At 36.0% G+C, this 144,179-nt stretch overlaps 9 protein-coding genes, 1 long non-coding RNA gene, 1 other non-coding gene and 1 pseudogene across 12 annotated transcripts; 5 read left to right on the top strand and 7 right to left on the bottom strand.

Moving 5' to 3' along the window:
• Window positions 1-18,061: 18,061 nt before the first annotated feature.
• On the bottom strand, window positions 18,062-18,859 carry LOC125496490 (uncharacterized mitochondrial protein AtMg00810-like). The gene is made up of 2 exons (XM_048641961.1): window positions 18,767-18,859; window positions 18,062-18,631 (listed from the first exon to the last, which is right to left on the bottom strand). The coding sequence occupies exons 1-2, from the start codon at window positions 18,857-18,859 to the stop codon at window positions 18,062-18,064; spliced, it is 663 nt and encodes a 220-aa protein (XP_048497918.1).
• A 12,235-nt stretch (window positions 18,860-31,094) lies between these two features.
• On the top strand, window positions 31,095-31,201 carry LOC125497162 (small nucleolar RNA R71). The gene has a single exon (XR_007273801.1). It is a non-coding gene; the product is annotated as a small nucleolar RNA R71 (small nucleolar RNA).
• Window positions 31,202-40,703: 9,502 nt separating this feature from the next.
• Window positions 40,704-42,379, bottom strand: LOC104891466 (UDP-glycosyltransferase 79B6). The gene has a single exon (XM_010677162.3). It carries the CDS (start codon window positions 42,226-42,228, stop codon window positions 40,852-40,854), a length of 1,377 nt encoding a protein of 458 aa, XP_010675464.2. The 5' UTR covers window positions 42,229-42,379; the 3' UTR covers window positions 40,704-40,851.
• A 7,735-nt stretch (window positions 42,380-50,114) lies between these two features.
• LOC125496343 (UDP-glycosyltransferase 79B6-like) lies at window positions 50,115-52,404 on the bottom strand (annotated as a pseudogene).
• A 1,392-nt stretch (window positions 52,405-53,796) lies between these two features.
• On the top strand, window positions 53,797-54,246 carry LOC125496342 ((+)-larreatricin hydroxylase, chloroplastic-like). The gene has a single exon (XM_048641828.2). It carries the CDS (start codon window positions 53,797-53,799, stop codon window positions 54,244-54,246), a length of 450 nt encoding a protein of 149 aa, XP_048497785.1.
• Window positions 54,247-68,297: 14,051 nt separating this feature from the next.
• LOC104891467 (hypothetical protein) lies at window positions 68,298-81,386 on the bottom strand. Its single transcript, XM_010677163.4, has 7 exons — window positions 81,054-81,386; window positions 79,624-80,949; window positions 75,695-75,835; window positions 73,717-75,469; window positions 72,859-73,094; window positions 69,753-70,594; window positions 68,298-69,676 (listed from the first exon to the last, which is right to left on the bottom strand). The coding sequence occupies exons 2-7, from the start codon at window positions 80,896-80,898 to the stop codon at window positions 68,437-68,439; spliced, it is 5,487 nt and encodes a 1,828-aa protein (XP_010675465.2). The 5' UTR covers window positions 80,899-80,949; window positions 81,054-81,386; the 3' UTR covers window positions 68,298-68,436.
• A 3,244-nt stretch (window positions 81,387-84,630) lies between these two features.
• Window positions 84,631-93,355, bottom strand: LOC104891468 (hypothetical protein). Of its 2 annotated transcripts, XM_010677164.3 has the most exons (7): window positions 92,921-93,352; window positions 91,991-92,193; window positions 91,420-91,500; window positions 91,071-91,196; window positions 85,907-86,030; window positions 85,402-85,598; window positions 84,631-85,281 (listed from the first exon to the last, which is right to left on the bottom strand). In XM_010677164.3, the coding sequence occupies exons 1-7, from the start codon at window positions 93,158-93,160 to the stop codon at window positions 85,278-85,280; spliced, it is 975 nt and encodes a 324-aa protein (XP_010675466.2). In that variant the 5' UTR covers window positions 93,161-93,352; the 3' UTR covers window positions 84,631-85,277. The 2 variants fall into 2 exon arrangements, with proteins under 2 accessions (XP_010675466.2, XP_010675467.2); XM_010677165.4 differs by lacking the exon at window positions 84,631-85,281 and having other exon boundaries at window positions 85,451-85,624; window positions 92,921-93,355.
• Window positions 93,356-98,061: 4,706 nt separating this feature from the next.
• Window positions 98,062-98,737, top strand: LOC104891469 (hypothetical protein). Its single transcript, XM_010677166.3, has one exon. It carries the CDS (start codon window positions 98,102-98,104, stop codon window positions 98,735-98,737), a length of 636 nt encoding a protein of 211 aa, XP_010675468.2. The 5' UTR covers window positions 98,062-98,101.
• Window positions 98,738-99,215: 478 nt separating this feature from the next.
• On the bottom strand, window positions 99,216-103,900 carry LOC104891470 (E3 SUMO-protein ligase MMS21). Its single transcript, XM_010677167.2, has 7 exons — window positions 103,692-103,900; window positions 103,513-103,584; window positions 103,123-103,233; window positions 102,903-103,013; window positions 102,486-102,625; window positions 99,714-99,796; window positions 99,216-99,625 (listed from the first exon to the last, which is right to left on the bottom strand). The coding sequence occupies exons 1-7, from the start codon at window positions 103,788-103,790 to the stop codon at window positions 99,486-99,488; spliced, it is 756 nt and encodes a 251-aa protein (XP_010675469.1). The 5' UTR covers window positions 103,791-103,900; the 3' UTR covers window positions 99,216-99,485.
• A 1,499-nt stretch (window positions 103,901-105,399) lies between these two features.
• On the top strand, window positions 105,400-108,650 carry LOC104891472 (hypothetical protein). The gene is made up of 2 exons (XM_010677168.4): window positions 105,400-105,868; window positions 108,119-108,650. Exons 1-2 carry the CDS (start codon window positions 105,586-105,588, stop codon window positions 108,313-108,315), a joined length of 480 nt encoding a protein of 159 aa, XP_010675470.1. The 5' UTR covers window positions 105,400-105,585; the 3' UTR covers window positions 108,316-108,650.
• A 9,612-nt stretch (window positions 108,651-118,262) lies between these two features.
• On the top strand, window positions 118,263-119,095 carry LOC130590947 (signaling peptide TAXIMIN 2-like). Its single transcript, XM_057393742.1, has 2 exons — window positions 118,263-118,636; window positions 118,840-119,095. Exons 1-2 carry the CDS (start codon window positions 118,422-118,424, stop codon window positions 118,961-118,963), a joined length of 339 nt encoding a protein of 112 aa, XP_057249725.1. The 5' UTR covers window positions 118,263-118,421; the 3' UTR covers window positions 118,964-119,095.
• Window positions 119,096-139,643: 20,548 nt separating this feature from the next.
• Window positions 139,644-141,787, bottom strand: LOC104891473 (uncharacterized). Its single transcript, XR_789805.4, has 2 exons — window positions 141,312-141,787; window positions 139,644-140,775 (listed from the first exon to the last, which is right to left on the bottom strand). It is a non-coding gene; the product is annotated as an uncharacterized LOC104891473 (long non-coding RNA).
• Between the last annotated feature and the right edge of the window lie 2,392 nt (window positions 141,788-144,179).

Raw genomic sequence — 144,179 nt, 5'->3', positions numbered from 1 at the left:
ACTTTGCAACCACTTTTGATTAACAAATTGTTCATACCCTAACCAATCAAGCATTCATGAAAACATGGAGATTCACATGCGGGAAGGATAAAGAGAAATTGGAAAAAATCATATTCCAAAAGAGAGACGAACTAGGATAATCTATAAACAAATGCATATTATTCTCAGCTTCAGTTTGGCATCTGACAAAGTAAGGTTGAAAGAATGAATTTTTGAGGCAAGAGTGGTTCCAACTCGTAACATGAAAAGAAAAATATTCTACCCCGACATTCTGTATTTGAAGGAAACATGACGTTTCCAGAATTTTCATTCACGAGGTTTTGAAGTTTATAGTGAATGGGAGGAGAGGACAGATTATAAGCACTTTCGATCCTAATAAACCATTAGAGGTGAAATCCCAACATATTTTATCCATAGAATTGTGAAAATGAGGTGAGGAATGGTAATGATGAGATTAAGAACATCAGGAGGAAGTAGAAGAGAAATCATACCAAGAGATCATCTTCTTGAGCCAATGTTGTCAGCCATATGCAGATGTGATAAATATGCATCAAGGCGACTCAAAATATTCAATTTAGGTTGCAAGCGGTATTTAGTGTTGTTTTTATGCCCGTACTTGTTACTTACATGGGGGAGTATGATTAAAGCTCACTTGTTACTCCATCAAAATAGATGTATGAAACATGTAGAAGATGGCATGCGTGCTTGTTATGCCCAAGTTCTATATGGGCCTCTCTTTAGTGTGTGTTTATTTAAGCTTGTAATAAGCTTAGAGTTGACTCCAAAAGGAGCTATAATCTGGCTAGCAATAGTGTATGTGAAAGGAGTGAAATTAGCCTCCAATTAAGCTCTTTAACGGTGCATTTAATGAACCGTTACAAGAGGAGTGAAAGCAAGAGCTTTTAATTCTTTTTGTAACCGATTTAGGGAGGTTTTTCTTGGATGATTAGCAGCCAACTTTTTCTATTTCTCATGTAAGCGGCTATATATACGTGGTGTAATACAAGAGAAAAGACATTGTGAAGTTGAATAATAAAAATGCTTCTTTCTGAAACTCTTTTAATTGTGTATCAAAACCCCTATTACAACTTAAGTATGTCTTTTGTTTAGGATTGATAGACTAAATTAAGGGGGCATTTGGTTGTCACAAGATAAAGGGAATGGAATCAAGAAAGGGGTAGAGGGGGGAAAGGAAAGCAAAACCCTTAGATTTTAATTGTTGTTTGGTTGGTAACATCATCTTTCCTCTTTCTTCCTCCTTTTACTATTCCTTCCACCATAGCACCACCACATCCCCTCTATTGCTATGCCACTGCCGCCCCTCCCCACCCTAAACCACCGTCGTCGTCACACCACCACCCTCCCTCTCTCATTTCCGTGCGTCATCGTCCTTCCCGCTTTCCTTCCCGTGCATCGTCGCTGTCATTCCCCCTTAAAACGGAAACCCTCAAAAGCTCAACATCCCTTTCCCCGCCGCTTGTGACGCCTACTTTCCCCTTAAATCCTTCCGTCTCTTGTAGATCTGGTGTTATTGGGTGCAAGGGATGGTGTTTTCGAGTGATAAGTGGTATTTTTAGTTGGCTTAGAAGTGTTTTTGAGGTTATGTGGCGGTTTTGGGTGGGTCATGCGCTGGATTGAGGTGGTTGGGCTAGGGGTTCGGGTGGAAATGTAGTGATTTTGACTAAAGAGGCGATGGTGTCGGGTGGTTGGCCGAGATTTTGGTGGGTGGCCTGAGATTTTGGGTTGAAGGTGGTGATTTCTATATATGGAGAGGTAGTGGTTGTGGTTGTGGTGACAATGTGGTGGTCGTCAAAGGGACCATGGACTAGAGGAGAGAAAGAGTAAGTGATACCTTGGGTAGGGGTGGGGAATCAATGTAGAGGAGTTAAGGGTAACCAAGGGGTAAAGAGAATGCTTGAATACGCCTAACAAACAACAAGTAAGGGAATCAACTTACTTGATTCTCTTACCTTTTCCTAAACACCCTAAACCAAACGCCACCTGAGTGTGTCTTGTTTAGTTGTATCAAGATCTTATAATTCTTTGAGCGTGTCTTGAGAAAAATAGTTAAAAAATTTCAGTTTTTCTCTATCCGTTCTAATTCAGAAACAAAGAGCATAATTCTTAAAACCAATTCAACCTAAATTAAGTGAGGAGGTGAGGGTTACATTTACATCAACATGATTAAGATGAACAAAAATAGGAGTGGGGAAAACAATATCAAGAGGAGTAGGCCAAACTATCTATGATACCATAAAGAAGTAGAAGTACCATTTCCTATAGTCATAATGAGATTTTACTTAACGATCCATCTACCTTTGATGATTAAGATGAACAAAAATAGGAGTGGGGAAAACAATAAAATCAATTTGCCGATACTTTGGCTCGTTTAGCCTCTATGATTAGGATTCCTTGCACCATGCCATAAATGCCCCTTTTTATTGAGAGACAACAAAAGCCTGATTTACATTCACACTTTAGACACCAAGCCAGGTCAGACTCCTTATGAACCCTGATTTACTAACATCCTCAACTATCTAACTAAAAAGGAATATCCACCAGGAGCTTCAATAAGAGCCCAACATGCCTTAAGACTCTTGGCCTCCCAATATGTCGAATATAATGGTATACTGTAAAAAGGATACCATAAGGCGTGCATCTGCTCTATTTCGATAAACCAGACACCATGACTGTTATGGATCAAATCCATAATGGAATCTCTGACATGCACATGAACGGACGCATGTTAGCCTAAAAGATCATTCGCTTAGGCTAGTAATGGACTACTATCGAGAAATAATGTTACCTCTATTCAAAAACCTATCCAAAATACTAATTATGCACTAACTTGCAACATGTCCCACACTCATTGTTATACACCTTTACCTCACCTTGGCCATTCTCAACCTAGGGAATTAGCATTATTGGTAAAATAACACCACCTAGTACTGGGGCATGAATTCATCCTTGTAGCCATAGACTACTTCACCAAGTAGATAGAAGCTGCAACTTGCCAAATTGACAGCCAAACATGTCGCCGCCTTCCTAGAAAAGACAATCATTTCTCACTATGGGGTTCCCCATGAAATCCTAAGTGACCAAGCCAAGCCGAATGTGAGCAGATCCTTAAAAAATATAGTATCAAACACCATAGATTCTCCCCATATAGACCCCAAGCCAATGGTAAGTCATTATCCATAAAATGACTGAAAATTATAAGGATTGGCCAGACAAACTACACTTTCCCATGTGGGGATACTGTACTTCTATTCTAACGTCTACTGGGGGACACCTTATTCCCTTGTATCAGTAGAGGTTGTCCAACCTAGTGAGTAAATGGGTGACTTAGTGCTCAAGGCAACAAGGAAAAATATGTTAGATCCTCGAGGTAAATTCAGACCTACTTGGGCCGGTCTATATATTGTCAAGATGATCCTATGTGGAGGAGCAGCTCAATATTCATTAACATGGATGGCACTGAATTTCATAATCTAACCAATCTTGATCAACTCAAGAAATTTTATGTGTAAAACAAGTCAGTTTATTGATTGGTAAAAGTAATCCAATTCTTTAGCATGAACTACGTGCGGCCTAATTCCTATTTGGATACGGACAACCTTGTACAAGGTCCGTCGCCTCCTATAAGCAAAACCTCATTCGGTCCATACGAGTCTAAAAAAAAACAATAATAAAATGCTTAAAATCATAAATTGCGCCAGAAGCATTCTGGTGCGCCAGACGCAACCCTTTGCATCTTGCACACTACTCTACCACTGGTTCTATCGTTTTCCGGCATTCTTTACGATGCTATTAAAAATACGACAACGTATTTTTGCGACATATTTAGGCTTACTTATGTATAAATAAAAATATTTATTTTTATTAATATCGCTGAATAAAAAATAAAATATGAACCATAAGTTATGACTATTCTATAAAATAACTATGTGGCCTACAAGTCTTAACGAAAGCAATAAATAAACATGAAATCAATAATTCAAAAAAGAAAATAATGATACGAGGCATTGTTGCAATCAGTCCTTCGTTTCATTACCTTCTTAGCCTCTTCAGCCTCATTTCCTTTGGTTGAAGTTTCTCCCTTTTTCATCTGTAGATTTAGTCTAGGAATTTTTTCTTTTTTTCCCAATACACCATCTTTTCTTTCTCTTTGCATGTAGGAGTGTTTGTATGTCGATTTGTCCTTCTTGTATCGGTCCTTTCCCTGATGACTACACCCCTAAGCGAAGTCTTCTTTTCGTTGGTGCCATCCATGGTCCAAGTCTTTCCCGTACTGGTACTACATTAGGCCCTAAACATTCCTTCACAAAGGAATTTTTAGTAACAGATTCCTGACCACTCTTCCATCTAGATGGTTTACAGCTGGTTTCCTACCCCTATCATTCGAATTCTCTAAAGTTCCGCCATATTGCATGGAGTAAACTTCCACTTTTTAGCCACTTCATATGATTCATTCTCCCTCATCTCTTTCATAATAGTAGTGTCCTTAGTCAACATCCACACTGCATAACTCTTAGAAACCTTCTCGGATTCTAATATTGCTTAGGTATACCATATTGGGCCCTCCGCCCAATACCTTTCCCACTTCCTAATTCCACTCCCGGTCAATCCATATATTTTGGGTGCAATAGTGTCAATTGCAAGAATTAATTGGCGGTTCCCTTATTGTCTCAATAGCCTCGAAGGAAAGTAAAAGGTCATGGTATACAAACTACACAACCTCACATAGGGAGAATCTTTGTGAATTTCTACCATGAAGCCAATTTTCCACCATAACACCACCCACCTAACACTCAGATCGTCATCCCTGAAGAAAAGGGTCCAGTCTTCAAAAGATTTTTTTAGTAAAAATCTTATTCTTGCCAATGAAGCCTCTTTTTCTATACTTCTTCGTATTCTTTGGAGGATCAATCAGCCTCAAGTGCTCCATCAGCCAGATCTGCATCAAAAAATAATGAAAAATTTATTATTCCTTCCCATAGAATAATAATAAATACAATAATATATTATTATTGCTTCTTATAGAGTAATAATAACACAAATAAATATATTATTGCTTATAACACCCCTAGGTGTGCAGGAGCCCACTAGTAGATATTGTCCCCTTTGAGCCTTCATCCCCAAGGATTTGCTTTGGTGCAGAACGAAAGTTCTACCCAAAAGTCCTCTACTAGGTTGAGGTGTGCACCTCTATATAAAGAAGGTTTCGATCTCCTTAACTTACAATGTGGGATATCCAAGATCTTAATCATCTTCTCTGGCTCTGGCTCTAATACCATCTGTAACACCCTAGGTGTGCAAGAGCCCACTAGTAGATATTGTCCAAGATCTTATATCTCATATCGTAAGTCGAGGAGAACGAAACCTTCTTTATATAAAGGTTGACACCTCAACCTAGTAGAGAGCTTTTGGGTAGGACGTCGGTTCTGCACCAAAGCAAATCCTTGCGGGCAAGGGCCTAAAGAGGATAATATCTACTAGTGAGCTCCTACACAACTAGGGGTGTTACAATTATTATTGCTTCTCATAGAGTAACAATTAATACAACAAAAAATATATATTATTGCTTCTCATAGAGTAATAATAAGACAAATAAATATATTATTATCGCTTCTCATAGAGTAATAATAAGATAAAATATGAATATTTTATTAGAATACACAAGGAAGAAATAAATTCTTTAGTTCATGACTAAAAATATTTTTACCTAATAGTACAGGGCTTCTTAAAAATTTCCCTTTCGGGTCCTTCTTCACAACAACCAAACTAGTGATCATCTCTCCTACACATAGCGACATCGGCATTTGTCCTACCTCTAGTTGCTCTGTGATAGTAATCAGGGAAGAAAATCGAGCATTGTTGTCTTCGTTCACAAACAAAAAGAAATTAAGCTGGAAAAACCATGCCTGCATATGATATGTTTGCCTAGATCTATCAATATCAGGACTATAAACTGCTTCCAATTTGGTTACATTTACTCGTCTCCCATACACAATTTCAGACATCAATTCATCTTTCAAATCCATATACCGTTCAAAGTCCTTAAAAAATAGTCCTCTAGACTGAGTAGGGACACAGGGTAATTGAATATGAGGCCAATCATATAACATTGGGGGCTTCATAGCCAAAGTGGGGCCCACGCGTGTCTTAAAAATCATTTAATGACTACTGCCACACGCTTAAACCGTGCGACACGTGCAGCGTCCTGAGTCCAACGCTTCAAGCTGCGCCAAGTGCAGGCATGTGCGTCCTGCGCACAAGCCTATACAACTGTCAGGTATGCAGACAAGGTCTCTCGACCTCTACAACCTGAAAGGTGGAGGACAACCGTCAAGTCTGCGGATAAGGTCTCCGGACCACTACAACCTGAAAGGTGGAGGACAACCGTTAGGTCTTCGGACCATGTCTCTGGACTACTACCAAGCAAAAGGCGGAGGACAATCGTCCGTACCACTGCCAACTAAAAGGCGGAGGACATTCGTCAGGTCTGTGGCCCAGGTTTTCGAACCACTACCAACTTAAAGGCGTAGGACAACCGTCAGTTCTGTGGACCATGTCCCGGGACCACTACCAAGTGAAAGGTGGAACACAACCGTTAGGTATGCAAACCAGGTCCCCGAGCCACTACCAATTGAAAGACGGAGGACAACTGTTAGGTATGATGACAACCATTAGGTCTCTAGATCGTTACCACCTAAACAATGGAAGAAAACCGTCAGGTCTCCAGACCATTACCAACTAAAAGGCGGAAGACAATCGTTAGGTCTCTAGACTATCCCCATAATCAACCAGAAAGGTAGAGGACAACCATCATGTCTCCGGACCATTATCAACTAGAAAGGCGGAAGACAAGCGTCAGGTCTGCGGACCATTATCAACCAGAAAGGCGGGGGAGTTGTTAGGTCTCCGGACCATTACGAGCCAGAACAACGGAAGATGACGGTTAGGTCTCTAGACCATTGAAATGGAAGGCGACCATAGGTATTCAGACTATTACCAGCCATAAAAGTGGATGATGACCGTTAGGTCTCCAGACCATTAAAAGGGAAGACGATTGTTAGTTCTCCGGACCATTACCAATCAACACAACATAACTTCGACATGAGCCGATCCTAAAATAGCTCATGACCCCTTGTTTCACACACCATCTCATTTTTACATACACATGTTTGCTCTTGAAGCTTTTGCTTATTTTGCAGGTACCGGCACAAAAGGGTGAAATTTGGATTGAATAACATCTAGAAAACATTCTATGTCCCGAGATGTATACTTTGACTTCCAGTTTTACAAATCTCAGTCAAAGTGGGGGCTTCTGTATAAACCTAATCATGTCTCCTCATTTAAGGGTCCAATGATGAAACATGTTTATTATTAGTTAGCACAACCAACCGGAAGAGCGATCCGAATCGCCAACCCAAAATCAATTTAAATTGTATTTTGATATCTTATTCTAAAGCCGAATTAATTCTTCATGAGAATTAATTGTATTTTAAACCAATAAAATATTTTGAGTTCGTTGAAAATATTTTAAAAGCCCAATTGTTTAATTATTATTTTTAATAAGTATTCTAATAAATGCAAATCATATTTTTATACCGCAAAACTCAATTTCCGGATTTTAATGGATAAAAAATATCTTTCAAAACGCGTTTAAGGAAAAAAGGCTGGCAAATGAGATGGACGCAGGCGGTGCACTTAGCGCACCACGTGCGCCTAGCGCATTGACCAAATTGTGTCAGGCTCGTCAATCTGCGCCCGACACGTGAATTTATGACACACGGAGTCCTGTGCCTAGCGCACTTCTCTCTATGACACGCATCTCCTTATTTTATATCTTTTTAATTTCCGCGTATCACGTGTACATTTTCTACTAGGCATACCGCGTCAGGCGCACCGATGTGGGCCTGACACGTGGATTTGCGCCTCACACGTCAGCCTGCGCCTAGCACAGAGGGCGCATGAAGCGCAATTGTTTTTCTATAAGTACCTGTGATTTCCCGAATCTAGGAACGACTTTTCAATTATTGTTTCTCGGGCACTTAAATTTTGAACCTCCAAATACCCAAATAAATCAAACACATCAATCCTTTTCGAGTTCTTAACCATATCATGCTTTTGGTTCCACGATTGCTATTCTTGAAGGTCATTATGCTCTTCGACCTAAGCCGCATAAGTATAAACCTAATGACTCTTGAATAATTCTATTGTTTTTATTGCCTAGAAGTTATTAACGATTTCTTGTCATAGTAGATATATAATTAATAATCGTGTGACAGGCTAAAGTCCTATCACCTAATCAAAACTAACCTAAGGTCCACTAACTAGTAGTCAGGGAAGTCAGGATCGAATCCACTTGGAGAAAGTTACATTATTGTATCTGAACAATAATATTATACTAACTAAATCTGATGTAAATGGTTGTTTTACTAAACTAAGCAAATAACAAAATTAAACGTGAAGGTATGAATCAATTAATAAAGAACTAGGATTATGGATCATTATGCATACAGTTTGAGAAATCAGGGACGAATGACAACTAACTAATAAGTCAATTTATCTATGGCACATGAAATTTCTCTCGAACATTACCTCCCTCAAATATCACCTAGCCGCTCTCACATGGTCAAAGATCACTCTGCCTAATGATTGAAAGCACATACGGTATCTCTACTCTCGAAGCAGAATCATATTGCGATATTAAAAATATGAATCATGCCTAACTTATAAATCCAGAATGAAAGGTTCAACCACAGGAAAAAATTCCAATACAAGGCAATTAGACTAATCTATGAATCCCTTATCGCATGTATAGATCCCCCACAACCCTAGAAATAGAACTACTCACTCATATTTATGAAAACAATAACAAAATCAATATAGAAACTCATACTTCGAAACATTGTAAATAACTAAGAAAGTAATCTAATCAACAATAGAGAAAGAAATAAAGAAAGATTAACTAACTGAAGAATTGTATTGAACTTGTGAATAATCCAAAGTTTTTATCTTGAATTCAAAGCGAAAAGCAATAAACTAGGGTTCTTAAATTACTCTCTAGAAAATACTATGAAAACAATGGCTAAAAACAAAGATGAATAAAAGATATTCTAATTTGGTTATTTACACTAGCCCTAAAACAATTAGGAAAAGTCTTATAAAAATATCCCGAAGATCATTACACGCGTGTGTCATGCTAACCGCCCGACCGGGCCAAGCATCCCCGATGAAATCGGGTTCAGTAAACGAGAAACAACCCAAAAATGACCGGTCTCCGATGCAATCGGGCCGACCCGCCCGACGTCAACGGGTCGCCTACCATCCTCAGCAGTGCACACTGTAGCATATCATGGGCGCCCAATGTAATCGGGCGGTACCGCCCATATCGGGCTTCAACAACGACTTACGGCAGGGCGTAAGCTCCCTGGGCCCGCAACCAAAGTGGTTGTTATCTCTTGTGGGAGCCCGATCGGGCTAGGCTGCCCGATGGGACCAAGCCTGGCCACTTTTCTTATTTCCTTGGCTCCAAGTGCCAAGTCTTCAACTCTTCTTTTGCTCAACGGTCCTGGAAAGTGTCCTCGGCACCTTGGGCCTTAGCATCAAACCTCTCTAATCTCGTGTAGCGGTCATATAACAGTAGAAAATAGGGAATAATTCCCTAAAACTTGCAATTCCACACAAAATAACAAACCACAACTAGATGGAGAAACTTACTACAACTTGGATCCTAAGGGCACCATTGACAACCTTTTTCGCATATAAGTAGGGGGGAAATCTATATCTAACCATAACATCAAACTCCCCCAAGCTAAACCTTCGCTTGTCCCCAAGCAATGCACAACATGAATATGAATAAAATTGCTTCACCTCTTAGATAAGAAATTCGAACTCAAACATTTTCAAATCAAAATCCTTCAAGCAAGCAAAATCCAAGTTCAATTGCTCAGATAATCCTGACAACCAATCACTTAAGCAAACGATCAGGTGCAGCTGCCCTACATAACATGTAAATCTTGAAAAGGTGCTCACCGAGGTGTCACTCCTCGCAATTTTTTGGCGAGCATAAACTGTGCCTGATCGCTCATCAACCCAACCATAATATCCCTTCCCACTCACACTCTCATGTGTTTAGAAAGGTATAATATCGCTCATCCTAATCAGGTCGACTCAAATAACAAACTTAATCTCCAACTTTGGCATATTGACTCTGTATTATGCCAATAAATAATCAAACACGTGCCCAAAAGGTCTTTTTCAGGATTGTAATGGGGCTCGGGTAAAGATACAAAAATTATTTAAGACGTGTGGTGGAAAAGCCAAGAATTGGGGAGCAAAAAACACTAGTAGGACTAGATGTGGTCGAAACAACTCTCATGGCCTCAACAACATGACTAAGATAACAACCAATTTTGATATTTCACGAACCAACCAATAATTATCTCCTTCAGCATAATTTTCAATAATTTTTCATAAATAAATATTTCTTGAAACTTTGAATGAAAACCATGGAGACTTTTCATGTATTATTTTTTTTCTTTTTCACTTTACTTTGTATCAACAAAACATTATTTTCCAACCAACCCATGGAATCAACCACAAAATATAGTATCAACCTAACAAATGCTCCCCCAAAGCTAGGCTTGGGACAATAATGATTGTAAAGGCTCAAGGCATGTAATGTGGCTTAATATAGATCCAAAAAGTCATTAGGCTTACCCAGGGCTAGGAAGGAAATGTGGTTCATTTAGCTATTCTAAGACTTAAAAATATCACAAATGTACGCGTCTATCACAGTACATGTCCAAAGTTATTAGAAATCAACGAGTACAATTCCAAAATCAAGATAATAATGGTACGAGGAACTAACACACAAGAATAGATTGGACATAGATATAAATTCGAAGGCTAGAATGAATCCTCACAATCTAACCAATTCAAGTATGCAGTTAAAGTAGGCACTTTATCATCAAAATCTACTCAAGATCAAGGCAATTAGAGATCACATCAAAATCTACAAATGTGCAACTATCCAGCATACACTAGGGGAAAAAAAGGATGGGCTGTGCAAGAAGGGTTGCGCTTATTCCAGAAGCGTAGCCCTACTAGTGAAGGGCTGCGCTTTTTCATAAAAGCGCAGCCCTTCTGACTAGTAGGGTTGCGCTAGTAAAAAAAGCGCAGCCCTTTATGGGCTTTTATATATTAAAAAGAAGTTCACTCCTTTAATTCGCGCGCTCAATAATACTCCAAACCCGGCCCATTCTCTTCCTTCCTCAAAACATCAAAACCCTAAGTTCTCTCTCCTCCCTCTCCCTCAGCCGTCCTCCCTCTCCCTCAATCGTCCTCCCTCTCCCTCTCTCTCATTCTCTTCTTTCTCTCCTCTCTTTTTTTCGAGAATAATCTGCACTTCTCTTTTCACTTCTCTTTACACTTCGAGAATAATCCACCTTCTCCCTTTCACTCGTTCAAACTATCTCATTCGTTTTCGTCGTACCGGCATTCAAAAGATGTTGCGAAATTTTTTAGTGGAAACTGATTGGTCTGCTTGTGCTCCCAAGTGAGCCAGTTGGCAACCCCAAGTCCATCTGTGCGAGGCTCGCGAGTTCGTTGTTTACACCCGCACCAACGTCGATTTAACAGTCACAAGTGATGATTTTTGTTTTTTCAGATCTATAATTTGTTGATGTTTGTTTTGATTAATGAATGTAATTACAGATATATAATTTTTCTCATTTGTATTTTTGTTCTTTTTTTATTTTTGTTCATTTTCGTTCTTGCTTTTCTTATTTTCGTTCCTTTCTGTTCATTTTCATTCTTTTTTTTTTCATTTTCGTTCATTTTTTTTTTGTTCATTTTCGTCCCTTGTTTTTCAATTTTCGTTCGTTTTTTTATTTTCTCTCTCTATTTTCTTCGCTCGATCTCGATTAGGTTTACCTTCATTAGCGAAAATGGGTTCGTCATTATTCTAATTAGGGTTTCGGTTTTTAGTTCCAGATCTGATTTCATTATACTTTTTTGTTTTTTAGATTATTTAATTTCATTTCGTTTTTTAGTTTAGATGCAAGAATATCATATTTCTTCTGTATTTTAGTTTTAGTTTTTGTTCCTCTTTTTTTTTTTCATTTTCGTTCTGCAATTATGTTCTGTTTAATGCAAATGTTCTGTTTTAGTTTTAAGTTCGGTTGGTTCATCTTTTTGGTGATCTACAGAAGATAATCTCTCTCTTGTAGATCTTGACTCACTTATCGTTGTTTGCTTATAATTTAAACCATCTTTCAACTTTAAGAGTCTGATCATGAAACTCACATATTTTAATGCACCTTGATAATATGTTAAAATTCAGAAAATGTCAAAAAAAAAAAAATTATTTTTTTTTGGTAGGAAGGGCTGTGCTTTTTGGTAAAAGCGCAGCCCTCGCAGCCCTTCCTTGTGAAGGGTTGCGCTTGTGTAGCGCTGCCCTACTTAAAAAGTAAAGGGCTGCTATTGAAAGGGCTGCTTTCAAAAAGCGCAGCCTTATAGGCCTTTTTCAGCGCAGCCCTTTTTCATTTTTCCACTAGTGATAATGAGTTAAATCATTTTTCAAAGAAAAGTTCGGGGCATAGGGAAGCAATCAATTTATTCATATTCAGCTCGTATTTTTGGTGTTTTTTCAGCAATATTTCATTTTTTGCATTTTTTTCAAAGCAATTAAAGTAACCTAACTAACCTAAAAAGCAGTAAAAGGGAGAGAAATACTTACAGAAATCCTCCCCCAAGCTGAACTTGGCAATGGCCGCATTGCAACAAGGGGCAGGAGCGACATGGATATCAGTCATACATGTAAGTGTCATCACCATCATCATCCTCACCTCCTCCACTCCTGCTACTAGATACTGGCTGACTGTAACTCAGGTTCCAAGTGTACCAAGATGGCTATGCATCTTGTTCCGTAACACTAGGGGAAAAAAAAGGAAGGGCTGCGCTGGAAGGGTTGCGTTTTCTTTAAAACGCAGCCCTTCCTATATGAAGGGCTGCGTTTTTAAAGAAAACCGCAGCCCTTTTAGTGAAGCGCTGCGTGTTTTTTTTAAAACACAGCCCTATAAGTCATAAAGGGCTGCGTTTTTTTAGAAAACGCAACCCTATAAGCCATTATTGCTCTGGAAGCTAGGAAGAGCTTGTTGTTGAGGTTGATATTGTTGAACCTGATTTTGAGGCACATATGGTTGTTGAGGTTGAGGTTTTAACACATTATTGCTCCTATATGAGAGGTTGGGATGATTTCTCAACCCTGGTTAGTAAGTGTTAGAACATGGGTTGAACTTACCCCTGGGTTGTGACTGAAAAGCATTAACTGCCTCACACTTGCCCCCTACATTAGAAGATAGGAGCGTAGGACACTCTTGAGAGTTATGCCTAGGTATCCCACAAGCTTCACAAGTGAGAGCATTATAATTAGCAGCACTAGCCATCGCGTTAACACTCATGTGGGAGGAGTCATTACCTAGCTTCAAAGAATCGATGTTATGGGTTAGAACAGCTAGTTGCCCGGATGGTGAAGAAATGGCCTCAACATCATGTTTACCTCCCTTTTTCATAGAACAAATAGTAGATGCTTGATTAGAAGATAATTTCTCCAGAAGTTCATACCCTTCATCCATAGCCTTATCCATGAAAAACCCACCGGAGGCTCCATCAATTACCTGCCTTGAATCTGCATCAACTCTACTGTAGAAAATTTGACACAAATACCACTGGTTTGCACCATGATGAGGACAAAGACGATGCAGATCCTTGAACCTCTCACAAGCTTCATACAAGGACTTGCCAGTATCTTAGGTGAAAGTTACTATGGCATGACGCATATCTGCAGTCTTTTGGTAAGGGTACCAATTGATGAGAAAAATCTTTGATAGTTATGCCTAGGTGGTAATGGTGGAAGGCAACTTATTATACCAAAATAGAGCTTTGTCGCGTAGAGAGAAGCAAAATAAGATAAGTTTCATCTCATTAGCAGTAACACCAGCTTTTTCTGAGTAGCACAACATTGTAAAAACCGCTGCAAGTGCTAATTTGGGTCTTCAAATGGTAACCCAGCAAACTTATTACGCTAAACCATATTCAGAACATGAGACTTGATCTCAAAGTTCATAGTAGCGATAGTGGGCATCCGTACCCCAGTGGGCACATTATTAGGAGATGGTTGTGCATAGTCCCTGAAGGTTCGTGTAACATTCTCACTCATTTTGTGAGTAATAGGTGAGACGAGGAATTCTCGTCGTGGTGAATATGGTGGAGAAGGTGTCCTTGTAGACAACTTTGCTTGCTTATTTTTCTTTCCGAGTCTACTACGGTCTTTTCAATCTCTGGATCAAATAAATTAAATTTGGGGATTTCAATTACATGCTCATACACCAAAAACACCAAAATAAACGTGAGATGCTCCAAAGAACAGGTGTTCTTCAGAGTAGAGGTTCGTGTAATACTATAATTCTGACAAAATAAATATAAACCTTCTCCTCGGCAACGGTTCCAAAATTTAACAGGCAAAATCCTATCACCTAATCAAAAATAACCTAAGGTCCACTAACTAGTAGTCGGGGAAGTCAGGATCGAATCCACAAGGAGAAAGTTATATTATTGTATTTGAACTCTAATATTATACTAACTAAATCAGATGAAAATGGTTGTATTACTAAACTAAGCAAATAACAGAACTAAACAGAAGGTATGAATTAATTAATAAAGAACTAGGATTATGGATCACTATGCATACAATTCGGGAAATCAAGGACGAATAACTACCTAATAAGTCAACTTATCTAGGGCACATAAAATTTCTCTTGAACATTACCTCCACTAAGATCACCTAGGCGCTCTCACATGGTCAAGGATCACTCCGCCTAATAATTGAAAGCCTATACGATATCTCTCCTCTCGAAGCAGATTCAATACTGCGATATTAGAAATATAAATCATGCCTAACTTATCAATCTAGCATGAAAGATTCAACCACAGGAAAAAATTGAAATACAAGGCAATTAGACTAATCTATCAATCCCTCATTGCATACATAGATCCCCACAATCCTAGAAATAGAACTACTCACTCATTTTTATGAAAATAATAACAAAAATCAATATAAAAACTCATACTTCGAAACATTGTAAATAACTGAGAAAGTAATCTAATCAGCAATAGATAAAGAAATAAAGAAAGATTAACAAACTGAAAAATTGTATTGAACTTGTGAATAATCCAAAGTTTTCATCTTAAATTCAAAGCGAAAAGCAATAAATTATGGTTCTTAAATTACTCTCTAGAGAAAACTATGAAAACAATGGCTAAAACCAAAGATGAATAAAAGATATTATAATTTGGCTATTTATACTAGCCCTAAAACAATTAGAAAAATTCTTATAAAAATAGCCCGAAAATCATTAAACGCGCGTGTTGGGCTAACCGTCAGATCGGGCCAAGCACTCCCGATGAAATCGGGCTAAGTAAACGAGAAATAGCCCAAAATTGACTAGCGCCCGATGTCATTGGGCCGCCTACCGTCCTCAGCAGTGCACACAGCAGCAGATCATGGGCGCCCGATGCAATTGGGCCGTACCGCCCGATTGGGTTTCAACAGTGACTTACGACATGGCGTAAGCGCTCGATCGGGCTCGCAACCAAAGTGGTTGTTGTTTTTCGTGGGTGGTCGATTGGGCTAGGCCTCCTGATGGAACTGGGGCTGACCACTTTTCTTCGTTCCTTGAGTCCAAGTGTCAAGTCTTCAACATCAAACCTCTCCAATTCAGTGCAGCAGTCATATAACAGTAGAAAATAGGGAATAATTTCCTAAAACTTGCAATTCGACACAAAACAGCAAACCATAACTAGATGGAGGAAATTAGTACAAAATATCTCCTAAGAGCACCATTGACATCATTTTTAGCATATAAGTAGGGGGGAAACTCTATATAAAACCGTAACATCATTGTGTTTATGGTACATTCTAGTCTCTTTTACTCTTCTTTTTGTATATAATATTCATGTTATTATTATTATTGTCCTAGGCATGATTTTCATCACTCACATGTTATTTTGCCAAATAAGACCTAAATATTTGTTCTAACTAATTCAGATAATTTGGACAACCTACTATGTACCTTGTAGTATTATTGCTTGAAAACTGGTCGCTAAAAAAATAGTCTTTTATGTGTTTCATGAACCAATTTAGACTAATATTTTTAAGGTGTACAAAAATGTGATATGATTATTATTTTGCATAAAAAGTGTGATATGAATCGATATTTACTACAGGCTAGCAATGGACAACATGGTTCCTGACTCTGTTGTACCCTCACCACGAACTCAACTTTTGGTTCATTGTCCATCTATGGAGTCCGGATGGGGAAATCTACATTGGATATGTCCCTAGGATGTCCCTACAGTTTTTAGTAACCAATTAGGTTTATAAGTTTTCCTTTAAAAGACTTGTTGCTTGGCGACTTCAAAACGAATTTTAATAAAACCTTAACAATGGGGTAATCAAATATGCGCTCACACCGCAGCAGGTGAAAATAAAATCACGCCTACACAAGGGACATAGGCAGATGAGTTAACTCATATCTTGTGGGCAGATAGAACAACACCAAAAATTGCAACTGGTCAAACGCCTTTCTCTTTGCTTTATGTGTAAAGCAGTGTTACCTGCAGAAGTTGAACTCCCTTTTTCGCGATATCGACTAATGAAAGTAGATAAGAACACAACCGAACTATCTCATGACTTGGACGAAATAGAAGTGCTTCGTGATACAGTAAGAATTCGGATGGAGGTATACCAACGGAACACAGCAATAAGTTACAATAAGAATATGAAGGCAAAGGTCTTCAAGGTTGGTGATTGGGTGATGCGATGAATTCATTGGTGATCGTTATTCAAGGCGCTTATAGGTTGGAAGGAGTTGATGGTCGACATATGCTTAGAGCTTGGAACATCATCAATCTCAAGCAATGTTATTTTTAAGGTAACGTCAACTCGTCAAGTGACGCCCTATGTGGGAATTATAAAATTAATGGATGGCAATTTTATTAATAGAAGCAAGATGTTCTTTTCATCAACTATGCAATCTTATTGGGTTTATGTAAATATTAGGCGCTAGTGTATATTTGTTTGGGCTTTTGTGTTAGTTTAATGAGCCCACTTGTATGTGTTTTAGGTTGTATATAAACCTTTGTTTACTGTTAATAAACCTAAGGGGAAATATTCATTCTCTACAATCTATGCTGTGTGTTTGAGAGCTTTCCCTGATGAGGGTGAACTGTTGTTTTAATCTGTTGTATGTACGCTGTTTGTTCTTGGCCAAGCTTTTGTAAAATTTGCATATGTATGAAAACATTTTGCAATATGTTTATAGCAAAGTTTCCACCATACTTCTAGTGTCGCGACACATGACGTTTTATGTCGCCCTTTATGTGTTAACAAGCTAAGGTATTGTTACGTGAAAAGAAGATTTGTAGAGAATGAATATTTCCCCTTGGGCTTATTAACAGTAAACAAAGGTTTATATACAACCTAAAACACATACAAGTGGGCTCATTAAACTAACACAAAAGCACAAACAAATATACACTAGCGACTAATATTTACATAAACTCAATACCCCCCTCAAGTTGGAGCATGCAAGTCACAAATGCCCAACTTGCGAAGGAGAAAATGAAATTGTTGGTGACCTAAAGTTTTGGTAAAAATGTCCGCTGGTTGACTGTTGGTGGGAACATAAGAGGGATGAATTGTACCATCCTTAATAGCATCCCGCAAGAAATGACAACCAACTTCAATATGTTTCGTGCGCTCATGAAATACAGGATTTTGAGCTAGATGTAAAGCTGACTGACTATCACAAAACAAGGGCATAGCTTGTGGATGGCGAATCCCAAGACTATCCAGAAGAGCTTTCAACCACTTTAGCTCACAAGTCAAAGCCGCCATGGATCTATATTCTGCCTCCGCGGATGAACGCGAAACTGTCACCTGCTTTTTCGTCTTCCAAGAAATGGGGGATTTCCCCAGATACACCAACTAACCAGAAACAGAACGACGAGTAAGAGGACAACTAGCCCAATCTGAATCACACCAACCTGATATGTTCAAATCGCTAACGGCGCGCAAAATAATGCCCTGCACTGAGTTGTTTTTCAAATATCGAACCACTCTCAAAGCTGCATCCCAATGATCTTGACGTGGTTCATGTAAAAATTGGGATAAAATGTGCACAGCATATGCCAAATTAGGGCGAGTAAAAGCAAGATAAATAAGACGACCAACCAATCTACGATATTGCTCCACTTTAGTAAAAAAAGGACTCGTAGAACTACTCAATTTGTGATTTTGCTCCATAGGAACATTGGCGGGCTTAGCTCCAAGCAACCCAATCTCCGAGATAATATCAAGTGTGTATTTACGTTGACAAAGAAAAATACTCTCCGAGTTCCGGGCAACCTCAATACCCAAAAAATACTTCGAAACACCAAGATCTTTCATATGAAAGCATGAACTTAGATAGTTCTTAAATGCAGTAAGAGCAGCAGAATCGTTACCAGAAATAATCAAGTCATCAACATAAATGAGCACATTAATCTGAACCTTACCCTGGTGAAGAGTAAATAATGAATAGTCTGAGTATGATTGTTAGAAGCCATACTTCTTCAGAGAGTTCGCCAATTTAGCAAACCAACAGCGAGGTGCTTGTTTCAAGCCATAAAGAGACTTCTGCAATCGACAAACTTGGCCTGGTTTATCACTATGAAAACCAGGTGGCAGCTTCATATAGACTTCTTCTGATAGGTCCCCATGCAGAAAAGCATTATGTACATCCATCTAATGCAATTCCCAATTCTTCGCTGCAGCAATAGCAAGAAACGCCCGAACAATTGTCATCTTAGCCACAGGAGCAAAAGTGTCAGTATAATCTATCCCTGCAACTTGATGATTACCAAACACCACTAGACGAGCTTTTAAACGTTCAACGCTTCCATCTGAATTATACTTGATCTTGTACACCCATCTACTACCAAGAGCTCGCTTCCCATGAGGAAGTGTTTCCATACTCCAATTGCCATTGCTCTCAAGTGCTTGAATTTCTTTTTGCATTGCCTCTCTCCATCCCGGCTCCTTCATAGCTTGCTTAAAGGTTTGTGATTCTATACCTGATGTCACAGCTGCAAGAAAATTTCTGTGTCCCATAGAAAATCGGTCACAATTCACAAAATGTGCTATAGGATAAAACGTACCTGAGGAATGACGAGGCGCAGATGAACTAGAAGAGGGGATGGACTTAACTTTCGAACAGTATTGGTAACATAACCTTTCAACTTCACAGAAGGAATTTTATGACGTTTTCCACGACCTAGTTCCTTCCCATTGGAAGATGACCCCACCACCTCTGGTTCCGCTATCTCATCTGGCACCTCTACCACCACATCACCACTTCCTCCTGCATCGTGCGCCAGCTCAAGCGCATATTCACCTTCAGTACCCCTCCTGATATCACTAACCACTGCACTACTATGATCATTTTTAGCATTGTCAACTTCCATACCATGATCTCCGTCAAGGGGTCCTAAAGCCTCCTAAGCAAAATCGTCATCACCTCCCACTAATGGCATAGAAAACAAGAGTAGAGGATGGAGGTTCCTTTAATCGTCATAAAATTTCACATCGCAAGATACAAAAAAATCACCTGTTTCAACGTCAAATAATTTCCACCCCTTTTTACCCTGAGGATAACCCACAAAAACACATTTACGACTCCGACTCATATATTTATCCCCTTTTGACTTTTGGTTATGAGCATAACATAAACAACCAAAGACACGCAAATCAGCATAAGAGGGGGGGGGGTACCATACAACAATTCATATGGAGTTTTATAAGCAAGAACTCGGGAAGGGGTACGATTTATCAAATAACTGGCTCCCAAAGCACATTCTCCCCAAAATTCAATAGGAAGATCACCCTGAAATCTCAAAGCACGTGCCACATACAAAATGTGACGATATTTTCTCTCGACCCTGCCATTTTGTTGCGGTGTCCCTACACAAGAGGTCTGAAATAATATGCCATGTTCCACAAAATAGCCCTTCATTACATTAAATTCAGTGCCATTATCACTTCTAACAACTTTAAGTTTGGCATTAAATTGTCTTTCAATCATGGCAAAAAAAGAGTGAAACATTTTATTGACCTCAGTTTTATCAATCAACAATAGTACCCAAACAGCTCTTGAAAAATCATCAACAAGAGTCAAAAAATATCTCGCACCACAAGAATGAGTAGAGTATGGCCCCCAAAGATCACAATGTATCATCTCAAAACATCTAGTAGCTCTACTGTCACTATCATAGAATTTATCTCTAGTTTGTTTAGCTTGATGGCAAACATCACAAGCTTTATTCAAAATAATACTCGAACTACTCAAAAAGGAAGAGACTGAACTACTTTATCAGAAGGATGTCCCAATCGTTGATGCCACAAATCCGGAGAGACCGCTGACAGGCTAAGTCGTATCACCTTATCAAAAGTAATCCTAAGTCCTCTAACAAATAGTAGTCAGGGAAGTAGGGTCGAATCCACAGAGAAACAATGTTCTTTTCCTAATTGTCAGTCAAATCTAGAGTATAGGAACGAGTGTTTGTGAGTAATTATACTAAACTAAACTATAACTAATTCAAGAATTATCAATAATAAAAAGTCTAGGGCATAGGTTCACCAATGATCAATATTTCGGGATGAAATACTAAAATCAACAATTAATAATGCAGTTAAACAGATTGACTCGCTCTCTCAAGTCTAAATCAAGCATAGAACGATATTAACAGGCTCTCGCAATTTATTAACATCAATTCTACCTATTGAAACTAGCCTTAATATCAAGTTTATACCTCTCGGCGCATAACCTAATATTGCAACACTATAACAATCAAATCTGGCCAAATTGGATTGAATAGATACAAAAACATTCATAGGAATCAACATGCATCAATAAAAATCAATACTTTAATTAAACATCCCTTCCGAATTGATCATGGATCCCCCTAAACCCTAGAAATGACTACTCAATCATAATTGGGGAAAACATATTCATAATTAAATAAGCAAACATGAATTAATACTAGAGGATTGAATAGAAATAAGAAAAGAAGAGAAATAATACCAATTGTAGAATCAATCTTGCCAAAAATCAAAGCTTCTATTGAAAATTCAATGTAAATGGAGAAAAAGCAAAACTAGGGTTCTTCAATAATTGAGAGGAAAAGAAAAATAATCTTTAATGAATTAATGACGGAAAAACAAAAATAGAAAATAAGATGGGAAATAATAATATTCCCTTAAGTCTTTATACCTTTCTATTTCCTAAAACAACTAGAAAAATAGAGTCTAATTCGTCAAAAGATAAAGCCTTATTCGACTAGGAAACCCGGAATAATCCGCGGCCGCGGATTTTCGGGCTGCAAAACAGCGTCAACTTGCAAAGACCATATCTCCCAAACTAGAAGTCGTATCGGGGCGTGTAATATACCGTTGGAAAGCTCTTCAAGTCTAGTTTCCAACCCCACTGGAATCACTGAATTCCGATCTCTGGATAATAAGTTATGATCAAAAGAGTGCACATGACTCAATTTCCATACTTCTTTTAATACGTTTCCGCTATGTTTGAGTTGCAATCCGACTTGAAGATGCCCTTTGGACTTCTCATTTGACTTAGCTCCTTCCTAGATGCTCCTCATGCTTAAGCTTATCCAATAATACTCCAATTGTGTTCTCAATACCTGAAAACTATCAAAAACACCGAAAACACACACTAGAGTAATATCTTCTCAACTTAAGTAACTATATGCAATTATGGACTAAGAATGCAACTAAATGATCCTAAAATGCAACCTAAATGCATCATGAAATGCCTATATTAATATGACTCATCAAACTCCCCCAAGCTAAACTGTTGCTTGTCCTCAAGCAACACAAACAATAGACACGGGAAGAAAATGATAACCTACAATATGGGACTAAAACAGGGTCAAGCACACAATCCAAAACACGGGAGATATCAATCCTACATGAACCAAGCATCGAGTATCAATGAAACAAAGCCGCATAGCACGTCATGTGATCAATCAACTCAACAATCTTACCACAAACCCTTTCCCCCAAACTGGACTTAACAACACTTGACAGACCTCACTATAGGTATGTGAACTAATACTCTCTTGTGTTTAGGGCAAAAATCAATGAAACTCAACGATCTTAACCTATATATATCAACTCAGAAGAAGCATTGCTCTTTAACTTTGACCTTTTGACTCACTTTCAACACGAAAAATGTAACACACAAAGATCAAGAGGACTTTCAAGGGTTGTAATGAGGCTAGGGTTAAGGGTATGGATCATATTTTGGGAAATGTGGTGGAAAAGCCAAGAAGGGGAGCAAATATCAATGTAACACGGCCTAACAAGGCATTCATCACAATTTCATATAACACCATCATTACCACAATATTACCGCAATATCTTTCATGCATAGTAGCCCATATATAACCTTTTCACTTTTCTTTCAAAATATGTTCACTTTCTTTGTTCTTTCATTTCTTTTTCTTCACTCTTTTTCATATTGCCAAAATCTCTTTGCACCACATTCAAATTCGATGATAAAGCTCATTAATAACACTTTCCTTCAACATAACCATGCATTAACTACATCCATGTAATACAGTATGACCAAAACTAACACTTGCTCCCCCAAGCTAGGCTTGGGACAATAATCAAATGAGGTTAAGGGTTGTAATATGGGTGAAAGTAGCAAACAATGGTCAAGAAAGCTCAGCGGGGCTAGAGACGGGAAATATGTGAACAAAAAGAACTCTGGAGCTAAAATCGTGAAATGAACGCCTCAATCATATCAAATAGTGTACACAATCAAGTATCAAGGACGTACCAGGTCAAAATCAAGATCAATACATCAACTGAGGAACTAATCACTCATGAAAGAACACAACTGACACAGATTCGTCAGTTTATTAGGCACAGAAGCTCACATGAGTCAATTTTGTCTGCACAGTAAAGTTAAAGCCAGCCAGAGAGATCAAACAGTCTTACCACAGCCAATCAATCGTATCACAATTATGCTATGAAGAATCATGAAACCACTGTACAACAAGCTGTAGAGCTGTAGTAGAGATATCCACAAAATTCTCGAAGGTGTGCCAACAATAGTCCCATAGATGAAAACTATAATGAAATGAGTTATCTAAAATGCAACTAAGAAAGCAGTACATTTTTTTTGGTTACACGTAAAATCCTATTCCTAATGAACAGGCAAAAGCGTGTAACAACTACAAAGCAATAAAAACTACACTAGAAAGCAATAAAGGATAGAATATCCCGCCCCCAAGCTAAATACAGCACAGTGTCTCACTGTGAAAAAAGTAAGGAAAGGGAAAAAGGAAAGCTCACGCAACGGGAGCTTCGTCCATCGAGGATGGCTCAGGAGGAGTGTCGACGCCAGAAGCGATGGGGCCAGAAGCATCTAGCGGCCGACGTAGATCACGGACCTCGGCACGAAGGTCCTCCATATGACGCTCCACAGTCTCGAGACGAGATAATATCGTCGTCTGAAATGATGCAAAAGAACTCATGAAGCGACTGAAACGGGCTTCCATGCTCTCAGGAGACATAGTAGTGCTGGACGAGGGGTCCTCAGAGACGGGAGGTGGAGGGGCTTCAAGTGTGGGAGAGATGACAGATGCTGGGGCTGATAATGCAACACACTGCAGGCACGGGAATGTCCCCTGAACCTTGCCGCCTACCTCTATAGTTTCAGAGATAGCACGGGGATTCCACAGCCAAACACTAGAATCCTGAGGATGATCATTTGGTAGAATATCGTAGATGATGCGCTTTTCTGTGGAATGACAAGGCTTAACAAACCATAGATACCTGTTCTTAGCTTGGTGGCCGAGCCATCCATATCGATCCATAGCAGTGGTGTTAAGGAGGTTGGTGGAGGAACAAGTCACTTTAGAGGCTAAATTGATGCCTCTATCCAGAGCAAATACAGAAACAAATCCACCCATAGAGATATCACCTTTCTTTACATCCCGCTCCCAAAGAAATCCACCCATAAGAAACTTGGCAAAGTTCAGTTTTCCGTGCACAGTCGTGGGAGACATAGAAAGAAACCACAGAAGTTTCAAATCTTGGAGAGTGACTTGCCCTGATTCCGCTTTGGGACGGAAAAGTTGAAGTATAAAGCGGTGAAGCAGGCGGAGAGCAGGACAACCAATAGATGAGGACTTGCTAGAACCCGATGCCCAATCAGAACGCCCTGTAATCTGCTTCCAAAAGGAGATGGGATCAAATTTGTCACAACTGGAGCCATCTTGTAATTGCATGAAGGTAGATGGACCAACATCCCCCTGTAGGCCAACCAAACATAGTGTTTATCTCATCCCAAGACATGATATGCTCTGTACCCTCAAGGGTGAATACTACATCACCTTTCGATGTTCCCACTGCAAGGGAATCCAGAAATTCAACTACGAGCTCAGGATAAATTCGCTCGTTCAATCGGAATACTCGACCCCAATGATGTGTCCGCTCAATGTACTCAAAAGCCCAATCAAAGCCGATCTTAGTCACGGCATTCAGAGAGAGATAGAGGGTTGGGGCGATGGTGCGCTTTTGGAGTGTAGCAAGGCGCGTTTGGGAAGTGGAGGGTGAGGGTGGGGGTGAAAGTGGAGGGTGTGGAATGGAGGTGGTGGATTTAGAAGTGGTGGATTTAGAAGTTGTGGCTTTAGATGCTTTGGATTTTGAAGTTGTGGAAGTCTTTGAAGGTGGTTTGGAGGGGGTTTTCTTTTGTATTTTGCGAGAGTGCTCATTGGGATTGTAGATGGGTTTAGGCTTAGACAAGGCTCGCGCGGAGGATCTCATGACGCGTGTGAGCACACAACCAAGAACAATCACCACAAAACAATCACAACAACTTCACAAGAATCACCACACAACCAATGTAATGCCTATCAAGCCAATCTCAACTAAACTTCGCCACCAAGAGACCCAAAATATTGTCAATTGCAATTGGGAATTCAACACAATCGAAACCAAAATCAAGATTGATGAACAATAAACAACTTGAATAGCAACCAAGTATCAAAGATGAGTAGTAAGCACAAACAATAAGTGTTCAAAATTCGGAATGAAAGTGAACAAATCGAAAACTTACTACCACGTGAAGTACACGATTGATTGAGAAGATCCAAATATGTGTCCAAGATTCCCAATTGAAATTTCAAAGCACCTTCAAGAAGAAACCCTAATTCAATGTGAAAGGTTAGGGTTTGAAGTGTATGTGAATGGGGGCAAAGAAAAAGGGAAGATAGTGGTTTTGTGTCGAGTGGCCGAGGGTGGGGAGTCGCGTCGCCGGCGGGTCGGACGGTGTCGCGGCGCCGGAGCGGTCGAGAGAGGAGGGTGGGTGAAGACGAGGGTGAGTGTGGTGGTTTGGGTTGTAGGAGTGCAAAAGGGTTAGAGAGGTGAGGGAGGGGCGACGCTGCGTTGCGGGTGGTCGGGTGTGGGCGCTTGGCTGCGTCGCTGGCGGGTCGGACGGTGTCGCGGTGCCGGCGGACGAGGCTGGGCGGTGGGGTCGAGGGGGGAGAGAGTGTTTGAGGGTGGGGTGGTTTGTTTAATAATATTTTTTTTTTTTTTGGTTCTTGTTTTTTTTGTTTTTGTCGGGTGCTGTAGGGAGGTGTGAAATCCCGCGGGCGCAAGGTATAACCCGCGGGCGGACAGATGCTGTGGGAAGGGGGGGATGGTTGCTGCGGGCGCGGGGTTTCGGGGGGGGGGGGGCGCGGGGTTTCGGGGGGGGGGGCGGGTTATGGGGTAGGTCGAAGGGGATTTGGAGTGGCGAAATCTCGCGGGCGCGGGATGATACCCCGCGGGCGGACAGTTAAGTGGGGGATGGGGGGCTTTTTGTGGTCTGCGGGCGCGGGTTTCAGCTCGCGGGTGGACAGCAATGTTAGTAATGGGAGGGGTTTTGGGCTGTGGGCGCGGAGTTTCGGCCGCGGGTGGACAGACGTGCTTGAGATGTGGGGGAGTGAGTGCCGCGGGTGCATGTTGAACCACGTGCTTGCACCTAGGGTCAAAATGAGCATACCAAAACCACTAAATAACACTTGTTAGCATGGTTAGTCTAATAAAATAAAAAAAAAAAAATGAAGAGGGAATTCAAGTGAATTCAAAAACACACAAAGAATGAAAAATAAATTGAATTCAAGTGAATTCAATATGCAAATATTTTTGTTCTTTTCTTTTGTTTAGAGAAATGAAGAGTAAAAGGAAAAAGAAGAGTTAGATATTCGGGTTGCCTCCCGAATAGCGCTGGTTTATGCAGGTCCCGCACGACCGTTTACCTCTTTTCAATGACTAGTACAGGTAGGTGTTTGGAGGTAGAGTACCTCAACTAAACCCACAGGAGCGCCTTCATAGTACAACTTCAGACGTTGACCATTCACCTTGAAACTTTCGCCTTTTTCGTTTATAATCTCGACAGAATCGAACATGTTCACTTTGGTAACTGTGAAAGGGCCTGACCATCTAGACTTTAACTTTCCAGGAAAGATTTTTAGCCTAGAGTTATAGAGTAAAACCTTATCTCCAATCGTGAACTCCCGAGGGAGGATCTTTTTGTCATGCCACTTCTTGGTTTTCTCCTTGTATACTCGTGCACTATCATACGCTAGCAACCAAAACTCATCAAGCTCATTGAGTTGTAAAAGACGTTTCTCCCCCGCAAGCTTTTGATCCATATTAAACTCCTTGATCGCCCAAAAAGCTTTATATTCTAATTCAACGGGGAGGTGGCACGCTTTCCCATACACGAGCCTATACGGTGAAGTACCAATAGGCGTCTTGAATGCAGTTCTGTAAGCCCAGAGTGTGTCATCTAATTTCGTGCTCCAATCCTTCCGAGACCTTGCAACTACCTTCTCAAGAATAGACTTAATTTCGCGGTTTGAAACCTCTACTTGCCCACTTGTTTGAGGATAGTATGCTAATCCAGTACGATGGTAGACTCCATATTTCTTCAAAAGGGTGTCTAAATGTCGTTCATGAAAATGGGAGCCTCCATCACTAATCACAGCTCGTGGGACCCCAAACCTTGGAAATATGATCTTCTTGAACAAAGCTATGACGACCTTAGAATCATTAGTAGGAGATGCCACGGCTTCAACCCACTTAGAGACATAATCCACAGCAACCAATATGTAGCAATTTCCATTGGAGGAGGGGAACGGTCCCATAAAGTCAATACCCCAAACATCGAAGATTTCAACTTCTAGAATACCGGTTTGGGGCATCTCATGCCTTCGCGAAATATTGCCGGTCCTCTGGCAAGCGTCACATGACATGATGAAAGACTGTGCATCCTTGAACATTGTCGGCCAAAAGAAACCCGACTCATGGAGCTTTGCAACAGTCCTGGAAGGGCCGGCAGCGATTCAGGACTCCATTGACCTCCCATTCAGGTACACATTTTCGAAAAAGACCATCGAAACATTCACGAAACAAGTGAGGATCATCCCAAAAGTAGAATTTAACATCATGGAGGAACTTTTCTTCTGTTGGTAGGACATATCAGGAGGTATCACACCGCCTACCAAGTAATTGGCGTAGTCGGCAAACCAAGGAATTTGTGCTGTGACTGCATATAAATGATCGTCAGGAAAAGAATCATCTATAGGAGTTGAGTTCATACCATCTTCATGCCTGATTCTTGACAGGTGGTCTGCTACGACGTTCTCTGCGCCCTTCTTATCACGAATTTCTATGTCGAACTCTTGGAGCAAGAGAATCCATCGAATGAGCCTAGGCTTAGCTTCCTTCTTAGAGAGAAGGTACTTCAAAGCAGCATGATCAGTATAGATAATAACTTTAGAGCCAATCAGATAAGATCTGAACTTCTCTAAAGCATAGACAATAGCCAAAAGCTCCTTTTCTGTAGTAGCATAGTTGACTTGAGCCTCGTCCAATGTCTTGCTAGCGTAGTAGATTGCATGCAAGACCTTATCCTTACGTTGACCAAGTACTGCTCCAACCGCATAATCACTGGCGTCACACATTATCTCGAAGGGGAGTTCCCAATCGGGAGAGCGGATAATAGGTGCAGTTATTAAAGCTTGCTTGATCCTGTCAAAAGACTCAAGACACTCATCAGTAAAAATAAATGGAGCATCCTTAAGAAGGAGTTGGGTCAGTGGTTTAGCAATTTTCGAAAAATCCTTGATTAAACGGCGATAAAATCCCGCATGACCAAGAAAGCTTCGTACCCCTTTAACATTAGCTGGTGGGGGTAATTGCTCAATCACTTGGACCTTAGCTCGATCAACTTGGATGCCCCTGTCAGAAACAATATGGCCTAAGACAACTCCTTCAGTCACCATGAAATGACACTTTTCCCAGTTTAAACCAAATGACAACTCTTCACATCTTTTCAGGACTTTAGTGAGGTTAACTAAGCATGTATCGAACGTGGAACCATACACACTAAAATCATCCATAAAGACTTCCATGATAGACTCGATGAACTCAGAAAAGATACTCATCATGCAGCGTTGAAAGGTGGCAGGGGCATTACACAAACCAAAGGGCATTCTACGATATGCAAAAGTGCCATAAGGGCATGTGAATGTGGTCTTTTCTTGATCATCAGGATGAATGGGAATTTGGAAGAAACCTGAATACCCATCCAAATAGCAAAAGTATTTATGACAAGCCAACCGTTCAAGCATTTGGTCAATAAAAGGTAGGGGAAAGTGGTCCTTCTTAGTGGCCATGTTGAGTCTCCTATAGTCTATGCACATACGCCATCCAGTCACAGTTCTAGTAGGGATTAGTTCATTCTTTTCATTTTTCACAACAGTCATGCCGCCTTTTTTCGGTACTACTTGGACAGGACTTACCCACTTAGAGTCAGCAATAGGGTAGATAATACCTGCATTGAGTAGTTTCATCACCTCTTTCTTGACCACTTCCTGCATGTTTGGGTTCAATCTCCTTTGTGGTTGAATGCATGGCTTATGGTCATCCTCAAGGTGTATCCTGTGCATACAAAAATCGGGGCTAATACCCTTCAAATCATCAATACTGTACCCTATAGCCTTCTTGTGATTTTTCAGAACAACTAGAAGTTTGGAAAGTTGGCTATCGTCGAGTGCAGCACTGACAATTACAGGATCTAACTCTTGCTTATCTAAAAAGACATACTTCAAATGAGAGGGGAGGTTTAAGTTCGGGTTTCTTTACCTCAACATTGCACACAGATCGATCAAACCTCTTTACCTGTTGGCATCCATGAAGGTCAGATTCTTCACTTGCTAGCATCCTCTCAATAGCATCTACTTCATCGCTCCATATACTTCATCACTTTTCCTCTAGCATAGGACTTTTCAAAGCAGTACTCAGATTAAAAGTGACCTCATCATCTCCAACAGATAGTGTAAGCTTACCATTTTTCACATCAATGACAGCACCAGCAGTATGAAGGAATGGCCTACCCAAAATGATTGGAATTTGCCTATCTTCCTCCATATCAAGTACAACAAAGTCCACGGGAATAAAAAATTTACCTACTCTAACAGGTACATCCTCTAAAATACCTAGGGGGTATTTAACAGAACGGTCGGCCATTTGTAGAGTAATATTGGTAACTTTCAAACTTCCCATATTCAATTTTGAGGAAACAGACAATGGCATAACACTCACACTAGCCCCCAAATCACATAAAGCTTTATCAATGAACAAACTACCAATGTGACAAGGTATAGAGAAACTACCAGGGTCTTTTAATTTTGGTGGAGATTTATTTTGTAAAATGGCACTACATTCTTCAGTAAAAGCAACTGTCTCCACCTCGTTAAAAGCCCTTTTCCTAGTCAAGATATCTTTCATAAATTTAGCATAAGCAGGCACTTGAGTAATTAATTCCGTGAAAGGAACTGTTACCTGAAGATTCTTGACGACTTCCAAAAACTTACCAAATTGCTTGTCCAGCTTACTCTTGAGGTGACGATTGGGGAAAGGAAGTTTGATAGGAGGAACTCAATAGCAGGCTTTTTGGCTTCATTGGTCTCTTCATGTTCAGTGGCTGCTTAGAGTTCTCCTTGTCTTTTTAGCTTCAGCTGGACCTGTTCCTTATCATTTTCACACTCAAAGTATCATCAATAGGCATGGGTGGTCCATTGTAGTGAGAACCACTTCGGAGAGTGATGGCATTTGCCGAATCTGTAGGCTGAACAGGTTGTGCTGGAAGAGCACCTTGTTGTCGATGAGATTCGAAGTAGCCAATTGTGCCAACTGATTCTCCAACATCTTATTGTGAGCAAGAATGGACTCAATTTGTGCCTTGTCAGCTTGTCGATCCTTTTGCATTTGTAGCATCATGTTTCTCATCTCAACCATCATTGGATCGGCAGGAGGTGCTTGTTGAGATGGATTGAAAGGTGGTCTAGAGAAACCAGGAGGGTGTTGGGAAGGTTGTTGGTAGTACCCTGGTTCAATTGTTGTGCTTGTGGTTGTGGTGCAGGAGGATTCAGGACATTAGTGCTCTTGTAAGACAAGTTAGGATGATTTCTCAACCCTGGATTGTATGTGTTGGAGTATGGGTTGTTCGGCCGATATGCTTGAAAAGCATTAACTTGTTCGAGAGAACTCCGACACTCTTGTGCCCAATGTCCAACTATGCCACAATTATCACACATAATCTCGGAGGTAGTACCCAAAGCAGCAACACTTGCAGGAGAGGAGAGCTGCATATTGTCAAGTTTATTGCTGATGCATTCATCTGTGCAGCTAATAGGATATAGAATCTATCTCATGCTTTCCACCCTTGTTAGCTAGTCCTCGAGGATTACCATATTGAGAGTTGTGGATAGCCATCTCCTCGATCAAATCATGGCAGCATCAATTTCAGTTTCATGAATCTCCCATTTGCTGCAGAGTCAAGGATAAGTCTCGAGTTGTTCCCCAAACCATTGTAGAATCCTGAACTAGGAACCATTTTTGTAGACCATGATGGGGACATTCTCTCTGAAGATCTTTAAATCTTTCCCATGCCTCATGTAAAGACTCATCAGTCCCTTGGGTGAAGTTTGTAATCTGACTACGCAACCTAGCAGTCTTCTCTGGAGGGTAGTACTTTCTGTAGAAAGCTAGAGCCAAGGTATTCCAATCAGTGATCCCAAGAGTGGCTCGATTAATCCCATTGTACCACATCTTTGCCTTGTCTCGAAGTGAAAATGGGAAAAGAATCTCCCGAATCTGATCTTGTGTCACTCCCTGCTGCTTAATGGTAGAGCAATATTGGCAGAAATCTTGATAATGAAGATTGGGTCTTCATTAGGTCCACCACCAAATTGTTTTCTTTCGATCATGTTTAGCAATGCAGGTTTGATCTCGAAATTTACAGCTTCGATTTCAGGCATTTGATTGCTTCTGGGAAGTTCAGCCAAAGAGGGTTGGGAAAATCAGTAAGCCTCCGAGCCATCTCTGATTCTGGTGGAGCAACAGAGACAATGCTGGTAGAATCAGAGTCAGAATCCAAAGGATTATCTTCCCTTGGATTATCTCGCAACTGTCTGGAAAAGTTCTTCTGTCTATGAAAGGATCTTTCGATTTCAGGATCAAATTGTAGGCAATCTGAACTCAAACTCCTGCGCATAGAAGAACTAAAGAACAAACAATTAAGAGATTTTGTCCAAAGAACAAGTGTTCTCTGAGACGAGAGTATATAATCTAGACTCTAAAACAATTAAAGAAAATGGAACAAAACCGTTTCCCCGGCAACGGCGCCAAATTTTGACAGGCTAAAGTCGTATCACCTTATCAAAAGTAATCCAAGTCCTCTAACAAATAGTAGTCAGGGAAGTAGGGTCGAATCCACAGAGAAACAGTGTTCTTTTCCTAATTGTCAGTCAAATCTAGAGTATAGGAACGAGTGTTTGTGAGTAATTATACTAAACTAAACTATAACTAATTCAAGAATTATCAATAATAAAAAGTCTAGGGCATAGGTTCACCAATGATCAATATTTCGGGATGAAACACTAAAATCAACAATTAATAATGCAGTTAAACAGATTGATTCGCTCTCTCAAGTCTAAATCAAGCATAGAACGATATTAACAGGCTCTCGCAATTTATTAACATCCAATTCTACCTATTGAAACTAGCCTTAATATCAAGTTTATACCTCTCGGCGCATAACCTAATATTGCAACACTATAACAATCAAATCTGGCCAAATTGGATTGAATAGATACAAAAACATTCAATAGGAATCAACATGCATCAATAAAAATCAATACTTTAATTAAACATCCCTTCCTAATTGATCATGGATCCCCCTAAACCCTAGAAATAGACTACTCAATCATAATTGGGAAAACATATTCATAATTAAATAAGCAAACATGAATTAATATAAGGATTGAATAGGAATAAGAAAGAAGAGAAATAATACCAATTGTAGAACCAATCTTGCAAAAATCAAAGCTTCTATTGAAAATTCAATGTAAATTGGAGAAAAAGCAAAACTAGGGTTCTTCAATAATTGAGAGAAAAGAAAATAATCTTTAATGAATTAATGACGGAAAAACAAAAATAGAAAATAAGATAGGAAATAATAATATTCCCTTGAGTCTTTATACCTTTCTATTTCCTAAAACAACTAGAAAAATAGAGTCTAATTCGTCAAAAGATAAAGCCTTATTCGACTAGGAAACCCGGAATAATCCGCGGCCGCGGTTTTCGGGCTGCAAAACAGCGTCAACTTGCAAAGACCATATCTCCCAAACTAGAAGTCGTATCGGGGCGTGTAATATACCGTTGGAAAGATCTTCAAGTCTAGTTTCCAACCCCACTGGAATCACTGAATTCCGATCTCTGGATAATAAGTTATGATCAAAAGAGTGCACATGACTCAATTTCCATACTTCTTTTAATACGTTTCCGCTATGTTTGAGTTGCAATCCGACTTGAAGATGCCCTTTGGACTTCTCATTTGACTTAGCTCCTTCCTAGATGCTCCTCATACTTAAGCTTATCCAATAATACTCCAATTGTGTTCTCAATACCTGAAAACTATCAAAAATACCGAAAACACACACTAGAGTAATATCTTCTCAACTTAAGTATCTATATGCAATTATGGACTAAGAATGCAACTAAATGATCCTAAAATGCAACCTAAATGCATCATGAAATGCCTATATTAATATGACTCATCAATCGCCCCGTCAACACTCAAAGCTTGATAATTGGGAACATCGCGAAAGTAATATAGTCCATCCCGCCGTTCACCTACGCCAATCAGGGTCCTCAAAGTTCGGTCCTGTATAACGCACAAATTATTAGTGAATTGTACAACAAAATTTAAATCGTCGGAAAGATGAGAGACAGAAATTAAATTGCAATTTAATTGTGGCACATATAAAACATTTTTTAAAACCAAACCATGAGACAAACGAGCTTTCCCACACTTTGAAGCAAAACTTTTATTTCCATCAGGAAGACCCACTGGACATTCCGGTATATTAACCAAGTTGCTCAACAATTTAATATTGCCAGTAACATGCATCGAAGCCCCGGTATCAATAATCCAAGGATTAATAAAATACTCACCCATCAACCTATCATCAGTAGGTTTAGGAGTGGAATTACCAAGCAAATTGAGGAATTGTTGCCACGGTGACGACGTCATACCAGGGAGGGCAACATTATCATGACCATTGGAAGAGGAAGCACCATCACCACTGCTGCCCACAGCAGCTACGGTGTTCCTTACTTCAACACCACCCCGACCTTTGCTTGTACCCACCACAGGCACTTGTGAGGCTTTGTTTGTGGTGCTGCCAGCAACCAACGCACCATCAAAACTGCTGCCACCTGTTGTCCCGCGTCCACGTCCAGCACCACGACGATTTCGGGTCTCCCACCAATCCGGAAATTTACCACTTTTGGTGAAACAATTATCAACCTCATGCCCGGTACGATGACAAAAGGAGCAAAATAAAGCTGATTTATCTCTATGGTCCATACGCGAGTTACCTCGATATTGTGATTTCACAGCAAGTGCCATCACTTCTTCACGTTCGGCCTTGGTACGAGACAATAAGCGATACCTTTCCTCCTGTAGCATGGTCTGATATGCACGATCAAGAGAAGGGGTCGGGTCGTGCGCCAACAATGAAGAGTGGGTATTACCATAGAGCTCACCATTAATTCCGTAAAAAAAATCATGAAAGCGATCTTCATCTACCCTTGCTTGAAACTGCTCGTCAATATTGCATTCACACTTACGGCACTTGCACATCGGAAGTGGATGGTATGTTGCCAAGGCATCCCATAAAGGTTGCAACAGCCCAAAATATTCTGAGACAGACATGGTGGTCGACTGCCGACACTCTGCAAGTGCAGCCTTAATTTGTTGCTTGCGGGGACCATTCCCAATATCAAAGCGCCGCTTCAACACGTCCCACAAAGGTTTGGCTTCTTCAAAAAACGGGATCGTCTTTTTTATGGAGGGATCAATAGTCATCAAAATCCATTGAACAAGCATGGATTGAACACAAGTCCAATCTTCTATCTTGGCCGTGTTTGTGGGTTTAGTGATCGTTCCGTCAATAAACCCAAATTTTTGTTTACCTTGTAGAGAAAGCCGCATCGAGCGAGACCAATCTTCATAATTATCTCCACGAAAAATAACGTTAGTGATGGAAGTACCAGGATTATCACTGGAAGCAAGAAAATATGGGGAAGTGGGATCAAGTCTTGGTGTTTTCGTGGATTCACTACTGCCAGTCATGGTGATGCAAAGTGATAATACCCAGCAGCCGTCCCTAGCCTGATACCATGTAGAGAATGAATATTTCCCCTTGGGTTTATTAACAGTAAACAAAGGTTTATATACAACCTAAAACACATACAAGTGTATGGGTGTAAGTTCGGTTATTGGTTTGGTTTCAGGGCATAACCAAACCAAACCGAAATAAATTCGGTTTTAAAATTTCCAATCCAAATCCAAACCGTAATTTAGCTCAATCCAAACCAAACCAAACCAAACCAAAATTTGAAGCCGAAAACCAAACCAAACCAAACCAAACCAAAATTTTTTTCTATTCCAAAATTCATACCAAACCAAACTGAAATTAAACCAAACCGAAATTAAACCAAACTAAGATTAAACCAATCCAGAATTACACAAAAACATAATATTTAGGAGAGAGAAAAGGAAACGGTTGAGTCCTAGGGTTTTAGTGATGAGTTAGTCTTTTGGGAGTCCGTGAGTTAGTCTTAGGTTGTGGGCTTTGGGGATTATGTTTAAACGAACCCATGTTGATATAATCCTGTATTTATATATTTCGTTTTTTTGGTTTTTTCGGTTTTCCAAAATCAAAACCGAACCAAACCGTAAAACCGAAAAATAATTATTTTATAGTCCAAATCAAACCGATTTCTAAAAAAAACTAAACCAAATTACTAATTCGGTTTGGTTTGGTTTGGTTTTCGATTTTTAACCAAATAACTTACACCCCCTATACAAGTGGGCTCATTAAACTAACACAAAAGCCCAAACAAATATACACTAGCGCCTAATATTTACATAAACCCAATATAGATAATTCAGAAGTCACACGTAATTACTGTTTAAACACGAAGCAAACTATAACTTTTCCTTACATTCAAACTTCCCTTTGGAACGCTACCTAGAAATTGTTTTAAAATATCAAGTTTTCATAGATGAAATGTTATAGCATCAAACTTCAGTAGTCTCTTCTGACAAGTTTATGAGAAGAGAGAAACAATATAATTTTATTAAGTTGTGTTCAATAATGAACAATGACTACAATATATATAGGAGTACATAGAAACTCCTATCCGGAAACCATCTTCAGAAGATATATTATTCTTAATATTTATCTGAAATAAACCATAAGATAATATTTTCCTGATATAATTAATATCCTAACTACTAATATATATCCTAAAGATATTTATCATATCTTTAGTATCCTAATATATCTCTAACACCCTCCCGCAATCGCAACGGCAGTAATACGAACGTTGCGATTGAGAAACAAAAAAATTAAGTCAAATCAAATTAAATAGATATATTGTTGGGAACGCCATTCTTTTCGAACCCGCCAAATTTTTTCTTCTTTTTGATGAGAACGCCAATTCTTTTCGAACTCACCAAATATTTCAATAAATCGGGAACGCCATTCTTCTCGAACCCGTAATTTTCTTTTTCTTGAAGATGAAAACGTCAATCTTTTCGAATCCATCAATCGTCAGTCAAACAGGGACGCCATTCTTTTCAAACCTCTTATCACATATATATCAATCCACGGAAAACATCGTTCTCTTTCTATCACTTTTCTTCTGTTTCCCTCCCGCGATTCAAGACCTCTCTTTGAATCGTCTGTTTTTCAATTTTATGTTTGATCGCAACGGTGGTGGGCTAAAATAAAACCTCATGAAACCCTATCCATCAGTAGAAAAAAATCAACTTTATGAGAATATATCCGGCCGGTGGGCTTAAAATTCTAACCACCGGCAGGAGAGAACAATATTTAGAGTTTTGACCCAAGATCTCAATTGGCTCTTGATACCATGACAAGTTTATGAGAAGAGAGAAACAATATGATTTTATTAAGTTGTGTTTAATAATGAACATGACTACTATATATAGGGGTACATAGAAACTCCTATCCGGAAACCATTTCCAAAAGATATATTATTCTTAATATTTATCTGAAATAAACCATAAGATAATATTTCCTAATATAATTAATATCCTAACTACTAATATATCCTAAAGTTATTTATCATATCTTTAGTATCCTAATATATCTCTAACATCTTCACATTACCCTTGTCTTCAGGCTTGTCCATGACGTCCAGTTCCTAAAAGGTAAAGCCATCTTCGGCGTCAGGGGGAGACATAGTGATGAAGTCCTCTTTCCAGATTTTAATGTCTTCTTCAAGGTTCTAATTGGAAGTATTTCCAGCCTGGAATTCCCTCATGATATCACTCCTAGTCTTAAAAGTGTAGTAGCCAGCAGCATTCAACACTTCTGTTTTCTTCTTCTTCTTCCCATGGAGGGCCAACTTCAAGTTCCTTTCCTAAAGCATGGAAATTTCTGTGAATATTGACGTTGTAGTGTATCAGTTGTAGTTTGTAAGTGGATTTTTTAGTTTTGTAAAGTTTTCTTATTTGAGTGATTTGTATAATGTAAATTATGTAATTCTATAATTTTAGTTGACTTGTGAATAATTGTTATAATTTTATTTCTAGTATTTTTGTTTGAAATCCTCTTTCGTTTGTAAGTAAATTTGTAATTTAAAAAGGGAGGGGGGTAAAACAGTCTCTTCATTCGGGGATACCATAGCTCCCCCTTCCCTTATATAATTAAGATTTTTTATTTAATCAAATTTAATGATAATATATGAATGGTAAACTTTTAAAATTTATAGGGATATTCCATTTGGTACCATTGAATTTTTGGCTTTTCCATTTGGTACCACTGTTATTTTAAAATTCCACATGATACCACTCTAATTTAATATTAATCTTTATCATACCATTTTTTTAAGTAAAATGTTAGTTAATGGTTAAACAAGAATACAATTTTGTTTGTGTTTGCATGTTTCTATTTGCAATTGCAAAAATTTAATAAATTAAGATTTTAGGGTGTCGTTTTAACCCTTAAAGCTCTATTTTTCAGTCAAAATTTTCATAAAAATAATCATAATATTCTATGTCTTTTAATTGTCAAATATGACCTCAACTTTGACCTTAACGACTAAAATGATTACTAAAACCTTAACGCAAATTAAAACATGTACATCGAACTAAAATTCTAGCCTATTCTAACTTAAATTAACACTTTACTTAGTTGAATGTTATAATAGAGAATAAAATCAAATTATAGTGGTACCATGTGGAATATCTGAAAAATAGTGGTACCAAATGGAAAAGCCAGAAGTATAATGGTACCAAATGGAATATCCCAAATTTATATAATAAATTAGATGACTTCTGTTAAATGAGATAACTTTTGTTAAATGAATATGAGATAACTTATTTAACTACTACTAAATTGTAGTACAAATAGATCTTGTGACATTGCCCGAACCTGTATACTAATTACAATTGATTATGGGCTGGGAACCAAATACCTCATCTGAGATATTGATGTGTTGTGTATGTTCCAGTTGCAACACCACAACACTCTTAATGGGTCCTCAAAACAGATTAATTAGAAATATTTGTTGGACGTCCCGATCAATAATTATTATGTGTATATACATGGCTGATGTGGAGTGGTTTGTTTTCTTTATATAAAGAACAACGAATGACACATTTGGGAATCGTAAAGTCATAATTGTTGATAATATTGTAAAGCAGATTCAAATTGTAGTTGAAGTTAGAATTCAAGTTGTTTTCATAGGAAAACTATATTGGTAAAGAGAATAGAGGTATTCTTTTGCAAATTTGTAATTGATGATACATAGGTGTAAAGACATTTTGTTATAGGAGTGAAAATTTGGTTTAAGGTTTGGATTTAGGCCTATATCAATCTAATTTGAACAAAATTTAGATTTCAATATTCCAATACAAAGTCAAACCTATGAGAGCTTGAGTAAGCAATCTAATCCGAATTTCAAACACTAGATTGGATCCAATCTGAAATATAAAAAATTTGAACTCTATTTTTCTGGTGAAAAAGATTAGGCACCACCATCAAACTTAAGTGTTCGATAATAAAAGTAATTCATATAATCTTATACAAAAACATTTATAACAACCAATAATTCATATATACAAACCCATAAATTTTATCAAAATTACTTCAGCCCAATGCTAAATATTCAAATATACAACATTAACTGCTATTCGGTTATTTTGGATTTTTAGATTTAATCACGCACTCTCAATCCAAGCCAATTCTAACATCCAAACTTTCATGAAAAACTCAATGCGAATCCACTCGGAACATAGTTCGAGTCCAATTCGAATTACTACTCCGTATTAGATTAGATTAGATTGGATTTTGGTCCTTCTCTTAATAACGTTCACCCATATTTGCTTAGTAGATTGGTCTGGTTGCTAAAGAAGATCACAATTCATCCTATATAATAGTAATTTTTTCTTGATTAGCAATTGACTTAGGTTGAAAAATTCCAAATTTCAATACAATTTACTCTCAACTTACCCGTAAAAGAAATTGTGGAGACTTTCTTTTAATTGTAATCAACTCATCAACCTAATAAATTTGCGCAACCATTACCCTGTTTACATAGATATCAACTAGTTAAGTTGGTTAAAGTTTTGGAAGGTGGTGTTCAAAACCTTGGATCAAATTGTGTCAACATCATTCACCTTCGTGGCTCTCTCTAAATATATATATATATATATATATATATATATATATATATATATATATATAACTTCTGAGGACCGAGGATCAAAGTATTTTCATAAACTTAAATAATACCACTATAGTTCAATAAGCAATGCAATGTAAACTCAAGTAATCACATTTGAAAAAATTGAGAATTCATTTCTTGCAAATCACATACAGGCAACATGTTAGATATATGTAGTTCTACACTTCTACTCCCTCTATTATGTTCTTCTGTCCATTTACTGCAACAGCAGTAACTAAAAAAAAAAAGAAAGAGAGGGAAGAATATACCACTTAGTGAAGAATTTATATTGTTGAAGGGGCGAAAAACTAATTAATCCAAGTAGATTTGTAAATGCCTTTATAGTGGACCAGTACGAACACAACTGGATAAGATCATAGATGAATAGATGATATAATATGTGAAAATTGCATGAACTAAAAATAACAGAAGAATGTGAAAATTTAGTACTAGAACAAAATACCGGATATAATAACTTTCAAATTTCTATCATTGGTGCAAACTGCAAAGCCTAGAAATCCAAAAGGAAAATATTTTTTTAATATTGTGGAACTTTCAATTACATCGCACGAAAATCACTACACACAATGTCCTAAATAGATAATTACTCTCTAGCCGTCTAGGGTATCATATATACAAGACTAATGATACGCCAAACATAAGCAGAAGTAAAAGGAGAAATTTTGACCAACTTATAGACCTTTTTAACAACCCTTTTAACATATTTACGCATCACAAATTACTAGTTCACTACCCATACATGTAATTAATATAAATTCTATAATTTCGAGAAATTATTCTTTTATATCTATTCCACAACTATTAATTATGGTATCTAATTTACTATTTTGATCATTAATGTTTTCATTTATATACAATCCAAAATTATGAGAAATAGATAATCTATATAAATATATTAAAAGTCGTGCATAAAGAAGAAGTTGTGTCAAGTGGCGCTCTCCCTAAAGAGTTTTAGATGTACAATAAAAAAATTTAGAAATTGTGTGGTATAAGGTTTGATCTCGAGACTTCAAGTATATATATTAAAGTCTTAACCACTCAACTAAGTTGTATTAAGTGTTATTATAATAAAGTATAATATTAATAAATGAAAATTTTTTTTGCCCGGGCCTAATAACTAGTTAAAAGCTATATATTGATATAAATTTAATAATATTTTACGAAACTTTTTTTTAATATATAATAGAGATAATTTGTGATTAAATTTTATAATATTTGACCTTAAAATACAAGCACTATTGTAGAAATTATAAGACATAAAGAAGTAAACATTTATTTTCTAATCAACAACACATACATGAGTTTGTGAATTATCCCATGAGCAACTCCAAATCCTTAACAAAATTATCAATATAACCCCTCATAAATCCTTGGCTAACTATAATTTGTCTCCACTTAGCATGGTTATTTCTAACCAAACACCCAACTTCACTATCTTCACCCATCACTGATTTAATAGCCTTACACAAGCTTTCCTTAGACACCCACCCATTCTCCGCCCTCTCCACCTCCACACCCACCACGAGCTCGCCGCTCATCAACCTCGTGTTTAAAATCTGATCACCCAACTGCGGCACCATCACTATCTGACTCTCGGCCATCAAACTTTCCCACATTGAACCGAACCCACAATGGTTCACAAAGCACCCAACTGAGGGGTGCGCCAGTATTAGTGGTTGTTGTACCCAACCGCCATGAACCACCCCTCTTTCTCCTACTCTCTCCTTGAACCCCTCGGGTAGCGCCTCCTCGACGAAGCCGCATCCCTGGGGTGGTTTTAATGCCACTAGGAAAGGTAACATTGTCATTTCAAACCCAAGTAGTAGCTCCTGAAACTGATCTTTCTCAAGAATGAACTGGCTCCCGAAGGCACAAAACACAACAGAGTTCGGCTCGAATCGGCTCAACCACTCGACCCATTGGGCTTCCAAGGGGTGGTTGTTGTTGGTCTCTGGGAGGACCGGGCCTGTGAGGAGCACGGGCTTGTTGTATTGGGCAGAAATGTAATCACAAAAGTTATCTTCAATCTCACGGCAGGTCCTAATTGCAATGGCATCACAGGACTTCATTGCTGTTACTATTCGATCGTAGAAGGTGAGCCCGCTGCCAAATTCTAACCCTATGAAGAGCAAGCTACGAGCCTCCGGACCATGGAAGACGACGTTCGACGACGGGTAGCCTGGCGGAGGCTTAGCTACGTCCTCCTCGGTAACGGGTTGGTCCCGGCCCACGTTAAGGGATGGGACCAAGGCGATCGCTAAGGAAGCAGCACACACCACATTGTAACAAATGGACTTAATTTGTAGCTTAGAAGCGATCTCAGGAACCCAAAACGCTATGTCATAAAAGAGGAGATGGGGCTTAGGCTGTAGGGTTATGATAAAATACTCGACCTCAAGACGGGTGAGATCAAGGGCGGTGGCGAGGTGGTTGTTAAGGTGCAAGGGGATTTCTGAGGCGGTTTCGGTGCCGGGTGGAAGAGGGTGGACGTGAGGGATTGTGATGGGGTGGAGAGTAATGAGGGAAGGGTAAAGTAGTAAGTGTTGAAGTTGGTGTTTGGCTTTTTTTGGGAGCAAGAAGGTGATCTTATGGCCATATTCAGCTAGTTTGTTAGAGAGGTGGAGAAATGGGGTCATATGTCCTATGGCAAACCATGGAAACATTACTATATGCAGTTGTTTACCCATTTTTTTGGCAAATATTGCATATCAGATCTACGATGAGGTATGTGTTGTGCTTCCCCTGAGGCCCTAACAATATCTATAGAGATGAGATTGTGAGAGCTTTAGGGAGGTAGCTTTCCCTCCTCCACTCAATCACTTGTTTTATAGAAGGATATTGTCACGGTTTTTATACAACATATATGGTAAAAAATATTCATGTACTCCCCAACTTAATAAACTTCTTATTTGCTATTCTCAATTTCAAATCTTATTAATTTTTATCATACATTTTCATCATTACTCCCACTCTATCTTTTTATCTTTCTGTTCTTATAGTGCACGTTTGTCAATACACGTCTTTGACGTTAAAATTTTTTCATTACGTATTAGTAAAAATTACAACAATTGAATATTAATAAATTATTCATTGAGACGAATCAAATAAGAACTCACATGATTATATTTTTTATATATATATTGAGAAAATTTTGATAGTGTTAAGATTTCAAATGAAAAAGTTATATAATTACCAAAGAGTGATTATATAATATGATAAAAGATACACAGTTATGCGTAACAATATGTCTATCTAAAGTAACACTCTTTTCTAATTATTAGGATACGTATTTAATTATTACCTTCGTGACCCTTTTTACAGCTATAATTAATATAGACACATAGTATTAAGGAAAGACGAGAGAAATGACGTGCGGTAAAATAAGGAAAAATAGTATGTCTTTCTTTAAGAAAAGAAAAGTGAGATAAAGTGAGGTAGACTAGGATAAAATGGTAATAAAGCATGCCATAACAGAAAAAGTAGATATGTGAATGTTACCATAAATATTTGGAACTGCAAAGTGTACCTCCTTTTTTATTCTATCACTTCTTCTTTTTATGTAAGAAATATTTGAAAGAAATCATTCACTTAATGAAAAAACAAAGAAAGTGTAGTAGAAATCAAAAATATACTTAACCTATATAAAAAAAAGAGAAAGGTCAAACACTAGTCAATATTGTGAGGTAATTTTCATTTTGCCCTTAATTTCTATAATGTCCATTTTTTCTCTTTAACCTACAAGAACTTATTAGTCTTATGTACATTATCAAGCTCGCATGAACGTGTAGACTTTTTAATGTTTGTATCAATTAGTCTTTTCATAGAATAAAATATAAAATTATAATTAAATAAATTATATATTGATTTTGCAAGCAAGAGTTGACTTCACAAATTAATATGTGATTCTTAGTTGATCCCAAACTTTCACAAAGTTTATAACATTTTTCAAAATAATTATTTTTTTCTAACATATATCACCTCTATTTGTTTTTAATCTACACACTTTTCTTTTTGTTTTTTTTTAATCTACATATTATTTCCTTTTTTATTTTTTGTAACATGACTCATCTATTTTCTCCTCTTTTTTCACCTATATGGTCAAGTTTTCTATTATAATAACTCAACTAATAATTTCTCTCTGAGTTTCTCTCACTTTTAGACTTTCTCCTTGATTTTTCCCCATAATAAAGTAAGTAAATTAAAAAAAAAAAAAGAGGAGTATAAAAAAGGAGAAAGGTCAAATGATAGTCAATATTTTGTGGTAATTTTCATTATTCACATTTTACCTTTAATTTCCAAATTTTTCCTTAAACTAGAATAATTTCTTACTCCTATATACCATTATAATCTAGCAAAAATATGTTCATGACCTTTTTTTTATTCGGTAATTTATTGGCACAAGGAAGCTCAACCCTCATGAGATAGGGGGTAAGAACGAGATCGCATCCCATAAGAAAACTTCTAGAGAGCGGAAACTGGAGATTTATACCTAGAACAAGTATCCACACACAAACACTCCAAATGTGGGGTTGATGAGAGTCGATCTCCCGACCATGAGGTTGGGAGGGGGGAGCTCCAACTATTGGGCTCCCACATGATTTTCTTCATGACCTTTTGATGTTTGTACTAACCAACCTTTGCATAGATTAAAAGTGAAATTATAATTAAAAAATTATCCATTTACTCCCTCCGTCCTATATATAGTGGTTACTTCTTTTTTTACGAGAATTAAGAAAAATAAAGGGAGTAATAGGATTTTCCATAAAAAAAATAGTTAATGAATTGGTATTTTTGTCTTGGAACTATTTTTTTTTCCCTTTTCTTTCAAAAAAATTCAAAAAAGTAATAATGTCTATTGAAATGGTGTAAAGAAATAAACAAGGGCATACATTTTGGAAGAAAGGTATAGATATTTTGGATAATTTGTGTAAAAATTAAGGATAATTTAATCCAAATAAATTAACAAGAATAAAATAGGCATAACATTTCGGGACACCCAAAAAGAAACATAAGCACTATATTATGGGATGGAGGGAGTATATTGAAAGCAATAATATTTGACTTCACACACTGATATGTGCTTCTTAATTCACTCCCACACTCCCACAAAATTTGTAACCTTTCTTAAAATAATATGTTGGAAACTGATATTCTGCTTAGAAATATTCACAAATTTCAACAGGCAAAATCTTTTTTGCAATTTATATGTAAGTTATTATTTGATTCGTCTTAATTAGTACTTTGATAATATTAACTTTATATAATTTTTACAAATACGTAATTACATACATCTATAATTAAATATGTAATATGTTCTCTGAAGATTTAATTTTTGGCTATAGATTAGAAGCTACTTGAGTGGACTCATGTGTATGTAGCTCCTGCTACAGAATAGACATAGAACATTTTTTCAATCTTGTCCTTTTAATCCCCCCTTGTTTTCTAAATAGTATGTTTCTTGATGATAAACATTACAAGTTGGAATGTTCGTGGTATTGTTAGACCATCTCTACGAGAGGAGATGAAGTCTTTTAGTTTTTTGCATCGTATTTCCTTGATGATGCTTTTTGAATCTAAGTCGCATACTCCCTCCTCTGATGCTTGGGTAAGGCTGGCTGGCTTCAGTCACTTTGATTTTATCTCTACTATGGGATTTAGGGAGGGAGGGGGGGGGGGTATGCGTTTTATTGAAGACTAATTCTATGGCCCCTTTTGTGTTAGAGGTTCACCAAAAGTCTAGTAGGTTTATTATACTTCCGGCCTCCATTTCTTTTTACTCGCTACACTTTCCATTATGGGAAGTTTCACATTACTTGCTACACTTCTTTTTTGGGTAATAAACTCTCTCTATCTCTCTCCTCCCACATGGGTCCATTTTCTTTTTACTCTCTACCTCTCTCTTCTCCAAAAATTGCCTAGGAGTCCGTGAAATGAGAAGTGTAGCGAGTAAAAAGAAACGGAGGAAATATGTGACATTCATTTGCTTGATTTAAACTCTAGATTTCACTTGATGTTCATTTATTATCCTGTTAGTAATTCGTTTAAAGATGGGTTTTGGCATGAACTAAAAGAAGCTACCAGTTTTTTGTCGTGCCCCTTTGTTATAATGGGGGTTTTAATGAAATTAGTTTTAAAGAAGATAAGTTGGGAGGGGCTCCCTTTAATATCTCTCGGATTCGTAGGATGAAATTGGTTTTAAACAACTTTGATTGTGTTGAAATACACTTTGTTGGTGGAAGATACACCTAGAGAAAGAAACCTCCGGGTCATGAAAATATATACTTACGAATTCTTGGCTTCATCTGTTTTCCCAAGCACAACGTGCTCATCATATTTTTACTACTTCAGATCACTGCCCCATCTCGCTCTCTTTATCCCAAAATGGAAACCCTAAAGCATGCCCTTTTAGATTTGAAAAAGTTTGGTGTACAAGAAAAGATTTTGACTGTTTGATTAAGAAGACATGGTGCACAAAATTTCAATGATCTTACATGTATTGTCTTGCGACAAGTTTATGAGAGGAGAGAAACAATATGATTTTATTAAGGTGTGTTCAATAATCAACGATGACTACAATATATATAGGAGTACATAGAAACTCCTACTCGGAAACCACCCCAAAAGATATATTACTCTTAATACTTATCTGAAATAAATCATAAGATAATATTTCCCTAATATAATTAATATCCTAACTACTAATATATCTAAAGATATTTATCATATCTTTAGTATCCTAATATATCTCTAACACCCTCCCGCAATCGCAACGGCAGTAATACGAACGTTGCGATTGGAGAAACAAAAAAAAACTAAGTCAAATCAAATTAAATAGATATATTGTTGGGAACGCCATTCTTTTCGAACCCACCAAATTTTTTCTTCTTCTTAATGAGAACGCCAATTCTTTTCGAACTCACCAAATATTTCAATAAATCGGGAACGCCATTCTTCTCGAACCCGTAATTTTCTTTGTCTTGATGATGAAAACGTCAATCTTTTCGAATCCATCACTCGCCAGTCAAACAGGGACGTCATTCTTTTCGAACCTGCAATTTTTTTTCTTGATGAGAATGCCATTCTTTTCGATCTCACCAAATATTTCAGCAAAACGGGAACGTCATTCTTTTCGAACCCGTTAAGTTTACGAGGGACGCCATTTTTTTCGAACCTCTTATCACATATATATCAATCCACGGAAAATATCGTTCTCTTTCTATCACTTTTCTTCGGTTTCTCGCCCGCGATTCAAGACCTCTCTTTGAATCGTCTATTTTTCAATTTTATGTTTGATCGCAACGGTGGTGGGCTAAAATAAAACCTCATGAAACCCTATACATCAGTAGGAAAAAAATCTCAACTTTATGAGAATATATCCGGCCGGTGGGCTTAAAATTCTAACCCACCGGCAGGACAAAACAATATTTAGAGTTTTGACCCAAGATCTCAATTGGCTCTTGATACCATGACAAGTTTATGAGAGGAGAGAAACAATATGATTTTATTAAGGTGTGTTCAATAATCAACAATGACTACAATATATATAGGAGTACATAGAAACTCCTACTCGGAAACCACCCCCAGAGGATATATTATTCTTAATACTTATCTGAAATAAATCATAAGATAACATTTCCCTAATATAATAAATATCCTAACTACTAATATATCTAAAGATATTTATCATATCTTTAGTATCCTAATATATCTCTAACAAAATATCTTTAGTATCCTAATATATCTCTAACATCTTGTCAAGAAATGTAAATTACTTAAGTCAAATATTAAGGAATGTAAGAGACATAGATTTAGGAATATTAATAGTCTCTTATTTAATCAAGATATAATGACGATATATGAATGGTAAACTTTTAAAATCTATATAATAAATAAGATGAATTTTGTTAAATGAGATGACTTTTGTTAAATGAATATGAGATAACTTATTTAACTACTACTAAATAGTACTACAAATAAATTTTGTGACATTAACCGAACCTGTATACTAATTACAATTGATTATGGGCTGGGAACCAAATACCTCATCTGAGACTGAGATATTGATGTGTTGTGTATGTTCCAGTTGCTACACCACAACACCCTAAATGGGCCCTCAAAACAGATTAATTAGAAATATATGTTGGACGTCCCGATCAATAATTATTATGTGTGTATACATGGCTGATGTGGAGTGGTTTGTTTTCTTTATATAAAGAACAACGAATGACACATTTGGGAATCGTAAAGTCATAATTGTTGATAATATTGTAAAGCAGATTCAAATTGTAGTTGAAGTTAGAATTCAAGTTGTTTTCATAGGAAAACTATATTGGTAAAGAGAATAGAGGTATTCTTTTGCAAATTTGTAATTGATGATGTATAGGTGTAAAGACAATTTGTTATAGGGGTGAAAATTTGGTTTAAGGTTTGGATTTAGGCCTATATCAATCTAATTTGAACAAATTTAGATTTCAATATTTCAATACAAATTCAAACTTATGAGAGCTTGAGTAACCAATCTAATCCGAATTTCAAACACTAGATTGGATCCAATCTGAAATGTAAAAACTTTGAACTCTATTTTTCTGGTGCAAAAGATTAGGCACCACCATCAAATTTAAGTGTTCGATAATAAAAGTAATTCATATAATCTTATACAAAAACATTTATAACAACCGATAATTCATATATACAAACTCATAAATTTTATCAAAATTACTTCAGCCCAATGCTAAATATTCAAATATACAACATAGAGATTATTTGCTATTCGGTTATTTTGGATTTTTAGATTCAATCAAGCACTCTCAATCCAAGCCAATTCTAACATCCAAACTTTCATGAAAAACTCAATGCAAATCCAATCGGAACATAGTTCGAGTCCAATTCGAATTACTACTCCGTATTAGATTATTTTAGATTGGATTTTGGTCCTTCTCTTAATAACGTTCACCCATATTTGCTTAGTAGATTGGTCTGGTTGCTAAAGAAGATCACAATTCATCCTATATAATAGTAATTTTTTCTTAATTAGCAATTGACTTAGGTTGAAAAATTCCAAATTTCAATACAATTTACTCTCAACTTACCCGTAAAAGAAATTGTGGAGACTTTCTTTTAATTGTAATCAACTCATCAACCTAATAAATTTGCGCAACCATTATCCTGTTTACATAGATATCAACTAGTTAAGTTGGTTAAAGTTTTGAAAGGTGGTGCTCAAAACCTTGATTAAATTGTGTCAACATCATTCACCTTCGTGGCTCTCTCTAAATATATATATATATAATATATATATATATAATATATATATATATATATATTATAACTTCTGAGGACCGAGGATCAAAGTATTTTCATAAACTTAAATAATACCACTATAGTTCAATAAGCAATGCAATGTAAACTCAAGTAATCACATTTGAAAAAATTGAGAATTCATTTCTTGCAAATCACATACAGGCAACATGTTAGATATATGTAGTTCTACACTTCTACTCCCTCTATTATGTTCTTCTGTCCATTTACTGCAACAGCAGTAACTAAAAAAAATCAAAGAAAGAGAGGGAAGAATATACCACTTAGTGAAGAATTTATATTGTTGAAGGGGCGAAAAACTAATTAATCCAAGTAGATTTGTAAATGCCTTTATAGTGGACCAGTACGAACACAACTGGATAAGATCATAGATGAATAGATGATATAATATGTGAAAATTGCATGAACTAAAAATAACAGAAGAATGTGAAAATTTAGTACTAGAACAAAATACCGGATATAATAACTTTCAAATTTCTATCATTGGTGCAAACTGCAAAGCCTAGAAATCCAAAAGGAAAATATTTTTTTTAATATTGTGGAACTTTGCAATTACATCGCACGAAAATCACTACACACAATGTCCTAAATAGATAATTACTCTCTAGCCGTCTAGGGTATCATATATACAAGACTAATGATACGCCAAACATAAGCAGAAGTAAAAGGAGAAATTTTGACCAACTTATAGACCTTTTTAACAACCCTTTTAACATATTTACGCATCACAAATTACTAGTTCACTACCCATACATGTAATTAATATAAATTCTATAATTTCGAGAAATTATTCTTTTATATCTATTCCACAACTATTAATTATGGTATCTAATTTACTATTTTGATCATTAATGTTTTCATTTATATACAATCCAAAATTATGAGAAATAGATAATCTATATAAATATATTAAAAGTCGTGCATAAAGAAGAAGTTGTGTCAAGTGGCGCTCTCCCTAAAGAGTTTTTTAGATGTACAATAAAAAAATTTAGAAATTGTGTAGTATAAGGTTTGATCTCGAGACTTCAAGTACATATATTAAAGTCTTAACCACTTAACTAAGTTGTATTAAGTGTTATTATAATAAAGTATAATATTAATAAATGAAATTTTTTTTTGCCCGGGCCTAATAACTAGTTAAAAGCTATATAGTGATATAAATCTAATAATATTTTATGAAACTTTTTTTTAATATATAATAGATATAATTTGTGATTAAACTTTATAATATTTGACCTTAAAAATACAAGCACTATTGTAGAAATTATAAGACATAAAGAAGTAAACATTTATTTGCTAATCAACAACATATACATGAGTTTGTGAATTATCCCATGAGCAACTCCAAATCCTTAACAAAATTATCAATATAACCCCTCATAAATCCTTGGCTAACCATAATTTGTCTCCACTTAGCATGGTTATTTCTAACCAAACACCCAACTTCACTATCTTCACCCATCACTGATTTAATAGCTTTACACAAGCTTTCCTTAGACACCCACCCATTCTCCATCCTCTCCACCTCCACACCCACCATGAGCTCGCCACTCATCAACCTCGTGTTTAAAATCTGATCACCCAACTGCGGCACCATCACTATCTGACTCTCGGTCATCAAACTTTCCCACATTGAACCGAACCCACAATGGTTCACAAAGCACCCAACTGAGTGGTGCACCAGTATAAGTGGTTGTTGTACCCAACCGCCATGAACCACCCCCTCTTTCTCCTACTCTCTCCTTGAACCCCTCGAGTAGCGCCTCCTCGATAGAGGGGGATCCCTGGGGTGGCTTTAATGCCACTAGGAAAGGTAACATTGTCATTTCAAACCCAAGTAGTAGCTCCTGAAACTGATATTTCTCAAGAATGAACTAGCTCCCGAAGGCGCAGAACACAACAGAGTTTGGCTCGAATCGGCTCAACCACTCGACCCATTGGGCTTCCCAGGGGTGGTTGTTGTTGGTCTCTGGGAGGACCGGGCCTGTGAGGAGCACGGGATTGTTGTATTGGGTAGAAATGTAATCACAAAATTTATCTTCAATCTCACGGCAGGTCCTAATTGCAATGGCATCACAGGACTTCATTGTTGTTACCATTCGATCGTAGAAGGTGACCCCGCTGCCAAATTCTAACCCTATGAAGAGCAAGCTACGAGCCTTCGGATCATGGAAGACGAAGTTCGACGACGGGTAGCCTGGCGGAGGCTTAGCTACGTCCTCCTCGGTAACGAGTTGTAGTGGCGGATCTTAACTAACTATTTAATAGGGGCCGAGTTGATAAAATAAAAGCTTTAGTGTAAAATTTTAAATGATGAATAAAAACACTAATGCACACCAAATATTAATATACTATTATTAATGGCTACAAAGAGCTTGTAGCTAATGTAATAAATCAAAATCTCAAAGGTGCAATTTTTAAGAAACTGTTTCAATTTATTTTTTGATCATTATGAAATGTTTAAGAAATTGAGTAATTTTTCAAGAAATTGGAGGTATAGTTCATTAGCAACTAAATAAATTACTCCAGTAAAAAAACTAAATAAATTACCAACTTGCTTAAAAAGAGATACAACTTATATTTTATGATTGCTAGGAATGAGTTTGAGGAAATAAGAAGTACAATTATAGTTCAATAAAAAAAAGAAAGTTTTTCAGAGAAGAAGAATAAAAGATAATACAATCAATGGAAAATATTTTTCTAATGGATAAGATTTTTCTAAATTAGACAAATTGATATAAACCAAAGATAAAGGGGAAGAAGAAAGAAAGAAGTTAAAAAGAAAGAAGGAAAAGAAAAAAAAAAGAAGCATTTAAAATGAAAAATATAAAAAATTCCAAATGTGTTGATGCAAGGTTTGAACTTGTGACTTCTAGGGCTCAAACTTCTTTTTACACCTTGTTTTAAGGCCACTGCGCCATAATTTATTTTGTGACATAAATTACACTTTACTTAATTTAATTATCTTATACAGTTATTGGGGGTCAAGCCCCACCAGCCCCAACTATAATTCGCCCCTGACAGGTTGGTCCCGGCCCACGTTAAGGGCTGGGACCAAGGCGATCGCTAAGGAAGCAGCACACACCGCATTGTAACAAACGGACTTAATTTGTAGCTTAGAAGCGATCTCAGGAACCCAATACGCCATGTCATAAAAGAGGATATGTGGCTTAGGCTGTAGGGTTATGATAAAAGACTCGACCTCAAGACGGGTGAGATCAAGGGCGGTGGCGAGGTGGTTGTTAAGGTGCAAGGGGATTTCAGAGGCGGTTTCGGTGCCAGGTGGAAGAGGGTGGACGTGAGGTATTGTGATGGGGTGGAGAGTGATGAGAAAAGGGTAAAGTAGTAGGTGTTGAAGTTGGTGTTTGGCTTTTTTAGGGAGCAAGAAGGTGATCTTGTGGCCATATTCAGCTAGTTTGTTAGAGAGGTGGAGAAATGGGGTCATATGTCCTATGGCAAACCATGGAAACATTACTATATGTAGTTGTTTACTCATTTTTCTGGCAAATATTGCAGATCAGATCTACGATGAGGTACGTGTTGTGCTTCCCCTAACAATATTTATAGAGATGAGATTGTAAGAGCTTTAGGGAGGTAGCTTTCCCTCCTCCACTCAATCACTTGTTTTATGGAAGGATATTGTCACGGTTTTTGTACAATCATATATGGTAAAAAATATTCATTTACTTCTCAACTTAATAAACTTCTTATTTGTTATTCTCAATTTCAAATTTATTAATTTTTATCATAAATTTTCATCATTACTCCCTCTCTATCTTTGTATCTTTCTGTTGTAAATGTACGCGTTTGTCAATACACGTCTTAAATGTTAAAAAAAATTTCATTACGTATTAGTTAAAATTACAACAATTAAATTTTAATAAATTACTCATTGAAACGAATCAAATAAGACCTCACATGATTATATTTTTTTCTTATATATTGAGAAAATTCATGAGATTCTCTCAAATTATAAGTGTCAAGATTTTAAATGAGAAAGATATATAGTTACAAAAAGAGTGACTATATAATATAATAAAAGATATACAGTTATGCGTAACAATATGTCTATCTAAAGTAACACCCCTTTCTAATTTTTAAAATTACGTATTTAATTATTACCTTTTTGACCCTTTTACAGTATTAAGGAAAGATGAGAGAAATAATGTGCGCTAAAATAAGGAAAAATAAATAGTAAAGAAAAAAGAAAAAGCGAGATAAAGTGAGGTTAAATAGGATAAAATGGTAATAAAGCATGCCATAAGAGAAAAGATAAATATGTAACCATAAATATTTGGAACTGCAAAGTGAACTTCCTTCGTTTTTAATTAAGGCACTTCTTCTTATGTAAGAAATATTTGGAAGAAATAACTCACTTAAAAAAAAAAAAAGAATATTAGAAATCAAAAATATACTTAACCTATATAAAAAAGGAGAAAGGTCAAACACTAGTCAATATTGTGAGGTAATTTTCTTTTTGCCTTAATTTCTATAATTTCCATTTTTTCTCTTTAACCTACAAGAATTTATTAGTCCTATACTCCTATGTACATTACCAAGCTCACATGGACGTGTAGTCCTTTTAATGTTTGTATTAAGTGAAAGTATTGGGTCAGACCGTCTGACCAATACTTACTGTCAGACGGGCTGAGCCCAAAACTCAAACTCTGTACGCACCACTTTCTCTCTTCTCTTCTTCTTCCCCCCACTCTGTACTATTGTTGCCATTACCACTACAAGACCCTCTTGATTTCTTCTTCTCCTTCAATGGCTGCCACAACAGTGAGGATGATCACATTGAAATCCTCCGATGGAGAGAAGTTCGAAGTCGAAGAATCCGTTGCTCTTGAATGTGAAACCATCAAACTGATGATCGAAGATGATTGCGCCGACACCGCGATTCCTCTCCCTAATGTCACTACAAAGATCCTCTCGATATGGGTAACTTTTACTCCGCGGGACGGGACCCGATCTTCTATTCCCACCATGCTAATGTGGATAGAACATGGTCCATATGGAAGAGCTTGTCCATTAATAATAAGGATTTCACGGATAAAGATTTCTTGAACACCTATTTCTACTTCTATGATGAAAATGCTCAGCCTGTAAAAATCTATGTTAGAGATGTCTTGGATACCAAGAAAATGGGGTACGACTACCAGCCTCAGGACCTCCCTTGGTTGAAGTCAAAGCCAACTCCTAAGCGTAATCGTCTCCCTAAGCCACTCAAGAAGGTGTTCTCCACCGTCAAGAATGTCGTGATTGAGTACTGTAAGAAACACGTTGAATCTACTGCTGCAAAGTCTTCTTCTACTGAAGATAGTTGTTCTTCTACTGCTAACACTTCTACTAATGAAGAACTCAAAAAATGGGATAGTGAGTTTTAATCAAAGGTTAGTGTTTTATTTTCTTTTCAGTTTGACTTTGTTTTCTTTCAGTTGGACTTTGTTTTCTTTCAGTTGGACTTTGTTTTCTTTCAGTTAGACTTTCTTTTCTTTCAGTTGGACTTTCTTTTCTTTCAGTTGGACTTTCTTTTCTTTCAGTTGGACCAACTGAAAGAAATAATGGGCCAACTGAAAGAAATAATGGACTAACTGAAACAAAATAAAGACTACCTGAAGAAAAATGTAGACTACCTGAAAAAGAATAAAGACCAACTGAAACCCAAGTAAGTCTAACTGAAGCACAAAAACCCACTGAAAAACAAAGAGGACTAACTGAAAACAAAATGAAGACTACCTGAAAAAAAATTGGAACCACCTGAAAAAAAATGAAGACTACCTGAAAAAAATTTGGAACCACCTGAAAGTCGTCCGATCAAGATTATGGTCGGACGAGTCCGACACAATACGTTCTCTTGTATTAATTAGCCTTTTCATAGATTAAAATAAATGTAAAAGTACTCCCTTCGTCTCTTAAAGATCTTCCCTCTTTCCGTTTAGGTGTGTTTCCAAAAGAACTTTCCTCTTTTACTTTATTCCTTATTTGGAATTTTTTTTCCCTTTTTACCCTCTCATGTCCCTATAATATGGTCTACCATTACATTATTAATTCAATTTTACTCCCTTTCGCTCTCCTACTTTAACCCCTTTTATTTGTTTATTTATCTTAACCTCTTTCTCTCTCCTACTTTACCCACCCCACACCCCACACAACTTGATTCTCATTGGTATCTGTAGTAACAGTAACAAGAAAGATTTTTAAGAAACGGAGATAGTATAATTAAATAAATTATTATTGATTTTGCAAGCAAGAGTTGACTTCACAAATTAATATGTGCTTCTTAGTTGATCCCAAACTCCCATAAAGTTTATAACATTTCTCAAAATAATTATTTTTTTCTTTACCTATATCATCTCTATTTAATTTTAATCTATGCACTTTTTTTTTTTGGTCTTTTTTTTTTTAATCTACATACTATTTTCTTTTCCATTTTTTGTAACATGCCTCATCAATTTTTTCCTCTTTTTCCACATATATGATCAACTTTTTTTATCATAATAACCCAACTAATAATTTCTCTCTCCACCTTTTAAGTTTTTCTCTCACTTTTAGACTTTCTCCTTGATTCTCCCCCACAATAAAGTAAGTAAATTAAAAAGAAACAAGAGGAGAGGAGTATAAAAAAGGAAAAAGGTCAAATGATAGTCAATATCTTGTGGTAATTTTCATAGTCAATATTTTGTGGTAATTTCCATAAATCACATTTTACCCTTAATTTTTGTACATAATTCCTAATTTTCCCTTAACCTAGAATAATTTCTTAGTCCTATATACCATTATAAGCTAGCAAAAATGTGTTCATGACCTTTTAATGTTTGTACTAATCAACCTTTTGCATAGATTCAAGTGAAATTATAATTAAAAAATTATCAACTAACTCCCTCCGTCATATATATAGCGCTTACTTCTTTTTTCACGAGATTTAAGAAAATGGAGGGAGTAATTGGATTTTTCATAAAACATATTTAAGGAAGTATTATTTTGGTACTTTTGTCTTGGAACTATATTTTTATTTTTCTTTTTTTCATAAAAAAAACTCAAAAAAGTAATAATCGGCATAATGTAAAGAAATAAACAAGGGCACACATTTTGGAAGAAAAATAGAGGTATTTTGGATAATTTGTGTAAATATATATTGAGGATAGTTTAATCCAAATAAATTAACAATAATAAAATAGGCACAACATTTCGGGACACCCGAAAAGAAACATAAGCACTATATTATACTACCTCCGTTTCCTAAAGATCTTCCTTGTTACTATTACTACAGATACCAATGAGAATCAAGTTGTGTGGGGCGTGGAGTGTGTAAAGTAGGAGAGAGAAAGGGGTTAAGATATATAACCAAATAAAAAGGGGTTAAAGTAGGAGAGAGAAAGAGAGTAAAATTGAATTAATAATGTAATGGTGGACCATATGATAGGGACATGAGAATTGAATTAATAATGTAATGGTGGACCATATGATAGGGACATGAGAAGGTAAAAAGGGGAAGAAATTCCAAATAAGGAATAAAGTAAAATAGGGAAGATCTTTTGGAAACACACTTAAACGGAAAGAAGGAAGATCTTTAGGAAACGGAGGGAGTAGGATGGAGAGAGTAGATTGAAAGCAATAATATTTTACTTCACAAATTGATATGTGCTTCTTAATTCAATCCCAAACTCCCACAAAATTTATAACATTTATTAAAATTATATTTTGGAAACTGATATTCTGCCTAGAAATATTCACAAATTTCCATAGGCAAAATCTTTTTGGCAATTCATGTATTCTTATTTGATTTATCTCAATTAGTACTTTGATAATATCAATTTTATATAATTTTAACAAATATGTAATTACATACGTCCATAATTAAAATCACAAATTATTAGAATAGACGGTCTAATTTTAACATAAAATTAGACGAACCCAATACTGAATTTTTCTAACAAACTCATTCCATTTTACTCTAACTCAAAAACTATTTTAGTCATCCCTTCTCTTTTCCTTCCTTTGCTTTCTTCATTCTCGAACTACAACAGACAATTTTAAAAAATAACTCGTTAGTCTTACCGAACGGATTGAACTAGTCACTAAATGGATTAAACTAGCCATTAAAAGAGTTAGAGAATGTTATAACTGAATAGATTAAACCGGTCACGAAATACATTAAACTTATCCTAAATAGATTAAACTAGTCACTATATTAAAAAAAAACTGGCATGTTCTTTTCTTAATATTTGGCTTGAACTATGCCTAATTTTAAACTAACATTATACGGTGTCTTACAAGACTAAGAATCCTATTAACGTACTTACCAAAAAAAAAGAATCATGTTAACTGCTTTAGTTTGACCATCAGTTCGAGGATGTGATGTAGAGCTAAATTGTATCTTAGTTCCCAATTTGCACCACAGAGTTCTCCAGAAATGACTCATGAACTTGACATCTCGATCTAAAGTGATGGTCTTTTGAATTCCATGTAGACGTACAACCTCAAGAAAATAAAGATGAACAATTTGTGTGGGCATCATTAGTGCTATGGCATGGAACAAGGTGAGCCCAATTTCGAAAATCGATCTACAACAACCATGATGGAATCTTTATTTCCTTGGGTACAAGGTAAACTAATAACGGAATTCATGCTCACATCTTCCAATGGAGCATAGGCACTAGCAACAGTGTGTAAAGACCGGTGTTTTAACCACGAGCTTTTGCAATATGACATGCACAACATCTCTTAACATATCGATCAATATTTCTGATCATGTATGGCTAATAGAAGTGTTCAACAACATTTACCAGCATGACACTCATTAAGTATCATCTCACACAATGAATTGAACACCTTGGTAAACACAATTAATTTCCCTTGAATAAGTATTCATCTTGTCAATGAAACTTACGATGTGAACCTTCAGCACACTTTTTCCAAAGCTCTCCAAAGTCTTCATCATCTTCAGATAAATATTTAAGAACCTCAAACCCAATAACCTCAACTTGAAGAGTGGGAATCAAAGCATGTCATCTACTTAAACCATCATCAACCATATTTTGAGTTCCCGACACATGCTTAAGGACAGAGTGAAAAGGGGATAGGAACTTACTCCACTTTGCATAATGACGGTTGGAAATGTATGTTGGCTATGAAGATACTTAAATGAATCGTGATCAAAATACAGCGCAAACTCCTTAGCGAGCAAGTAATGGCTCCAATGATCCAAGACTCGTACAATGGCATAAAATTATACGACGAGTACTAATGCCTTGACTCATTGATTTTCTCACTGGAAAAAGAAATTGGTCTACCTTCTTGACTCAAAACTGCACTTATACCAACTCTTGAACCATCACAATCTACTTCAAAGAGCTTCTCAAAATAAGGCAACGCTAGAATTGGTCCTCTTGTGATCGTTTCCTTGAGCTTCTCAAAACTTCATTGGGCTTTTAGGTTCCACTGAAACTTCTCTTGCTTCAACACCTCTATGATCGGTGCATTACTGGTGCTGAAATTCGTGATAAATCGTCGATAAAAAGATACTGGTAGGCGTGTCGCGCACCTAACAAAAATAAATAACCTAACTAATCCTCCTAACTATGTAGTAGGGTAAGTCAGAGTCGATCCCACAGAGAGAAAGTTGTTCTATGATTAGTCCTTAAATAATGGTAAGACTAAAGGAGATTAATATCAAGAATAATGGTGAAATTAAACTATACTAATCAATATATAAATAAAAGACTCTACAGTTAAGTATCCCCACTAGCACGAAATAATACAAAATAATTTCTACCCCAAATAATAAATTAAATGTTCACAAGGAAAAGTACACCCTATAAAGTACCATAAACCTCTCCCGAGTATCTATGGCTTCTCTAATATGCATTCAAGCCTACTCCCGTGGAATCATGCAAATTAAAGACATTAAACACGGCACTTTAACTTCCTAACAATCCATTCTACCTACTCCCGTGGAGAACTTCATGTCCTTAATTGAAATACTCAAATCCGTCAAAATCCAACTCCCGTTGTGATCAAGACAATGGAATCATAACAATACTAGTTATCCCTAATCTAGTATTGGAATATGCACAATCAATTAAGCAAGAACAATTAACAATTAATATGAGAATTTAAAGAAACAATCATGAATTAAATCATACTAGGGTTCAACTTAACCATAGATAAAAGAATACTCTATCATGAGATAAATAATGAAATCTAAAACTATAAAAGAAAACATAAGTAAAGAAATCAATGAAAGAAACTAATGAAACTCATGAATTAATGAAAAAGAATAAAAACTAGGGCTTACACTAAAAACTAGAGAGAAAAAAGGAGAGAAAACTAAAACCTAAACCTAAGAAAAAACGTGAGAGGGAGGAGGAGAGAAAAGAATGAAAAACCTATCTAAATAAATATTCAATCACCTAATATGACTTGGAAAGTAATTTACAAGATAAGAAAAGTCTTAAATAAATCATTAATAGGCGGATTAGTGATCCGCGCGTACGCGTGGCATATTCCAGCAGAATCAGTGCAATCTTCCGAAAAGCATAACTCCTTGACTAAAAGTCTCCTCGGGCGTGCCACCTATCGTTGGAAAGCTCTTCAAGTCTAGTTTCCAAATAGCTGGAATTACTCGATTCTAAGAATCACATCAAAAGTTATGATCAGAAGAGTAGACATGACTCCTTTTTCACATTTCTTCTAATGATTTTCCGCTTCGTTTTCGCTCAAATTCGTACTATAAAATACTGACGATCCTTATGCATTGTAGCTTCCTTCCAAGTGCTCCTAATCCTCAAGCTTAATTAATCATACTCCAAATATACCTCAATGCCTGAAATTCATCAAAAACAAGAAAACATACCGAATAGGAGTAAAAATATAACTTAAGAATATAATGCATCAATGAACCTAAATATGAAACTAAATGCTCTAAAATGCAACCTAAATGAACTAAAAACTATATATAAATATGACTTATCAAACTCCCCCAAGCTAAACCATTGCTTGTCCTCAAGCAATAAGACATAGACATCGGAAAAGTTAGACAACCTACAATATAGGACTACAACAGGGCTAAACACTCAATTGAAAACACAAGAGATATAATCACTACATAAGCCAAGCATCGAAACAAGCTCGAACAAAGCCGCATAGCATATCATGTATCGCAATCGACTCTCCAATCAAACCACAAACCATCTCTCCCAAACTGGATTTAACCAAACCTGTAGACCTCACTATAGTTATGTGCACTCAAATCTCTCATGTGTTTAAGGAATAAATAATGACTCTCAACCTAAATCAATCGACTCAGATGAAGCAAATACTCTTTAACTTTGACTTTTTGACTCACTTAATACTCAACAATACAATACATAATGATCAAGAGGACTTTTAAGGGTTGTAATGGGGCTGAGGTTAAAGGTATGGAAATAATTTGGGAATTGTGGTGGAAAAACCAAAAGGGGGAGCATCATATAACTGAAAACATGACCATAAAAGGTCATAACAACTCCCTACAACAACCAACAATCTCCAAATATAATCAACAATCTTTTTCACTTCAAGAAATTCAATCATAACCCTTTTTATTTCACTTTATTCACAACTTTTTTTTCACTTCTTTTTCATTTCATTTTTCACCTTTTTTTTGTGTTTCTTTTTTTTCAAACTTTCATTTCAATTTCCAAGCTCACTAAACATATTTTCATCCTTCTAAACCACAAATAGAGCACTTCAATTCAATACAAAACACAAAACTAATACTCGCTCCCCCAAGCTAGGCTTGGGACAAGAATCAAATGAGGCAAGGCTTATAATGTAGTTAACAATCAAACAAAAGTCAGAAAAGGCTCAGCGGGGCTAAAAGAAGGATAATATGAAAACAAGAATAACTCTGGAGCTAAGATCATCAAATGAAACGCCTCAATCATATCAAAATGTATGCACTATCAAATATCAAGGAGTACCAAGTCAAAGTCAAGATCAATGCAACAACGAGGAACTAATCACACATGAAAAGAACAAACTGACACAGATACATCAGTTTATAGGCACAAAAGCTCACTTAGGTGTCTGCATAATAACGTTAAATCGAGCCAGAGAGAGATCAATCAATCTTACCACAAACAATCAGTTGCGAAACAATCGTACTATGAAGTATCATGAACAAGATGAGTGACACTCAACAAATGTAGTAAAATATCAACAAGGTTCTCAAAAAGTTTTAGCAGTAGTCCTATAGATGCAACTAAAATGAGATGAAATATGCTCATGCAACTAAGAAAGCAGTACAATTTTTTTGGTTACACGTAAACTCCCACTCCTAATAAGCAGTACAAACCGTGCAACATCCTACGAAAGCAATGAAATCTACACTAAAAAAACAGTAAAAGATAGAATATTCCTCCCCAAGCTAGAATTTGCAGTGTCCTCACTGCATAAAGCAGTTCAGAAAAGGAACGAAAACCAACCCCTGGAGCACCAAGTCACCAAAAACGCCCACCAAAAGCCACAACACCACAAAAACCACAAAAATCCCACAATCCAAAAATGCAATCAATGTGTTGAAAGATTCGCAACAAGAGGGCATCAAAGAAAAATCCAAGCAAAAATTTTAAAGTCATATCAAGAAAATATTAACAATACAAAATATAAAAGCTTACTACCCAATTGAAGTATCGAATAAGCTTAAAAATCATATTGCACGACTTCTTGAAGACTAACTTGAACTTTTCGCTGCCTTTTGCACAAATCCTACAACAATCATCAATTAAAAGAAAGAAAAAAAAATTAGATGATTATGAGAAAAGGTACTAATAAAAGAAAAAAATGAAAAAAATAATAAAAAAAAAAATATCAGACTAATGCGAATGAAAAGAAAAGAAAAGCGGGGGAAAAGAAAAGCAAGAAAGAAAGAGAAAAAGAAAAAAGATCAGAGGGAAATCGTCTTGGCCAAAGAAGGAAGGCGGGAGGATGGTGGGGGTACGGTGGAATCCGGCGAGAGTGGATGGCGGTAGGGCAGTGAAGACGCGTAAAAGTCCGGCGCGGGTGGTGCCGGTAAGAGGTCGGTGCTTGGTTCAGGGGTGTGGCGCCTGGCAGCGGGTGAGAGACACGAGAAGAGGCTCGGTGGTCCGATGGTGGTGCGGTCTATGGCGTTCTTGGTGTCGGAGGCAGAGGGCGGAGGGCGGACAGCGCGGAACGACGCCGGCGACGGGTGAAGGCGTTGGGGGGCAGGTTGCGGGAGAGCAGTCGACGGTGTGGCGCGGAGATCAGTCGACGGTGGGTGGTCGGTACTGCTGTCGGAGCAGGTGGACGGACAGATGGTGGTGGCACACCAGCATCATCAAATCGCTCCTCTTTCTCTCTCGACGTACTGCTGCGTCTTCTCCTCAAATTTTTTTTTTTTTTTTTTTTTTTTTTATTTTTTAATCTCAATTTCCACCTACAATCACAAGAACCAACAACACACCAAAAATCACACACAAAGAATGAAAAAAAAAAGTAAAAAGGAAAGAAAAGAAAGAAATAAACTAAGTTAAAACTCGGGTTGCCTCCCGAAAAGCGCAAATTTAAGGTCTTGCATGACCATTTAAGATTAGTAGACCACTCATAATAGTTCAATGCTCGAAGAAGCTTATCATATGTTCCTGCAAACATCTCAAAGCATATTATATAAAGTAAAAAAAAAAATGAAAATATTAGATATAAAAAATTACTGAAACTACAAAAGAAGAAAAATTGTTAGTCTTTTTACATGACTCAAAAGAAGGAAAAGAAATAACTGTACATTATTTACATTATCATGAAAGTCATTCAAAAGGGGAGAAAGGAACGATGGAGGATATAATATAGGGGAAGAAGATATAATATCAAGTTTCTCAGAGAATGGAACATGAGACTCAAAAACAGTATGTAGTACCGATAAAGACTCATAAATCACCTCACGCTCAACTTGACTTTCCTCCAAAGAGGAAATTTCAACCATGCTTCTTCCTCCTGCAAAACATCCATCACATTAGTCGTTCTTTCAATCTTTTCATCACCAATAGCTCTCATTTATTATCCACCCCTCATTATCATCATAAATAAACGGATCGGGGCTAGAATTCTGAGCAGATTGACATTCAAATTGGGAAGAGGGGTCGAAACCATCTATTAATGTCACATCACAAGAAGAAAAATCATGAGAAGTAGACTGACAATTAGAACAATAAGGGGGTGGTGACATGTAAGTTTGGGGTGAAAGAGCAGATGAAGACATCTCCCACTCATAAGTATCTCTAGCCAACCACTCAATTAAATCCCAACAATAATCAGGCGATTGGAATAGAAATCCTCCATACACATAGATTCTACCACCATCCTAGTTTCTTCATTTAACCCCTCATAAATCACTAGGCACATATCCCATAATTCAATTCCATGATTAGGACCTATAAAATCACCAAGTCTGTGATAGTATTTCCAAAACAATTCATTCTCATATTGAGGAAAAGAAAAAATTGCTCTAGAATTACTAGCATATACATGGGATTCACATAACATATGAGGTAATTCAGGAGAACTCATGCAAAAATTGGGAGGATTTTGATATGATGCATCAAAACTGTAAACATGAGAATTCCAAAAATTATTACTATGTTGCCTAGCAAAATAATTATCCCCATCATGAAAATAACATGACTCCATGATATAGAAAAGTTATAAAAAAAATATTTACAATTTAGTCTCACCAACAATAAAAAAAAAACTAAATAGAAAAACCGTCTCCCCGGCAACGGCGCCAAAATTTGTAGGCGTGTCGCGCACCTAACAAAAATAAATAACCTAACTAATCCTCCTAACTATGTAGTAGGGTAAGTCAGAGTCGATCCCACAGAGAGAAAGTTGTTCTATGATTAGTCCTTAAATAATGGTAAGACTAAAGGAGATTAATATCAAGAATAATGGTGAATTAACTATACTAATCAATATAAAATAAAAGACTCTACAGTTAAGTATCCCCACTAGCACGAAATAATACAAAATAATTTCTACCCCAAACTAATAAATTAAATGTTCACAAGGAAAAGTACCCCTATAAAGTACCATAAACCTCTCCCGAGTATCTATGGCTTCTCTAATATGCATTCAAGCCTACTCCCGTGGAATCATGCAAATTAAAGACATTAAACACGCACTTTAACTTCCTAACAATCCATTCTACCTACTCCCGTGGAGAACTTCATGTCCTTAATTGAAATACTCAAATCCGTCAAAATCCAACTCCCGTTGTGATCAAGACAATGGAATCATAACAATACTAGTTATCCCTAATCTAGTATTGGAATATGCACAATCAATTAAGCAAGAACAATTAACAATTAATATGAGAATTTAAAGAAACAATCATGAATTAAATCATACTAGGGTTCAACTTAACCATAGATAAAAGAAACTACTCTATCATGAAATAAATAATGAAATCTAAAACTATAAAAGAAAACATAATTAAAGAAATCAATGAAAGAAACTAATGAAACTCATGAATTAATGAAAAAGAATGAAAACTAGGGTTTACACTAAAAACTAGAGAGAAAAAGAGGAGAGAAAACTAAAACCTAAACCTAAGAAAATAACGTGAGAAGGGAGGAGGAGGGAGAAAGAATGAAAACCTATCTAAATAAATATTCAATAACCTAATATGACTTGGAAAGTAATTTACAAGATAAGAAAAGTCTTAAATAATCATTAATAGCGGATTAGTGATCCGCGCGTACGCTGGCATATTCCAGCAGAATCAGTGCAATCTTCCGAAAGGCATAACTCCTTGACTAAAAGTCTCCTCGGGGCGTGCCACCTATCGTTGGAAAGCTCTTCAAGTCTAGTTTCCAAATATGCTGGAATTACTCGATTCTAAGAATCACATCAAAAGTTATGATCAGAAGAGTAGACATGACTCCTTTTTCACATTTCTTCTAATGATTTTCCGCTTCGTTTTCGCTCAAATTCGTACTATAAAATATCTAGACGATCCTTATGCATTGTAGCTTCCTTCCAAGTGCTCCTAATCCTCAAGCTTAATTAATCATACTCCAAATATATCCTCAATGCCTGAAATTCATCAAAAACAAGAAAACATACCGAATAGGAGTATAAAAATATAACTTAAGAATTTAATGCATCAATGAACCTAAATATGAAACTAAATGCTCTAAAATGCAACCTAAATGCAACTAAAAACTATATATAAATATGACTTATCAGATACTAACCAATGCAAACATCATGTATTGATTGAGGGGTTGGTCAATTGGTGATGGCTTCAACCTTGCTATGATCCATCTCACTTCCATTAATTGAGACAAATACCTAAGGGACACAACTTTGTCAGTCAAGAAATGACATTTCTTCAAACTTGCATACAACTTCTATTCATGAAGAACTTAAAAAAGTGGTTGCGAATTCTCTAAGTGCTCTTCGTAGTCTCGGTTATATATATGTATGTCATGAAAGTAAACAACAACAAACTTGCTAATGAAAGGATGGAATGCCTGATTCATCAGTCGTATAAATGTGCTATCTAGGAGCATTATAAAGACCAAGTGGAATGACCATTGACTCATACAATCCATCTCTGGTCTTAAAAGCGACCTTCCATTAATCTCCAGGTCGCATCTGGATCTGATGATAACCACTTCATAGATCAATCTTGGAAAATACCACAACATCATGGAATTAATCTAGTAGGTCATTGAGTCGTGGAATAGGAAATCGTTACTTGATTGCGATCTGATTAACAGCGCAAATGTCAATGCACATTAGTCATGATCCATCTTTCTTTTGAACAAGAAGTGCTGGAAGTGCACGCACATGGATTTATCACGTACTAAACCCTTTTGCCTGAGCTCGGTTACTTGCCTCCGAAGCTCTTTGTGCTCTTTCAGACTCATTTGTTAGGAGGCTTTATTAAGAGCAACTGCAATGTTATCAGGATCGAGATCTTACTTTGGATCGTAGGGGTTCGTAGAATCGAATCGGTGGGATCGGATCGTAGGATCGTAAGATCCTACAATTCGGTGAAATAAAAATAATTATACTAAAATATGGTGAGAACCTCATGTTAAAAATTTATACATAGTAATAATAATTTTTTTAATTAGCAAATGATGATATTTTTCAATACTATAAGATTGAAGTAACATGCGAACAAAATCTAATAGGAGAAATATAATATGTGAAATTACTTTATGATTTTTATACGGTAAGATCGGATCGTAGAGTCGTAGGATCGTAGAATCGTGTTAAGATCCTACCATGTGATTTTTTGTGGTTGGGCAGGATCGAAAGATCCTTCAAAATTAAGATCCTACGTAGGATCGGGATCGGTGAGGTCCTCTAAGATCGTAAAATCGTAGAATCGTAAGATTCGAATTGGGATTTTAACAACAATGAGCAACTGCACCTGAAACAAAGTCAATGCAATGTTGAATATCACGCATCGGAGGTAAACAAACCCATAGGGATTTCTTTTGGCACCACATGTAATCCCTCGTAATTTTATGAATTTTTTAAATACATTTTAATGTATATTATATATATTTTAATGTTTAAATGGTTTATTTCTTAAAAGGTTGACTATTTGAAAGTCAAAGGAATTATTTAATGATTTTAAGTAGTCAAGTATATTTTATTTAGTCATATTTTGAAAATTATTTAAATAGCTTAAAACACCTTTAGGTTCAGTAAAAAAGATTTTAAATTGGGTTAGAGGAACCCAACTATGCAAATCACCCAAGCATTAGATATTATTTAAACCCAAAAATAAATTCCTAAGTCAAAGAAGGGATAACTATATAAACCCCAAATTTTCCCCACACTTACTTTCTCTTTCTTCCTTGTCCTCTCTTTTTTCGGCCTTCCCCCTCTTTTCTCTATCTCTTTAGTTTTCTTCCCTCTCCTCTTGTGTGCCGGACGACCACCACAACCACCGCCAACAGCTACCGCGGACCGCCGCTAGCATCCGCCGCCTTTCCCCTTCATGTCGTCGATTCTCCTTCGTCTCTCTTTGGTTATTTTCTTCCTCCTCTAGCTTTATTTAATGTTAAAGTTTATATTTTTAAGTATTGTTTCAATGTTCTCCAGATTAAAGTTATAGTTTGATGATTTAAATATAAATTTCAAATTGTGTAATTTATATAATGAAGTGATTAAATTTCAGATTTATTTATTATATTAAAATTAAGGTTTTAAGTATCAAAGCATGGATTTTTAGGGTTTTATGAATTGGAAAATCATAATAATATATCATAGTTGGTGAAATTGAGTACTCTTATGATTTTGATTATCTTTGAGGATATTTTAAAAATGGTTTTAATACATTGTAAGTTGCTGGAAATTTTATTAGTCAGCTTATTATGGAGTTTTAATTGTCAAAGTATGAGTTTTTAAGGGTTTTTAATAACTAATATAGTAAATTATACTGTGGGGTATTAATAATTGAAAATTTAATGATGGAAAAGGTTTTTAAACACTTTTAAAGAGGATTTAAGTATTTTAATATTGCTGGAAATTGTGGAGTATTGATTTGTGGTTATGTTGATTATTGGTAGCCCATGGCTTTTCTTGGGATCGGATTGATTACCATGTCCTATTTTTATAAAGGTTTCTCGATATCATAGGTCAGGGGAGTACAGAGTCGCGCTCATACTCCGTCTTCTGAGTTGAAGACTGGTTTGGTTTAGACAACTCTTTCCATTCCCTATTCCATCTAAATTAATTAACTTATATATTAGTTGTGCAGGTTGGTTCAGTAAAAGTAGTCTGCTATGTTATTATATTATTATTTATCTCTGCTTAATGTTATTAGTATCATGTTAGGTTTTATATTTTATTTACTATGTAATACTCATCTTTGCTTATTACGTGATGTGTGTGTATGTGTTGATCATGGCTATGCCTTATTGATCTTGTAATGACCCATTTGGTGAGCAGTCTTTTGGGATCAATAGTGCATCGTCCATTACAGGTTTGAATACGATGCATCATGGGTTTTGGAAGTCATGAAGAGTTTGTGTTAACTTTATTATTTATGGTTGACTTTACTTTTATGGTTGACTTTTGACTTTGTGTTGGTTTCACTTTTGGTTAACTAAGTTGTATTTTCAAAGTTATTTATTATTATTATTATTATTATTATTGATACAAATTCTAAATAAGCAAATACGTTATCACACGAACGATAATGCTTTGATGATTCTCTAAGTTTATATAAAAAAATGTATTTTGAAAAATAGGGAATTGTCGGGATATTACATCACATCATTATGTTCATATAGTAGAGGTTGAATATCAGACACAATGTTGCTTTTCTCAAGACTTGTTTTGGCTGAGAGAGACCTTTTCAATGGTGCTAAGACTATTTTACAAGCATGAATTACAGCATATACAAGCATGATCATTTGGCAAAATTTTGATTTTATGCATCTCATGATACAGGATTGGTCCAAAATCTAAATTCCATGACATCGTCAAAATTGAGCTTTTTCAAGCCAGTATAAATATTGTAGTATTGTACCAATACCAAATCAATCTAAAGACTACTTGATGCCTATCACCAACTCTATCAAAGAAGAAAGACACAATGTACCATATTTACAATGGAAAGGCGACTCCTTGTCAGGAACAGCTGAAACCAAGACACCGTCCCTAAAGATGTACTTCAAATCGGATTCAGTTTGGTGGTATGAAGAAAGATCAACTTCCTTAGAAAAATCCTTCCCTGAATGACATACACATTCCATGAGTTTTGCCGGTTCATTTGGGGTATTACGTATTTCTTGGGATTCAAGCTTTCTGGATCTCAGCCCTCCATTCTCATAACTACTGCAGCCCTCAGTGACATACAGATTCCTGATTCTTGAACACAGACTTGATGATAGTGTGGAAACAAGATCATGGACATCTTCAACAGTGCAACAAGATGAAGATAGTTTCTGCTCCCGGGCAACTAATTTTTTCACCAATTGATGAAGACTATAAATGCACCCCATGCAGCAACTATAACAGCATATGACTTTAGACTCTGATGACAGATCAATGCTCACAGAAGTTCTAGAATCTTGCCGGTGAAGATCGCTTGTACACTTTCCAGCTTCAGCAGAAATCTCATTTTCATCCAAAGATTCAGGAATAGTTTGATTGCATAACTCACTGGATACATGGGACTGAGTATTTCCGAGTTCTCCTGAATTACAACTACCAGCTGTCTGATCGCCAAGGTATGCTGTACAAGCCAATTGACGAGATGCTTCTGTAGACTGCATATGTCCAACAGTTACAGTAATATCCTTGAGATGTTTCAACTCCGATGCACATGAAATTTTACTACATGATTGATCAATAACAGGATCTACAAGTGACACAGGATTACTCCTTAAAAGCATTTCATTGGGAGACTCTTTCTCTTGATTTCCAACCTCTCCTGCAGAACAAATACTTGAGGCAACTTCATTTGTAGCCACAGCTTTTTGTGCAGACTCTTCATCAAAGTTCACAGCCTCCATCAGATTGTTAACGCCAATATCTATAGTTTTCATGTTCAAAACAGCAGGTTGAGAACTTTCAGCAAATGTTTCCTGCAGCACTTCTTCAAGTTCTGGTTGTTCAAAGCCACTACCTTGGATAATGGGCTGTTTTTCGACCTCCAGTGTGTTAGCACCTGGTGTGTTTAAATTAGCAGGACGTCCAGCACTTGATCCCTTCAGGCCATCTTTTGCAAGTCCTGGCTCAAAAGTTGGCTCTTCTCCACCCTGCATATGCTTAGCATCTGGCTCTAGACTGCAATTAAGCATATTATTTGTCAGAGAAATCAGGTAGATCAAGAGAATTTATTAGCACAAGAATGAAACTGTACCTTCTTAAAGAGTATGACCAGTTGTTAACCATGTCCTCTAGGTAAGCAATTTGAGATAAAATATGGATATACTGGTATCGATCTTTTCCTGCCTGAATCCTAGCAGCTATCTGTCCAATGAGGAGCTCCAGCACCTTCCTGACCTCGAGAGCAACTTCCATTGGCGATGTATATATTCCCCGATATGCAGATAAGCCCACAGCAACTAGGCCTCTAACCAATGTAAACTGGTCTTTCCCTTTACTGTTGTTAGTATTGCAGGCAACTGTGTCCCTCGACATTGACTTGCAAGGGCGCACAATGCAAGAATTGAAAGGCCATCCTTTCCAAGTTCCACGGATGTCAGAGTTTGGACCCTCGCTCAACTTGGAAGTGATCCAACAGAGTTCAGCAAAATGGGGGTACTTCAGAATTTGGTAGCCAAAGGCAGTGATAGCTGATATCAAGGATGATTTTCCTTTGACATTTCTTGGGCAAGGTGGAACAGGTAATTTTGCGACAGAGCTTCCTACTGGTTCTTGTTTTTCCCTAGGTTCCTCCACTGATTTGAGATCACTCCTGTGACTTTTATCTTCATGATGAGCTTTACAGGTGATCTTAGGTTCCGGAAAACGATGATTCTCAATGTGAACAAGTTGCACAAATTGTTGAATCAAATCCCTCGTTAAGTCTGATGCAGACAAATGGATCAACTTATCTTGGTCAATCTCCTCTTCCACCTCCACAACAAATCGCGGAGTTCCATATTCTGAAAGAATTGAGCCTTCAGGTGTTGAAAGCTCACTGCCGAAGAAGTGGCGCAGTTCCTGAGGAAGGGCTGAGATTGGAAGCTCTGAAGTCGCCTAATCATATAGCAAATAAGCAATAAAAGTAAAGAATAAGAACCTTCATGCCAATTGCTCATCATAAACATGATTTATATTGCAGACACAATAAATTAGATATGATATGGGAAATAATCACTAAGACCTTCAAAGGTTTGTATTCAGCTCCTTTTCACTTCTTTATCTAAAAGGAAAATGTCAATACAAGGACTTTTATGAGAGTAACGGATATACTATGACCTCTAGATTTCACAAGAGTGAGCGAGTTGGACAACAGAAGCTAATGAGAAAGACATCACATATCTTTCCTTTTTGTCTTCCTCTAACGTATCACTCCCAAAATCACAATTTGAGATTATTGTATTAAAGAGAATTTTCCATTCGCAACTAAAAAAAGCCAAGTATATAATGTAAGAAAATCTTGCCAAGACCAGCCCAAAAACAGAACAGAAATAAGCAAAAGTATATATATATATATATGTATGTATATATATATATATAAATATATATATATATATGTATGTATATATATATATATATATATGTATGTATGTATATATATGTATGTATGTATATATATGTATGTATGTATATATATATATATAATATTATATATATATATATATATATATATATATATAGAGAGAGAGAGAGAGAGGCAAGATCACATGAGAATGCTCCTTATATGAGAAATGAGAATGAATCTCAACCACACGATTGGTTTAGAGTTACAACACTTATTCATTAGAGTTATATCCCTCTAAAAAATTTTGAATTCAAAATTCAAAACTGTTTTTTTTGAATTTTTTTTTTCAAATATTTTGTTTTTGGAGTTACATCACTTTTCCATTAGGGTTATATCATTTATTCATAAGAGTTATAGCGTGTAAAATTCATTCTCATTTCTCATATAAGTATGCATTCTCATATGAACTCAATTCTATATATAAATATTATATAATATATATATATATTAATATATTATATATATATATATATATATATATATGTACTGAAAACTAACTTTAAGCTGAAAACTGAAAACCGACATTTTTGCTCATTTTATGTTTTTTGCTCATTTTATGTTTTTGCTTATTTTAAGAAACTTCACTTTCGCTCATTTTATGAAGTTTTTGCTCATTTTACAAACTTTTGTTCATTTTATGTTTTTTGCTCATTTTATGTTTTCGCTCAACTTAAGAAACTTTTGCTCATTTTACAAATTTTTGCTCATTTAATGTTTCTTGCTCATTTTAAGAACATTTTGCTCATTTTATCGTTTTGCTCATTTTCATAGACTTTTTGCTCATTTTATGTTGCAGTTCGCGGTTTTCAGCATAAGGAGGGGTTACGTGATCCTATATATATATATATATATATATAATATATATATATATATATATATATATATATATATATATATATATATATATATATATATATATATAAATGAGTTCCTATGAGAATGCATACTTACATGAGAAATGAAAATGAAGTTTATTCGATATAACTCTTATGAATAAGTGATGTAATTCTAACGAAAAGTGATGTAACTCCAAAAAATTAATATAAGAAAAAAAAAGTTCAAAAAAAATTTTTTTTTTGGGCTCAAAATTTTTTAGGGAGGTATAACTCTAATGAACAACTGTTGTAACTCTAATCCAATCGTGTGGTTGAGATTCATTCTCATGTAAGGAGCATTCTCATGTGATCTTTCCCCTATATATATATATATATATATAAAGAGAGAGAGAGAGAGAGAGAGAGAGAGAGAGAGTAACAGCTGAAGATAAAAGTATACAACCCAGCATATTGGAAACATATGATGCAGACAAAGTGTCAAGCGAGGAAAGTAAACAAATACTTCAATGAAATAATGAATGATAAAAGGCAGGGAAGGCTAGTAAAGACAAGCAATGTCTACACTTCACAGACCCCTTCCCCGCTATGCGTTCTTTCTTCCTTCTTCACAATTTAACCTTATAAAAAAGGTGAAGGAAAACAGACTGTGTCAGCCATCAATAATCAAAAAACAAGTTCCCCATACACCAATTCCTTCATGGATGAGGCAACTAGGAACGATAAACAGATCACAGAAAGCTTGATAGAAGACAAGACATGATGCAAGTAACATCCACAACCAAGAATCGGTTGGTCTCGTATTGACAAGAAATATCACAAACTTGCACATAACACAAGAAAGCCCAGAATAACAGTAGACATACACACTTATTTCCTGAGAGAAGAAAGAAAGGACAAGAGAGAACGGAGAGAGAAATCACCAGTATGATCAAGGATGAGGAAACACGTATACATTCCACCTGCTCCATGAAAGATCTCCATATATGGGAAGCACTGCAAATCTCATCTTGGTAATCTGTTTCTTGCATCGATTCAGATCTACTTGACATGGGACTACTCTTCTCAACATCTTCCTGGGCACTAGGGCATGACCGTATGGCCCACAGATCAATTCTAGGCATGAATAGTGTACACAGCTTCACACTGGCACATTTCACTGCAATAAAGACCGACAATGAGAAGCAACTCAAATGTGCTTTTGAGCTATAAGGCTATACAAGTTATCACCAACTTATGTCTGCCTTGCAGCTAACAGAAAATTTCATTAGCAGATGAGGGTAGGGTGATAGTAAAACCCACAGAGTGAGTTTTCCAGAGCTTCTGCATATTCCCATGATTTTATCACTACTTTTCGTCTCAAGTTTGTGCAAAAGTTCGTAACTTTCATACACAGCATATGGATGTAAGTTCAAGAAAATATCATGAATTGAAGGCATTATAGTGTTAGTCCTTGATTAACAACCAAACATTCAGTTCATGATTCCATATTTCATGTCTCTATTCTAAGCCAAGGGACAGGCACAATTGCATACCTCATTTCCTACCCCCACTCCCCAAAATTCGGAAGGAAAGGGAAGTCTTAACTCTTAAGTACTTAAAAAAAATCCAGTTTCCCTTTCTTGCCTTCTCTTGGCCATTCTATGACAAATCAAAGCAACAAATCCAGTAATCATCACCGATTATTATCTTAAAACATGAGAGGATCTTCAGACAAGCAGAAGCATTCAATTTTCACCCTTTAGAATAGAATGACTTGGAAAAACTGAAGCATGACATACTTAAAATATGTGAAATGCCTTGTTCTAAGTCGCCATGCCCCTCTTGCGAAATTGTAGCCAAATCAATCTTCTGCATTTCAATACTACCCACAAAACAATGAAGAAGGCAAGAAACGATATGCTTCTGGCCAGATTTTGGATCTCCTGAAATCAATATCCTATATCCTGTTTTCTTTAATGGTGCATAGCATAAATTTCTAACCGAACCAGAAGGATTGAAATCAAGATCACATGGATGACATCCACCATTGTCAATGGGAGCATCCTTTAACAGATCACAACCAGCAGAAGAAGCATCGCCATCTACAATTCCAGCAATACGAAGACTTCTCACTATCTCTTTTCTAGTGTCTGGATCTTGCACCAAATCTTGTGCATGGCACCACCATTTATCAGCCCACAGACCCTTTTTCTCCATAAGAGAAACAACAATCCTTTTAATGGCTGCGCCTGCATTAATGAGACAATGAGGTAGCCAGAGACGGTCATCAAGATAAAGAGATATCATCAAGCTTAAAAGTGGCTGGAGCAGGAAAGGAATAAGATGTATGTGAAGGGGAAAGCCAACAACTTCATTTGCAGCCATTCCTGCCTCTCTAAGTGAACATGGGGGAGGAGCAAGGGAAAGAGCTTCCAACCAGTCCCTCTCTTCCACCACAAAAGAAGGAAGCTGTGGACGTCTTCCCTGCTCAGGAGTGTCTCCAGCAAAAGAAAGAATTTGGTGCCAGGAGCAATTTCGTTTCAACGCAATAACAGCTGCTTGAGCACAAAGAGCCTGTAGATCTGCACCTGCAAAGCCCACGGTTCTAGCAGAGACCCATTCAAGCAAAGTACCAGATACTGGCTTAGGCCACTTTCTTGTATGAAGCGCCAAAATAGAAGCTCTATCCTTCATCGAAGGTAGTGGAAAATAAACCTCCCTATCAAACCTGCCAGGCCGTCTCAGAGCTGGATCAACAGCATCCGGACGATTTGTAGCGCCGATAACAATAACAGACCCTCGAGACTTTAAACCATCCATTAAGGCCAGCAAGGTGGATACCACTGAACTATGTGTCTGGTCTTGCTGCCTCGTACGAACAGGTGCCAACCCATCAATTTCATCAAAGAAAATAATTGAAGGCTGCGACTTCTCTGCAACCTGGAAGAGAAGTCTAAGCTGGCGCTCAGCATCTCCAACATATTTTCCCAAACAATCTGCACCTTTTCGGGCAAAAAAAGCAATGCGCTTATCCCCACGAGCACAGGACCCAATCAGTGCTCGCACAACTAGAGTCTTGCCTGTTCCGGGATAACCATGTAATAGAACGCCTCTGGGTGGTGTGATTCCCATGTTCTCAAAAAATTCTGGATAAAGAAGCGGTAAGATGACAACCTCTTTCATGCATTGGATGACATTCTGAAGTCCTGCAACAGAGTCCCAACCTTCAAAAGGATCGTCAGCTCCAGAATGTGGGCCCCCAATATAGACAGGAGCGATTCTCAACAAATCACGCTGAAGCCTTTTTGTTTCACGTCTCAAAAACTCTTCATCCTCACCACACTTCTCCAACCACTTTTCTTCTGCCTCAAGATCTTTTCGTGAAGCATCATTTGATAGTTTTCTCACTTCCAACTTCATCTTTTTGGCCTTAAGTTTCTTTATATGTTGTGCATATTGATGTCCTTGAGGTTGGAAGAGATACCGATGATCAGCGCACGCTATAAGAAATTTACGGTGATCAAAAATGCAGCCACTTGCTCGTGCACAAGGCTGCCGAAAGAAAACTAATCAGCAAAACAAACAATAGATTGCAGAAAATTTATACCTTCCAACTGCAAAAGCATACGAGACCATGTGAACAGAAAGCACACATGACATATGCATAAATAGACAGACAGATAAATGACGACAACCAGTCGGAATTTAGAAAAGGATTTTGGGGACAAAGAGACTTGGATAAATGGGATATCAGCAGCGATTAAAATGACAACTTACCAAATGATAAGTTCTCGGACACCGATCCACACGACACCCAAGAGTTGCCCCAGGCCTCCCACAGCGGGTACATTTTAATGTCCTTCCTCTGCAAAGTGCTGCTTTGATATTTCTTAAACACCCTAAGCCAGCAAAATAAACCTACACACATTAATCAACAATGAAAAGATTTTGAATGAGAAAAAAGTTGAATAAACAGTATATCAGAAAACTCTTAGAACTCCAGAAAAGGAGTAGCTGGCTGTCAGAGCAGAACTAAATATGGACTGATGTTAACAGCCATACAGCTTGGAGATGTTAGGAAGCCAGATTATAGGCATTTCTAAACATTCACTAATAAAACCACAAACAACGCGTAATATATGTTTATGTACTCCCTGAAAAGTTTTTGTCGAGATCCGAACGACAAAGAGTTACAAAGCAGTAAAATGAAATGCGATTGAAACAGAAGGAACTAGGATATTAGGAATGAAGAGGCTACAAGTTTCAAGCATGCATCCCCCCCCCCCAAAAAAAAAAATATATATATATTTTCAAGAAAAGAATTGTTACTGATACTAGCAAGTGAGGGAGAAAAACTCATTTGTTCAGTGTTTCTATTATTGAGGGCATGCTTGGATTTGGGGTAATGGATTAAGTGGGTAATAAAAGTCAAACCACCTTAATAAAGGAAAAATGGAGGTGAACTGAGATGGTTGCAAAGGGATAATGTGATTTTGCTGTGATGAGAAGAAAGGGAAGAAGAAGTTATTACCTCCAAATGAGGGTGACAATTACTCTAGGGGGTGGTGGGTAACTATTAACCCCATAATGAGAGTAACAATTCCCTATCCATTTCTTTTTCTTCCTACCATCACTAGCTTATCCCTTTTATCACAACTTCTTGCCCTTCATCATCACTTCTAACCACCTTACTTTCCTTAGTTTGACTTCTTTTACCCCCTTAATGCATTACACTCAATCCAAACAAGCCCTGAATTTCTTTCCCTCCAAACAAATGTACTCCCTCCGTCCCTTGTTTTCCCCAATTCCCTTTTGGGATATCCTTAAAAGATTTCTCCATACTATAAATGATTGTAAGGGTCCACCACCTTACTCTCACATTACATATGGTCCCACCACTTTTGTCTCCTATCATCTCAACCCAACCAAAAATTGGGAGGTGAACGTACTCTTGATAGAGCAAACGAGAAGGGACATAGGGAGTATTGGATTTTCTTTCTTGTTTCCTTCCCCGTGTTTCCCATTCTTGTTTCCTTTCCATTTCCGATTCCCTTGTGCGAACCCAACGACTCCTTATTTCAGAATTACCATTCACAATTTCATACTTGTTTCACATATTTTAGCAGAAAAGGAAAAAGGGATTCTTAACTCCCAGGATTCACTTATTCCAATATTCCAGGTTTTATCATCATCATATTGAAGGATTATCTAAAACCCAGAAGACTTTATAAACTTTATAAAATTATACTAACAGAAAAGATTGGTATTTTTAAGGAATCAGCAACAACTGGAAGTCACCTCATAATTTTTAATTCCAGGCAAACATTCAGGAGATATCCCATTAAAGAAAAGCAATGTAAGCAACAGAAGGCGGTTCTACCCTATTTTCTAGTTACTCTTTGCTGGTGACGAGAATTTGAGAGATATAAAATCGACATCATGTTCCAAAGGCCTATGCAATTATAGCAAAATTGGATCATTTTGAGCCATTTCATGCTAATATTGAGCTGTTATTATTCTAGGGTTTTAGGCAGCTTGTTCTTGATCATTCATGGCTTAGTTCTAGGTTGGTTTTACTGGTTGTATGGATATGTTGATGTGCGGATGGTAGGTGGCAAGGTGACAAAAGCATGAAATACATTATATTTGTATATGAGAATTACGTGGGATGACTTCTAAAAGAAATTGCTAGTTTTTCCAGCAATCTGCGTAATCCACAGAAAGCGGCCAGAAGGTTTTGTTATCTTAATATACTTAGGATGAAGTAATACAAGTTGGATAAGGCTTGGAGACGTCTCAAAGGTTCTAATTGCGACCAAAGTCTTTGGCTTACACGCCAAATCTAAAAGTTTCAATCCAGTTCTTTTGTTACTTTAGGACTCTTACCCAATGTTTATGGGACGTCTGACTCATGTCAATTTAACCAAAGCATAACTACAGGTATTACGAGTTGGATTAGGCTTCATTTTACAAGAATTATTTGCTGAAATATATAGAATTTTGCTAACCCATTCAAAAGGAGCTAAGATGTGATTATTTTACGTACGAATTGAGATTAATATAAGTCCTGAGTTTTGTGATAAAAGGTGGGAATTTTGAATCAGTTTTACTAAAACCAATTTAAACATATTATGACTTGTCTTATTGTGAATCGAAGTGGTAGCACTTATCTAAACTTATGTTTTCTCTAAGACTCAAGAGCCATATTTCAAATGGATACTGCTACACGTCTACAACATACTATTATCCCAATGCTTTTCAAGAGACTCCCAATAATTGGTTAATGGTGTAAGCTTTTCACCTTATGATTGCTCTAAACCTACCTCTTATTAAAGACAACTGACATGCTTCTTCACAATAAAGTACTCCCTCTATGTTCCTTTACCTTTCTCACGTGAAAAATCTTGACGCTATTCAAACTTAGAGAGAATCTTCTTATCAATATATAAGGAAGAATATAGTCATGTGGGGTCTTGTTTGATTCGTCAAAATGAGTACTTTATTAATAATCAATCATTAATTTTAACTAATATGTAATGAAAGATATTTAATATCGAATAAGTGCATTGACAAACGCGCAGAGTTAAGGTAGGAAATACTTCCTCTGTTTCACAATAAGTGAAACATAGAAAAAGTACACATATCAAGGAATATAGAGAGAGAAAGTGGGGACCACAATAAAGTAGAGTGATGAACAAATAGGTTGTAGTCCCCTCTTACTTTTTGGTGGCATATTTGTAATAAAAGTGAATTTTTTTTACTATTTAGAGCTTGGTTTCACTTATTGTGGATATGCCAAATAAGGGAAGGGTTTCACTTATTGTGAAACGGAGAAAGTATAAAAAAATACATAGGGAGTAGAGCCGGAGAAACTATAACATTTAATTGAGTTCAGTGCAATTTCGATAAATTTCACTCTAGCGACTATTTAAATGAGATCATTCACTCATACTCCCATCTCCAAGTAGGATCACCACATCATCTAACTCGTACAAGGTGCTCAAACAATTAAAAACTAAAGCATCAAGGGGAAAAAAGACGTTGTGTGTTCCCTTATAAACTCAACCATTAGTCTCATACTCCCACTTCACTTTGCATTAATAGCTACCCACTGTGTCTCGCCAAATCAAGGTCTCAGAGGGACATATCAGCATTTTTTGTTTGAACTGGATAGCAAACAGCTTTTTGCAATTCTCATTAAAAAGACGGGACCGGCAAATTCTAACAGGACCCAATCCTCATTTGCACATATACTGTAAGAATTTGAAGTATGCATCCATGCAAATGGGCAAAAGGAAAGATAAGAATCAGCATAGACAAAGGGGTTATTATTATTTAAATAGCACTAAAAAAGAAACTTTTATTTATATATATATATATTTTATTTTTTTGGGGGGGGGGGGGGGGGGGGGGGGGGGGGGGGGGGGGGGGGGGGGTGAGACAATGCTACTTTGCTTTGAAACTTATCATGAATTCAGCAGGTGAACAATCTTCAATATAAGTTGTATAATGCACTTATACAAGAGGGGTAAAACCAAGGCAATGAATACTCACCAAAAACAAAACAAAAAAAGTGGTAAGCACTGAAATCCACATAAGTTAATATATTATGCCTGGATATGTACTTTACACACATATTAATAGCATTGTCATGTGGAATAGAAGAAGACTTTATGAGTAATCAGCATATGAAGCATGCAACTCACCTCTGGACTCCATACAGCACAATGCTGATGAACCCAAATTCCAGCAATTCCATATCGGTCGTTTATGGGGCCCAAGAGTCTTCCGAGCCAGCCAGGTTCATCACCAAATCCATCCCATGGATCATAATTGCAATCCTCGGAAGCAGATGAACCACTGTACGCCTCCTGGTCACTCCCAGCTGAATCATTAGCCATTACCTTTGGAGGCTTTCCATCCGTCCCTCCCCCACACAAACCACAGCGTCTGCCCTTCTCTACACGTGATCTAGGAATCCCACCAGCAGTTACATTGCACTTTCCCAGATTTGCACCATTCTCAACCGCTGCACGGCTTTCCTTGGCTTCTGCAACAACCTCCTCATGTATGACATCACATTCCACATCTTCAGCTAAATCAGAAGGCACTGCAGTAGCCTCTGTTACTTGTCTTTTGTTTTCTGCATCCTCTACAAGAATCAATGGATCCAGTGGTTCATGATTCTGCTCATGGTCTTCCACATTGGCAATCCTATTCAGTTTTTCCTCAGGGCTCTCTTTTACTAAAAGATGAACAGGACTATCATCCACAATCTCCTCATTTCCAACAATTCTTCCACTCGTTGAGGGAACACAATCACCATCACTATCTTTTTCAGAGGCATCAACCCCATTTTCCAAGCTGTCATCAACTGAATGATCTTCATGCAACTCATCCTCCCCATCAACCAAACCCCTAGCACTATCAGGCTCAGTAGACTTTGTTACCCTTAAGCTATTACTATTCAAGCACGGCATTTCCTCCTTGGGATCACCCTTTACAGAACTAATTTCCTCATCATCATCCCAAACGAGCTTCCTTTTCCCACGTGGCTGATTCGGACTCACATTCTTACCCCTCAACCTCAACCTCGACCTCCAAGCTCCCAGTTCCTCCTCCGAATCAGCAGAACTCGAAGGAGTCTCATCCTTCACTTTACCTTTCCCTCTCGACTTCTTCACCAAAACCCCACCAACTTTCTCCCCTAACTTTCCAACTTTCCGCCTCTTCCTAGGAGGGGGTGGCGATGAATCCAGAATCACCGGCACTCTCCTCGCCCTCGAGCTTCGACGAACCTCAGAGTCACCTCCCAAATGTCCTCCTCCACTAGTACCCTGATTCGACACCCTACGATTCCTAGTATATTCATCCTCACAAATTGCATCAAGTTTTTTGTGCTTCTTTCGTGTTCTTACACCCAACCGGATTCCATTCCCGCCATTATTAGGCGAAATGGACGCCGATTGAGATTTTCGCATGACAAAATACTTATAAAACAGAGCAAACCCACCTATTTTCAGCAATTTTATCTAGTAAACACACAAATAAAATTCGATTATAATACATCAATATTCTTTAATTCAAGCATCAAATTACAACAAACATAAAGTACAAAACACATAAAAACACTCACCTTCTCCCTGATAAATCCAATTTGATCTCCCGAAACAATGCAAGTGAAGCGGACTTTAAACCCTAGAAAATCTAGGTCAAATCTCTTCCAATAATCTGGTAAATTTCAGCTAATATGAACAAAACATTGCATTTTCAAGAAATTTTTGGGGGTTTTATAAGAAGCGCAAACTATTTACACTCTCTCTCCTCTCTGTTCTCCATTTCACAGAATTCATTGGTGCACTTATTTACTAGAACGAACTAGGGCAGAGAGAAAAGAAGGAGCGTTCATATTTGTTACTAAATGTATATTATATAGTTTCACGCGCTTAATTTTTGTAGAAGGTAACGCGCTACTATATTTTTTATTTGTCCAAGATGCTTGGAAAATTGGGTAGGGTTTTTGAACTTTTGTTATTGGGTTTTTGAACTTTTGAAGAGGTATATAAGCACACGTAGTATATGAGAGTGGGGAATTTGATTTTAGAGGAATTTGGGATTGAGATGATATGTTATTTTCTTCAATGCTTTATATTTTCCCACCAAACCCTTTTTAGCGCCAAATGTAGGACTAGCTTCAAACAAAATGAGGGGTGTCTTTTGGTAAAGATCCCAAGTCTTGAAGAGCAAGTAGAGGGAATATGGCACTTGGTTTCTATTTGGGGTTTATGTGGGCTATGTTAGTACCAATTTAGTACTCTCTTTATTTCTTTTTGATTTACGTATTTTTCTTTTTAGTCTGGTTCTTTTTAATCTACACACTGTTGTTTTTTCTTTTTTTTGATAATATATCACATCTAGTTTCTCCTCCTTTTCCACCCATGTCATTCACTTTTTAACTTTAACCCACTTTTTTGTTTCGCTTTCTCACTTTTCAGGATCTCTCTCCATCTTTTCAGTTTCTCTCTCCACTTTTGTACTTCATCCTTGGTTCTCCCCCAGAGTGAAGTGAGTAAATTAAAACGAACGGGGGGAGTATTGGTCATGTTTAGTAAATGATTTTTCCATTGATTTTTTAATTTTGTCAAACAGCCAAAAAAAAGTGTTAGGTTATTGATTTTTGGGTGGTTGAAAAACCGACTTTTAAGTCAAAATGATAAAGCTAACTGGAGCAGCTTTTTGGATTGGCTTTTGGCTTATTACTAGAAAAAAATTTAGTTCGTAATTCATTGAATACCAAGCACACATCTAGAAATGCTAAATATACTTGCAAATGGGTATCAATCATGTCCAGTGAGACTCCGCCAGTTAGATGCCTATCACAGTTTGTAAAGATGAGGTACATTTTTAAAGGAGGCCATTTGAAATGAAAGGATTCAACTATTTGTTAAAAGGTTTTTAATTTATTCCAACAAAATTCACAACAAAGCAAAAGAAATAAATCGAATGAACAAAATTTAATTTCTACATTTTGCGTATGAGCGTATACATACACACGTATGCACTATGGGAAAGAAATTTGTTTAAATTGTGTTGTTAATGGTCTAATATTAAGAGGCGTTCTCATGATAACGATCCTTACATAAGGGTGTGAAGATATTGTTAGTAAACCTTATAACCAATATATAATCTATTTTGGCTATATAATAACCAATTATTTCCTTGCAAGGTCAATCTTTCAAAATAATTATACTTCGGAAAAAAGAATTACTATTCAGTTGTTCTCACGTTCTCATAAATTGTTCTTATATGAACTTTTTTCTCATTATGGCTCCGTTTGGTAGGGCGTAAAACGTTTTCCCGGAAAATTGTTTTCCTCTATTTTCAGTTTTACATTGTTTGGTTGGCAAAAGAGTGTAAAACCATTTTCCCTTGGGGTAAAATTACTCTCCCAATGATGGAAAACCATTTTCCTTTCAAAATGAAGGGAAAACTATTTTCCTTATCTCTCTTGTACACTCCTCTCACTACCTTCTTACTTTCCCTTTCATTTTCCTTTCATTTCATCATTTTTCTTACATCGAGCCAAACAATGGAAAATTAATTTTGGAATTGTGTTTTCCATTGTAAATTGTTTTCCATGAAAATCATTTTACACTGAAAATATTTTACGCCCTACCAAACGGAGCCTATATATACCTTTTTTATTTAACAAAGAATAGCTAACTTATGCACTCGGTGAATTATTTTTTAAAAATATATTTCGCAATGCATGAAAACTATAATTTGATCTTTTGAATCATATTATATGCTCCGATTTATGTAAATGCAATTGGGAACTCGTTGTTGCCATATACTGTTTCTAGAAGTATTAGCTATAATATCTAGTTATAGAATATCATAAAAAATATTATAAATGGTATAATTAATAATCAAGTAATTGGTAAAAGACGTTCAAGAACTCGGAAAGAATGTTGGAGGAATACTTAAATGGTAAATTAAAATAAATTTACGAGCGTTAAAAATTATTACATGTTAACTGATCAAGAGAGAAAAAAAGAATATAGTTTTTATTTTTATGTAAATGGTCCCTTTGTAATTGTGTTCCCCAATCATTGGGCTCTCCATAATTTTCTCTTTTCACCTTATCCGTGCATATCACTTTCCACTAATTTTTCCATCTATAAGTACCCTTATGATTTCACAATTTCACAATTTTATACATACATTCATGGATACCTTCTCTCTCTTACTTTCCCATACAACTACCAATACTAATTTAATAATTAGATTCTTGACATTGATTGTAGATAATGTTAATTAAACTAAATGTGGTAGTTATGTTAATTTAATTTTTCTTGTAATTAATCGAAGTAATTCGCTAATTGCAATTACGTTCACAAAATCGTGACTTTTAATTACACTATATTATCTCAATTGTTAATTACGCTAATTTAATGAAGAATCTTAATTAGGAATTTTGGAAGTGTGGAGAAAGGCCAACATTGGTCTCTACATATAGAGGATAAAAAAATATGACCATTGATATTTTTTTAATTAATGAAATCATTAAGGTTATTTAATTTTTTGTAAACGGTAATATTTATCGTTGGTGACATTAATTGAGCCGAAAATCTAGCTGCAACAGTCTACAAGGTGCACTGAGATTGAGTATTTAACTAACAAGCATCAATCAAAAGCAAAAAAAAGAAATTGAAAAGTTAGTGGGTCGCTATTGGTTGGCTTATGAAATGGTAACCTACCCTTTGGTAAGGGGTTCTACATTATATGGGGTACTTTCAACAATCATGGATTCCCCATTTTACAGGAGAAAGAGTGAAATGGGAAACCTAATTCTAACCATTGTGGATGTTCAGAACACCTGCACACGTTTATTTACAATGTTATGCAAATTACATCAGTACGGTCATATGTAAAATGATAGAATAACTAAGAATAAACTTACAATACCATATTTAACTTTTACCTCCATAATATACCTTTGTGCCTTTGTTGATAAAAGTTGATTTTCTTTTATGGTCCATTTGAAAAAAAAAATGTGACTTTTGTTGAGCAATTCAAAATCAGGTTGTTTTTCACACTTTTTTTCTTTTTAAAAAATGAAGTTCATGTGTTGCTACGTACCAAGCCTACAACAAATATTAAAATAACATCCATTTTTTATGGTCCCTATGATGGTTGTATGACTCGTATCCTTTGTCAAACTCAACTTTGCTAGATTATATTTACCAACATTCCGCAACTAGGCTTACAATTTCAGATGAATATAGATCAGTTCTAAAAAGGTCAATATATAGTTTGCAATCTAAAAGAACATGAATGACAAAAAATACATTTTTGCATCACATGTGCTTTCCACCAAGGCTTTACTCGTATTCAGACAATGGATAATATTGATATTAATTTGATCATCGACAATTTTTGCCCAACTTGGAAAATTGAGACTTTGTCGTGCAACACATCTACTCTCTCAATATGAGTCCTCCTTGACTCACGTTTGTCTGAGACTCTAATAAAGCACCAGATTGAATTGCTATTGCGGAACATCTTCTTAGGTCGTTTATGTCCATAAGTTGTGATCCTTCTTCTCAATTTTCTACTATTGCACAAGATAGTATTAGGTATAACCCTGGCTAGAAAGGTCACCTAATTCCTATTTTCATTACCTCACGGGGAAAAAATCAATTACAAATTGGTAAAGTATGCATCTCTCCTGATTTAAACTAGAAGCTTCAAATCTTCCCCTTCAGTAATTGTTTTTTTCCATGTCTTCATGCTTAAAAAGACGGAAGCAACTGTTGCTGTTTACACAGAGAGGGACATCATTTCTTGTACCTGATATTCACCTATAGAGAGAGGGACATCAACTACGATGTTTAGATAGCTAATATGCAAGATTCAACAAAGTACAGAAATAATATCGACAACCAATGTCAGTATATAACTAAGGAGCTATAGAATGATACCTAATGCGATTTTTGAAAAGAAATTCAACACTTCCGGGACTTCCAGGGTTCCTTCTGGCTGTAATCTGTATTGATGCACCGTCTGCTAGCATCCGTTGTACCACCCTTGCTATGTTCTTTGTGTCATCGATCCCTAGGTGATGACTTCCCAATAACGAAATTTTAAGTTCATTTAACATAGTCCTCATTCCTGTGGCCTGGAATAAGGAATAAGCAAGTCATGCTGAAATGAAATAAGAGAAGCTAGATTCAGCAAAGGCATAAATCCTGACTAAAGGGAAAAATCATGGGTCAATCTTTTGCTAGACCTAATTACCCAAATTGCACAAATGAATGAAGCACTTATAAACTGCTGAAAATATGCTATATAAAAGGACACTTCGAATTGCTAATCGGTAAGGAATACATGATAAAAGTTGGCAATGAACTCCTAGGCCCAGACTCCCACATTGAGGACCAATCAAGCTTGTGAACACCAAACATATAGCCACTGCCAGGAACTTACCTTTCTATTATAGAAGTTCAAGTAAATATCCTTCAAATTAATCCACTCCATAAAATAAGGGGGGATCTCCATGCCACAAACTTGACACTGCTGAGGAATTTTTGTTTTGATGTCCCAATTGCCACTAGAACAGTAAAAGGAATGTCAGTTTGAACCACAGCCTACGTACTTTATTACCAATGCAGAATCAGGAAGTTTCAGGAACAGAACAGAGGAGGAACGACATGCAATTCTTGTGAATGATGCTGCAAATTAGCTCAATGCAGAAGGAATTACATGCTTAGCTTTGATGGACCATTATGCTAACTTTTTGTAGTCAAAAATTAATTGCAAAGCGAAAAGTACAAAATTATTGATTACAGCCCCTTGTAAAGATTGCAAAAGTTACAGACATAAAATCCCCAGAAGTTAATAACAATTCGTGAGGCAAAAGAATAATCCCAACTTCCATCCGGAAAATATGTCCTTTTTTTGTAGTTACTTTCAGCAAATAGAAAGAGCATTCCATTTTAGCTTTTTGTCATCCGCCTCACAAGAAATTGCTCAAAAATGGTAAAATTTGTCGTGAGATACAAGTAATAATAAACTCACCTTGATGGACAAAAGAATCAAAGGTATGGTTTGTGAAGGTTGCTAGTCAGAAAGATGAATAGTACAAGTAGTTTATGAAGATAAATGTTACAGGGATAGATTTGGTTCACCACTCAGCTTCTCTGAAGGAAAAGCCACCAAGAATATAACTATATAAGATAAAGAGCATACAAGCTGGCCACTCTGTTTTAAAGAAATAAATCCCACCCACAAAACATGAATTTTTGGGAAAGGGAACTGAAAGGAACAACCGTGAGCCTCAAAGGTCCAACATTGCATTATGTAACTATAAACTCCATTGCATGTACATTCAGGCTCTTTTTACCCTTACTGCTACTCCAATTCCTGGAAATACAAAACTTAAGAGTTAAGACAACTCAAAACTCAATTCTAAGGCAAAATTAGTTGCTCTATACTTTCTTGAGACGTAAGTCAAGGGTTGGGCAATCCTTAGACTCCAAGCATGCATAAGTACAAGCAATAATAATGTTTGCAGTGTCATGCAGTATCTTCCATGCACAAAAGAAAGTCCTAAAACATGATCTTGGACATCTAGCCTAGCTCTTTCACAATAGTTCCTTTAATCTTCATCCTAACATGTGAAAACTTATCAAGATAAAATTGCAATATCCTCATGCCTTTCTGTAATAAAAACCTAAGCAAAAACTTCAGGGAGAAAAGGGTAAACTTATGACAGTTACACACTACCATGAAGAATTTGGCAATGTTGTTGATCTATTTCCATAATGAGTATTGTTTTACCCAGGGAGGCTTTTACCCACTCCACCATAAAGGCAAATAGTCTAATTTTTCGTCTTGTGTAAAGAGACTATGCAGTTTGAAAATAATTCTTCGTCTTATGTTAAGTTTTGTATAGACAGAAGCCTATGAGTTAAACCTGTCAGTTGGATACAGCTCTAAATCGAATATAAACGCTAAAAATTTTGGTTACCTTCAGCTCTCAATGTTTAAAGGTATTCGTTGTGGATGTCAGCTGTCAGGATTAAGAAATTTGTAGCAAAAATTGATTTTTGCTGTTTGGTGGTCCAACCATCTATTTCACTTAGGTTATGCTAACAGTAACAGTCTCAGGAAATCACATCCGCGATAATCGTGTCTACAATTTAGAATAACATTCATACCATACCCAGAAGGAAACAGATAAAGGAAATGTTGTTATTGTAATCTATCTAGACAAGATCCCCCCCCCCCCTCCTTCAAACTTCCAACTCAAAAATGCAGTCTTCATTTTTCATCAACCCAAAAAGTGAAGCTCACTCAGGGTTATTAGAGAATTAATTTCCGCAATGCCACCTTTACCTTCATTACTTGCTTCTGACCAAACAACCACCCAAAATCCTGCTCCTAGACTCTAGGAATTAGCAAGTCGTTGACTCCATTGTTAGAGATACCATTGAGATAATTGCCTTTGCTAATATGGCATGGGCTACCCAAGAAAAAGAAGGGAGTTAGGACTGCTGGTTTCATCCCAAAACCGATTGGCAACAAGAGGAGTAGCTTCTCAAGCTTAAAAGGTGATTAATTTCTCTCCTCTTCTACAATGTAAGACTACTCACATATGCTCAATAAACAAGGGGTTCAACATGAGTTATGACACGGCACAACCAGAATATGGAACAATTTACCTCCTGAGCAAATTGTTTTGTGCATAAGGAACAAGTCATAGACCATATGAAGAAGAAACTTTTGAAAAACATTTTCAAAGATTAGAACATATTGTGTATAATCTAAATGGGGTTTCCTAGTTATTTCCGCACTATACCTTATAAGGTTTGGCTTGTGGGCAACATGCTGTAGTTTAGAAACTAGCGGATAAAAGATGTGTTTGGCAAACGAACTCTATCCAGCTTTTGGGTTGAACTTACACTTTTAGCTTGTTTATATGGTCAAAAAACCAAATGTTATGTATGGTACAAGGTTATTCCATTGCCGAAAAATCTGCATGTGAGCCAACAAGAAATACAAATTGATACAGCTTTATTATCTTTGGCTTTTTCATGAAGTCAATGACTATTTTGCCAAAACCAAGCCATTTTAAATACTAACAGCTAGAGCCACAAGGCCCACAATGATAGCACTTTTCTTCAATGTGTAGAAGATGCTTTCAGAAAAATCATTTCGTACAAGTCCCGAAAAGGTTAGTGCAACATAAAGACAAATACATGCAGCAAGTTCAATCATCAAGTAAGAAAAACATTTGAGTATGTGTATAATCACCTCTGTTGAACTATAAAGCACATTGAGGCAACTTTTTCTCTAATCTTTCTTCATCGTAGCTTTAAGCAATAGTGGGGGTACAAATAGTACACAGTATCTGGGTATTGTAGGGGTGTAAAAGTTTAAAAACTCAAGTTTTACTGGGATACAAGGTTTACTGGATCTGCTTTTTATTAAGTATCAAAAGGCCAAGGCAGAACTAAAAAGAAGAAGATGATGAATTTGATTAGAAGTTTGTAGCAGAATAATGAACTGATAAACACAAGATTTCGAGATGCTTGTTCTCCCCAAGATACTAAAAGACACTAAAGTAAATCCTAAAATTTAACAAGATTTCTCCCTCTCTGATTGTCTCTATTGATAGACACACTCATACCATATTCCCTCTCTACTCTAACTAACCAACTATTGTTCTCTTCAAGCTACTCTCAAGTCTTGACAGCTTATAGGCAAGTTCATTACACATTTGGGGTGTATGGCTTGCACCTGAGTTGCACACCTAAGAGTTTTGGGCATTTATCCAACACCTCTTACTAGGCCTCCAATCAGGCTCACCTATGCTAGAAGAGTAAGGAAGGACAAGGGGGGAATCATTAAATACTTTTCTATTTTATACACATGCTGTAATTAAAAGAGGGATGACGTAAGGAGTTTATTAGTAGTGAAGGGAATCTTTTCAGAGTTGGTTAGAATACTGCCAAAAAGGAGTATAAATAAGGGGATGAGATATGTTGTCAAGGTATTCAGAAAATAGAAGAGAGAGAGAGAAGTAACTTGGGAGAGCTCACATTCCTCTCAAATGTACTGCCAAAAAGGAGTATAAATAAGGGGATGAGATATGTTGTCAAGGTATTCAGAAAATAGAAGAGAGAGAGAGAAGTAACTTGGGAGAGCTCACATTCCTCTCAAATGAGTGTGAATTGTATTTAGTTTACTTCTTTGGTTGATCAATACAATATCTATCTGGTTAGTAATATTGCCTTAATTACTCTGTTTACCTGAGTCCATAGCAATTTTGCCTTTTCTACATTATTATCATAGTGAATACCAAACTATCAGACTAAATGCTAATCAGTGAGAAACATGTTCCGAAATTTGTTTGATTAACCACTTAAAATTCACTATATGGTCCCTCATTGATCAGAATACTACTACAACAACAGCTACAACAGCAATAACAATGCCAAATTCTTAATCCAAAAACTAAAACTTAGCATTAATCCAGCTTCAGTCTCATCCACCAATATATCCACAGACAGCATACACCACGGCAGCTTAAAAAGAATCCACATTTGGTCATACTTAATGAGTCAATTCACCACTGGGCCCTTCTCAAGTATCCCCTTACTACTAACACAAACCTTTAACTGACAGGGTCTAATCAGTTGAACCAGGGAACACATGAGTATCAAGAAAAACAACTCAAGAAACAAAAGACATACCAAATAGGATAAATAGGGAAGAAACAAGAGCAGGTTTGGGGCCTTGGGGAAAGGATAGGGTTAGCAAGTACATAGTTAGAGTCATGGTCCACACCTGAAGCTTGCAAATCATCACTTGACAAATTGTCACCACAGACTTGGCACTTTGTAGATTTTAAAGATCTAATTTATCCCAAACATAAGTTGGGTGGACAACTTAGGTACGATAGTTTTCATGGAATATCATTTGATCTAAGTTATTTATCCAAATATAATTACAAACCTTGGTCCAACATCCCTACAACTCCTTTTTATATGTTTTCATGCAAAAATGACAAGTTGACAAATGCCAAGGAAATAATTAAGTTTCAATTAACCTCGAGGAAAGGTCTTGATATTTGATTGGACCTTATTACAAACTTCCAAGTATTATGTATCATACTATAACTAACAAATATGCGTGGAAATTTTAATCCTTAACCACCTCCATTCTTTTTTGTTCTTTCCAATTACTGTAGGTACACAGACCAAGAGGAAAGGAAGGGGGACCACCCATGTGGTGTTTATCTACTAACTGTAGGAGAGAAAAAGACTAAGACATAATCAATGGGTTCTAATGGGTCCCTATTACTGGGCCAATGGAAGACAAAAGAGGGAAATAAGTTTGCTTTAAAGGAATAAAGTGAGAATTGTTAGAACATAAAAGAACGGATGAAAAGGGAAAGTAGGTAGAGCAAAGATGAACAGACAGTATTAGCTAAGCCTAATATGACTATGTAAATCTTCAAGTTATACCGTACAAAGTGAAGCGAAGTGCACATATCGCCTCTAGCTTAAATTTATAACAACAAAATCTCCTATTGTTAATCTCAGATGAAACACATAAAGCACTATTCTTTGAAGAAAACACTCACCAAGTCACAAATGCAGCTCTGGTTAGGGCTCCACCAAGCTCCTTTTCCCACAAGTCATGGCTAGACATCCAAGCCTCGAATTCTTGAATGACTTCATTGAAAGGCATAGCTGTATCATGCCAAACACTGCAACATTTAAAGATCACATCATCTTACCACCAAACTCTTTAGCCTATCAATTTGTTCAATAAGGACCTTTTCAGCTCTGTTAAAATGAAAGAGCCCCTACATTAATCATAAAGGTAAATTTGAAAAAATTGATGCGCCATTGATTTATTAAGCATTAATCATCATAAAGGACAATGTATTTGGTCATGATCCAAGTCAAAAAGACGTAACTTAAACTTACCGGTCAACACCTATTTTCCCATATTTTCCTTCAATATATTCTTTTATCCTTTGCTCACTCATTTTTGAAGGTCTAACAAACCTGGAGAAGATATAAAGAAGAACTGAATAAGCCCCTTAAACGCAGGTTACCGCCTGCAAAGATTATAGATCAAAATTTAATGAAGGGTATAGTGATTAACAACCATAAAGTGACAATCAGCTTTCAACAAAAGCAATTTTGTGTTCTTTTAAAAAGGCACAAGATCTAGAAGGTTATAGTCGAGATATTGAAAAAAAAGTGCTCTGTTGTAAATTTCAGAAAAGAGAGGAGAGAGAGAGAGAGAGTCATGACACCACAAAGATCTGGCTTAATCACAATGCTAACATATTAAGCATCCTTCATCTAACTTTCTTTTTTCATTTGCCCCCCCAAAAGAGGTTTGACTAAAGAGAACAAAAAGTAAAAATAAAACAGCATTATTTGTACATGACAAGTTACGCCACACATAACGACTAAAATTACGAGTTACTGCATCATAACAAGGAAGATTATAGTAAAAATGGCATTACAGTTTGTAAGAGAGCAAAACCTGTGGAAGAAATCAACAACATGCATTGTTTTGGCATCGATTATCATAACCGGGAACTCAAGAATCTCAACTTTTCCTTCTAAATCGAGCACCAAAAAATAGTCTACGTCTTGTGAGCCCAACTTTACAAATTTAGAAATATTTGCTTCAAGGGGCACAGAGCAATCGTGATTGAACTTGTCGAGGTGCAGAGAATCACTCATCTGCATATTGAAGTCATTGCAAAAGAAAAACTGTTTCAATCCCGAATCTGAAAACATATTTGCCAATATTGTATTCTATGTCTAGTTCATGTGTTTCCATTTTCCTTAACTAAAAACAAGAAGTGTGATCATAAAAAGAAAGATAAATTCATTGGAAAAAAGAAATAGTAGTAGTAGGGTGGTGCACTAGCACATATGCAGGAAGTATTTCTGTTAAAATTTTCCCGGAAATGTACGAAGAATACTGTTTTACTAAATTTATATTGCAAAGGGCCCATATAAAGCTCACCAGTTAAGATGTCTGAACCATAAAATGTTCTGCAATTCAGTTTATGGCAGCATAAAGTGTTTGAAATGATGCAAATTGCAAGCACTAACATAGATAGCAAAAACTTCGTGACAACGTTTCTGTGCATTTATGCTCAAATTTATCCAGTTATATATTTTCATCTAATTATTAGACGACAAAAACTAAACTCAACAATGGCAAATATCATTGCAGTTATACACTTCAGTAAGGCATTTTATCGAACATTTGCCGTGCAACATGTAAAATAACAAGCAAGTAAAAAAAAAAAAAAAAAAATCCCCAACAACATGCTAATATTCATCGTCTTCATTAAATTTTCATAAAATTATTTCCCACATTATTCTATCGTATTGAAAATTGAAGGAGCATAAAACAGCTTTCTGAAAAAAAAAAGACAAGGGTAATTTTGGAATTTACCATGGTGCACTTTCCTTGAGTGTAGTACAAACACAAGGGTTTCCAAGTGGGTTTGAAGGTTTGAGGAGCGGGAAACTGATCAGTAGAATGATTTGAGTTGTGCGTTGACAGAGAAGCTGAGAGACTGAAGTTGCGAACTGAGAAAATTGGAGGAGAGAGAGAGGGAGCAAAATTGGAGAGAAGGATTGAAGAGGAGAGAGAAGAGTATCTTAGCAGTGGAATTCTGGATAAACAAGCCATTGAACTTTCAAGCTTTCAACAATGGCTTGAAAAAAAGTTCTCAACAACAGTATCAAGTGCAGCGGTCTCAAATTTAGGCTCCGTTTGGTATGGCGTAAAATATTTTCAGTGTAAAATGATTTTCATGGAAAACAATTTACAATGGAAAACATAATTCCAAAATTAATTTTCCGTTGTTTGGTTCGATGTAAAAAAAATGATGAAATGAAAGGAATGAAAGGGAAAGTAAGGAGGTAGTGAGAGGAGTGTACAAGAGAGAGAAGGAAAATAGTTTTCCCTTCATTTTGAAAGGAAAATGGTTTTCCATCCTTAGGAAAGTAATTTTACCCCAAGGGAAAATGATTTTACACTCTTTTGCCAACCAAACAATGTAAAACTGAAAATAGAGGAAAACAGTTTTCCGGGAAAACGTTTTACGCCCTACCAAACGAAGCCTTACAGAAACGTGAAATTCAAACTGCTCTGTCGGTCCGGGTAAGTAGAACTACTAATTAAAACTAGTTATTGAGCTCGGAAATTGTCCCGACACAAAAATGGTTATATTCTGTTTGGCATTACTAGTTGAAAATAAACTGAAACTGATAAGGTGCTAAAACTGATAAGTTAATTGATTAGTTTAACTGTTTGGCAAAATTAGTTGATTAAGTTGATAAATTATTTTAGCAAAATTAGTTGTTGTCAAAAATTTGGAAAGATTATTCAAACTTTCAGTCACTTGATTTTGAAAAGGTAAATTTTTTAACTTATCATTTAAGTCATTTTAGCCACCTGAAATTTTATTTTAGGTGCTCTCCAAACACTACTAATCATTTTAGCACCTAAAATATGTTAGCACCTTATCATTTAAGGTAGCTAAAATGCTTCCCCAAACAGAGCCTAGCGTTGTCATCTTTATTACTAGTCTCATATGTACGCTATGGGTATAAAATTACTTATTCTTTAAAATTATTTATTGTCTAGTAATAATTTCCATCAAAAAATATTTACAAAAACTAAAAAGGGAAATTGCAATTGTTAGCGTTGTGTTTTTTGTTTGCAAATGACGAAGAAGATGTTACAATATAATTTGTTTTTGAGAGTCAAAGATAAAGTAGGGATTTTAGTTTCATTTTGTTTTTTTCCTTTTTCTTATTTTTTGGTGTTCCTCATGTATTGCCTCATCATATAATACTACATTCGTTCCAAGATACTCTTGACATTTATCAAGGGCAAGGCACATGGTTTTAGATGATAAGTTGTTGTTTGGTTATCAATTGTTATTTTATTGGAAAGTAGATGTGCTAGAAATTAGTAGTTAGTAAAAGTAGTGTTATTTTATTTTAAGGAGAGAGAATGTAGGCTATGATTAGAGTTGGTAGGTGATAAGAGTGGTATTATTTTATTTGAATTAGAGAAAGTGTGAGCCAATAATTAAAAGGTAGAATGATTCAAATAATAGTGGGTCATATTCCAAAATAGAAGTGTAAAGAGTATTATGGGACAGATAAAAAAAAGGAAAGTGTAAAGAGTATTATGGGACGGAGGGAGTAGAGATGAATATAAATCGCGGTTAAACAATGAATTATAAAGTGAGAGGTTAATGGTCCGAAATTCAATGAATTCAAGTCATATTGAATTTCGAAATAACTTTGAATCATCATTTTTGGGTTCAAATTGGGTTTTTATTCGTGTTGAATCAACTTGACCAGATCTATATGAGATACTTCCAAGGTCCAAATAAATCAATTTAAAGAAGGTTTATATGGGCAACGTATGGGACTATTAGACATGAGATTATTGTTTGTAAACTACTCAATACCTATTGGTTACGGTCCTTTGTGAAGGTTAATTCTTAATGAGGCTATGTCGATTATGGATCAACGTTGTTGTTGTCAAAATAGTTAAGACATGCAGGTTACGAGTAGGGATGGCAATAGGTAATGGACCCGACCCGGATCCGTGGATCCAGATCCGTTTTTTAGCGGATCTGGATCCTCTTTTTTTGGACCCGACGGATCCGGGAAGGATCTGGATCCTCTGTTTAAAATACGGATCTGGATCGGGTCCTAAGTTATTACCCGGATCTGGATCTGTTTACCCGTTTTTTTTTAAAAAAAATAAATTAAAATATAAAATAAAGGGGTGAAAATGAAAACCCTAAAACCCTTTGTTTCATTTTTTCACCCCTAGTCGTTTCTATTCCTTCGTTTCTCTTCAGTCTTCAGTGACTGAAATCAGTCGGAACTTTGTTTCTCTTCAGTCTTCGTTTTTCATCGTGCAAGAGGAGCCGCCGGCGCCGAAACTCAGTCGGAAATTTCGGGTTAGTCTTCTATTTTTCTCTCATTCTTAAGTTTCTCTGTTTTGTTTTCATTTTTCATTTATTTGGGTTGTGATTTTTTCGGGTTTTCATTATCAGTCGGAACTTTTGCTGGAATTTGCTCGATTTTTTGCTTCTTTACTCGATTTTCTACTTGTTTGCTCGCGGAGATCAGGTTAGTCTTCATTCTTTCGTTACTCTCTCTGTTTTGTTTTAGTTTTTCATTTTTTTGAGTGGTGATTTTTTCGGGGTTTTCATTTTTCTAGGTTGTGATGTTTTCGTTTTTCATCTTAACCAATTATTGCTCGAATTTACTCGATTTTTTGCTTCTTTACTCGATTTTCTACTTGTTTGCTCGATTATTTACTTGTTTGCTCGAAATTTTTTTACTTATTTGCTCGATTTTATCTTGTTTGCTCGATTTTTTTGCTTGTTTGCTGGGTTGTTGTTGGCTTATTTTTCATTCTTGTTTGCTCGATTTCATATGATAGTTTGTAAGCTGATTTTTTTTGTTGCGTTTTTTCAAATTAGGGTTGTTTGTAAATCATAATTATGGATGGTAAAATGTCATTTAAAGATAGTGTGTCATCATTTTGTTGTTTGTTTTATATTTGTATATAATTTTTAACTAATATTCGTATTTGGTTGGTTATTGTGTTATTTTTTTTTGTTTTAGGATGGTGATGATGTTAGTAGTGATGAATAATAGTCCTCCTGAAGTCTTGATAGATGGACCAACTGAAGAATGGAAGATGTAACATTGTAGCTTGTTAAGAATTGTAGCATTATTGAATTTTGTTGAACTCTTAATATTATTGATGTTGGATTTGTTAAACTTAATTTTGGTGAATGCTTGGATGGACAAATAGCGTTGTTAACTTGTTATTGAACTTTTGTTAAACTATGTTTTCATTTTATAATAAAAATTAGGGTTGTTTGAAGAAAATAAAATAGGATCCGTTTTGGATCCGCCAGATCTGTCGGATCTGGATCTGGATCCTCGATTTCATTACCCAGCGGATCCGGGTAGGATCTGGATCCTTGCTTAAATAACGGATCTGGATCCTACCAGATCCTACCCGTTGCTATCCCTAGGAATAGGAAGTCAGTCCTGAGTTTTTTAATTACCCTGATTCTTCTTTTGCATAATACTTCTTTGGGCTTTCATATGTTGTCCAATAAATACTTTGTTCAGCAAAAACTCGTCCGATAAACACCTTTTTAAGTTGATCCTATCATGGTGTTAATTACAATCCTTTTCTTTTCAACTAAGCCTACTCATCAATCATTGATAATGATTATTGTTTGACTTTTTCACTGATCACGATTCGAGATCGAGGTTTTTGAAGACATTGCAACATTTGTTCTACCTCTAAAAGACATTGTACAAGAAAAAGATTACATGACATACCGTTTGTTAGTAAACAACAGGGATTAGAGGAATGTCATTGAAATAATCCACTAATATGGCCTCATTCCACCTCTATTCTTTTGTTTGCAAATTAAATGCATGTTGTTTCTCCGTACTCTATTGCAAACCCAAGCTAAGGCCTAGTGGCGAACAACTTTGCACTTTCAAGTTTCAACTAAGAACTATGTGATTCCTAAATTTTAAAACTAGAAAATGAGTTGTAACGATCTAGAAATTTAAGAAATGCAAGAAAAACGAAATCTTATGAGATATGCAACTTTATAAATGGATTCAAACTAGCATTTTATTTCAATCATGTCAACAACATTCTAGATCTGATGCTATTTAACGCATTTGACCAGTAATTATAATCAATACAATAACATTGAGAACGAACATTCATGCATGTTAACCTGAAGTTGTGGAACCAGCACAATTGACTGGTAATTATACCCAATACAATTAACATTGAGAAAACGAAACACTACCAAAAGAAGAAACATAATATAATTCAGCTGTCCAGGAGCTTGAATTTTCACCAAGGTGTTGCACAAAATTTTCATGTTAATGTTCATCGTAATAAATCTTTTTTACCAAAGAACATAGGATCTGAAAAACATGAAATATCACCTCCCCCTTCACTAGTATTGATTACGATTCAGTACAATTTAGCAATAAATTTAATCTTATTTTACGGTAAAATAACAATCTTAGGAATGGGAATCAATATATGTTACCACCCGCGATTACTATATATCCAATCTCAGGGAGTAGTGATGATTAATCAAGGATAACAGTTAAAACTCTTTTACATGTTAAGAATGCTTTCTATCGTCAAAGAGATAGCTTATAGCCAAAAAGAAGATGCTAACCACCTGAAACACTTCAAAAACAGTCTCTACCAAACTAAAAACGACAAAGTAACTGCTCTAATGTGTTTCTTCTCTTCTGAGTTTAAAAATTGCAAACTGAATCATGCCAGCAGCCAAAAAGAGCAAAAAAAAGCATATGAAAATAACAATACACTTATCCAGGTCCAACAAATGAAAGGGTCAATGACAGTTAGTTCTAAATCAATGAAAATGTCATTGCAGATCTTGCAAAAACACAATAGTTGTCCTGTTCAATAGTTCTGAGCAGATTACAGCTAATAAGCAACTAGACTAGTCTTCCAAAATCATACCTAATGCTGAATTTATCACCCTTTCTTGGCAGAACGGGAGACAAAAGGCAAATGGCTACTTTGCAGCACTTCACACATCTACATCATCCGCTAAAGAAAATTTCGGAGGAGAAGGAGTTCAAATGTGATGGCTGTGAAAGATTAGGCATTGGGCAGAGATACCAATGTCAGGAATGCAGTTTCAATCTGCATACGCATTGTGGCCATTGTCCTGCTGATCTTACCTCGTTTATGCACCCGAAACACCGACTTCACTTGGCCTTAGTGCAAAGGGCACGAGCCACATTCTCCAATGACCACACCTGTGAAGTATGTGGGGAGAGTGTAGGGGGGCTATTCTATCAATGCAAGCGGTGTCAAATTTATGTTCACCCACTTTGTAGCCAATTGCCTCAATATGTGCACTATGTGGCAGATGTAGGGCACAGTTTAGAGCTACAGCATCAAGAACAATCTAGTTCTTGCACAGTTTGTGGGGTACAGTGCAACCACTGGTACTACAAATGTGGCATGTGCCCTGTAGTCCTTCATATAGACTGCCTATTATCAATGCTTCTACCCCTAAGGTCAACCTACCGCTTACCTTCATCATCACAGAAAAAAAGGTCAACAGCTGCGACTTGGTGGTGGTACTGTGCAGCTTCTGTTCTAGCTTTGCAATTAATTTACCTCGTAATGAAATTCTGATACCAGTATATCAGACGGATGAAATTTACATGCCAGAGGTGAGCACACAGTCGTGCTGCAGATTTTTATTTTTCTTTTTTTTTGGCAAATAGAGAAATTTCATTACCAGAACAGAGAATACAACCTGGCAAAATGCTCACCAAAGGCAAGTGAAAAAAGGATCAGTATACATCCTTCCCCACCATCTAGGAAGGGTTGGAGAGATGTACTCTTCATGTGCACACAAGCCTGCAAGCAGCTCAGCTAATTACACGCAAACTCTCCTGATCTGTACATCTACAGGACACTCAAAATAATTTCTCTACGCAGTTGATCAACTCCTAGCAACTTATTCTGAAAAACTTTACTATTCCTCTGTAACCAAATGAGACTTCTTCTTTCAGGATAATTCTTGTTTCTAAATATTTTTCCATATGTTAAAATTGTGATTATATGTGTTAAGATATGTTGGCTTCGTGTTTATGCAACAATGATGGTAGAATTTCAGACAAAAATTATATTTAATGAATTCTTAGCAAAAGTAATCTTTACGATGTAGTTCTAGGTAATCAGCATAGAACAGGTACGAAACATTGCAAAACAAGCATTTTAACACAGCTATGTGAAGGCATTTTAAGCATTTAAACCAGCTAGCTAACTGCATTTTAAAGGTACCTCTATTGTACTTTACACAGGATTGAGGAACACTAAGAACCAAACTGGTGAAAGATTTATATACAGCCTTCATCACTCATTTGACTCATCAATCTTATTCATCATCAAGTGCAGTGAAGTCTTCTATAGCTTCAGTCTCAACAGTTTTTTTACTCAAAGAACGCAATTCATCAATTTCCACAGGTAATAGAGGGTCACACACCACTCTATCAGCCAGCAATAATTTGGGACAACCTGAAAGCAAGAGAATTTAGTTGTAGTAAAAGTTAGAGCTCAAGAAGGTTTGATGAGCTAAATCCAAAAAACTCATGTATTAAAAAACCTGCTACAGGGCATTTTGTTGATCCTTTTTTCTTCATATATTGCATAATAGCTTTCTTGTCATAGACATGCTTGCAGTCCATGCTGTTACAGAAGATAAAAACAAGTTAAAAGATTCAGCAGCAGGTAGCTACAGTAGACAAAAAAATACCTCAAGAAAGTTGGAATGCTTAATTTTTCAATTTTTTTCGGCCAGCAGATTTGAGTTAATGCTCCTTAAACCAAATCACATTTCTGCATAGCCAAATATAAGTATGTAACTGCAGTAGAAGTATATACAATAAGTGGCATCCTTTGGTTGGTTAACAGCCAGACATAAAGGGTGAATATCTTGATAGACCATTTTCAACTCTCTTAGGTCTTATCTTCTCCTTCAATCTAGTGAAATTAATAATAAGTTTGCAACATACCAACTGGGAGCCACTTAACCACCAATTCCCTCTTTTACTCTTCACCATATAGACAGGCAAAACAAATTTCCATCTTTCAGATACAATAGCTTTCTCAGTGTACACCCTCTAGCAGGCCTATTCCCTTCTCTGAATTCTGCAGTAATAGGGGATCACCCTACTCTATAAGACACATATGGTACATAAACTGTGCAGTGTATGATCTGCATTTTGATGATGTGAGACAGATGATCTACCAACACGAGAAGACCAGAAATTAAGCAGCAAAAAGTCAATATGCAGGGCATATAGACAAGTACTGGTCCGTCTCTCTGCTAAAAACATACTAACACATTTTGGTGAACATGTCTGATTGGTTATTCAATATTCAGTTTATCATATCAGTGACTCTCTCCAACATAAACACCCACACAAAAGCTTTACTGCTTTGAAGCCTTGATGCTCCAAACAAAAATGACAAGAGAAAGTCGCTGTGGCTTTTGGTTTTTTTGCAGTGTTTAAACTTTGAAGACAAACTATATTGGATTCCAAGATTCTTTTTTACAGAACTGTACGTGAAATTAGCACCTCAAATAACTTCATTCTTACATAGGATATAAGGACGAAAGCTACATGGTATAATCAAAAGGCATAACAACATTCTTACAATATGGCACCTGCTATCCTACATGGATTCCAAGATTCTTTTTTACAGAACTGTACGTGAAATTAGCACCTCAAAAACTTCATTCTTACATAGCATATAAGGACGAAAGCTACATGGTATAACCAAAAGGCATAACAATATTCTTACAATATGGCACCTGCTATCCAACAATCCTTTACTGCTCGGGCCTGCTAATTTCCAGGATATAGTCACTTCAACAGGTATCCACAAGATATGGCACCTGAATGCTAAGCCCAGTGACCACCCATCCCCTAGTTCTTAGCACTGAATCAGCTATCCAAATAGTTTCTGTGGTCCAGGTGTTAACCAAACTGAGTGACTGACATTAGTGCTATAAACACACGATACGATAGCAACCTGTTTCAACTCCCAATCTACAGCTAACTCTTATAAGGGAAGAACCTGGAGTTGGAATGACACTTCCCAAGTTCCCGGCGTGAAAGTATAGATAAGTGTATTCCCCTATGGATAAGCTGCCAAAGTGTGGATAAAGGTGTCTCCCCTGTCTGAGGATCTTCCCCAAAATAGAGCCACCATTAACAAACCCATACCTTACCAGTGGAAAAAAGTAAAGCAGAGACTTGAGAAACAAACTTCAAAGGCTAGTTGTGGAATGTAAGCCCTAACTATTGCGTCCATTCAAATCATAATACTTGCTTAAAATACTTGTGCCACAGAAAGTCGGGTATTTAGATTCAATGGGAATCAACAATCAACACAACCATTTACCTAGACAGAGAAGTTCTGGGATATCAATTACCAAAACTAGGACTTCATTTTGGCTTAAAAGACTATGTCAGTGGATGATCTCTTAAACAAGGATAAGAGCTACAAAAGAAGTGTGGTTTGAAAAAAATAGAGCAAGTGTACTAGGATCTATTTCATAAGGATGAATAAACCCTCTTCCAAGTTCCAATCATAAACTCCGGGTGACTCTTTAGAAAGAGGATCCAAAAGAGCACTCTTCTTAGAATTGATCCCTACAGGAAGCCTGAGATAAGCCAAGAGGAAACTCTGACTAACATAGTTAGACAGGCATCACAAACTAGCAAAAAATATCGTAATTCAAACGAACAGAAGTGATGCTAGACTTGGACAAGGCTAGATAAAAAATCCCGAAACCAGCTCAAAATAGAAAGAGGTGTCAGAATATTTTTGCATTCCTCTAAACTGAAATAAAAAGCACTGTATCATCTACCAGCTGCAATCTGGAAGTGAGAGAACACAAGCTTCTGCATAGTACAAACAAAAAGAAAAAGCTGCTCCCCTTCTAAAATCAACCCAACGCAACAAAGTAAGCACAAAAACAAAGACACTCTAACGATCTAGCCTAGAACCACAATGTGACCAAAACCACCTCATTGGACTAAATTAAGCACAATAGCAGAGAAAAAGATAAAACAGAAAGACAACCCTGAAACACCTTCTTCACCTAGATCCACAAACTTGGCTCCCCATAACCTTATCCAAAAAACTCATCCTATCACTATTCTCCCCAAAACTATCCTTGTAAATTAATCAACTACCTAATTAGTAATAAGAGCCACAACCTTACGTTGCTTTTAGTGGAACAAACTATCACCTTTGTTCTGTTCAACTTTATAAATACAAATAGCTAATTTGCATGTAATTATTACATTACAGGTTCCGCAAAAAAAAACAGATGTCACACATAAAATATAGGATAATGTGTTACCTGCGAACTGGATCAGCCAATTCAGTAACAGACTTCCCAGTTATTGGGCAAACTGTATTTGAAATGCCAATTTGTGTACTGGTCATTACAATGTCTTCATGCTCTTCACCAGGCATTGGCTGACCTGCATGGTGGACATTCTGCAAGTAAACACATGTAAAGCACTCAATTGAGTAAATAACCCATGCGCATATATCAAGTTTAAGAGATGTTATGCACGAATTATTCCATCTCTAATGTTTTCAAGTAATATTTACAGTAATCAGATAAATCACTTCTTCATTTAATTAATGAAAAATCAAAGCAAATAAGTAATGGACAAATATACAAATGAGGGCCGATAAATAAATTATTTCAACCATCTGGACGAGGTATTAACTATTTAACTGCTTGAAAGTTGTCTGGATCAGAGCATACCCAAACAGCTTCTTTAAACTGTCGCAGCATAGCACCGGTTTGACGGTTGGAAGAGTAACTACCCTTGAGCCTAGAAGCTTCATCCTCAAATAATTTCTTAAAATTAGTTAACTACAAGGGTAAAAGAAGGCAAAAGGAAACAAAGAAGAATATTAGGGGAATAATAACATGTAAAAAGAAAAATATTACACACGGAAAAGAAAGGGTTAGTTTGAAGAACCTGTGGACCAGGCTTGTAATTGTTCCCAACTGATTGCATCACATTAGAAAAATTCATGGATTCTTCATATGTGTTCAATAATTCTACAACAGCATTTTGAAGTTCATTCACCTGCAATGTGTTACTGTTAGTTCATAGACTGAACCTTCAACCTTGTGATGGTCATAATCTTCAAAAGGCAAGCCATTTAATTATAGTCCCTCTTTACTGGAAATTGGAAATTAATATCATAAATCATAAAGAATTAGTCGAGCATTGTGAATGTGATTTAAAGAAGTTAAGTGAACTAATTAGGGTTCATTGTCTTTCAAAGGGGGAAAAATCATGTTCAATGAACGATTATAATTCAGCAAATTAGGGTTTTATTCAAATCAAATATAATTTAGTTACCTCCTGAGTTCGATGGAGTTTCTCCATTTCAACCGCAACATCCTTCATAGTATTCAATGCTTTTCGAATATCCTGAAGAAGAGAAAGTGCTCACGAAATTCAAACAAAAAAAAAAAGAGTAAAACGGAAATGTTAAAGGACGAAAAGAGAGGGATTTAGAAAAAAGGAGTTAAATTTACAGAAATAAGTGTCTGATTATCGGAGGATAATGTAGTAGCAGCGACTTTTATTTGTGCAGCAGCTCCACCGGTCGCTCGAGCAGCAGAGGTCGACGCCATTTTCTCCCGCTCTTGTCGCCCTCCTCTGGTGCTGAAGACTAGAGTTATGTTTTGGAGGGAAAGATGTATCCAAATTCCAAAGTACGAAATATTATGGATTATGCACTACGACTCCAGGGTGCTCATTATAAAAGAACATACTTCGTATTTATCTATAATAAAAGAACAATTTTTTTTTTTTATAATTTTTTCACCAAATACCCCCTAAGTGTCCAAAAAAGCTCATCAAACACCCTTATTCTAACAGACGTTAGGTTGCCGTTAACGTTATTTACAATATTGTCATCATTAACCCCTAATTTTAACCCTACCCCAAACCCTAACCCACCCTCCCCTCCCCCAAACCTAACCCCACCCAACCCCCCCACCTCTCCCTAGGCCCACCCCCACCCCCTTCCTTCTCCCCTCCGATGCAACCCTTACCCCCTGCCATCCCAGCCCCCACCCTCCCCCTTCCTCCCGCAGCCCCGCAACCCCCGAAAATTCAAAAATCACCACCCCTCCTCCTCCCTCGTAGCCCAAAAATTTGAAACCCCCCCCCTTGAATTTTCACAGCAATTTCTCATACCTTAGGATGTTTGTGTGAGAGGAGAAATTGCAAGGAAGGGAGTGCGTTTGGAGAGTGTGCAAGGTGGTCGGAGGTTGGGTGGCGGTGGTTCGATTTTGAGCAGACGAAAACAGAGGATCGGGGTGGAGGGGGTGGGGACTGGGGAATTCGAAGGGGAAATCGGCGGTGGAGCGGAGGACGAATCAACAGGGAGGGGTGGAGAAATCGACGGTGGAGGAAGAGGGGTGGCGGAGGAGCAGCGGTTGGGGTGGAGGCGGTGGGGTGGAGCTGGAGTAGAGGGGGAGGGGTGGGGTGGGGTGGGGGGCTGTCAAGGGGTTAGGGTTAGGGGTGGATTAGGGTTTGGTTATTGTTTAGGATTATGGTTTAGATTTTAGGATTAGGGAGGAAAAATTGGGTGGTGGTGGTTCGATTCCGCCGACGAGATTTTCGCATCCTAATAACGAGGGTGTTGGATTGTTAGAATCCGGGGTTAGGGAGGGAAAATGGGGTGGTCGCTGGTGGTGGAGGGAGAAAAAGGTTTCTCGGTAGGCAGGGGAGGGAGAGGGCATTTTCCGGTGGGCAGGGGTGGGGGAGGGGGAAAGATATTTCTGGTGGTGGTGGTGGTGGCGGTGGCGGTGGTGGAGTTGTTGTGGTGGATGGCAGGTAGAAGGTGTTTGGATTATAAAGTTGTTGGACGATTAGTTTAAGTGTTTTATTTGATTAAGTAGCCTAATCTTTCCTCTAAGTGTGGTCCCCAACTTTCTCTCTCTAAATGTCTTGGTTTGTGTGCCGTTTCTCTCTGTTGCATTTATTTTGAAACGGAGATAGTATTACTATATGTCATTTTCAAACAACACCAAGCAAGCTTCAGCGAGATTCGAGAGGATAGAAATTGGAGGGTATGTTTGTCATTTCCAAAATTCTTAAACATTGAGCTTCATTTGTCTCCACAATATTACAAATGCTGACGAGTAACGCCACTTGATTCCACTCGTGCTAAATACGAAACGATACAAATCCCCCCCCAAAAAGTAGGGCACAACGTAAAAAACAAATAGAAAACGTTTGACTATATAAACTGCATACATGACTCGTTTCAAATACTATCCCAAAGAAAGTGAAGGCAGAAACTAGAAAGTGTGAGAGAGAAGCTAGTAAAAGGAAGACGAGACTGTTTCAGTGTTTCCTACATTGTCAACAATCTAGGGTTAGGGTTTCTCAAAATCTACCATAACCAAATCTTCAACAATGTCATCAACCAACAACACTACTTCTTCAATTCAGCAGCAACAACAACAACAGGAAGGAAATGTGTTGTCGAAACCTCCATTGAGAAAACCTACCTTTATCAAAGTTGATCAACTTAAACCTGGTACCACCGGCCATAATTTGACTGTCAAAGTTGTTAGCTCTAATACTGTGTTGAAGAGAGGAAGGTCTGTTTCTCTCAATCTTCGCAACTCCAGAATTGCTGAATGTGTTATTGGTGATGAAACTGCCACCATCATTTTCACTGCTCGCAACGATCAAGGTTATTTTCTTCTTATTATTGTTATCGTATTGTTTTTTCACCATCTTGCTTATTTTCACTTTCACCATTTTCAGATTATTGTTTTATTGGTCATGGAAACGATTTTATTATGACGGTTTATGTTTTGTTGTTGTTCATCTGTTCGAATTATTTCTTGGAATTGTATAGTTGTTGTTTATATTTTTATTTTTTGTTTACAATTAAGAAAAATCCATAGTTTCAATACAGTTGGCAGATTATCTGGTATTTGAAATTGTTTTAAGTTCTATATGATTGTGATTGAGGAAAATGGTGCATGACTATGGTGGATTGTGATTTCTCACTTAAAGTTCTGTATTGCATTGAGAGTTTTTTGCGCATCATTGAAATTATGTGTTTAATCGTTATTAAGCACTTGTTGGATATCAATAAGGGAGAGGGAAGAGTGCGTTTGCGTTTATCTTCGAAATGTTTTCAACATTAGAGGAATTGATTTATTGACAAGAGAAGGAATTTGAATCCTTCTGATTCAATTCTGTTCCTTTCCCTCTGCCATGTTGTATCCAAATCATGGTATTAAATATTGGCCTCATCTACGCATCATGTTTACTTTTTAAAGGTTTTCGAGTTCAGTAAAAGCGAGATATATGCAACATGTATTAGAAATGCATAAATCATTTTTTTATAGGTATGTAAGAGTTGGATATGTTGTTATGGATTGCACTGTCCTGGGGTCGGAGGGATAATATGGATCCTCTTTTCCTACAAGTCATTGCGTCAATAAGGTTTGTCAATAGTGGGAAAAGAATTGTAAATGATGTTTCTTCCTCCTATTTTAGATTGAGCCAATGTTGGTCGACCTGGTGCAATTGGAAACACTTTTGAACTTACGGCTCGTTTGGTAATCGTTAATAAATTGCGGTAATGGGAATGAATTTTAAGTGTAATTTTATTAGGTAAGTACCCTTAAAATCTATATGAGGAGGCTTTTTTTCTCCATGGGCAAGCAATCTCACTCCTAAACTTGTGTTTTTGTTTCCAAGAGGAAGCAATTTTCATTACCACTCATTACTACCTGCAAGGGGTATTGGATGGGAATGAAAATTCAAGAAGGGAAAGTGGACACTTTAGGATCAATTAGCATTACCATGGGAATGGACAATGATATTCTTCACAAATTTACACACAAATTCATTCCCATTACCACCGTTTATGACCAACTACCAAACGGACCGTTAGTGTAAAAGTATGAAACTGATATTGAATGATTGGTTTGATGTAAAAATTGAGAACTGATTGCCTATCCTATAGTTTTGAAGAATTATAGACCTTTGTAATGTCTGTTGACAAAGTTTATTTTATGTGTAGAATTTTGAAGATGGTGATGGGGTTCAAACTGAATTTTTTGTTTTGTATAAATTTGGAAAGTAAGAAAACTAGACACTTTTACTACCTGATTCATAATACTATGATCAAGGTATTATTATACATGATCAAAATGGTAATATTGACCAAATCTTTTGTACTAATGCTCAAGATGGGTCATTGAATGATTGTTTAAAGATGATGAAGCAAAATGCACGTTTGAAATGGATTGGTATTGAAAATTTATATTAAATACACAATGAGTAGCCACTTTTTGTACTTTGATAATGGTGTTTTAAGCTATGGATAAAGCATAGATGTATCTAATGTGATTTAGATGCAATTTTCTTGGCTGTCATTCTGTCAAATGCTTGTATGACTTGTGTTTTCTAAACTTGGCAAGAAATGCCCTGCAAAGGTAGTTGTAAAATTGAATGGGGAACTTAGAGGCTTTGGCTTTGATGTGATTTACTTCATACTCTTTTAAGAGGGATTTCCAACGCTAGTGAATTACTGTTCAATATTAGTTCAGTGGATGGAAATTGGTATTTATAATTTTATTCGTGACCTTAAGGAACGGGCATTTGTTTGTTCAAAGGTAGCTCGAGTATGGATATAAGCAGATAGAAGGTACTCCTTTGACGAGTTGTGAAATCTACCTGTGTGCCTGTCAGCTAGATAAACTAGATGAGCAAGTGCAAAGACAACCTGCGTTTTTTAGTGGTTCCAATACCCTTCCAATAATAAGACGAGGAGATGTAGAACCAGTTAATACTTAGTTTGAATCTTTGTTCGTCTCCTACCCATTCGCTGCTCATCGTGGTATATTTTGATAGTATATTAGTATGAGATGTTGCCTTTTGCTCTTCACTTGCTTACATGTTTAATTGTCTGCCCTACTGCCAGTTGACATAATGAAGCCTGATACAACTGTTATTATCCGAAATGCAAAGATTGACATGTTCAAGGGAACAATGAGGCTTGCAGTTGACAAGTGGGGACGTATCGAGGCGACTGAGCCTGCTAATTTCACAGTGAACGAGGACAACAATCTCTCCTTAATTGAGTACGAGCTTGTGAATGTTGCTGAAGATGGACAGTAAGTTCTAAGCGGGTAGATATTTCCTGGTGTGAAGGAAGTTTTGAGGCTAGTCTAACCTATCTGGTAATCATGTCCTTCAGCAATCGTTGAAGGGGGTCTCTCTTGATTGAATGAATATATTCTTAGTAGAAATATTAGCTATTAATTGGTATACAGGTGTGCTAAAGCCATAGATAGGCGTAAATTTCGGTATGTGGTATGTCTAAATTCTGATGTTCACCTGATGATTGGGGTTGTTGCTGGACATGGGATTGTAAAGAACGTTGGTGCTAATGATGATGATGATATATATATATGCTTATATATCTCTTGTTATTGGCTTTTGGCTTCTCTCTAGTCTCTGCGTTTCCCATACTTCATGTCCAGTCTGATTCCGTTGCTTGTAGGCTTTATAGCTGAATGGGTTTAGGTGAACTTTGCCCATTTGCTAGATGATAACAGAAAAAACAGAGCAATAACTTTGACTGTGCCTACAATGTTCTGTTTACCACTTTACCTCTAAGCTTCTAAGTAATAGCAAAGGACATGTCATGGTTCTGCGATGTTCCCAACAGATTGCTACGAGCTTAAAAATGAGTTTTAATGTGTAAGGAGTAAATAATTGTATAAAGCAAATGCAATATGAAATCAGTTTTAATTAGCAAATATTAGTTTTAAATCAATTGTTTTTTGAATGGAATTTTAAATTGATTTTTAGTTAAATTTAACGGTTATTTCATCAAATATCCTAACAAAAAAATTTATTCACCAAATATCCTCACTTTTTTCAAAATTCACTAGATACCCTTGACTTTTAAAAAAATTCACCAAATTTCCCCAATTTCTTAAAAAATGACACAAAATGTCCTTAATGATTAATGACGGTCAACTCCGTTAGTCATTAGCGTTAATTAACCCTAAAAAACTCCAGCCCCCCTCGTCCTCCTCCCCAGCAGCCCCCTCAGCTTGCAGCCGTGCCTCCCCATCCCCCAACCTGAATCCCCCCTCCCCCACCCCTTCGAATCCCGAGCCCCCCACCCCAGCCCGTAGAGAAGTAACTTCTCATAAACTTCAAATTTTACGCCGTCGGAGATCTTAACGTGGTCGCCGCAGAGAAGAAACTTTGAGCTCTTCGCAATGGTGTTTGTGGCGTTGACTGCGCAAGGTGGGGGAGCTCGATTCGGGGGGGGGGGGGTGGCTACTGGATTCGAAGGGGTGGGGCTGCGAGCTGGGGTGGTGGGGGGTGGCTGCTGGATTCAAAGGGGTGGGGGATGTGAGCTAAAGTGGTGGGGGGTGCGGGCTGAGGGTGGTTGGGTATGGTGGGGAATTTGCATGGGTGGAGGGAGCGGTTACATGGGGCGGCGACGGGAGCGGGGGAGGGGGCTGGTGGTTGGGTGGTGGAGTAGGGGTTGGGTGGGGCCTGGTGGGGGGCTTGGGCCTAGTTAGGATTTTTAGGGTTAGTTATGATTTTTAGAGTTATTAGGGGTAACTTAAGGTTTTCTAGGGTTAATTAGGTTTATTTAGTTAATGTTAATGACTAACGGAATTAACAGTCGTTAGTCATTAAGGCCATCTGGTGAATTTTTTTGAAGGTCAGGGGTATCTGGTGAATTTTGAAAAAAGTGGGGGTATTTGGTGAACAAATTTTTTTGTCAGGGGTTTTTGGTGAAACAACCGTAAATTTAATTTTAGTTTACGTCGCGTAAAGTGAATAAGGAGTAAAATGCGGGGGTGTTTAAAGGCGGTTAATCGTTCCGAAACTACGTTTGAGTGTAATTCAGAGTGAACTATGAAAATCCAGAGCCCAAAACAGTTCAGGAATTCATAGCATGTCGATGTGAGCGAAGTGCAAAAAGTCCAGAGTTCAATCTTGTCTGTTCAAACTTATCGGACTGGATTGGACTGAAAATATTTGGACTGAACATTATTTCAAATTTTCAAGTCCAAATATTTCGGAGTGAATTTGGACTCATCCCTTTGGAGTCTTGTAAGTCCAATCCAGTACAAAATGTATTTTAGCATATAATATATACTTCCTCCGTTTCTAAATAAGTGCAACACTTCTTGTTTTCACGTTTGCCAATGCATTATTTTAACCATTAATATCTTCAAAAATCAATAAGTTAAAATTATAAAAAGTTGATATTAAAAAAATTTACATTCAGACGAATCTAACAAGATCCCACATGATTATGTTTTTCCTAAAATGAAAATCACCAAAGCTAATTGAAGTTTAAACTATAAATTGTAAACACTATGCAAATGTTGCACTTATTTAGAAACGGAGGAAGTAATATATTTTATTCCAAAATTTTTTACTCAAAAAATATTTTTCAACAATTTCTTTTGAAAATTTGGACTTTTTCACATTCGTTTGAAAAAAAATTTGCATTTACCCTCCAAAAGTTCAAAATGAGAAGTGAAAACTGAAAAGGCAAACGTTATTTTAACCCTTTTGACGCATTTTGTATTTTGCAATTTGTATTTTATTAGACGTTAAATATGTCACTGACTTAGTTTATGAAGGTTGATGTAATGAGTCCAATTTTTCAAATTTCAATGATTCAATCATGAGAAAATATCGTGAATTAAATTGGCAAAAAATTAATATATTACTCCCTTTATTTCATAAAGATCTTCCCTCTTTCCATTTAAGCGTGTTTCCAAAAGATGTTCCCTCTTTTACTTTATTCCTTATTTCGAATTTTTTTTCCCTTTTTACCCTCTCATGTCTCTATCATATGGTCCACCATTACATTATTAATTCAATTTTACTCCCTTTCTCTCTCCTACTTTAACCCTTTTTTATTTGTTTATTTATCTTAATCCCTTTCTCTCTCCTACTTTACCCACCCCACACCCCACACAATGGATCTTCCTTGGTATCTGTAGGAACAGTAACAAGGAAGATCTTTAGGAAACGGAGGTAGTATATATTAATTAGATTGTACTGGATTGGGACTCAAGAAAAAAGATTTTGGAATAGACTCAAAAAAGATTGGGTTGGATTTGGACTGAAAACTTTGGACTCTATTTGGATTCAGCAAAGTTCAATGTAGTCAAATCCACTTATACCCCTACCATAACCATAACCGTAAAAATCAGTTACAACCTAAGTGGTTGACCATTTTTCAGTACTTTTTTCGGTTAACTGTACTATTAACCGTTATTCAAGTTATACTATTATATTTCACTTAATCCATGTATATAATTTCTATTTTTTGTGTATATAATTTAATATTATACATGTAATATAAAATGTATTATAAAGGGGATAATAAATTCCCTGAAAGACATAACTAACATTAAGAATTCACTGCAATCCGTAATTATAGTGTATATTAGTACTTAAGTTTTCAAATAATCACATATTTCATCCCATTGTCGTTACTTGGTAACAAATATTTAACATTAATATAATTGTTGGAAAATGTTTCACAATAATAACGAAACAAATATTTTGTATTTTCGGTTAAGCGTTTACCCAAAAATCATAACCGTAACTGTAACGCTTAACCAAATGTTATTGAAATCTCGATCCGGATCTTACGATAATAAGATTCTACGATTCAGAGTTACTTTTTCGATCTCGATCTTACATAAAATCTTAATTTAATAGGATCTCGATCTTATCCAACTACTATCCAACTATCAAAATTTACATGGTAGGATCATAACACAATTCCACAATCTTACGATTCTACGATCCGGTTCTATCATAAAATAATTACAAATATTATCTTTCTCCTATTAGATTTTAGTTACATATTACCTCAATCTTAGAGTATATATTGAACTATTATCATCACTTGGAAATGAAATACATCACTATGAATGTGTGTAAAGTTTTAAGATGAGTATTTTTACAACATTATAGCATTATTATCCTAATTTACACTATGTTGTAGGATCTTACGATCCTATCAACCCATACGATTGAAAGTAGGATCTCGATCCTGATAGCATTGGCTTAATCGTTACTTTTATCGGTTCAGTAACTGTACCGTTAATTTTTTTTTTGTCGGCATGATTACCACACATTTAGACCGATTTTTTGGTTTCAGTCTTTTTCGAATACCCCTAGTAAGATGCAACATGAATGTGGCAAAATAAATTATTTCCTCCGATCTTTATTAGTCTACCCCTTTCTTTTGCACAAAGTTATAGGAGAAATAATGTTGTGGGTCATAGAAAGAAAGAGAAACTATTATTTTATACTCCCCCCGTCCCAAAATATAGTTCCCATTTCCTTTTTTTCACGGTAATTTATGCAAGTCGAATATAAGAGGGATAGTAAAGATTTTTTGTTTATTTAAATAAATGTTGTATGGGAAAAGATGATTTTAGGAGAGAGAGTGGAGAATAATTGGTGAAAGAGCATTAATTGTAACATTTTGGTTGAATAAACAAAGGAAAAAACAAAATTCAAGAAGCAAATAAATGATGAGACATGGTTTTTCTAGACAAATTACGAAAAAATGTGGAACTAAATATGGAAATGGGAACTATATTTTGGGACACCCAAAATGGAAATGGGAACTATATTTTGGGACGGAGGGAGTATTAAAGTTGAATGTATGTGATGAAAAGTTAGTGGTCCCATTCCAAAAATAGAAACAAAAGAAGGGGTAAACTAATAAGGGACATTCCAAAAAAAATAGGATAAACTAATAAAAACCAAAGGGAGTATATAGGAAAAATTCACATAACAATAACAATAACAATAACAATAACAATAACAATAACAATAACACTAACACTAACACTAAGGGTCTGTTCTCTTCGGCATAAAACAATTGAACTGAACTGAACTGAACTTATTGGAGTTGAACTGAACTGAACTTATTGGAGCTGAGCTGAACTGAACTGAACTGAACTGGACTGGACTGAACTGAACTGAACTGAACTGAATTGAATTGAATTGAATTGAATTGAATTGAATTGAATTGAATTGAATTGAATTAAATTGAATTAAATTAAATTGAATTAAACTGAATTTAATAAATATATAAATAATATTTTAAACAATAATAATATGAATATTAAATAATAAGTAATAATGATAAGTAATAATAATGAATAATAATAATAATAGTATTTTGGATATTTTTATATGATAGTTATAAATAAATAATATTAATAATCATAAATTAATATTAATAATTAATGATAATAATGATAATTAATAATTATTATTTTATATCATTTGTATTAATATATTAATACTTGATGATGATATATAATAACAATAATATCTAAGAAGTAAATTAATGTTACTATTTTAACAATTAGATTTAATAATATAAAAATATTTAGTAATAAAAATAATGATTGGGTTGGACCGCGAAAATTACATCATAAACCGTCTTGACGCGATTTGATTGGTTTATGGGCTAAAAAAAGTGGGTTTGTTTGTGCTTTGACTTAAACCATGTTCCTCCTAATTAATAATAATAGTAATAATAATGAGTAAAGCTATAATAAACAAAATAATATATAGAAACAATAGTGATAATAATAATAATAATAATAATAATAATAATAATAATAATACTTAATAGTAATGATATATATTTAAATAATAATAATAATAATCATAATAATAATGATAATAATAATAATAATAATAATAATAATAATAATAATAATAATAATAATAATAATAATAATAATAATAAGAGTAATTAGTAAAATAAATTATACCAACATAATAATAATATTTAACAAAATGGTTATAAAAGAATGGAGCTGAACTGATCTGAACTGAACTGAACTGATCTGAACTGAACTGAACTTATTGGAGTTGAACTGAACTGAACTGAACTTATTGGAGCTGAACTGAACTGAACTGAAAATAAGCTGGGGATGAACAGACCCTAACACTAACACTAACACTAACACTAACACGTGTTCCTTTTATAATCATATGAAAAAAAAATTGTTGATAGGTTCTTAATGTATATGTTACCTTTTGAAAAGTACTCCCTCTATTTTCCTTTACTTACTAACCTTTAATCATTAATATCCTTATTTACATGAATGTGGAGTCCTAAAAATTTGACATTATGTAAATTCAATTTTAGAAATTGTAATAAGATCTTCTTACACACTAACGGAAATATTTGGTCACAGCAAATGTAACAACTTATATTTCTAGCTACCTATTATAAACTTTTTATTAGAATTTAGAACACCACAAATTAGATATAAGATGCTTGAGAAACTTCAAAGCACAATAGAAAATCTGGGAGGGGAGGTTTTAAGGAAGTCAGTGACACTATTGGCTGGAATCTGGATTATTAAAAGTTTAATGCAAAATGTATATGTTATTAATGAATAATTCATGACAGTATGAGCCTGCTGTTTTCAGAAGGTGACAGATGTTAGATATTTGCTAACAAATTTTTATTGTTATTTATACTTTCTAGAAATCTCTCAATTATTCCCTTCAAAAAATATCTCTCAATTATTGGAAGTGCTCTTTTTATAATAATCTCAAATTGCTGATATATGTACCCCAAATTTGCTTAAATATAATAGAATAATATCTTATACATATAAAATATATATTTTAAACTAATGTAACTAATAAATTATGAAAAGAATTATATATTTACATGAAGTTAATGTTTACTATCATATTAGCTTCAATATATATATTTGTTATTATGGAACGTAAAACACCGCATCTTGATTTATTCTTCATCCTTTTTTTTTTCGGTTTGAGTCATATATATATATATATATATATATATATATATATATATATATTATATATATATATATATATTATATATATATATATATATATATATATATTATATAATATATATATATATATATATATATATATATATAGGAGGACTCTTGTGAGAACACCTCCTCTATGTGAGAACATTTTTTTATGTGACAACAAATCTGGACCTTTGGATCTAATCTAATCTAACCATTCTAAATACACTTATGAGTAATGGCATTTTCGTAATTTAGTTTAACCCTTACCCCCTTCTTCCCCCACCCCTTTCACGCTACTTTTTTTCCCTCTCTATCTTCTCTTTCTCTCTCCTCTGTATCGTCGTTCATGGAGTTTTAGTTCGATCTTCAAAGTTTTAGTTCGATTATTTGCGAATTCCGCTCTATTTTTTCCAGAAATTGTGTTGGTTACTATGATACAGCAGAGGGTCACTATGATATATAGCAGAGGGTTGTGTTGGTTACTATGATACAACAGAGGGTCACTATGATATATAGTAGAGGGTTGTGTTGGTTACTATGATATAGCAGAGGGTCACTATGATATATAGCAGAGGGTTGTGTTGGTTACTATGATATGGCAGATGGTCACTATGATATAGCTTAGGGTCACCATGATATGGAAATAGTAAAAAAAAAATTCTTGACTAATTTCTTTAAACATGTGGTATATGGGTTAATATGATATAATGCATGGTCACTATGATATTTTCTCATAGTTTTACAGGTTTAATTGCTCAATGTCGTTTTCTTGATTCTCTTGGTAACCTACGGATGAGATTCATTCTCACATAAAAAATGTTCTCACATAGGGACCTATTCTCACCGGATCCCAACCTATATATATATATATATATATATATATATATATATATATATATATAGGGGTAGGATCCGCTGAAAACAGCTCTTAATCTGAAAACTGAAAACAAGGTAACTTTTAAGCCCTTTGGGGTAACTTTTAACACTTTTAGGGTAACTTTTGTCAGTTTTAGGGTAACTTTATTATATTTGTAGTTCTATTTATTTCAAAGGTAACTTTATTTATTATAAGAGTAACTATTACCACTTTTAGGGTAACTTTTACCATTTTTAGGACAACTTTTTAGATTTTAAGGGTAACTTATTTTAACTTTGATTATAGTTAAACCTATGAAGGATTCGAACCTACATCGTTGTGTCTTACACAATGTTTTGCCAATTGAGCTAATAGGTTGTATGAATTTCGCCAAATATATGTTAGTGAGAGGGGGTAACAAAGAGCTTTAATACAGCAACTAATAACAATTTTTGGAAACTAATAAAAACAGAGTATGCTACACCATAATGAACAAGATAAAAATAACAGAGAGAACACCAAAAGTAAAAAGAAGACAATACCACATGAAACGAAAGATTAGGAAAATTAAAATTATCAGTTTTACATCAGAGAAAGCAACAACATCCAAGTAATGTAACCATAAGATTTCATAAACACGCAATATAAAGTTACCCTAAAAGTGCATAAAGTTACCCTTGAAATATATATGAAATTACCCTAAAATTGCTAAAAGTTAGCCTAAAAACGGTAAAAATTATCCTAAAATTGGTAATATTTAGTCTTATAATAAATAAAGTTATCCTTCAAATATATACAACTACCCTTAATATAATAAAGTTACCCCAAAACTGGCAAAAGTTATCCTAAAAGTGTTAAAAGTTACCCTAAAGGGTTAAAAGTTACCCTTGTTTTCAGTTTTCAGCCTAAAAATAGTTTTCACGAGATCTCATTCCTATATATAATAATATATATATATATATAATTATATATATATATATATATATATATATATATATATATATATATATATATATATTATATTATATATATATATATATATATCACGATTCATATACGATTTTTAATATCATAAAAGATGAAAAAATAGTTATATAAACAAAAAAACTCAATTATTGTAAAAATTGAAAAACAAAAATTTAATTAAAAAGGCTATACATGGAATTTCGACCCTAACTCAAACCCATATTCATCCAACGTGTATTTAATTACCCGATCTGAATCACACCGTCGCTCGATTCATTTGATACATCTTATTTCAATATATCTTTGTAGAATACCAAGTTCTTATAAATTTATTAATTGATAACTAAAGATATTGATGACAAGCATAAAAAGTGCCCAATGATATTTGATCAAGAATAGGAATATTTGGAAGGAAAAATGGAAACTAATAATCCCACCTTTGCCACTTCTGCTCAAAACAATCCCACCTTTTTGAAATCTGAAACAATCCAATCTTTATACCCCATCTTCTCAAAATGAGCTTTTTATCGATTTGTGAAATTGGTAACTTGTTTTAGAAGGTGACTTCCCATGTGTCACCTTCTGATTGGTCTTCCCTCCCATGCCTCCATATTTTCTGATTCTCTCACCTCACCACCCTTACCTCCATAACACCCACCATATCACCACCAAACTCCACTCCCACCACGACTAACTCTCGCCAACCCACCCCCGACCACTACCCCACCACAAACCCACAACCCCACCTCCTCCCACCACGACTAACTCCCGCCAACCCACCACCTGACCACTACCCTACCACAACCCACATCCCCACCTCGAAACCTCACTAAAGCCAACCGAAACCCGTCCTACCCACTTGAAAACCCACCCTAACCCAGCCACTAAAATCCTGCACATTCCACCCAAAATCCAGTGTTGATTATGGTGGAGTGGCGGTGATGGAGGGGGATCGGGGTTCAAGGAAGGGGAATAGGGTGTAGCTGGTCTACAAGGGAGGGGGATCGGGGTTCAAAGAGGGGGATCGAGGAGTTGGGGTTGCGAGACTGCAGGTGGAGGGGAGGGGGAGGGGGAGGGGGTGGGGGTTGGGCTTAGGGGTGGTGGTGCCCATGGTGGGAAGAGAGAGTGGGAAGAGAGAGATTAAAGGACAAAAAATAAAAAAATAATATGTTAAACAGGTTGGAGGTAAAAGGCTTGTTTTGAGAAGATGGGGTCAGAAGTAGGATTGTTTTCAAAAGATGAGATTGTTTTCAAAAGATGAAATTGTTTTGGAGAGGAGTGACAAATGTGGGATTATTAATTTTCATTTTTCCTATTTGGATACATCAAAGAATAACAATATTGTTTTTTTTGAAGGGAATCAAAGAATAACTATTAACTAAGTTTGATTCTCACTTAGCTCAATTGTCCTCCTTTCTTAACTGTCTCGCATTACCTTTTACTTCCTTTCTCCCTGGAAAAATTAAAGCAAGCTCCTTCTATTTAAAACATTAATCATTAGCAAAGCATTCTCCTCCTCTTACTTACTATTCAAACCATTGAATTATTCGACCGTGTTTAGCTAGCATATCATGAAAGGAAAAATTGAAGAAATAGAAGCTCAGTATCCTCCTCCTTCTCATCATCGTGATCATGATCATGATCATGATCATCACCACAAAGACGATGAAGAAGAAGAACAACAACCAAGGCGCGGTTGTCGGCCAATAGCATACTTGCTTGGATTTCCATTTGCCATTTCTGCCTTCCTTTTATCTCTTGCTGCTGGGATTGTTTGGATACTTGGGTATGTTCTAATTATCTCATCTTCGCCTTTGCACTCTTTGAGCTAGTCCGGAATTAATAGTCACGTTGATAGTTGATACTTTGTTATTACGATTTAAAACTAGCAATGTGACAACTAAATCTGGACAGATCGAGGCAGTTTATTTATTACTATCATAGTATCATATGGTACATAAAATTGATAGATTTTTTTTTTTGGAACAGGTCATTATTGAGTTATGTGTGCCCATGTTTAAGCTGTTGTGCAGATCTGGCAAATAAAGCCATGGACGTTATAATGCTACCTATTAATGTCTTTAGATGGTTTATTGATAAGATTCCCTGTTGATAGACTGAGTTCATAATTTCCTATTATAATTTATTTAATTGAGTTTTGCGTATTTTGATTAGTGAGTTTGTAATTTAATTCAAAGTTCCAGTGTTTGACTTCTAATTTATCAAAAGTTGTAAATTGTAATCACTACTGAATTGTTTTTCTGTTGGTGAACAAATGAACAATTTTATGCCTTAAGTTCTAGCCTCTAGGTAAGGCCGTAAGGGTACATCTTTGTTCAAATTTTTAGATATTTTGGGTATTGGCGATTTGGCGTATTGCCCATTGCCCATTGCCCATTGCCCATTGCCCATTGCCCATTGCCATGCTCTTAGTTTCTATGTGTACAGTCACAGGGATGGGCCCCTTGAATATTTTAGGCCTCCAATTACGAAGTACGCTATCTCAACTATAATTTGACTTCAGTACTTATTATATAAGGTATCGTTTGGTTGCACTTGGGAAGTTGATCTTCCCTTGATTTTTCACTTCCCATGAAATTTCACTTCCTAGGAAGTAAACAAAATTGTTTGGTTGACTATGGGAAGATGGAATTCCCATGGGAAGTGGCACTTACCTAGGGGGAATTAGGTAAGCAACTTCCCCCATTATGTGGGAAGTAGAACTTCCTAGGAAGTGCAAATTCCCATGATTTTGCCAACCAAACAACTTCATATACTTCTACTTCCTAGGAATTTGCACTTCCTATGATTTGTTTTGTCAACCAAACAAGGCCTAAGTCTTTATTTAGATATTAAATCTTTTCATATAAGTTTCATTTTAATATACGTAATATAAATTAAGGGGCTCATTTTATTTTGACGGTACAAAACATTGCAATAATTGAATTGTCCCTTTTTATATTGAAAAAAATTATTTTAAATAAGTTAACCTTTGCTCGGTCGTCTTTCCATTTTAAGTCTACCTTTTGATTATCCCTGCTTGAATTAGACTTGTATGTTTGTTTTGTTCTTTTGAGTTTTAACTTGTTTGTGACTTGTTTAGTAGTTTACTTATGATACGTGTTACAATGTCCCAACCTCGCTTGTTTTAGAAGAAGAGACATTGTAACACGTATCATAAGTAACCTACTAAACAAGTACATGTTAAAACTCAATAGAAGAAAACAGACACACAAGCCTAACTCAATCAGGAATAATCAAAAGGTAGACTTAAAATGAGAAGACCGCGCAAAGGTTGACTTATTTAAAATAATTTTTCCTTTTATATTTTCTAAGCTAAAATTTGTTTCGGCCATTCAGTTTTAGTCAATTAGCCTATCTTTTTCCGGTTATATTTATTTTGTGTAGAGAATGCTAAAGAATAGTAATACCCATTAATGTGGTAAGTTAGTAACATCAATTAGACAAAAAAAAAAAAAAAAAGAAAAACCCCACAATTTCAGGCAAAATTAGCTAAGTGGTGGAACTTTACTCCTTTATAAGCACTATATCTAGGAATCTTATGGTGCGCCATTCCAATATAATTCTAAACCTTAAAGATAGTGTCGGAAATGGTATAGAGGAGCCTAAGGATCTTAAGGTTCATATCACAACCTTTCTTCCACCACATGTATACTTCGGAGAGATTGCAAGATCCTATCTATAATCTACCCACTCTTATTACTCTTCCCTTGCATAAAATTCCCTCAAATCAAGAAAATTGGAAAGACTTGTTGTCGATGCATCCTAACAAAGCTCTGGGGCCTGATGACCTCCACCCAATCTTCTTTTAAAAGATCTGGGGATTCATGGATGAGGATATTTTTCCTGTTATAAGGGAGTGGTTCAAGAAAAGAGAGGTACATGAGGACCTTTGTGAAACGATCACATGCCTAATTCCAAAACAATCCCCCGAAACAGTAAAAAATTTGAGACCAATAAACTTGCGTAATACCCTCTATAAGATGGTTACAAAAATCTTAGTAAATCATTTGAAATCTCTTATGCTTGGATTCATATCCCAAAACCAGAATAGTTTCACAAAGGGTTGGGGATCAGAGACTAATTTGGTCATTGCTACTGAAATTCTTCATTCAATGTCCAAAAAGAAGGAAAACACGAGGTGGTTTGCTCTTAAGATTGAAAAAGCCTACAATAGAATGGAATTGAGTTTTATAGAAAAGTGTCTGAAAGAAATAGGTTTGGATAGGATTACCATCAAAATCATCATAAACTGTATTAAACAGGCTTCTTCTTCTATTCTCTTGAATGGTAGGAAAGGGGAGAGATTTGTTCATTGTATAGGCCTTAGACAAGGTGATTCTATGTCCCCCTATGTGTTCAATATTTGTCTGAAGTATCTAACAAATATGATTAATTCAGCTTGTAATGTGGAGGAGTGAAGTCCTTTATGGGTAGGTAGAAAAAGGGTTCCAATTTCCAATTTTCCATTTGCTTTTTGCAGATGACCACTTATTATTTTGGAAAGTAGATGAAACAATGATTTTGCTTTGAGGGATACTCTTCTAAGTTTATCAGCTATCTTGGGTCAAAAGATTAATGAAGACAAAACTCGTCTCATTTTCTCCCCGAACACTCCCCTTGAGATGAAAGATTTCTTTCAGCAGACCATCAATGTCAATAGATCTAAAGACCTAGGAATGTATTTAGGTCTCCCTATTTCCCACACACGTCCTTCGAGATCTCAAGTTCATTTCATCATAAAAAAAGTAAGGAAAAAACTCGCAAAATGGAAAAATAAGCTCTTATCCAAGGTTGGCCGACTTTGCTTAATCCAATCTACTCTTGCAACCATCCCCCCACTATTATATGCAAGCGACCTTCTCACCTAAAGCTACTCTTTTTGATTTAGACAAAATCTGTAATAATATTCTTTGGGGGGAATCTGATGCAAATAAAAAACTTCACTTAGTGGCTAAGGACCTTATGTTTATCCCTAAGGAGAACGAAGGCTTGAGGATCGTAGTTGAATCCATGAAAATATTGCTACAATGGCCAAACTCGGATGAAAAATTTCACAGGAGGATGATACCTTAGAGAACGCTTGCATCTTCTCGAAATACATTTATAAGAACCATATTCCAAGTTTCAAAATATGACGTGATATCTATGTTTTCCTGCCTAGCTTTTCTCTTGGCGCACGTTAAGAGTCCTTTTCTTAACCTGCTCTATCGCCATGGCAGGAAAATCCAAGGCCAAAGCAAAGAAATCACAGAGTAAGAGTGATCCCAAAGAGAAGAAAGGTCCCACGAGTCCAACATCTGGTCAGAAACTCAAATCCTTAACAGAGCTTCATGGAGTTGAGAAATTTCAAATTCAAACCCCCAATTTCTCCACGAACTTCATTGGCACAACTTCAAAATCAACAGAGGAAGAAGGCGCAATTGTCCGAATGACTTACGATCATGAAGAAAACGCAGAGTAGATTGGATGCAATTGAAGTAGGTAACCCTCAATCTCGTCAATTGTTGCCCGAATTTAAAAAAGTTTCAATTACAAAATCACCTGCTAAAACCGCGATTAAAATTGACTTAGAATATGTCTAAAATGAAATGAAGTATTGGGAATCCCCCCTTTCCCCATGATGGATGGATTATTGAGGAAAATCTGGAAAAAAAATATGGTCTTGATAAGGTTGTAGTAGTTAGTAAGGGAATTTTCTTGGTTAGATTTCATAATGTGGATGATAGAGATAAAGTGTTGAATGATGGTTTCTAGTTCTTTGATAGTAAACCTTTAGTTGTGAAAAAATGGCACCCTGATGTGGATTTTCAAAAAGAGGAGTTTAAAACTGTGCCTATTTGGATACATCTACTTGCCCTTGATCTAAAGTATTGGGGGGATAAATTCTTGTATAAGTTGGTAGTAAGAATAGGAAAACCACTTAGGTTGGATCAAGCTACTCTTACCAAGGAAAGGCTGCAATATGCAAGAATCATGATAGAAGTAACAATGAGTCAGGTCTTCCCTGGTAACATTGAGTTTGAGAATGAAAAGAGGGTTATCGTGAGGAAGGCAATAGTTTATGAATGGAAGCCTATACAATGCTTTAAGTGTCATATTATAGGTTATTCCGTGAATGAGTGTAAGAAGAAGCAGCCACTAGGAGTGTGGAAGAAATGGATGCCAAAAAAAGTGGTGCAGCAAGATGAAGAGGGTTTTCTTAGGGTTAAGGGGCAATTAGTTACACAACAACATAAGCAGGTGCCTGTGATAGTGGAAAATACTTTTGAGGTGTTACAAGGGGAGAAGGATTTAGAAGCTATGGTAGAGCACACAATTGAGATGGAGGAAATGAGATTCATGGTGACGAGGGGGAACCACCTACCATGGATGGATAATATCCTCTCATGGAATGTGAGAGGACTAAATAGCAAGAAGAAACAACATGATCAGGTGAGAAACTTGCTTATTTCTCACAAAATCAGACTGTTTAGTCTTCTAGAGACTAAGGTGAAAGCTCACACCCTAGGGGAGTTTCACCTTAGTGTATGTCCAGGATGGTGCATTAATACAAATAATGCATGGCATGACAATGGCTGAATTATTTTAGGATGACATCCAACAACTATGAATGTCAGTGTCCTATATAGTTCAAGTCAAGTTATTATTCACACTGAGGTAGAGATTGTAAATGGTGGAAAAAGGGTTTTCTGTACCTTTTTGTATGAGCTTAATGACAGGAAATGTAGAGAAGCAATGTGGAATGATTTTGTTCAATGCAATTATGTTCATGGATGAAAAGGTGGGTAAGCCTGTCCGGAAGCTGGTTAATATGCAGGAGTGTTCGACCAGATGCAAGTTGATGGAAATAAAGTCTTCGGGTTAGTTCTTCACTTGGAATAATAAGCAAGAAGGGTTAGCAAGAGTCTTCTGCAAACTTGACAGAGTTTCTTGGGACCGCAGAATAGATTAAAGAGTGGCCTATGACAGACGTGTTGATTCTTCTAGAAGAAGATTATGATCACAGTCCTTTGATTCTGAAATCATATCAGGATGATAGTAGGAAAAATCCCTTTCGTTTTTTTCAATATGTGGTGCCAGCACACTCAGTTCATGGAAATTGTGCAACATGTTTGGCCGTAGAGTATTATGGGAAGTGAGATGTTTAAGGTGGTGAGTAAACTCAAGGCCTTGAAGAAAGAGTTGAAACTTCTAAATAATTCCTAGTTTGGGGATGTATCAGTATTTCATTCTCAAACTTACCATAAGCTACTAGAAGCCAAAAAAATATTACATAATCAGCCTGATGATTTGAATCTGAGAGCTCAGGAGGCAGATGCAAGAGCAGCTTATAGAACATATCACAAGAATTATACAAGTTTTATGAGCCAAAAGGCAAAGATAAGGTGGCTCACTGAAGGTAATGATAACACAAGTATCTTCCATCAAAGCATTCAATTGAGAAGAATCTAGAACAAAAACAATACTATAAGAAGAGAAGATGGCATGTGCTTGCACAATTCAGATGAAGTAGTTGGGACTTTCCTGGATTTTATCGTTACCTACTAGGGAGTAGGAAAGATACAAAGAAGGTAGAGGCTTCTATTATAGCTCAGGGTAAGATATTAACTAAAGCTCAGCAGCAACAACTTAATCCGGAGTTCAATGCAAAAGAAATTAAAGAGGCTTTGTTTTCTATTCCAGATGATGAATCACATGGATTAGATGACTTCTCTAGTTGTTTTTTTTTCAAAAATAACTGGAGTATTATTAGGAGGGGACATAGTGAAGGCAGTGAAGGAGTTTTTTAGAAGTGGTATAATGCTAAGGGAGATAAATGTAACAACCATCACACTGATCCATAGAACCAAGAGCTCTACTGTTGTAGGGTATCACAAGCCTATTGCCTGTTATTCATTGTTGTACAAGATCATCACCAAGCTGATTTGCACTAGACTGAGTAGTGTGCTACCAGATGTTGTGTCCCAAAATCAAGGGGCATTTATAAATGGCAGAAATATTATTAGTAACATTCTTCTATTCTAGGACTTAGTCAAAAGGTTTGGCAAAAGCAATAATCGGGTGAAAAGGTTACTCAAGAAAGTAGATCTAAAAAAGGCTTATGATTTCACAAAGTGGGATTATACTAAGAGCTTTTGACAACCTTAAAATTTTCCAGTTATTTCATTTATCGGGTGATGGAGTGTATCACTACCTCTAAATTCACCCTGAATGGAAATACTCAAGGCTTTTCGAAGCAAGGAGAGGTGTGAGACAAGGGGATTCAATGTCCCCCCTGATCTTTGTTTTGTGTATGAATTATCCCACCAAAATCCTCACATACATTGGTGATATGAATGAATTCAAATATTTTATTGCCTATGCTAGTACGAAAGTAAATCACCTCTACTTTGCAGATTATTTACTTCTCTTCTATAAGGGAGAGGTGAAATATGCTTACCTTCTCTTACAAGGTATCAAGCTGTTAACTACTTTAAGTGGTCTGCAGGCAAATAACAACAAATCTACGATTTATTACACTACTATCGAGGAAGAAGAGGTTCTAAGAATCACTTAATTTTCTAGCTTCCAGATTGAAAGTCTTCCATTTCGATACTTGGGTGTTCCAATAAGCTCAAAAAATTGAAAGAGGCTGATTGTGAAATTTCGGTTGAAAAAATGGTAGCAAGAATCGAAACATGGAGCACCAGGAACCTATCATTTTCTTGAAGAGCCCAACTAATTAACTCTGTGCTTATTAGCATTCATAACAATTGGGCACAAATTTTCATTTTACCAATCTCCTTTATACACAAGATATATAAATGCTGTTTGTAGAGATTTCTTATGGAGTGTTGCTGCTACTAGTGATAAAGTTAGGTATATGTGAAGTGGGACACTATATGCACTCCTAAAGAAAATGGGGGGCTTGATTTCAGACACCTTAGTACTTGGAACAAAGCAGCCATAGGCAAGATGGTGTGGCATATTGGTAATTAGAAGGATGAGTTGTGGGTGAAGTGGGGCACACCATTTACATTAAAAATGGTAGCTAGTGGAGTTTCAAAGATCCTATAGGTGCTAACTGGGTTCTAAAACACCTATGTAAAATTAATAACGAGCTTTAGCAGATGGGGATGCAGTTGATCAGCTTAGACACAATACTTCATCAAAAAAGCTTATAATCATTTGATTGGTGAGTTGCCTAAGACTATTTGGTATAATGGCATATGAAATCAATTGACAGTTCCCAAACACAAGTTTATTACTTGGTTGAGCATTCAAGACAAACTGAGAACAAAAGATAAGTTGTCTTAATACCATGTGAGTAATGATGATATTTGTTGCCTGTGTGACAGTCATGAGGAGACACACCATCACCTTTTCTTTGAATGCCATTTCAATAAGCAATTATTGTGTATAATGCTTGAATGGATTGATGTTAACTGGAGATCGAAACATGAGCCTACTTCAGTGGGTTAACTAGACTAGAAGAAGTTATGGGGGCACCAAAATGAGAAAGCAGATTCTATAAATGACCTTGGCTGCAGCTGTCTACCACATATGAAGAGCTCGAAATGAAGCGTTCTAAGATATGAAAGTACATAGAATATAATGTATAGTTAAGGAAATCAAATGTATAGTTATACATAGAGCAAATTTTTGTAGATCTGCTAAATGGAGTAGGAAGGAAATAAGGATAGTGAATGGTTCTCAAATTTGTAATCTAGCTTTTTAAGACAATCTTCACTAGTAGAATAATTGCTTATTGCTGTGGTGGTATTGTTGTAGTTTTACCCATACACAACAATAAACCATGTGAAAAAAGGTAAAATATAAAATACTATTGCTGAGGTTTCGGCTGAAAACTGCAACAATAGATTTCGACGGGAAAATTTTGAAACTTAAATTGACTTTTTGACCAGCTCTATTGTTGCGGTTCCCAGCCAGAACTGCATCAATATATTAAAACATTACTTTATTATAAATATTTGAACCTATTGTTGCGGTTCATACAAAAAACTGCAGCAATAGGCTATTTTAAGTTAAAAGAATGCGCGACCCAATTAGGGTTTTGTTCCTCTTTCCTTTTAATAACTCAACAACCATTTTCTCCTCACTATCCTCTCTCTCTCTCCTCACACACACTCTCTCTCTCTCATCTCTCTTCTTCAACTCCTTGCCGGACTTATCAACGGACCAACGCATCAACATCCTCCCTCTTCGTTGTTGCGGTTCGTCGCTCGTGGATCGTCACCGTCGCTCATGGCACGCCGTCCTTCGTCGCTCGCTGGTGAGCAAGGAATATGCGAGTGCTGCTCGGAATTCGCGAGGAAGAAGGGAGATGAATGCTGCACTGCTGTGAATTCGTAAGTTGCGTTTCTTCTTTCTCGAAATCCCCTTCTGTTCTTTTTTTTGTTTTTATTTTTTCTGGGTAGCGAGAAAATCACAAGAGAACTGTGATGAATATCATCAAGCCACGGTTTGATGGTGGGGTATACTGGAAATCAGTTTTGTCATCTCCTCGACATTGCTCGTCATGCTGTCACTCGTGGCCCATTGTTTCCAATTTTTTTCCCCTTCAATTTAGTTTCTTTTGTATCTCATTTTCATTTATTCAGTCATTAGTTTCATTTTCGTTTTTTTCTTTGTTCAGTTTTCTGATTGTTGTTTGTTAGTTAGTTTGTAAAAAGTTATTTTATTGAATATGTCACTTCAATTTTTCATTATATTGTTGGTTTTAGTTATTTTCTTTTGCAACCGCATTCTAACATTGTATATAACTTGAAAATTTAATTTATAAAAAAGGAAAATATCATCAGGTATCCCTGAGGTTTGACGTAATTCTCAAATTACCCCTCACATTTGGGGACTTCCTCAGATATCCCTGAACTTTGTGTTTGGGCTCAAAATACTTTTATCATACACCAAAATTTAAGTGCATTAATTTCCTAAGGTACCCTTGAAACTTAAACTTTGAACTTCAAAATTCAATAAGGGTATTTTTAGAATTAAGCCAAACCTCAAGGGTACCTCGGGAAATTTCCCTTAAAAAATGATATTTTTTTAACCTCACCTATTATTGCGGTTTTTAGCAACAACTGCAACAATAGATTAACGTATAGTGCGTTCTATTTTTTTAATAAAAAAAAAATTATTACTGCGATTTTTGCCAGGAACCACAGCAATAGCTTCGCCTATTGCTGCGGCAAAAAACCGCAGCAATAGGTAATTTATTGCTGCGCCCTTAATTGTTGCAAGGCCAAAACTTCCGCAATATGCCACTTAATGACCGCAACAATAAACATTTATTCTACTAGTGCTTAATTCCTACCTCTTAGGAGGTATAGGTTGTAAATTGGTTAGTCACCTGTTTGGAAAAGCATTGGTAAAGGATGGGATATGTTATCAAATAACATATCTTGGATTCTTAGAAACGAGACTTTAATAAATTTTTGGCATGATAAGTGGCTGGGTTCCGAGAGTTTAAGAGAGATGTTTAGTGGCCCTTTGAATTGTGGTGAAGAAACTCTGACCCTTGCCTAGGGTTTCCCTCATTCCCTTCTTCCTTATCACTTTCCCACCTATGAGATCATCGCTCTCAACCCTTGCCCTAGCTATGAGAAAGGCCTCAACGTCCTTTCTTCAACTTTTGTGTCCATTAAGGGTTTGTCCCTTCACCTTGCTTACAAAGCGAGCCTTCCCCAACTTTGATGCTCATTCTCAAGTCAATGTAATTTCGATTGGAGATCTCGTACTCTTCCGAAGGTTAAATTTTTCTTGAGGCTTGTTTCGCTTGTCCGGCTCCCGCATAATTTGCTCCTCTCTATTAGGAATATTGTTCCCTCCCCTAAATGTGAATGTTGTGATTTCCCGTGTGAAAACTCTAATCGTGTGTTGAGAAAGTGTAATATTGCGGCACAATTATGGAGTACTGTTACCCCACATTTTACCCACGATGACCCCATCCAAGTGTGGCTTTTTAAAAATCTTTTAAATGTTTTGATGGCGGAGGGAATTGAGTGGAACATCTTATTTCTGTTTCTCTGCTTTGAATTGTGGAAGTGTAGAAATAAATTTGTTTATGAGCATGAACGTAGAGAGATAGCAAAAATCATTTTCTTAGCCAGAAGTCAAGATTTGAAACTGAAAAAGGAGTTTATTTAGAAACCCCCACCTGAGTCAATGTGTATCCTCATTAAAACTCTCACACTGTTAGCACCCCGTTATTTCTCAATGTTGATGATAGCTCACCCATGAGCAGTGGCGAATCCAGGATTTGACCTACGTGGGTACGAAATACTCTGAACAACCGTAAGATAAATAAAATTAAAATTTTTTATGCATTGGCAATTATATAACACTTATTTAAGCATTCAAAAAAATGTAGATGTACAAAATGACAATTAAATCCTAATTTTTTTTGGAAGAAATATGAATCCAAGTAGATAAGTATTAACTAAGTGCAAACTAAAAATTGGAAGGCAAAATGTTTGAAAGTAATATATGGAGCCACAATCAGACATTAGTTTGGTATCTAAAAACAATCAAGATAATAAAACTTGATGTGAGTAATCCAGTTTTATTTTTATGTTTTGGGATGTTTCTCATAATAATCCAAAACTCTTGCTTTTCTTGCTGTCACAGCGTCATTGATACATTTTGGGTATATTGTATATAGGAAATTAAAGAGTCCATATTATTTCAATAAGATAGTACTTAAACTTGCGCCAAAATAATCAAGAATTGAAATTATTATAAGATGGGTAAAAGTTGAAATTATTTGGGATTTTTTTTAAAAGTTTTGAAGAAATTGCTCTCTTACAACCAAAAGAAAGCTTAAACAAAATTAAAAGTTAGAGTTCTATTTGAATCAAAAAGAAAAAGAAAGTGAAGTTGCATAGAAAGAAAACAAAATGGTTGATGAAAAGCAAAAATGGGAGAAGGAGATAATAAATACATAGGAAAAAGAAACATCCCCTTCATGGGAATCGTACCCGCGTACTAAAGAACAAAGACAAGATTTCTGGCCCAACAAACCACTGAACCATAGAGCTACACAATGAGATAATACGATAATGCTTATATATTTTTTTTTATTTCTATTTTTCGTTGTTTTGCTTATTTTTTCTCCAGATTTTCGTGGGTTCAGTTGAACCCACTGAACCAACGTTGGATCCACCCATGTCCACGGAGACTTGAATTCATGGATTTGTTAAAGGTTCCTACTCTCGCAACCCACTAATGGTTGAAATTATAGGCATTCGAGAGGGTACCTTTTGTGCATATGAATGAATATCTCAAATTGCATCATTCTTATAGATAGTCAGTTGGCTTGCATTATCAAGTTATTTGTCATCCCCCAAATATTTGGTGTCCTATCACTCTTTTGATTATGGAATACAGGTTGCTATGTGAAGACAACACCAATCTCAAGATCAAGTATGCAAGAAGGGAATGTAGCAAGCTTGCGGATTGTTTAGCCAAGCATGGCTTAGATGATTGCAGAGAAACTATTAGGGAACTTCTCAACCCCCCTAAATTTTTGTATGAATAAATACATCTCGGATTGTAATAACTATACTATCGGATCTATTTAAGCGTTCCTTTATATACCAAAAAAAAAACATCAACACCACCACCAACAAATAAAAGCCTTATGGTACTATAAGCCATAAAATTTTAAATCATTCAACAACACATTTCGTTTTAGATTATACTATATATCACATACTAGCTGCCAAAGGCAGTAGAGAGCTATGTACATATTCTCATTTTCTCGAAAATTGTTTGACTGCTTCTACACAACTACACAGGTTGGAGCTTATTGTGATCATCGTCTTTCATACTAAAGAATAGATCTCTTATAGTCTGATAAGAGATGAGATCAGAAATACAAATGTTAATTATAGAATTAGTTGTTCTTACTCCTTACTTTCTTTGACGTCCAGATGAAATAATAATGAAAGCTTTAGAAAGGAAATCCTAAACATATACTGTGTTTCTTTGCATCCTAAATCTACCAATGAAGCATAATGATAATTTTATTATATTAACTAAATTGTTACAAATGATGTGACGTAAACTCCCACAAATTTTTAACATCTCAATGATCTTGAATCACAATGATATTATATTAAAGTTTAATTTCCTACTATATTTTGCTAGCTAGCTAGGAAGGGGTCCAATAGATTCTACCCAATGTTCTATGGCACCCACGTATTGCAAATTACATGTTGGTTGTATATCCCTCGCGTCTGGCAAATTATATACGATCCTTGTAGCTTCTTTAGATTCTACGTCGCAACAAATCAAGAAGGGGTCAATGTCATACTATAATGAAGTTGTGTTCAGCTTCTAAGCAAGCAACAATATGATCACCTCGCCCACTCATGTGGAATATAAAACCTAGATATATAGGTGACAAAAGAGGTGAATCTAATGTTTCTCGACGTTGTATTATTGCAATATCCATATGTCCTAAATAATATGTCATTACACACAATTGTCCTCTCAAAGTGGTCAATTTAGTTGAATACCTAATAAAAATTTCCTAGAGGGGTATGTCATAATATTCCTGAGTGGCAACATCGAAACACTTTATCTCTTTGCTATCAAGAACCAACCAATATAGGAATATGTTACATAAAAAACTAGAGACTTCTAAATATTTCCAATCCCGGGGGGGTTCATATGATCTTTCAATATTAGTTTTCAAATTATAGAGCATAGTTTTGGCCTGTTTTTATCCCGAAAGTTGTCATACTCACTCAATACCATGAATTTTAAAACCTTATAATCATCAGAATCACGATCGTAACCAAATGCATATGAGCAAAGTATAGATCTTTGTTTATCTGGTGAAATTGAGTCCGACATATGGTAATATTTTATAGGCTTGAGTAGCAGGATTATAAAGAAAAAGAGTACCGTGAGCATTATACCATGAAAAACTGAGTAAGCCGTTGCACGAACCTACTAGGATATTATTAAAATGGAGAAGCTTGATGTCTTTAAGGTAACAAAATTCATTGACATGGTAGGAGGAATGGTTTTGGTTGAAAGAGAAGACGTTAATTTTTTTTCCGAAAGAGTCAAGGATGCGAGTGGTATACAACTTTGATGTAAGGGATTGATCAAGATGGAGGTTAATGAAAAATTTACTGCTTATTAAGTCATATCATGACTTAGAAATACACTTAAAACGCATAATAGATTTAACAAGTAGCCTTGAGAGTATATCAATGACCAATTCAAAAGGAACAAAATCATTTGAATTCCTTTTTTTATGAATTCCATTGCAATGTCTTCATATAACAATTACCTCAAAATAATCTCTATCACGCTCAAAATAACTTAACAATAACTCTTTTTACTTTCTGTTTCTTTCAGAGGGGAGGTTTGCGGCATCATGCATATATTTATATAGGAAATAAACGAAGCGCTATATATTCTATATCAACTCGGATTAGTAAAGTTATTATTGGAATTTGGCGAAAGATTAGTTGGCTTTTAAGCTTTGGTAAAAAAATTAACAATGCTAAGCTCTAATGTTGAAGAGATTTTGTGGAAGTGTTGACTTTTACAAAAACTAAAATTTGTTTCTTCTTATATTACTAGATCATCATACAACAAACTCTATTTATACTACATGATGTTGGTTAAACTTAATCTATCAACAAGATTTTTGTTACCACCTAGATTTTTCTACTACCTTCTTTTTGTTAGGTTGATTTTCTTTTCTAGTTTTTCTTAAGATAATTCTAGATGATAGTTACACTAGATTTTCTTAGAGTTCATCCAATATTTTTATACAAGATTTTCTTAGGTTATTTTTTTAACTCCCCCCACTAATCTAAAAAATCTTGTAATCTAAAAGTTTTCAAAGTAAAATTTAGTTGATGCACTTGTCACAACTATCACCAAAATGTGTATTTGAGGTCCTATATTGGCACCCATGTTACCAACTTCTATTTTCTCGATATGACTTCTCAATTTTTCTGATCTTCTCATTGGTACTCATGCTACCAACTTTTTTTTACTAATGCTCTTGTCACCAGCCATCACCAAAAATATTCTTTTCTCCCAATTTTCTTTTGCTGTTGGTGCTCATGTCACCAACCTTCGCTACTAATGCTCTTGTTATTAGCAAACTTCAAAGATAATCTTCTTTAAAATAAAGTTTCTTCTTGATTTTCCTTGATAAAATTGGCAATCTCATTGTTTGTCTTGGACTTGCATGCACTTCTTTTTGAGATGACCAAAACTTTTGCACTCCCAACATTGTGGCTTTCCTTTATGCCAACAGTCTGCAATATCATGATTACTTTTTTTGCAAATATTGCAAGCTAGTTTTTGATTCATACTTTTGGATGACTTCTCTTTGTCTTCATCCTCACTGTCCTTCTTGGATATTTTCTTAAATTTTACTGCAAGTGCAATTTCAACAACTTCTTCATTGATATGTCGGGTTTTCCATTGTACATGGGACTCCAAGGATCCTATAAGTTGTTCAACTGTTATTTTTGATATATTTTTTGTTTGCTCAATATATTATAAGAGCAACGATGTTATCATATTTATGTGTTTACTTAATAATATATTTTTTACAATTTTTTGATCTGAAAATGTTCTCCATATGATTTCCTTTGATTCACTATTTCTTTTACTTTTGAAAAAAAAAATCTTTCATTGATTCTTCTTCTTTCATTTTAAAGTTTTCACAATCTCTCTTTAAAGATTGAAGTTCAATAATTCGCACCTTCTTTCATTTGTGGGAATATTGTACCTAACAAGATTTTTTACCACTCTAGATTTTTCAACTACCTTCCCTTTGTTAGGTAGATTTTCTTTTCTAGCTATAATAGATTTTTCTTAAGAAAATTCTAGATGATAGTTACACAAGATTTTTCTAGAGTACATCTAAGACTTTTATACAACATTTTTTGAGATTATTTTTTTAAGGAAAATTTGTCAGAAACCACCTTTTATAATCACTTTTTTTTTTGTGACAAACCACCTTTTAATTTTTTTTTGGTTAATTAGCCACCTTTTTGACTTTATTTATTGTTGAAAGCCACCTGTTGTCGGAAAATGGTCATTGACTGCTGAACTCCGACGTTGACCATGCACGTGATGTTCTTTCTTCCTTTCCCCCCAGATTTTCCCCTAAACCCACCCTCTTCCTTCACATCTCTTTCTTTCTTCCATTCAACCATTTCCCCTTCGTTCTCTATCTCTCTTCCATACACCTGATTAAAACCCACCAGAGCACCACCAAACCATTAGATTTAGCCATTAAATTTAAGCGCGTGTAAAGAAATCGATAGATACATAAACATCCATCCGAACTATTTAGAAACTAAATGGAAAAATAAAAGAGGAAATTCATGCCGAAGTTCGTGTATACACAAAATTGACAAAATTGGTAACCTGAGAGGGTTGAAAGTAGCGATAGAAGAGGAAAAGGAGAGAGAAAATGGCTTCGGAGCTTTTGCAATGGATGAATTTGATAATGATGTTGCTGCTGTTGCTGTTCTGCATTGTAATGCTACTAGATTTTGCAGAGCCACCATTGTTGTGTGCTTCGAAGAGAGGAGAGAGAGAGAGTAGAGAGAGGATATGAAGTGAAGAAGTTTGTGGTGAGAGAATGGAGAATGATGGATGGAGGTTTTGATGGTTTGGGATTGGAAGTTTGGGGTCAATGGGAAACAGAGAGAGGTGAAGGAAGGGGGTGGGTTTGGGGGGAAAATTCGGGAAAAAAAGGAAGAAATGAGGGTGTTATGACATCACGTGCCATGTACGTGATGGTCAATGCCGGAAATCGTTAGTCAATGCCCATTTTCAGGCAACATGTGGCTTTCAACAAAAAATAAAGTAAAAAAGGTGGCTAATTAACAAAAAAAAATTTAAAGGTGGTTTCTCACAAAAAATTGATTATAGAAGGTGGTTTATGACAAATTTTCCTTTTTTTAACAGTTATGCCACACATCCTTTTCTTTTTCTTTCTAATTCCTATTAAGTTAGTGATGTGATTGCGGAAGCTTTAAAACACGAACAATATAAAGAACACTTAAAGATTGAAACTTCATAACAAAAATGCTATAAATGATCGAACTTGGTGACAAAATGTTATAAAGATGGAATCTTTATAGGGATAGGTTCTATATGTTCCCTCGACAACTAGAGGATCTCTATCTAACCTCGATTAGGAGATGCACACAAACCACGATTTATGTGTTCTTGGTACGACAACCAAAATCAATGCACAAGCACTTGACGTTCTTTAATAAAAAACAACCAACCAAATTTTATTAATGTTGTTCGTGCAATATAAATACACGCCTAGCATCACAAAGTCCTAGCACACACTAAAGTCCTAACACACACTAACAACTAATAAGATAAAACAACAACTAAGAAGATAAACAACAAGAATCCTAGATGTGATTGCAGAAGTTTCAAAACACGAACAATATAAAGAACACATAAAGATTGAAACTTTGTAACAAAAAAATGCTATAAAGGTTTGAACTTGGTGACAAAATGTTATAAAGATGGAATCTTTATAGGGATAGGCTCTATATGTTCCCTCGAGAACTAGAAGATCTCTACCTAACCTCGATTAGGAGATGCACACAAACCACGATCTGTATGTTCTTGGTACGACAACCAAAATCAATGCACAAGCACTTGATGTTCTTTAATAAAAAACAACCAACTGAATTTTATTAATGTTGTTCATGCAATATAAATACATGCATAGCATTACAAAGTCCTAGCACACACTTAAGTCCTAACACACACTAACAACTAATAAGATAAACAACAACTAAGAAGATAAATAACAAGACTCCTAGCTAAACTTAACTTAAGCATATCACATGCCTAAGAAAGCATCACACGCCTAGGATAAGTATTCAACAATCCTATCTAACCTAGACTCCTAACAGGACTCTATGATAAAGGAAATTAAACTCCTAAACATAATAGGATTTCTATATCATTCAAACACCTAAAATAAAGAATTATAAAGCAATTAAATACATAGTCTCCTAACAGAACTAGGAGTTCAAATCCTATTAGGATTATGATTTCAAGAGTCCTATTCCTACTAGAATTAGGAAACAAACAAACTCTTAACAAACTAAGGATTAAAACTCCTAAATTACATAGAATTCTAACGGATTTAGAATACTACATAATTAACACTTCTCATACGCATAATACTCCCCTTCTTCAAAAAGCTTGTCTTCAAGTTTTGATGTAATCCATGAATTTCATCCAAATAAAGCGTACAACAATATACACCATGAATATGTGGCGTAGTTCATCACCTTACTGTACTGCGCGAAATCTCAGGCTTTCCAAATCTTGATTTGTCCCTAGTTGCAATTTATCCCTCCTAAAAATAACATGTAAAACCTTGGGAAAACCAGGATCATCAGCAACCCTAGGCGCCAAAGTAAAAGAAATATTAACTAAAGGCTCATATTTCTGCAAATCAATATTAGGTACCAATGCTTCCTTATGAGAAACTTCAAAGATCAAATCTTTATCCTTAACAATAGGAAGTTGCTGTTTTTCTTCAACATTATCTTCATGTCGTTTCTCTTTAAATTATTGAACCAAATCTTGAAGCTTCGCACAACTCTTTTCAATTCGTACTAATCGTTCTTCAAGGGTTGGTGGACATCTAATATCTTTTAATTCCTTTTTATCCCTTTCAAATATTTCACAAGCCTCGTGCAACTTATGCCTCCATCCACTTGAACCCATAATTTCAAACGGACATCAAATTACCAGCAATTTTCATCGAAAGTGCAGATATCAAACCCCAATAAAAAATACTCAAAAAATTATGAAAATTTTAAATCAATTAGCCCTATGTGTTTGAAACAATCGACCAAAATTTCATCAAAAAATACCCAACCAATAGTTTGCAGGTTTAATTCTCCCAACATTGTGCCAGATTTAACCGGTTTTAGACCAATTCGAAAGATCCGTATCGCATATATATCAAATCAACTCCAAATCTTACGAAACTTTAGTAAACCAAATTAGACAAATTTTAGTCCATTTAGGATCAAGAATCACCCAAAATTCGACCAGAGGTGGGAGAACGAGTCGTTCAAAGTTACCTAAAAAACTGGTTGTTACGAGCGATCTTCTTCTCCAAGAACATCTAAGCACAAAAAGGACATAGATGCCTTTTCTCTGATACCAAATTGAAGTGATTGCGGAAGCTTTAAAACACGAACAATATAAACAACACTTATAGATTGAAACTTTGTAACAAAAATGCTATAAAGATTCGTACTAGTGACAAAATGTTATAAAGATGGAATCTTTATAGGGAGAGGCTCTATATTTTCCCTCGAGAACTAGAGGATCTCTACCTAACCTCGATTAGGAGATGCGCACAAACCACGATAATTTATGTGTTCTTGACAACCAAAATCAATGCACAAGCACTTGACGTTCTTTAATAAAAAAACAACCAACAAAGATTTTATTAATATTGTTCGTGCAATATAAATACACGCCTAGCATCGCAAAGTCCTAGCACACAGTAAAGTCCTAACACACACTAACAACTAAGAAGATAAATAACAATTCCTAGCTAAACTTAACTTAAGCATATCACATGCCTAAGATAAGCATCACGCGCCTAGGATAAGTATTCAGCAATCCTATCTAACCTAGACTCCTAACAAAACTCTATAATAAAGGAAATTAGACTCCTAAATATAATAGGATTTCTATATCATTCAAACACCTAAAAGAAAGAATTATAAAGCAATTAAAATGCATAGTCTCCTAATAGAACTAGGAGTTCAAATCCTATTAAGATTAGGATTTCAAGAGTCCTATTCCTACTAGAATTAGGAAACAAAAAAATTCTTAACAAAAAAGAATTAGAATTCCTAAATTACATAGATATCTAACAGATTTAGAATACTACATAATTAACACTTCTCATACGCATCAATTAGCAATTAAGAATCCTAAGGTAAATAGAAAACTTAGATCTACCCCGCTTTATAATACCGATGTCTGCCTGCGAGCCTTCAATAACAAATAAAAGTGCTCTACGATATAGAATGGTGTTGATGAATACTGAGACATTATTATTATTATCATCATCATACTTACTGTATATTTATCATTCTTATACCGATTATTATTAATATTGAGATCATAAAATTGACTAATTACTTATATCTTTTTGAAAGGATACTAATTACTTATATCTTTAATTTTACTACAATTACGATAGTTTGACATGACTAGCTTACGAAATTATGATATAACAAAAAAGAGACAAAAGATTTAATGAGTACTCCCTCTATGGCTCTATATCTTTCTATTATTCCAATTTTGACTATGAACATTTGTCAATACACTTCTTCACATTAATTTTTTTCTTATTACATATTAGTAAAAGTATAACGATTGAATAATAATAAATTACTCATTTAGACAAATCAAAGCAATATCCCATATGATTGAAATTTTTTCATATCGATAAGTATTTAATCTAGAAGATTCTCTCTAATAGAAAATAGTGTCAAGATTTCAAGTAATCACAATAAAATGACAAGGAAGTACATCACAATTTTATGTACAAACATATCGGCCCTGTTTGGCAAACAGAGGTTAGAGTTTAGCTGTTAGAGTTTAGAGTTTGCTGTTAGAGTTTTAACTTTTTCTTTTAGATGTTTTGACAGCGGATTTGACTGCTGTTTATATAAATATGTTTGGTAAAACTTAGCTGTTTGATGAAAGCTGATTTATGTAAAATGACATTTATGGACATTGTCTTTTGTAGTATTTCTTACTTGCTAGAAATAAGAAATAAATTATAGTATTTATTTTTCTTGTTAGAAATAAGAAATAAATTGTGGGTTCTAATTTAAACCATATCCAAAGTGCTTCATTAAAACAAGTAATAACACTTTTCTCCTTAAAAATGTCATATAGACTAACTTATAATTAAAATTAGTACATAGCATAAACTTCTTATGAAATTGTAGAATGAAAGGCTTATCGCGTACCTAACAAAAATAACCTAACTATTCCTCCTAACTAATGTAGTCGGGCAAGTAAGGATCGAATCCCAAGAGACTAACTGATTCAAAGTAGTTAAATTGACTCTAATTAATACTAAGCAAGTGATCCAAATAAGTGATGATGAACTAATAATCTAAGTAACTAAAGCAAATGAAATTATCAAGAGTGAATCAAAGACTAAAGACATCTAGGTTTAAGTATCCCCACTAACACGAATTAATGCCACCAAACAATCCCTTTTCCCTTAATTAACTAATAAATAACTCATAGGATAGACGCGCCCTAATAATACTAAGGATTTCTTTCGATCAATCAATAGCTTCCCTAACAATGCAATCATGCCTATTTTCATGGAGTCATGCAAATTAAGGACTTTAGACATAGCATCCTAACATCCTAATAAATTCCATCAACTACCTTCATGATGATTTCCTTTATCTTAAATTAGGGTTCTAGATTCGATTAAGATTCAACTTTCGTTGCAAAAATAATCACATTCAAAGTATACTATTTCTAGTCATAAATTGATAATTAAAACCAACCCTAAAATAAATGAATCATAAATTAATCAAAGTTTGGGAATTGGGAATTAAACAATCATCAATTCATGTTAGGGTTCAACCTAACCCTAGAATAGAAAAATACTCACACATGATGATTGAATAAACAAAATAAATATTAAAAGAAAGCATGATTAACAATAATAATAAATAGAATAGAGAAGAGAAAATAATACTTGAATTAATTGATGAAATTGCAAACTTAAATGTCGAAAACAAAGACTTGAGGAAAAAAAATGGAGAATGGCGTGATAACATGAAGAAGCGTCCAACCGGAAAAACAAATCTCACGTTATTTTTCTCTAAAAGAATCCCCCCTTCAAATTTTATCCAAAACCTATTTATATCTATCCAAATACAAGGAGTTTGACTAGGATTTGGACTCCTAAAACACTCTAAAACTAAGATTACGTAATATTGAAATTGGAGACCGCCATGGCCTTGCGGTAAGCTTGAAAGGACCGCCAAAGGGTGGCGGTTTATGCAGTTTTTTTGTTCTCTTGCTATCAAAAGTCCATTTTGTAGCTCCTTAGGCATGGTAATTAATGGTTACCAACACCATATCGCAATATATCTTCAAAATCATCGCCGGATAAAGCTATCAATCCATCTGAATGCTCCGCAATCATCCAAGCTTTCGTGCAAATCCCAATCAACTCCAATAAACGCCATAATCCTACAAAAACAAAACAAATACACCCGAGAAGAGCAATAGCGAAAAGTAAAGAATAATAGCTCTAAGAGATTAAATATATGGGAAAAATATGGTGAACACACACAAATATATCACATAAAAATGAGTATATAAACGCGTTATCATAGAACAATACGAGTAGTTGTAATACTTTATTGGTTAACTAATGTTTAAGAAGCACGTTGTCGTTGTCTAGTTCTCATTAAACCAGTAGTAATCTCATTACGAACTTTTGTTATTTCATTAGTACTCAAACGTTGAGCTTCTTGCATAGAACTACTATCAACATCTTGAGATGCTTCTGGAGGAATAAAAGTGGGATCCTCATCTATAATCTTGAACGCCGGATCGGGAACTTTGCTTAATCTTATGTAATTGTGCAATGCATTTTCACTAATATTTTCCATCGCGCCTTTAGAATGCCAAATGCCCTCTCAATACAACTCCTTAAGGAAGAATGTGCCCGATTGAAAATTTCTCGAGACCCTCTTGGATTTGCACCACGAAATTCAGATTGATGATACCTTGTCTTGTGATATGGAGTTAGATATCCTTCTCTTTCCGGATATCCTTTATCTACCAAGTAATATTTGCCTAACATGATGAAAGTAGTAATTATGATTAAAATAGAGTGATAATGCATCAAATAATTAGGATCTACCGTCTATAAAAGCTACTATAATTTTGCTAATAAACAAATACACATTTATGAACAATTTTACTAATGCACCAAATAATTAGGTCCACCTATTGTTCACACTTCCTGTGAAACTGATGTTCATTAGAAAAACTAATAATTAGGTCCACCTAATGCACTTTGATTTTAATTTGATGAAACTAATGCATCCAACCAGTAATTCATCTTTTGTGTTGGTTTATAATGTATTACTATATATACGCATATTGCCGAGAGTTAGAATTTTTCACAAGCAATTTTTTTTTTTTGATAATTGTTGAGGGTTTTATTAACAGATCTCAAGTCCAAGAGGAGTAGGCATACATTGATTTACTTAAAACAAAGCTACTGCTATGAAAGTTTAGAGAAATCACAATCAGATGCAAATGAAAAATTAATGAAAAAGGGGAGAACGAAAACAATTAATAGCAAATAATAAATAAAATTCACTAACCTCTTTGAAGATACCTCAAGAATTCACGAACTCCTTATTTGTAATTCCAGATCTGATATGTGAAGTAAGAAGATAAGAGGGAAAGGAGGTGTTTTTTCTGATGTCGAAGAGTGAGATTAGAGGCCAGAGGGTTTTTTTCCTTAGGTTAAATGGGTAAATCTGTCTTTTAGCAATAAATAATTCCAAACCTCTATTGAAAACGCTGCATTACCCAGCGTTTTAGAAAATGGCGTTTTGACCCCCAAAACTCTATCAAATCAGCACTTTTACCAAACACCCCTATTAGAGTTTTGACTGGTCAAAAACTCTAATAGCAGTCAAAACTCTAATAGGGGTACAAAACTATAATTTCACCCCAAACCTCTCATTACCAAACAGGGCCATCGTCTTATATTCTTTTTTCTTTCTTTTCTACTCCCTCTGTTTCCTAAAGATCTTCACTCTTTCCGCTTAAGTACGTTTTCAAAAGATCTTCCCTTTTTTACTTTATTCCTTATTTGGAATTCCCCCCCCCCCTTTTTACCCTCTCATGTCCCTATCATATGGTCCACCATTACATTACTAGCCTTCATATGCACGCGATGCGTGCGTTAATATTAAAATTTGTTATTCTATTAGATACTCCTTTCGTACTTTATTTATGATTAAACTTAAATGTGAAAATTTAACAGTTAGATGAATTTAGATATCTTAATTCGCTAATGTAAAAAAATAAAAAAGGTTGTGAGTGATTGTTAACATTAATTTTTTGTGAATGAATATTGAACAGAAAGAACAAAAATAATGAGTTGGTTTAACAGAATTAAAGAGTATCAAAGGTAGTGAATGTTCAGACTTTTCATGTGCACGTTATGTATGCCATCTTTTTTTTAAGGTATAAATATTTTGTCCGTTTGATTTTTGATTGAAGTATTTGATGCATATACCATTTTAAACTTGTTTAAAATGGCAAGTTGGAATGAGAATTTTTAAATGATTTGCTTTTGTAATTTCTTTAATTCCATTAATTAGATCATTAAGGGTATTTTAGTCACTTCAAAAAAGGACACCACACCTCCTTCCTTGGCTTATATAATAGAGATTAATTCAATTTTACTCCTTTTCTCTCTCCTACTTTAACCCCTTTTTATTTATTTATCGGTTTTTTCACCAGGTACCCCTGTGGTTTTCAAAATTCATGGGGTACCCCTGGTTTTAAAAAAATGCACCAGGTACCCTTATTATTCAAGTTAAATGCACCAAATACCCTTAATGACTAACGGTGTTAAGTTTCCGTTAGTCATTAGGGTTAATTAACTCTCTAACCCTAATTAAACCATAATTAATTAACTAAACCCTAACCTCTAACCTTACTCTAACCCTAACCCCATGACTTGAAACCACAACCACCACCCAACCACTACCACCACCACCCCCTCCCCCTCCCTCCCTCCTCACCCCCTGCAGCAGTCCTCATCATCCCCCTAGATTTCCCCAACCCACCCCCACACCCCCACCCCCCCCGGCAGCTTCCCCCTCCCTTAGCAGCAACACCACCACCTCCCTTGCACTGTAAAAACCACCAGACCCTGCACCCTCTAAAACAGATTTTTAAAACATTTTCGAAAATCAATTTTAAAACCATTTTCGAAATCAAAAACCATTTTCGAAATCAAAAACCATTTTCGAAATTATTTTCAAAACCATTTTCGAAATTATTTTAGAAAACCATTTTCGAAATTATTTTCGAAAACCATTTTCGAAAATCAGTTTTCGAAAACCATTTTCGAAAATCAGTTTTCGAAAACCTTTTGCAAAAACGATTTTCGAAATCATTTTCGAAAACCAATTATGAAATCATTTTCGAAAACATTTTCGAAATCATTTTCGAAATCAGAAATCAATGAAGAAGAAGGAGAGAGAAAAAGAAATGAAGGAGGAATTTCGACGGGGTGGGGTGGGTGGGGGAGGGGGGAATTCGACGGGGGGTGTGGGGAGGGGGAATTCGACGGGGTGGGGCTGCGGGTGGGGGAGGGGTAGGGGGCTGGGTGGGTGGGGGAGGGATAGGGGGAGGGGTAGGGGGAAGGGTGGGGCTGCGTGGGTGAGGGAGGGGTGGGGGAGGGGTTGTGTTAAGATTAGGGCTTAATGTTAGGGTTAGAAAGTTAATTAACCCTAATGACTAACGGAAACTTAACACCGTTAGTCATTAAGGGTATTTGGTGCATTTAACTTGAATAATATGGGTACCTGGTGCATTTTTTTGAAACCAGGGGTATCTCATGAATTTTGGAAAACCACAGGGGTACCTGGTGAAAAAACCCTTTATTTATTTATCTTAACTCCTTTCTCTCTCCTACTTTACCCACCCCACACCCAACACAATGAATCCTCCTTGGTATTTGTAGAAACAATAACAAGGAAGATCTTTAGGAAACGGAGGTAGTAATTCGTATCTTTGAAAATCTAAATCCGCTAAATTCTCTTGCACTACATCTTGGTGCCATTAGACACCCAAATTTCAGAAGCTACAACACTTCGCACTATGGCCATCACGATTATTGTTATAATAATTATAATTATAATTATGTTATTATTATTATTATTATTATTATTATTATTATTAAGTTTAAATTACCATTATTACTATTATATTTAGTTCAATTCAGTATATTAATTTAGTTGAGTTGAGTTGAGTTAAGTATATTTTCAATTAAGTTAAATTAAATTTAGTATACTTTACTCCATTTAATAGATTAAGTTCAATAAGGATAGGAGTTAGCTCAAGTTGGTAGAGCGCTCCCCCTTGACCCTTGAGGTCAAGGGTTCGATCCTTACCTCCAACATTATGTAGCATGCCTTCCCAACCAATGTGTTGGTGTTGAATTTAAC

This window comes from Beta vulgaris, chromosome 4, assembly GCF_026745355.1.
Source record: "Beta vulgaris subsp. vulgaris cultivar EL10 chromosome 4, EL10.2, whole genome shotgun sequence".
Classification (NCBI taxonomy): Eukaryota; Viridiplantae; Streptophyta; class Magnoliopsida; order Caryophyllales; family Amaranthaceae; genus Beta; species Beta vulgaris.
The sequence above is the reverse complement of the archived record's forward strand: the minus strand, read 5'-3'. Positions and strand labels throughout refer to the sequence as shown.

What these genes read in the sequence shown, in the direction of transcription:
- LOC125496490 (XM_048641961.1), bottom strand. Translation starts at nt 18,859, where the DNA reads ATGGATGTACATAATGCTTTTCTGCATGGGGACCTATCAGAAGAAGTC. An exon ending in ATAGTGATAAACCAGGCCAA is followed by an intron (nt 18,632 to 18,766) that starts GTTTGTCGATTG and finishes ACTCTTCACCAG; the next exon opens with GGTAAGGTTCAGATTAATGT.
- LOC104891466 (XM_010677162.3), bottom strand. Translation starts at nt 42,228, where the DNA reads ATGGGTAAACAACTGCATATAGTAATGTTTCCATGGTTTGCCATAGGA.
- LOC125496342 (XM_048641828.2), top strand. Translation starts at nt 53,797, where the DNA reads ATGGGTAACTTTTACTCCGCGGGACGGGACCCGATCTTCTATTCCCAC.
- LOC104891467 (XM_010677163.4), bottom strand. Translation starts at nt 80,898, where the DNA reads ATGCGAAAATCTCAATCGGCGTCCATTTCGCCTAATAATGGCGGGAAT. An exon ending in GTGCTGTATGGAGTCCAGAG is followed by an intron (nt 75,836 to 79,623) that starts GTGAGTTGCATG and finishes TAATGTGTGTAG; the next exon opens with GTTTATTTTGCTGGCTTAGG. An exon ending in CCTCATCCTTGATCATACTG is followed by an intron (nt 70,595 to 72,858) that starts GTGATTTCTCTC and finishes CTATATGATTAG; the next exon opens with GCGACTTCAGAGCTTCCAAT.
- LOC104891468 (XM_010677164.3), bottom strand. Translation starts at nt 93,160, where the DNA reads ATGGCTTGTTTATCCAGAATTCCACTGCTAAGATACTCTTCTCTCTCC. An exon ending in CTCAAGGAAAGTGCACCATG is followed by an intron (nt 92,194 to 92,920) that starts GTAAATTCCAAA and finishes TTCAATATGCAG; the next exon opens with ATGAGTGATTCTCTGCACCT. An exon ending in GGGAAAATAGGTGTTGACCG is followed by an intron (nt 91,197 to 91,419) that starts GTAAGTTTAAGT and finishes TAAATGTTGCAG; the next exon opens with TGTTTGGCATGATACAGCTA.
- LOC104891469 (XM_010677166.3), top strand. Translation starts at nt 98,102, where the DNA reads ATGGCTACTTTGCAGCACTTCACACATCTACATCATCCGCTAAAGAAA.
- LOC104891470 (XM_010677167.2), bottom strand. Translation starts at nt 103,790, where the DNA reads ATGGCGTCGACCTCTGCTGCTCGAGCGACCGGTGGAGCTGCTGCACAA. An exon ending in AGTTTAAAGAAGCTGTTTGG is followed by an intron (nt 102,626 to 102,902) that starts GTATGCTCTGAT and finishes GTTTACTTGCAG; the next exon opens with AATGTCCACCATGCAGGTCA. An exon ending in TTGGCTGATCCAGTTCGCAG is followed by an intron (nt 99,797 to 102,485) that starts GTAACACATTAT and finishes CTTCTGTAACAG; the next exon opens with CATGGACTGCAAGCATGTCT.
- LOC104891472 (XM_010677168.4), top strand. Translation starts at nt 105,586, where the DNA reads ATGTCATCAACCAACAACACTACTTCTTCAATTCAGCAGCAACAACAA. An exon ending in CACTGCTCGCAACGATCAAG is followed by an intron (nt 105,869 to 108,118) that starts GTTATTTTCTTC and finishes CCCTACTGCCAG; the next exon opens with TTGACATAATGAAGCCTGAT.
- LOC130590947 (XM_057393742.1), top strand. Translation starts at nt 118,422, where the DNA reads ATGAAAGGAAAAATTGAAGAAATAGAAGCTCAGTATCCTCCTCCTTCT. An exon ending in GGGATTGTTTGGATACTTGG is followed by an intron (nt 118,637 to 118,839) that starts GTATGTTCTAAT and finishes TTTTTGGAACAG; the next exon opens with GTCATTATTGAGTTATGTGT.